Genomic DNA, 144,179 nt, shown 5'->3' with positions numbered 1-144,179 from the left:
GATTGTGTTTGAAAGAATCAGATTCGAATGGAATGTACATATTATGTACTCTTCTGGTCCCTCTTTTTCTCGTTGCCGCATATGCTACATGTCCTTCCCCTTTGCCTTACCACGGTCTAAATTCACATTATACAAATTGAGCGTATAAGAGTTGAGATACCATTTTTTGTTTGTCATATATGAATATGAGAATACCGATAAGACAACGAAAAATTCTTCGTTTTTGATTTTTTTTTTAATATAGTATTGGAAAACTGTCAAATTAGTCATGTATCTTGACATGTTTTAAGTTTAATTTTCTTCGGTGGTCTGTTTGTGATTAGTTTAATAAGTTTGGTTTTTTTTTTTCTTCCTTTAATTTTTTTTGGTTGACGTGATGTCGAATATATCAAATATCATATCAGCAATATCCAAGTGTCATGTTATCAACATAGTCTCTGTTATTAAATATGCTGAGTATTGTTGGAATGTTTTAGGCTTATTGAACAGAAATTAAGCAGAAAAGAAAGACGAAGAAAACTCGATCGAAAAAACGAGGATGAAACTTGCCCCTAAACGATGTGACCATGCATATGCATATTCCATGATATATAAAATTGTGTGAAACTGATGTACTTAAAATCTAAAATATAAGGGGTGAAATTTATTTTTTAGAAAACTAGATATATTTTGTTTTGTTTTTTTTTTTAGAAATCAGTACACAATCAATTTGCCCAATCGACCTGCCTTTTGTGGCCCATGGCTACTAAATTTGCATGGATGAGATAAATGGTGTCATGGCCCATGGGGAGGGCAAGTTGTGTTTACCCCATCATAACAGTGATTGGTCAATTGACAATATTTTAAAATTCAAAATTTATTTAAATATATAAAATTAAGTAACAGTCTTGTACTTATTTGTATATCTCTATTACTAAATATATTTCACTCAAAAAAAAAACCCCTCAACTAGCGATGAAATTTATAAAACTGTAGCTAATTTTAGTGAAAGTTTTTATCGACAGTTTTTATAAAAACCGTTGTTAAATTTATCGACAGATATTACAATTTTTTTAAAACCACTGCATTCATATATATCCATGTTTTATGTATAATTTTTGTCGCAATTTTCTAAATTAAATACCGTTGCAAATTCAAAATTTTAAAAACCGACTTGAGTTTACGAATAAAACCGTCGTTAGTTACCTATATAAAACCCCATCCCTTCATTTTTTTCAAAGATTTTTTGCTTCAATTTTAGAAGTTTGTGCTTCAACTAGGTTTTTTTCTATATATATTTTGTAATTATATGTTAGATGTACATATGTAATGTTGAACTTGCATGTCATATACATAGTTTATTGTTAACTAATATATTTTTTGATATGAAAATGTTGTATGTTAGAATATTTTTTATTGTTTTATTTAATTATATGTTATATTTAACTAGTTTATATAGATAAATGTATGTGTTATAATGTATTTCTTTATGTTAATTTGATAGTAATTATATAAATTTTACTTTATTGCACACTTTTACAATATATCATCATTTACAAATTTTAGTCGCTAACATTAATATTAATCTATTTAACGATTTACCTTTGTGTCATGCACGTGAAGGCGCAATGTATGCTGCGGATAGCACATATGCAGGTCGCAAAAACCCATATTTGTTGTAGTGGTTCTTGTTGGAACTTCGTACAATTTCCAGCCTTTATGACTCATCGGGCTTATCTTATCCTTAAGCTTTCCACATTCCTCCATTTCCTTGTGCTCTGAAATCTTGCATCTATTCATTTTCCAATTTAGACAATGGTAGCAGCTGCAAATACTTCTGAAATTGAAAGCCAGTATGTCTTATTGGAATAATTGTCGGAAACTAGCATTTTCTACGATAAATATAATTGCACATCAAGATAAATTACTGTTATACTAATTCCATCTCGGATTCTGAGAAGTGTTTGAATTAGTTAATAAAAGATTACAATATACTTTAATAACAACTTGGATTAACCATTTTCGTTAAATGATGACGTTTACAAATTAGTTACAATAAGAGCTCATTGTGAAGTTACACACAATAATTGTCCTACTAGGTAGAATAATGAAAATGCAGTGCTAGAGTGTTGGGATTCAATGATTGTGTTGGGTGCAATAATTGTCTCTGCTTGGTAGAGCGATCGAACCGTGGTGCTTGAGCTGCTGTGCGGTTTAAAAGATTTGAGTTGCAATATTACCACTAGCTATAGCTTTTGGTAAAGCGATCGGTCCTACAATTGGTATCAAAACCTAGGTCATGGGTTCGATTCCCATTGATTGCAAGAAGTGCAATTATTGGGAGGGAGATTGTTGGGTGCAATAATTGTCCCTGCTTAGTAGAGCAATCGAACCGTGATGCTGGAGCTCCTGTGCGGTTTAAAAGATTTGAATTGCATCATTACCACTGGCTATAGCTTTTGATAAAGCGATCGGTCCTACATATTGTTTTAATGAATGGAGCAATAGAAAAGTGGTGTTTGAACTGTTGTAAATTTTTAACAGATCTGAGTTGTATAGTCAAAATAATAGAGTATATTATAACAAATTATTATTTCTTGATGCTAATAAAAAAAACTATAATCATGTTTCAGAATGTATGTGTGAATCGAGAATATATTATAAAAAATTATATGATAATACTTTTAGAAAAGGATAGATGAACAAAAAGTTTCCTCAATCATTAAAAAATCCAAAGTCGTTTTTATTAATGGTAGGTACGAAGTAAGTCGAATAGAACAGTACTGCCAACAAAGTCGTGGTGTTATCAAAAGTTACATTTACAAAGTGTATCGCATCCACTGCAAATTTAATACAAACCTTATAAATTCATAAATCTATATTTTATTCAATAATTTAAAATGTTTTTAATGCATCTATTTTTATTTTTTGAAAAAAATAATATGCATCATGATATCAATTAGACTCCATGTGTGGTAACATTGTTTCTCTCTATAATTTCATTCCAAAAAGCCCATCTTGAATATTAGGATAATTATATTATATAATTCATAAAAAAGAAGAACCATATAAATTATACCTTTTTTTTAGCCTTTTCAAGCATGCGCCTCATCGCACTTCATTATTGGTACATTATTTTGTGAGGATGTGACTCGCTTCAATCAAATCATGAACGGGTTAAATTTTGACCTTTGGAACTTATGAATTCCATTGAAATTTGATAGTGTTGTATCCCACTTGGCATTTTCACAATTGTTCTAGGTTTCTCCAATATATTTTAGCTCAATTACATACAAAAAAGTAGATGTAAGAAGTCCATGTATCATTTTCAAACAAAATTAAGAGTGGACTTCTTGCTTTCTGATAAGTGTCTGAGTTGTGGAAAAATATGAGTGTTTATCTATATTTTTTTCTAATGAACATGTCACACAAGGTTCCCAATATGATTTACCAGTACACATATAAGGATAGCAACTACGAGTCCTAAAAAAATTAGTGGGCTTCACCGGGAATATTTCCTCTTTGAACATAATTCCATGGAATCCCCATTTCAAGTTTTCAACCTCATTATTTTAAGAAATCAAAGAGAAAGAGTGTAATTAAATGCAGAAGTCAAGCTACCATTAATAGCCATTAATAATTTAGCATATAGAATATCGAATCACCCGTAGGAAAAAGTGACACATATCAATTCACATAAGAAGAAAGATAAACGTGTAAGAAATGATGACGACCAGTGCCTATAAATTTTGACAAAATATGCGTACACCGCCTCAACTTCAGAAAATTGAGTCACGCATGCGCCTCTTCTTTTGACTCTCGGGCTTCCGATAAACTTATCAATGGTATGAGAAACGCCTCTAAATACCGATGATTGAGGTCTCTAAACACACACCTCATAAGAATAAAAATACATCATCTACAGAGAGTGTTGAATGCTTAAAAGACTTCAATCAGAGACCAACAGAAAACTTTCAAATTATTTAATGGCCGAAGAAAACACTCGATTCACTTCCGCATATTGTTTCATGTTTATATTTGCTGAAACTTGAATTTTTGAGAAAAATTCTAACATTTGATATCAGAGCCGTGATACATCTGCCTTGAAAATATTTGTTTTTCATTTTCTGAAAATTGGATATCGTGTAAGTTTTGCATAAAAACTTGAAGTTGAAGTCGGACATAATAACATTAAAAACTTACCTGAGAATTTTGTTCTTGCTTGTATTTTGAAGTTAGCGACTGACGTCTTGAAAATTGTATAAAATTTCTAAATTTGAAAAATAAAAAAAGAATTTTTGAGAGCAAAACATTTATGGAGAAGTTGCAGAAGAAAGCTTGAAGAAGGATTGTGACAATTGAAAGATATGATTGTATTAATCAATCACTCAGACAAACACATGCAATATATTGAATTTAAAAGTGAGCCCACACTTCAATTTGTCTTTTAATTGTGTCGGTAATGTTTCATTTTTTTTCTTTCAAAAAATATTAAATAAATAAATAAAAATAAATAAATAATAATTACTTTGTTATTAAGTCATATGTATAATTTGATATACATATAGCATTTGGTAAAATAATTTGTATACATTAAAATAATTCTAAAGTTTATGAATAATTAAATTTGTGTATAAAAATTTTATTTTGTTAAAGATTCACATAAACGTGGATAACTAAAGTGAATAATAATTATAAGGTGACATGAGAAAACATGATCTGGATGAGTTCTTTATAGATCGGTTTAAAATACATTGACTAGACACTGGTCTCCTTGAGGAACGTTGATCTATCTAGGAGTTAGGTATTTAAAGGACCTTAGTCCTACCTATCTTCCCCGGGAGCACTCTTGGAAAGTGTTGATTGCGTTACTAAATAATTATTATATAAATCATTGAGTAAAGCCAAAATTTTGTTTAGTGAATCGTATAATTTTAAATAACTGAGGAATAACCACAACATCCTTGATTATGAAAAATTATGCATTAAATGGATTTGAATCACATAATGGACATCAATTGTAATTAATTATATAAATATAATAAATTTTGCTCCACATGGATTTTTATTATATTTATAAAACTATTTAGATTAAAATATCAAAATTATATTTTTCTTAATTTACCCACATGAGTTAAGGAAAAATACATTTTGATAGGTTTATCATAAAGTTCCAGAAAAATCTTATTGAATTATAATATTAGGCCACATGCAAATTTTATATCACTAGATTTTTAATTATTTACATTGGTAAAACATGATTTTTCCTCAAAATTTTAAAAATAATAAGCATATTATTTTTTTATGCAGTTATGTAACCTGCGAGTTTTTTTGATATGAAATGTGACATTCCCGAACTAAAGAGCGATAATTATAAAATATGGAAAGAAAAAATTCTTCTTCAATTAGGGTAAATGCATATTGATTATACTATACAGAAAGACGGACCATCTACTATTACTGAAAACAACATTCATAATGATGTTGATCTTTATGAAAAATGGGAGCGATCTAATCGACTATGCGTAACGTTCGTAAAGACCAAAATCTCTGCTGGTATGCGTGATTCTGTCGATCAGCATAATAATGTCAAAGAATTACTGAGGGCTATTGATGAACATTTTCAGTCTTCAGATAAAGCACATGTCAGCACCCTAATTATGGAATCCTCTTCATTAAGGCTCACCAGTGTGAGAGGTGTGCGAGTGCACATAATGAAAATGCGAGATATAGCGGCTCGACTAAAGATACTTGAAATGAAAATGTTTGAGACTTTTTTCGTGTACTACATTTTTTGCACTCTTCCACAACAATATGAACCCTACAACACACACAAGGATAAATGATCAATCAATGAATTAATGATCATGTGTGTTCAAGAGGAAGGAAGGTTGTTAATGGAAACGAGTGACAATTTTTTTATGACTATACAAGAAAAGTATAAGAAGCAAACCAAAGTCAAGGGAAAAAGTGAAATGAATAATTCAACCCCAACATGATATTAAAGAATCCAGGTGTTTCTTCTGTAAAAAAGGCATGACACATGAAGAAGGATTGCAATTGATTAAAAGGATTGTCTTGAAAAGAAAGGTATTCTTATTTCATTTGCTTGTTATAAATCTAATATGGTTGATATGATTTATAACACATGGTTGATTGATTCTGGTTCTATAATCTATGTTACAAACACCTTGCACGGTATGCAAAACCTAAGGAAACCTCAAAGGAAATGAGCGGAACATCTATTCAGGAAACAAGATGTCTTCGCATGTGGAGGCTATTGAGACTTGCTGCCTTATATTGCATAGTGATTTTATTTTAAAATTGAAAAAGACATTTTATGTTCCTAGTTTTTCTAGGAATTAATTTCAGTTTCAAATCTTGTACCTCTTTGTTTTTCCTTTCAGTTTTTGGATAAATCAATAAATTTATTTTATAAATCAAATATTGTTGGAAATTTTACAATGATTGATGGTCGTTTCTCTGTTTATTTACAAAATAATAACACCACTATGCAAGTTCAGAGAGGTATTAAAATATGTGTTATAAATGAAGATTCCTCAATGTTGTGGCCCAGGAGATTGAGACACATATCCATAGAGAGGATTAAAAGATTAGTGAATGATTGAGTACTTAGTACTTTAGATTTTACTGATTTTGAGACTTGTGTGGACTGCATAAAGGGAAAGCAGATCAATAAGTCTAAAAAAAGTGCCAAGAGTAGTACATAAATATTAGAAATCATACATTCAGATATTTGTTGTCCAGATATGGATATGCAAAGTCCGAAATACTTCATATCTTTTATTGATGATTACTCACGATACATGTATATCTACTTGCTTCATAACAAAAACGAAGCACTTGAAGCATTAAAGGTTTTTAAGGCTGAAGTGGAGAAACAATATGAAAACATATTAAGATCGTGAGAGCTGATAGACGTGGAGAATATTACGGTAAATACACTAAAAATGGACGGGCATCTGGTCCGTTTGCGAAGTTTCTTCAAGAACACGATATTGTTGCCCAATATACTATGCCTGGTTCTCTGAACCAAAATGTCGTAGCTGAGAGGAGAAACCGAACGTTATTGGACATGGTGAGGAGCATGTTTAGTAGCTCAGAACTTCTTAAATCCTTGCGAACTGAAACTCTTAAGACATCTGTGTATATATTAAAACGAGTTCCAATTCAAGGTGTCCAAAAGACACCATTTGAATTATTTAAAGGTTGGAAATTAGTATTAATTCACATGTAGATTATTTTCATTCGCCAAAATTATTAGGTATAAATATTTTTTATTGTTTAAAAATTAATAAATTGGGTAATTTTGTCCCATGAACAAGGATAAGTTGATGATATATTATCCATCAAATGTATTAAATAATATATTAAATTATTTGATTTTTCATTCATGTTTTATAATTTTTTTAAATGAGTTTTTTATATGTTTTTTTTTGGAAAATAAAAAAGTATTAAAGTAATTTTCCCCAGTTGAGAAGGGTACTACTTAAAAAATTATTATTTATCACACCTTTATTTGTTTGTGACAATCATAAAGAAACAAATAAACAAAATATTGATAGAATTATTTCCTTATCATAAACTAAACACAACCATAGAGTTATGTTATTCTGGGCACGACTAGATGGACAATTAGGAGTAGCTCTCTTGTGAGACGGTCTCACGATCTTTATTTGTGAGACAGACCAACTCTACCGATATTCACAATAAAAAGTAATATTATTAGCATAAAAAGTAATACTTTTTCATGGATGACCTAAATAAAAAATCCGTCTCACAAAATACAACTTGTTAAACTGTCTCGATCACATAAATTTTTGCCATTATGAATGCCACAAAATGATTGTACAAACATCTTGTGGTATTTCACTTCTCATGGGCGTTGCCCAACAAAATTTATCGCGCTTGAAAAATATAATTATAATAACATATAATGAGCCTACGGTCGTTGAAAAATAAACCAGGCCATCGGGCAGTTTTCCCGTGTTGATCCTAACATGTAAAAAATTAAATTTCAAGATGATTTCTCTTTTTTTTTTACTAAAAGTTTCAGAAAAATTTTAAATAAGTTTTTTTTAAAGTAAAAAACAACAGAGCCTTACCAAGTGCTACATACAACTATGCACATTCGTATGATATAAACGAGAATTTGTATGAACAGCACTATAATTAACAAGATAAAAATCGAAAGAATCATATATAGTAACCGATTTGGTCCGTCGATGTAATCCCACACTATTACATCTAAATATTGAGACCGTATGAATTTGCACTGTCCAAGCTGATTGGAGACGCCAGAATAGTAAACAAAACAAACAACTATCTTGTTGGGCTACTTTCTAGTACCATTGGGACAAAGTAGAGACCAACCCATAATAGAATAATAAAGGTCATCATATTCTGTCGTTGCTCTCTTTTTCTAGTAATATCAATACAATTAATCTGATCTGTTTACACTTAGTTTATTGACCACTAATGCTAATCTAACAAACATTTAGATGGCCGTATTGGTTGTATCACTTGATATCGTTCAGCTGCATTAACTTGATACAATTATTATGTCCATGGTGAACAACCCCACAAAGGGAACCTATTGTCTGGAGATAATTTTAACTATTGATTTACAAGAACTGTGCAGGCAGACAGGTAGACATTATTGCCTTAGATTCACTAATTTTTATAGTTTGTGGCAATAATTGTGATCTAATAGTAATTAGTATAAGCATTATATATCAACACCAATCTAAGAGGTGTGCTTTAGCCTTTTTACTACCCGTAGGGTTGGGCTGCACACTTGGCCAATATGTGAGATCACTGAACTATCAAACTAACTAATAATATAGTAAAATCCTCGAGATAGATTTATGATCAAGTTACAAACTTTGCACGGTTCCAATTCTAATTTTGGCCTTATTTTCCTATCTTCAGGAATCGATACCAAACTGTAAGCTCTTGGTTTCGAGATTGGCTTTACGATCAAAACCGAAAAACAGATGTGATCTTCGCTTTGGGAATTGTTTTGATTTCATTCAACATGCCAACTCCGGTGGGTCTAAAAAACAATAAATAAATACGGGATTCTGATCCGATAAAAAATTTGGCAATGAAAATAAATTTAATGATGCTTTTATCTCATTAAATTTGAAATTTTCACGAGGTAGTAAGCCCATTTTTTTTCAGAGAATTTATTTGTTCGTTAACTTTTGTAAACATTTTAGCAAATTTACAAAAAACATGGATAATATTTGCAAGTAAACATATAAATGACCAACAAATGGTGAACATGAGATCTTGAGCTGACTTTAAGATATATTTTGTTGAATTAACAAATATAGTTGGCTCCGAATAATCAAATGTTACTAGGAAATAGGAGAGAAAAGTTTTCGTTTTTTTACCTTATGTTTTGTCCGACTGGTCCCAGTCTGCGACAAAGCGATCAAGGGGGGAATGGCTCCTTCGCGGGCCACCATGGTACGATACGCGACGCAATCCTCGCACAACTGTGACAGTATGGACACCGCAATCTCCTTCTGCCGTCGTGTCCCCACTTCAACTATCTCCACCAGCACTGGAATCCCACCTTCCTCCACCATCTCCGCCCTAGCCTCCACCACAGACACCAGCAAGCTCAACACGTATGCCGATTTATCCACCATGTTCGAAGCAAAGTCCGACATCATCTCCACCAAAGGCTTCATTATTCCCGCCTGCACAGCCTTCAGTGTGTTTTCCTTCACCGAGCACAGCGAGAACAGCGCCGTGCACGCGTCTTTCTTCCCTCTCAAACTCCCGGTCTCGAGCAAGTTCACCAGCGGCGGAATCGCACCGGATTTCCCGATCTCGGTTTTGTTCTTCTCAATTTGCGACAGTCTGAGGAGTGCGCAGGCGGCGTTTTCTTTGGCAGTTGAAGTACCGAAATTCAGCGCGCGGACTAAACGTTTAATCGCCCCGGATGAAGCGATTTCTTCCTTATTCTCGTCGCATAGAGATAAATTCAGAATCGCGGTGACGCCGTATTCCTGCAACTGAGGATCGTTCGACGAAATTAACGAAATCAGCGGCTTAATCGCCCCAGCTTCGGCAATTCTAATTCTGTTATCAGCTTTGTTCTTGGCTAGGAGACGAATTTCCATAGCTGCTTTCTTCTGTTCATCGATGTTGGTCGAATCAAGAGCGGAAACGAGATAGGAGATGAGCTCATCGGAGTTATCTGTGGCGCAGGCAACAAAGAGATGGCGACTGTAGGCGGAGGCGGTCGTAAACTCCCCGGATCTATCACTGCTACATTCACTGAAGGCAGAGCAATCACCATTTACAAGGCTATGATCGAACTCCTGCCCCTTGTAGGGAAAGCTCGATCCAACGGAATCAGAATCCATCACCACGAGAATTATTCAGTTCAAATCAAATCAACTCCGGTGTCATATAGGAAAAATCGCTATACCTTCAACAAAGGACGGCGTTTTGATTGGACCGAAGAAGGTTCGATTGAGTTGAAGTGAGGAAGAAGCGGAGAATAAAACAAAAAAAGGGAGCGATCATCGAGAAACGACACGTGGATAACCGTGGACAATCAGCACGTGCGAGCATCTGTTAATATCACTAATTGCATCCGTTTTCACGTATAAATCTAATCGTCCAAACACCATGGTATCAATGATAAAAATTTGCATCAGATGATCTCATGAGTCGTATTTATGAGACAGATCTTTTATTTGAATCATTCATAAAAAAAATATTACTTTTTATATTAAGAAAATTAGTTTTTGTTGTGAATATCGGTAGGGTTGGCTCATCTCACAGAAAAAAATCCGTGACACTGTATCACAAAAGATCTACTCATTTGAGATGTTTACAACAGACACGATATAGTATTTATATTGTATGAAATATATGATCTTAAAAAATTCTCAAGTTAAATAATACGTAAACAAATTGATAAAAAGTTATATTTTTTTAAAATAATATTTATGTTCTGACTCAATAGCAGAAAGCTAACTATTATTTTAGATCCGATTATGTATTATAAAGTATCATTCACTTCATGACTAAAATTTATTTGCAGTTATTCTAAAAGTTTTTTTTAAAAAAATAATAATCGGGAACTTTATGTTTTTAGACGTACAAATTTTTTTAAGAAGTCAATAATATTTGAAAACAAATTGATTTTTTATTTTAAAATTAATCATTTAAAATTAGCCAACAAATAGTTTAGACAAAAACTTGTGTGAGACGGTCTCATGGGTCGTATTTTGTGAGACAAATATCTTATTTGGGTCATCCATGATAAATTATTATTTTTAATGTTAAGAGCCTTACTTTTTCACAGATAAAGATTCGTGATATTCTCTCACATTAGACCTATTCAATAGTTAATGCCTCTAAGTGAAATCCAACTATTTTTTAGTAAGAAGAAAGCATATGTAAGTGATTTCGTGTGGGCATATGCTCTTTTCGTAATTTAAAAAAACAACATAGTCTAAATTTTATTTATAATTTTTTACAAATAATAGTTTTATTTAACTTATTATGGTGTATTCGTCTACTTTAGCGCATCTACATTTTAAAGAAAAATATAATAATGAGATTAACATGAAGAGTATGGAAAGAAAAGTGCACATTTAATGTTAATTAAACATCGCATTAATTTCATTTATTATTAGTTGGACTCCATTTTCCATTTCCTATTTTGTATAAGAAATATTGTCTTGTTCTCTATATATTTGATATTTACCTTTCTATATATATTAAAAAAAAATTAAGTTTGATAATAGAGATAAATGTCAAATACATAAAATATAAAGAATATAAATAAAATTAACTCGTCTTTAATTGGGTCTCAGTTCCGACTAGATTAAAAATTCTAATTGAATCGAATTGGTTTTTTAAAAAACGATATTCAGAATCAGGTCTATGTTCGGGTTCTAAAATGATTTGTATCATCAATTTGTTGTTGCATTTCAATTATGATGAAAAAAGTTAATTGTAAAATAATTTATTTATTATTTAAATTATTAACATTATTTTGAATAGTATTTATGTAGGAAATATGTGGTAAATTAAATATTTAATTTCTTAAAATAAATATAATCTTCACGACTCCACTTTATCAATAATGATAACTTGTGGTTCTAAATTTAATAAATAATATATTTAAATTTAGTATTCTATTTGGTAAATAATATGTTTAGGTATATACTGATCGAAATTTTTTTAAAAAAATTTATTCCAATCGATTCGGTTATATTACATCCCAAAATCGGTCCAATCTAGTGAGATGCCTACATATAGAAAGCTCTATGAGAATTCGATACTAAACCGGAAACCAATAAAGAAGATAAAAAGTGGTCCGCATATCTTTCATGATATTGTTTTAGAGACGGGTTGAATATTAAGAAAAAATAATTTTTTTAATATAAGAAGTAATTTTTTTTCACAAGTGACACGAATATAATATTTGTCTCACAAAATTGACCCGTAAAATCGTTTCACATGAGTTTTTGTGTTGTTTAAATTAAATACAATCCAGTTTCCAAAAACAACAAATTCTTAAATGTTTGGAATGATATCTCATTTTGATACTCAAGATTCAATTACAACAACCTTATTAATTAAACAAACTTATATATGTTCGATTATATTTTTAATATTTTTTTAAGAGTAAATTTTAAAAAATGAACCGAGGAAAATGAAAGAGTGTTTTTCGCTTTAGATATTTATATGTTTGGAACATCGGCCTGCAATGCGAGTGGGTTTCGGGTTTGTTTCATCCTACTCGTGCAACCTGCACGGGCAATGAACGGCCCGGATCACTCCACATGAGTGATCCGGGCCCACCTCCATGTAAAAAAAAAAAAAATTGACTCGAAAAAATCCGAGCCGTTGGATCGACCCCTGCAGGCAGTGCCCGCAGGGGTAGGGCCGACCGAACCGTGGTTTCGTGTCACTTCTTGTTTGTGTCATGGGAAGAGTTCACCCTTCTTTAAGACATTGTCCGCAACGTAAATTCAATGTTCATTGTTGTCTTATTTTATTTTATGTGAGATTAAACAATGAACTTTATATTTTTAGAACAATGATAATTGTTGGATTTTCAGAAACAGACCAGAATGAGATTATCATATATGAGAAATAGTCTTTTTACCTTGAGATTGTCTGCTTCATTCCTTCATTTTAAGGACATGATCCTCAACTTTAACATCAACATATCACCTTCTTTCAAATAAAAATTAAAATAATAGTATGACCATAAAATTAATATTTCATTAATTAATTATAATAACAGTAAAATAAGAAGCTGATAAATATAAAAAAGTTAATAGAGAAATTTTTTGGGGTCAAATATATTAAAAAAGCATTTACAAGAAAAACGACTAAAAAAATGTTCATTTTAAAAAAATATAATGTTCATGCTAAAAATAATAAAAACTTTGTTTCTACCATATTCGAATATAAAATAGAATTTTCTTTTTCGAAAAAAAGAAGAAGAAAACTTAACAAATTAATTGTCTTCAGAAAACACTTCTCATAGCCAAGAATTTCTGTTCTAATATAATCTTTCTATCTAATTATACAAATGTCTAAGCCAAACACTGAAGACCTTTAATACTGCGTATGTACAAGGAGAAAACAAAGACCAATATAAATAAATAAACCTCAGTCACTCCAGTTATCCCGATCAACTGCATCAGCTGTTTGTTGCCCTTTCCTCCATTCATCCTGCATTTCCAATCAAAATAAGGTTGGGATTGCAATAGCACCGGGAATATGGAACGTTCAATTTTTGAAAACATACCATTTCATCAGAATTGAATTTTGATGGAGACCAGACGAGGATTTGTCTATCGTTACCACCAGTGAATAACTCCTACAACAACGCAGAGACCGAATTATTAATTTCTTTCCCAATGACTGATCGAGATGTATCCAGGGAAAATAATAATAACACAGCCGACATTTGAGAAACAATACTTTTCACAGCAGAATACAAACGCAATGATCATCCAGATACTCTTGCAAGCATGAAACAAATTCTACACAATAGTCAAACTCCTATACTACATAACCAAGAGTGTGTTTGGTTCGAAAAACCAACAGAGTAAAAGCACTTTTTTAAAAAAGTGTTTTCTCGAAAAATACACAGTTTAGTTACAAAAGTTGTTTTGGAAAAGCACTTAAACATTGTTCTTTTAAAAGTTAGAATTTCTTGCTTTTTGGCTTCTGTTTCTATTTAAAAATAAAAACAAAAGCATTTTTTAACATTAATCCAAACACCAAATGAAACTAGAAAGGTCTTAGATGATCCTAAACCAGTAAAGTTATTATCCACGCCTATAGCATGGCTAAGGATGACAGAGCAGTAGGAATAATTCCTTTCTGCGAATATTACCAATCAACAAGTTCTAACTAGAGGACAGTCCATCCCTGGGTGCTTTTTAAAGCGCTTTTTCTGGTTAAGGCCCTGCGGCTATTCTGTATGTTTGTGCTCTTTACTTTTAGGGATGGTGAATTGCATAATGTGGGTGTGGGGATGGGAAGAGGAGGGGGGAGAGAGAGAAAGAAACGAACATGATCTTGTGCATTGTACCAACAGCAATTGACATTTTCATAATGGCCACGGAATGTCCCCTTTGTTTGACCAGACCACATGTCGAAGACCTAAGAAATTGAGAGCATATATTATACAAAATATTTGACAAAAAAGATACTGTCACAGTAGAATGAGAGAAGAAGTATACTTTCACCGTGGTCATGCATGGAATAAAAGCGAGAGCTGAATCATGAGATACAGCCATCTGTATAGCTTTCGTGCTTTGTAACCGTTTAGTTTCAAAGTTTACAAGTGTATTACATCGAGATTCTATATCCCATAACTTCAGCCGCGAATCAGAACCTGAAAGTCAAAAGTGTTAAGAAGAATTATCGTCCATCATAATACATTTAGTTATTTAAATTTGGCACCTAGCACTGTATATCCAAAATGGAACTTCAATGACTAGCAAGAGCCATGTGCAAAAATCTAAGCCAGTCCAAATTAGGAAGGAAAGGAAGACGAATCGAAGCATTACCGTCAACCTAAAGTTGTGCTACTTTCTCCATATCAAACTGGTCAGAAAGCAATGTATTGGAGTAGACCTCATGAAAATGGACTTTTGAGAATACAATCTAACTAAACATAGATCAAGCTTTCTCATGTCCACATCACACGAGAAAATTGCGTGACACATCATATCACGGAAGTTAGCACAATATTTTTTATTCTTTAAGTTCGAGAAGTCTTTACAGACACTATACAAAAAATTTTAAAAATTTTGAGTGAAAATTCCAAATAAAAATTATGAATCATAGGAAAAAAACAGTAAAAACGAGGAAATATGATAAAACTCAGCTTCAATGTGTAGTAAATTCAACCTGCAGTAAGAAGATACATGCCATCATTGGTCCCCTTTATTCCAGTTACAACACCATAATGGCCCGTGGCACGATCATGACTTGATAGCATTCCAGGATGTAATCGCTGTTTTGAGGTTTTCACATCACTTGAAACCCTCCCAGTTGAATAGAGCTTCAAAGCATTTCCATTGGGTACTTTTCTCTGAGGTGCTCGGACTTTTTCATTTGAACTTTGTCCTGCCAATGAAGATTTCTACCCAAGAGCAAAAAGATCACGAGGTAAATAAAATTTCACAGTTACAACTTACAAGACTCACCATATCTGTGGGTGCAAAAAGAATATAGTGCATGTAAAGCTTTTGCCAAGACAGTATTTTCATACCCAAGACCGCACAGGAACCAGGAAAAGATTTGGAAAAGTTCTGTTTCATTCTGCTATAACATTCTCTAACTTGATGATCACAGTCAAGCAAAAGACTATCCTATATGTGAAATTTAACTAATTTCCTTTTCTATGAACAATTTTCAGTTCAAAATTATACACTTATGTTAAGACTTCCAAACAAACTAAATTTCATGGTGTCTTAAAAAAATAGCATAAATCTAGAAACAAGAAAAGGATAACAATGTCGACCATCTCATTATTCAGGCTAAAATTAGGCATCTTACAACACGTACATCAATTGCTTCACATATTTGTTCTAGAAAACAGGAACCTTATTAGTTGTCATACGTGATAGCAGAGGTGGGCGTCTTCCAAGCTGAGAACGGGATTGATCTAAAATGCAAAAGCATCCAGCACGCCTGATGTCCCAAAATCGTATAGCACCATCGCATCCTCCAGTTACCAAAACCCACTCACTGGAAGTAGACCACTCCAATGACATTACACCATCTATAATAACAACCAATTATAATAAATAAAGATCCATCACAACATATCAAATGCACGAATTTCCTACAAGCTCGACCAACAAATTGGTATTCTCAACAAACTAAACTGATTTTCTATTCAGCACAAAATTGAAAGAAGAGCAAGAAATATCTAGCTGGTGGCAGAAATAAAGAGAGTGAAACACAATTAGCATTATTGTGATCTTAAGGAAATAGAAAGCAGCGTTAGAACATAAGAACAGAAGCTATTATGCATTTACCTTTCCTTGGTATTCATGCTGGCATAGTCTAATCATGTCAAGTAGGAAATTTCAGTCTACCAAAATACGAAAACGCAACTCAGGAAATTTTCAGGATTGAGAAAAACATCATTTAAAATCATATGTAAAATCTCGGTCGCCAATTGAGCAACCCGAATAACGCTCTACTGGCTAGTTCTTCATTTCTAATAAGAAAAAACTTTAGAACAAATGCTTATCATTTTAGTAAAAACTAGAGTTGTTGGTAACACACAACTAAATATAAAGCAGCTCAAACAGTGTGTATCAACCGCTCTAATGAAGGAAACACATGCTGCTTCCTAACTACCCCCTTCAAATAATTGCACCAACTTGCACAAACAACATCCATACATTACGCTCCCGTTGAACTCGAAAGTTAATGCCAAGAAGATATTTTGAAATGTAACATCAGAATGCTATCACGGAATCTGACTAACTTTTATTTTTTGTAAGTTACCAGATTCGTATAAGTTAATGGCACAAAAATATAAAAAAGAACTTAAATGGGCAGAGAGACAAAATCAAGAAGACTATGAGGCATACATATAACTACCTCATATATGTACGACAAGGTGATGTGCAACTATTTACATACCACGATGACCTGATAATGTGTGGGCAAATGCACCAGAGGCTATATCACATAAACGAACTTGGACATCCTCAGTTCCAGTAGCAATTAACATGTGAGATCTTGCTTGTGGAGACATAGCAATTTTATAAACCTTTCCAGGCATTTTGAAATTCTGTACAACCTGTATTAGAAATTTTAATTAACGCAAGATTAAAATATTTTTTCCTTTAATCCAAAGATACACAAGAAACAAGACTTACTTGTGTGGTATTTGTATCCCAGACATTAACATGATGATCATAAGAACCAGTTACGAACAATCCTGTGTCAATTGGATACCAAATGGCTGAAGATACAGCATATTTGTGTCCATTCTCATGCTGCTTGTTAATGACAAATACTGACTTGTGCTTCGCAATCAGGCCACCCCCCTCATAGTTTGTTGCGCGTTGAACATCATAAACAGCAACAGTTGCATCTGCTGCACCAGCCAGTAAATATCTACCCTCCGTCAAATCAACCTGATCTTGAATTTCAAGAAGGCCACGTTTTTTAAGGAAAAAACATAGTAATACACCAAATCACGAAGATATTTCTGCTCAAAGAGGCAACATCTATGCAGCATAAGTATAATTATACAAATTGAAGCAACAATACAAGTGAGAACCTAATGTAACTCGTGACTCACCATATAAGCACTTTAAGAGAAGGATTAAAAAAATCAAACGTGATACTCAACTGAAACAACGTAAGAATTTTGGGGCAAAACACATGGGCTCTATGTTTCTATTAGATTCAGTTGAGTAAAATAATAAGGGCCAGACCAATCATAGCGATTTCACAGCCATAAAATTTTAAAGGCCCTCAAATCTGCAGGAAAACCCAAATATAAGGCAGAAAAAATTCAGCATATATCTCAGTTTAGTGGGTGTAAATCATAAAGCACCAATGCCCCGAAAACACAAGAAACAATAGCAGCAACCGGCTTCTAACAACATTATCATCGGATTAAACAACAAACCTTAAAAATGACAACATAATCACCAACAGTTGTTCAGATAAGTATCAAATCAAAGAAGAAGGGGAAAAAACCCCAACTGAGGCGTGAGAAAGGACCTGAAGAGAATCGACGGAGCCACGATGAGAGGAGACGATTTCCTTGTAATTGGAGAGTTGAATGGATGAAATTCGAGCGGTGGCAATACGATTAACGAATGAATTAGGGCGAAGGTTACCGAATTCTCTGTCTCTAGTCTCCTTCCACATCTTCCTCGCATCTTCGATCTGCTTCTCCCCACCACTGAAATAATTTCCGCTACCAGCTGATTGAATCAGCCAAGAGAACTGAATCCACAAACGCACAGCCGACTATTTATCAATAGTAAATGTTTTGTTTAATTTACCAACAGTTTCTTCACCATCTCCATGAAAGCTCAGAAATTACAGCGAAAAGCTAGAAAGCTGCATTTTATATTTAACAATAATAATAATAAATAAATAAAAATAAAAAATAAATAAATATGTGGCTGGCTTTTGTCCTCCCAATTCGATTTGCTGTCGTTGATATCTGATATTTCTATGAATATTCAATTTACATTCAAATATTAAAAACTCGGACGTATGATTTAATGATATACAAACACTGTTTTTTACGGTGAAAATTTTTGTAATTTATTGAGAAAGTGAAATGTCTTTGATTATAAAATCGGCAAATTGCACATAAATTCCTATTGGGGTTCTGAACTTTACGGTCAGTATCCAATAGTTATTTTATTTATATTCAATGCCTGACAAATTGTATTTGTATGTTAAAACTCCCCAATGAAGAGGCAAATACCGAATTACCCTCCTATTTAATTAAAACCCATTACTACTCTCCTTTATATTATATCTTCTCTCCCTTCTTCTTCAGAGCTTGTTCGGCCGAGTGAGAGGAAATCACGACATCAACTGAGACGCAGCAAATGGGGAGAAAAAAGGCGACAAACAAATCTGCAGAAGCTAGCACCTCGAATAAATGTCGAAGAACTCGAATTAAGAAGAAATCGAAGCAAGGTACGAACGAGAAATCCAAGCAATCGAAGCAAGGTACGAACGAGAAATCCAAGCAAGGTACAAATGAGAAATCCAAGCAAGGTACGAACGAGAACCACATTTTCCTCAATGTCTAGGGTTTGTTAATTGTGGAAACTTTTTTGTGGTTTTGAAACTGTTATTGTTTGTTTTAAGTTATTGACAACATTTTTTCCCCAATTTATAGGCTTTGTTTTTGATATTGTTATTCATTCGAATTTTTTAGTTGTATTGTTAATATTTTTAGAAATTTTGATTAAATTCAAAAATTAGTACTTGTGCTTGATTTCGAATGTGCTGTTCCAAATTCCTTGTGTTATGCACAATTCAATTTTTATGTGATTATTAGGGAATTTTCCGTCTACTGTTGTGGCCAGTGCAAATAATTTTTTTGCGTATAATACCATGACTAGATTTGTTGATCAAATAGACATGTCTGAATGCTGTTTTTTGTTTTTTGTATATGCAATTATGTTCTGTTTCTTATTCTTTTTTGTAATTGTGTTTGTAATAGTTATTGTATAATTGTTTTATGTTTTTTAATGTAGAAACTACTGTAGGAGACAAACTAATTCATGATTATAATGAGAAGAATAGTGGTAAAGAATATTTTTCACGATGTTCCCCTCCGTATTTTAAAACTGTGATGGGCGAATTGAAGCCAATTCTAGGTGAGCAGCATATGAGTCGGATAAATGATACTCCTTTCGCCAACTGGATTGATATGCCAGTCCTTGCTATCAGTAGTGGGCGGATCGATTATTTTCTGAACATATTTCAGGGTGATTCATGTTCTTTTTTTGTTGGTGATAATATTACCATCCCTTTCAAATCAGCTGATTTCTTTGTTGTGCTCGGCCTACATCACATTGGACAACCAGTTGACTTCGACCTGAAAATGGAGTCCAAATATTTGACACGTCATTTTGACGGCAAGGTCACCAATGCCAAGCGAATAGCCATTTATGAAAAATTGATTTTCCTTGCAAGAAGTGACGATAAATGTGATATTGATGATTTTGTGAGAACTTTCATTTTGTTCATTTTCAACTGCATAATATTTCCCACGGGCAATTATATCACTCTTGGATTTATATTTCCTTATCTCGATGATCTTACGAATTTTTTTGAATATGCTTGGGGAGATGCTGCCTTTCGATTTTTATATCGAGAAATATGTCAGATCGGGAAAAAACTTTATGTCGATGGATGCACGGTTGAATTGATGGTTAGTATTCAGCTTTACTAATTATGATCTTAGTATTTGTCATTAACTTTTATTTTATTTTTTGTTTTAGGCTTGGTTATATGAGACAGTCCCAGTGTTAGGAGTAAGGTGTGGTTTAAATGTTTACCCTCGGTTGTTTTGTTGGGGGAAGAGCAAGATCCCATTAAATGCAGCTGGCACTGAAACATTGTTGAAACGCATAGATTCAACCCAGGTACTTATAATTATTTTAGTTTATTAATCTAGTTGTGCAAAATTAATGTTTAGTTGATTGACAGTTGTATTTATTTTTAATTGTGAATAGGTTCTGTCGATACATCCATTTTGTGAGGATGAGAAGTTGTTAGTGGACATGAATCTTGGTTTAAAGCAAGAAACGAATAGATCTGAAGTAAAACGTTTTGAGAAACTTGTGATGAAACAAATGAATGAGTTAAAGATACTGAGAAAGAGATGTGCTGAGTTAGAGGGTAAAAAGGTTCGACGTAGAACGAAGGGAAAAAGGTATGTGGCGGATTAGCGTGAAAATGTTGTTGAGTCTGAGGAAAAGGTTGATAAAACAGAAGAAAAGATGACTTTTGAGTCACCACATGATGCAAGAGCTAACTTTGACGATTTTGTTGACGTAGTGGTAAATGCAGTTGTTTCTGATTTGGATAAAGAAAACAAATAGTTAGATGAATAGCATTCTTTGAATGCTTGTGTTGATGAGAGCATTGGTGGTAGTTTTGTTGCTACTTCTGAAGTGGAGAAGAAAACGGTTTCTGAATCTTCAATTGCGGATCATGTGAGGGCTAGGGATGATCGTGTAAAGAAAAAAAAAGGTTCCATGTTTGTGACTCCACCTAGCTCAACACCAAGACGTCAGAGGAAGGTGAAAAAACAGCTAAATGAAGTGTCAATTATTTCCAAATCGATTGTATTAAGTTTAATTTAGTTTTTTTGTTTTTCAGTACTATTATTGTTATTGATGTTTGGATTTTCTGTTATATTGCTGAATATATCGCCGCTTTTGGACAGGAAGTTGTAGACGTTGAGAAGAAAGGCAATACTCCTGGCAAGGTTGCCATGGATGAGTTTCAAGGTAGATCAGATTTCAGTGGACATGAAGAAGCTGCTGATGAAGAGAGAAAATTGGTGACAAACTTTCTTGCTAGAAAAGAGTTGGAGTACGTTGATCTTCCGTATGTTTCTTCTTCTTATTTTCGTAATAATGTGTCCCAATTTTTTTAATGAAATTGAATTTTCTATTTTGTAGTGTTGTCATTTGGCAAGATACGGTTATGAGTTTAAGTGGACCGATATTATGTAATTTTCTTTTTGATGATCCTGTTGAGTCTGAGATAATTAATGTTCACATGAGAATTATGCAAAAGCAAAGTTTGTAGCATGGATTTGAGATTTATTGCATGGACACAATGGTGCAGGTTCGTAGCAGTCTGAGTTTTGTGTTATTTTTTGTTTTCGTTTTACTATCTTAAGATAAATGAGTATATGTGTTCTTTAATGTGTAGAAAGAAGTCCTTACGAAATTGGAACAACATGGGAAAAGATCGATGGTACATCGGAATGATTATGGAGGTTTTCTTTCACTGATGACATCTTTCACGATGGCTAGACTACAGGAACTGACTGGAGAATTATTTAGAAGATGCAGATACATCATTTTCCCTATGAATGACAGGTGGCATTGGTTTTTGTTGGTTTACAAAAGAGATGAAGGGATATTTAAACTGTGGAACTCCATGCATGATCTATTCTCAGTTGGGAAAGCCAAAGTTTATGTAAGTTTACTTTGAAATGTTCAAATATGTAAATACAAATTAAGATTAAATTTTGAAAGTATTGTTTGTTGCAGACAAAGTTTTTGGCTGGTTCCATACGTCACTTATCGGGATTCAACCTTGTAAGTGAGCCAGTGTTAAGAGAACCTTGTCTTCAACAAGGTGCAAACCTCGATTGTGGTGTCTATGCATGCATGTGGTTGGAGTGTCTAGCCTGTGACACAGATGAGATGTGGAGCTATGCACAAGATGTGAAGATGGACACTTATCGAGCACGTTTGGCAGCCACAATATTATCTGATGAAAATGGATTGTTGAAAAACAAGTTTGAGTAATTAATTACTCCTCACTATTCTGATGGTTAAGAAGTTACAGTAGTACTGGAGTTTGAACATTTGAAGTCTATGTTTAATTGTTGTTTTAAATTATGTAATGAAGACACACAATTGATTATTATCGTGGTATTTGAAATGGTACATATCAATTTAGAAGAGAAAATTGAGTACAAAAATTGCTTTATTGGGTATATTATGCGTAACGTTGAGTACAAATGTTAAATAATCGAGTATATCTAACTAATCTAATATTTAGTCATACATTAGTAAACACACAATAATATTTAACTACTGGAGGACAATGTACACATGAATCGAGTACAATGACATGTCAATCTAGCACAACGTAGAGTAGTTCATCTATTCATGCTAGGATCACCAAATCATTATCCGATGAAGTGCTTGTATTTTCTCAACTTCAAAGTACATAAAATGCCCGAGTGAGTACTCGATTAATATACATGCCCAGAAGATGTGTGATTGAGTATATATATTAAATAATACAGCACAATTCACAGTAAATCGGGTATAAATGTTTTAAAATCAGGTATACATGTTCACAAATCGAGTACTCCAATTGAAGATGTATAGAATTCATGAAATTGACATATAACATGAATTCTAGTACTTGATTGATGTACATGTATACCTGATATAAACACATGTATACCCGATTTATTGTGTAATGTTCCGAATAACATATGACATGAATTTTAGTACTCGATTAATATACATGCCCAGAAGATGTGTGATTGAGTATATATATTAAATAATATAGCACAATTCACAATAAATCGGGTATAAATGTTTTAAAATCAGGCATACATGTTCACAAATCGAGTACTCAAACTGAATATGTGTAGAATTCATGAAATTGACATATAACATGAATTCTAGTACTCGATTGATGTACATGTATACCTGATATAAACACATGTATACCCGATTTATTGTGTAATGTTCCGAATAACATATGACATGAATTTTAGTACTCGATTAATATACATGCCCAGAAGATGTGTGATTGAGTATATATATTAAATAATAAAGCACAATTCACAGTAAATCGGGTATAAATGTTTTAAAATCAGGTATACATGTTCACAAATCGAGTACTCAAACTGAATATGTGTAGAATTCATGAAATTGACATATAACATGAATTCTAGTACTCGATTCATGTACATGTATACCTGATATAAACACATGTATACCCGATTTATTGTGTAATGTTCCACATAACATATGACATGAATTTTAGTACTCGATTAATATACATGCCCACAAGATGTGTGATTGAGTATATATATTAAATAATAGAGCACAATTCACACTAAATCGGGTATAAATATTTTAAAATCAGGTATACATGTTCACAAATCGAGTACTCAAATTGAATATGAGTAGAATTCATGAAATTGACATATAACATGAATTCTAGTACTCGATTGATGTACATGTATACCTAATATTAATGTACATGTATACCTGATTTTAACATGATTTCAATTGTTGGTTTATTCTTGGATATGCGCCGATAGTCATAGTTCTAAGGGTCGAAAACTAGGGGATTTCATAGATTGAAATCCGATTTACTCTTGATAAATAATTAAAGACATTTAATTACTACATCGAGTAGAATTAGTTTGGCATAGCTCGAGAGACTGTGTTCAATTGAATAGGAAATCTTGTCGGAAGCATACAATCACTATCGAACGAATTAATTAATTAGCGACGAGTAGGTGAACCGATATTCCCAACAAATTCATTTCTCATTGAATTTTAATCAACCATTTTAGATATTATATTTCATTATTCCATTCTTGAATCATTTTATTTGCATATGTAATTGAGCATAGTAATACTAAAACAACCATCCAAATCTCGTTAATAAATATTTAATAACTGAAAATAATAACTGTCAAATACAGTCTTCATTGGAACGATACTCGTACTCACGTACATTATACTATTACTTGACATCGTGCACTTGCGATTAATTTTTGAGCATACAAAATCATATTTTTATTAAGGATTCCACAGGGCAAGTTTTGCTCGATCAAGTATTGTATCTCACATGTATTCGTATATCTGGGTGAAGAAGTTATTATGTCAATTTCGAAGCCCACATGATGTGTGATTGAGTATATATATTAAATAATAGAGCACAATTCACAGTAAATCGGGTATAAATGTTTTAAAATCAGGTATACATGTTCACAAATCGAGTACTCAAATTGAAGATGTCTAGATTTCATGAAATTGACATATAACATGAATTCTAGTACTCGATTGATGTACATGTATACCTGATATAAACACATGTATACCCGATTTATTGTGTAATGTTTCGAATAACATATGACATGAATTTTAGTACTCGATTAATATACAAGCCCAGAAGATGTGTGATTGAGTATATATATTAAATAATAGAGCACAATTCACACGAAATCGGGTATAAATGTTTTAAAATCAGGTATACATGTTCACAAATCGAGTACTCCAATTGAAGATGTATAGAATTCATGAAATTGACATATAACATGAATTCTAGTACTCGATTGATGTACATGTATACCTGATATAAACACATGTATACCCGATTTATTGTGTAATGTTCCACATAGCATATGACATGAATTTTAGTACTCGATTAATATACATGCCCAGAAGATGTGTGATTGAGTATATATATTAAATAATATAGCACAATTCACAGTAAATCGGGTATAAATGTTTTAAAATCAGGTATACATGTTCACAAATCGAGTACTCAAATTGAATATGTGTAGAATTCATGAAATTGACATATAACATAAATTCTAGTACTCGATTGATGTACATGTATACCTGATATAAACACATGTATACCCGATTTATTGTGTAATGTTCCGAATAACATATGACATGAATTTTAGTACTCGATTAATATACATGCCCAAAAGATGTGTGATTGAGTATATATATTAAATAATAGAGCACAATTCACACTAAATCGGGTATAAATGTTTTAAATCAGGTATACATGTTCACAAATCGAGTACTCAAACTGAATATGTGTAGAATTCATGAAATTGACATATAACATGAATTCTAGTACTCGATTCATGTACATGTATACCTGATTTATTGTGTAATGTTCCTCATAACTGTAACGCCCCGAAAATTTAAAGGTCCACGCAAACCACATGCATGCAATTAGTAAATTCTCTTGTATTTTGATTAAATGTTTTAATTGCATTAATTAATTATGTGGTGCATTTTTACATGTTTAAAATATATTTTTCTACATGGTTGCATTAAAATTTATTTTTAAAAGGTTATTCGAGTTGCGATCGAGGAACGAAGACCGATGGCTAAAAAATGGAAAATGATTTTATTAAATAAATGTTTTTAATTATTTAAAATATGGGTGATGCTTTTTTATTAATTTTGAAAATATGGGGTGTTGAGGTTATTTTATACGCTGGGACGTAAATTTTATCGGTGTTGGTTTTTCAACAAAAATACGAACTTTTAGGGCAACCCGACTAATAAATTCACAAACCTATTTTAACAAAACTATTTTAATATTTTAATTAAATCTTAATTAAGACAAATGGGCCTAATTAACCTCTTTAATGGGCCTAAGCTTGCTTAAGTGATTAATTAACTATATTTAAAACTAAAAACCTACCCTAAACCTCATAAAATCCCACGCCCCTCACCCCTCTTCAATTAGGACTCTTTCAATCAATTATCACACGGCACACACACAATTTTAGAGGAGAAAATTAGAAACAAGCCTTCAAGGAAAAATCAAATCCAAGGTCGATCGTGTCGCCGTTCTTCGTAATCGTCGAATATTCGTGCGTTTAAAACGCAAAGGCACGCCTTAATCTCTTTTTTCTCATCTTTCACACCATATTATGTGTTTGATACATGATTGCATGAAAAACATGATACAACTTTTATATTTTCATTTTTATGGCTATATATGCACAAAATAAGAGTTTTTCCTTTTCAAAACTCTTCCTATTGATGCACAAAGGGGCTGCCATGGTAGGGAAACTAGAAAGGATGTTTTTCCACATGTTTGAGGGTCCATAGATGAAGGTTTAAGGGCTGGAAATTAGGGTGAAGTATGATGAACGAAAATTGGAGATGCATGGGCTTAGGGTTTCGATTTTTCTTACTAGGGGAACACGGCTCTTGTCTACTGTTGGGGGGGCATTCAAGGGACCTAAGAGAGGCTAGCCATGATCCTAGGTTGACCACAAGAGGGCGGGAACGAATGTTGTGCACGAGTTGCTCCATGGGAGCCACACATGGCTTGTTCGGGTATGGGTGAAGGGACGGCTGCTGTCGGGGTGTTAGCGTCTGTCCAGGAGATTACCTAAGGTTCGCTGAGGGTCCTAAGAGGGTGGCCAAGGGTCTGGTCGTGCGGCTAAGGGGTGGGGGTCGAAGCTAGGCTAGGTTTGAATCACACTAGAACTAGGACTCTTTGTGCAGAAATTTCAGTAGGTGATGGGGGTGTGGTCGAGGGTTCTAATTAGCTTATTTTGGGTTGCAAAAGGTTTAGTTATGTGTGAGGAAGCCTTGGTCCAAGTTTGGTTAAGTTTCGAGTCCATACGAGTCAAAACTGGGAAGTACGTCTAAGTTTAAAAACGAATAGGGAAACGCCTAGATTTATGCTTAATAAAATTATGAAAAATTATATTTAAGCTCAAATAATTATTAGAAGTCTAAGTTTTCAATTTGGGAATTTCATATCAAGGTTTGGTTTAATCCGGGATTTAAAACGCATTAATACGTCACATTTAAAGATTAAATTAAAAGTCCTCGATTTAAGCTAAATAAAATATGAGAAAATTCATGTAGACTTAAATAATTATTTGGGACATGTTAGAGTCAATGAAATTAAGAAAATGTAAAAAACGAGGAATGTTACGTCCAGGGGTAAAACGGTCTTTTTACATATAAAAATTAGTAAACATCTTGGCAGTGCCCTGAATGCTGTTTTATGTGCTAATATAATTATTTTCTATAGTTATGGATGTTTATGGAAATTTTTTTTTATATTAAAATGATATTTTAAATGTTTTGGGATTTTATATGTTAAAATGATATTTTAAATATTTATGGAATTTTATATGTTTATGATTTAATATGCCAAAATGCTATTGTAAATGTTTTGAGGTTAAAATGTCGTTTTAAATGTTTATGAAATGTTGATTAAATTATGATTTTTAGATGTCTATGGGATTTTTATGATTTAAGGTTGACATTTAAAAGATATGTTGCATGCTTGGTTTCAAAATAAAAATGATATTATATGCATATTTTTATAAGTGATGAAAATACGACATGTTGAAGGATGTGAAGGGATTGTGACTACTGAATATGTTGGAAATATCGTGAGGGTTATGGTCCCAGCGGGAGCCCGACGATCGTGTTTCCTTGGATACGGATACGAATACGAATACGAATATGATGAATATGATTGGAGATGTCGTGAGGGGAGAAGGCCCCAGAGGGAGCCCATTTATGGGAAAAGGCCCCAGAGGGAGCCCCGACGATCGTATTTCCAATGCCATGATATGTTAATATGTAGGCCAGGGCCCAGTTGACCGGTGAGAGTGTTGCTGGTGTCCCCCGCCGCCCAGTACTGTGGTTTCTTTAGATGGATCCATCGCCCAATACGATCAAGAATACGAGTCACAATCACGATCTGAATTCAACAAACACGAACATGAACATGAAGATGAATATGAATATGGACACGAATATGGATATGAATATGAATATGTTTATGTGATATGTTTATGTTTATATGAAAACGTTTTTATGAAAATGTTTTTATGCATCATGAAAATGTTTACAAAAATGTTTATGTTTATGCATTTTCATGAAAACGATATTTTAAGTACAAATATTTTTCACCGTTATATGTTGACTGTATTACGTATTACTCGTTATAAAGATTATGGTATGTTGAGTCTTTAGACTCACTAGGTGTGATGGTGCAAGTGGTATTGAGGGAGGACTTGATGAGTGATTTGACTGGACTGAAGGCGCACACAACCCGAGGACCAGCGCTTCTACTTTTTCCGCATTATGACTTTTGACTCATGCTTTACGATTAAAGATTTTTTAGATTATTTATTTATGCATTTGAGAGATTTTTGAGAGGTTTAGTATGTGCTATTCTTTTCAAATTATTGCTTTTTAGGTTTGGTAAAATGTTTGACGATTTTATGCTTTAAAATATTTTCCTTTGGATTTTTAAATAGCAGTGGATGGTTATTTTTAAAATGATGTCAAAAATATTTTATGGTTCGACCGATGTTAAGTGAGGTTTAAAAAAAAAATTAGTACTTTTAAAGCAATAAAAAGGGCAGGACGTTTCAATAACATACAACATGAATTTTAGTACTCGATTAAACTGTTAAATTGGTGATCTTAGGCATGAATAAAAGAACTACTCTATGATGTGCTGGATTGACAAGTCATTGTACTCAATTCATATGTACATTGTTCTCGATTCTTTAACGTATATACTCAATCTGACAATTTATGTACCTTGAAATTGACACACTATAATTTCGACCGAAAATATATCTTTTTCTTTAGTTCAAAATATACTCGACTATTTAATATTTGTACTCCAATTTACACATACTATACACAAGAAAGTAAAATTTGTATTCAAAACTCTGTTCATATTAATGTATGACTAAATATTACGTTAATTGAATAACGTTTGAATAGTCAACAACTTCCAATTTGGACATGTATTTTGTATTTCCGGTATAATATGAGTACAGTTTTCTTGTGCACAAAATATACCTAATTATTTAATATTTGTACTCATATTTACACATAATATACCAAATTAAGCAATTTTTGTACTCAAATATCTGTTCAAAATTGATATGTACCATTTGAAACACTCCTTAAACCAAACATTAAAAAATGAACAAATGAAACACCAAACCTTCCAGAAACAAATAACAATAAATAGAAACACATATTGAAGTGCTTAACACCTAACACAAACAAAACAATAAATTCTCCAACTTAAAAGATTAACATAAACAACAACCTAAAGCCCAAGTTTTTTTCCAGAGAACATATAAGAATACAAGACATCAACAAGCACTAAAACAACATGACAGTAAGGCAAACCAAACCAACTCTTTCCCAACATTTTCAAAAACAAAACAATCACATAATGAGTAAACCACCAATGCTTCCACTCGAACGCGTACGACTTCTCACTGGTATCAACATGCTTGATTCCCCTTCCAGCACTCTCTTTTTCCTGTTAAAGTTTCGAAAAATATTTTAGGTGTCAATCATAAACAAAAATACTGAATATTGATAGATACTAACAGTAAGATAGTAATAATAAAAACATTGAAACACCATTTTCATGAAACAATAACAGCTAGTTTATAGCTTCTTTGCAGCTATGTCTGTTATGTCCTCCCTTATGACAACGACTACACTTTGACACACGTGATTCGATTTGCGATGGTATCCTCTTGGTTTTCCTACGACCAGGCTGACTCCTCATATCAGGAGCATTGATTATATTTCCATCATCAAGATAAGACTCATTAATGTCAAACGTTGGGATGGGATTAATAATTCCTCTGTACGTTTGGCGGTATATTTCAATTTTGAAATACTTGTCGCAAAAATCATAAAACGACATCGACTTCGACTCAATAACGGCGCAAGCATGCTTGCAAGGAAGCTTGTTGATTTGCCAATATCTACATGAACAGGTCATGGCTATCAAGTCAATAGCAAATGATTTTTCACCATCGACTACTTCAAACCTCCAATTACAAGACCGATGCACTCTCAACTTCCGGGATTCCATATATACACTACCAATAGCTTTCTCCTTTTTTGGACTTAATTCTTTAACCATAATAGCTATTGATTCACGTCGTTCGTGCATCATGTTCATGATCTGCACTCGTATATGGTCCACCATACCCACGATAGGGAGATAACGAGCTGCTTTAACCCAATTATTCCAACATTCGGCGATGTTATTATTTATAACACCCCATCTATTGCCAAGAAACAATGCATTTGCCCAACTCTGTGGTTCGGAATTTACAATAAAATCCCTAGCAAGTGGCATGGACTCCAGGATATTTTTTATATGTTGTTCATGCTCCTGCAAAGATGGAGCATAAGCAGCTTTTTTGAATACCGAAGACCAATGCTTTTTGTTATGTTTTGGATAGCTTCGCAACACATAAAATGGTTACAAAAAAATCAGATTAAATACATCTATTTATACATATAAAAAAAAAACGTTCTACATAAAAATAAGTAATTGATTATGTACCACTTTCACAAAATTATCAACTAAATGTCTCAAGCAGTACGCATGGTGACTGCACGTAAATAGTAGATTAACTGCCTTGATAATCCCAGGATGTCTGTCAGAGAAAAACGTGTAATCATTGAATGGAATGCTTTGACACGAAAGCAAAACACTTCTCAGATGATAACAAAACCATTCCCAATTAATATCATTCTCCGCGTCCACAACAGAATAAGCAATTGTGAAAAGATCATCATTGGCATCCTTCGACACAGCAAGTAGGATACAACCTTTAAACTTATTCTTTATATGAGTCCCGTCCAAAAAAATCAACGGTCTACAACCAGTAACAAAACCAACTACACATGCGTGCAAACAAATGAACAGTCATTTAAATTTGTTAGTTTCGATATCAATCTCACACTCAGCAACACTTCCAGGATTCGTTTCTTTAACAGCTCGACAATACCATCTTAGTCTATCATAGCATCCCTTATCTGTGCCATGAATATCATGCATCGCTAACTCCTTGCCCTTCCACACATTGCGATAGTTTAACTCTACACCATAATCTCTTTGTAAGTCTTTTTGAATTGTACAAGGACGATAAGAGGGCTCTCCTATAAGTTTGCCTTTTACCACATTAGCTATCCATGTTGCATCTGCTCTAGGATGTCCTCTACTACGTAGATTATTCTCACCACATGTATGCTCTAAATTGCATTTTCGGATCGCAAATATATTGTCTGCTTTGTATTTAGAAGCATAAATTCTCCATCCACAACTAGTGTCAGTACAAGTAACAGTGACTTTTTCGCTACATTCTTTCTGTACGAAAATGAACGTCTTGTAGAAACAGCATAATTTTTAACACATCTTCTAAAGTCAGCATCATCTTTGAATGTTTGACCTACACCACGAATGCAATTAATCCAAGCATCTAGTGTATTGCTCAAAGAGGCTTGATCAGCTTCGTTACCACTATTTCTCTGTCTGTCTTCCTCATCAACCCTTACCAATATGATATAAACTTGTTAAGTGCAAGATACAAAAATAACTTAACATAAAAAATTCAAAGTATGGAATGTAAATAATATTAGTATCGTCAAATAATTCATATCATGACAACAAAACATATTTATATTATTATAACATAGAACAAATTATATAACCACAATAATCTCAACTAGTGCACAATTTCATGCTTGATAAATTAAAATATAAAAAAATTATCAAAACTAAACAAGGACATAAATCTAATATATTTTACCTCCGAATATTTTGGTTGCGGACATGTTCGTTTTTACTCTCTGCCCTCAATTCAATCATGCTGAGCTTCATACACATATGAAGATGAATCATATTTAGGACATCATCATCGTTGTTCAAAGTCACGTTCATCTTGTGTTGGGGGGCTACGTATTGCAGAATCATAGCTTCAGGAGTAAACTCAGCACATTTTTTTCCAAGCCTCTCAAAAATGTCCAGCAAACTACAACCGCTGAAAATTGAAATCACAAACAACTGTTTCTTGCATTTACAGCTACCCAAAAACGACAGGTTGCAAGACCCACTTTCATATTCCATTTTGCACCTAATACAAAAAACATACAAAAGTAATTGATATGCACATTTCAAGACTTTAAAGAACTTTCAGAAAATTTTTAAACAAAATTAACAACTTTATCATTCAAGAAATAAAACATAAAAATTGAGGATAAAATTGCATTAATCGAGAAATCTAAAAATAATTTTTGCATTCATCTTTACACTGCTTTGTATTCAAATAAGGCAGCCGTATGATTAAGACCACAAGATACTTGAATTGATTTTACGTTATTCTAAAAAACAATCATAATACAAAACCCTACATTTTCGAAATTCAATCGGTGGAATTCAAATAAATAATGGATTTAAAACAATAAAAAAACACACAATAACAATTAAAAAACATAAGAGAATCATTAAATTGAAACAAATAAACACAAACTCACTAAAAGCTGGAATTTCACGAACTACCTAAAAGCTGGAATTTCACGAAAAAAATGAGAAAGTTTGAGGAAATAACTCACCTTCACTTTTTGTTCCCTTCGATGAATTTTTTCTGCACGACAATCTTCAAGATTTTGAGCTTCAAGTAAATGAGGTTTCACACAGACCCACCATGGGATTTCTTCTCACGAAGCCGATGGGGGATTGGGGTAATAGTATTAAAATCCCAAATACAGATGGTGTTAGGGATTTTAAGGGTAAAAATGAATTTTAATTAAAAATGAGGTCAATTAGGTAATTTCATGCTTACGAGGGAGTTAAAACATATGAAATGGTTTTGTCAGGGAGTGAGAATATATTTGTTTTACACTAGGGACTGAACACAAACTTTGAAGTGGTATTAGGGATTTTAATACAATTGTCCCTTGTAAAATCGATTAGTCAAAAAAAAAATTTCCATACTCCCAAATAAAAGGAGAATGAGATGAACAAACAAAAGAGACAACGACGTGATCAACACAATTCGCAGAATGCAGAGCATGACTAAGAGGGGGGTTTCCCTGAGGAGCCAGAAGTTGTCTGATATCTAGTGCTAGAGCCCCTTCATAACTGAGGGTCTCTTCTGCTCTAAGACTGTTTGCACGACGAGAAGAGAGTCTGATGAGATATGATGAAGTCGGAGATTATGTGTAGTAGAAATATTGAGCCCTTTTAATATACAAGCCCTCTTGTTAGAGCATATTATGTTTAATTTTTTGAGATGAATTTTTGACTCGATTCAATTCATAAAAGATTATAATTTTATATATAAAAAAATATATCTTTTATGATAATTATGGATCCAAGCCACTTTTTGTTTTAATTAGTTCTTTGAACTAATTGATAAGCCATTCTCAAAACATCGGAGGACATACATTATTTTATCAAAAATTAGCATGTGTTATTGTTAATATATTATATATTTTTTGTTATGAATCCATCGGGTGATGCCGTATCTTCTTTATCTGACTGGACAATCTGCAACTTCCAACACAACAAGAAATAATAAAATATGATATGTTAGGATAAAACGGGGCTCACACGAACTGATTTGGCCTCTCCAAATACGCAGTAAATCAAGGCGAAGACCATAAAGATTTCCCACACTCTTTCTATCTCACTTCCAAGACGGCCAGTAGGTTGGGCGCACACACAGAGATTCAGCCCCTTTCTGTAAAGTGAACAAACGAGAGAGAAACACACAGAATAGCACAAAGCAAGGAGAACACCGAAGACACTTAGTCACTGAAAGAAAACGCACACGAAGCAACTTTTATTTCTCTCAAGTAGGGATGGCAATGGGCCGGGGCCGGGGCGGGTTTGCCATCCCCATCCCCATCTCCGAATTCCATCCCCGCCCCCATACCCGCCCCAAACTCCGCTTTTTCGGGTTCGGGGAATCCCCAAATCCGAAATTTCGGGGATCATCTTCTCATCCCTGCCCCCATCCCCGTTTCAAAAATATTAATATGGCAAAACGATGACAAATTCGGATATTTTCTCAAACCAAAACTTATTATTATCTATTATTATTAAAGATAATATTAATATTAATACCAATATCAATATTAATAATAATAAGATTATTAATATTTTAAAAAATAATAATATTATTATATTATTAATATTAATAATATTATTATTTTATTATTGATATTATTTTCGGGGCGGGTTCGGGGATTTCGGGGATGAGGATAGTAATCTCATACCCTTCCCGAATTACATCGGAGATTTAAAAAAATCTCCGAACCCGAACCCAAATCCGAAAAAATCGAAGATCTCCATCCCCGTTTCGGGCTTTCCCCGCGAGGCCTCAAACCCGTGAGGAAAGTTGCATCCCTACTCTCAAGTCTCACGCTCTCACATCTCTCAAGTCGGCTGCTCACTGATAATCAAGAAACGTTAGGGGCCTTCTTATAAAAGGAGAAGAAGAGAAGCTAATTTAAGCCCTACAGTCCAGACGTGGAAAACAATAAGGATGGAAGGGCTTGGGCTATGGTAATGGGCTGGAAGAAAATTGGGCCAAACCCAACATTTTTGTCACGAAAGAATGAATAACAAGATATTGTTTTTTAAAGTAATTCGAGGTTTCTAAATGAACTATTCGGTCTTGAGATATAATGCACAAATGCATACATACGCATATTTCAAATATCCATATTTGTAACATACTTTGTTTTTGTCGCCGTTTTCTGGGACAACGCCATCTTCGAGACTGTTTGGGTAGCATTCATGGAATATGAACTGCTAGCTTCTCTATTCCGTTTTCATAGATCTCTTGCCAATAATCGTCATCGTCGGAACCAACTTGGGTGATGTCCGATGTCTTCGTTCTGTAAATATCGACCACGATCACCGGTTTGGACCCCTCCCCACGAAAATTTGTCCGTTTGAATCGAAAACCCGTTAGTATCAAAATCAGCTATGTTCTTAGCAAGCGATTCGATTCCTCTGGAGGGAACATGTTCGGGTATGAGATTAGCAATGATAGGATAAGTAAATGAGATCGAACGGAATTAATATCGGGACCATTGGGAAAATATAGTAGGGATTTCTTATGATAATGATATTGATTCTCGAATTATTTGGTTAAATGTAATAGATGATATACGGTGGTTGTTAATTGTTATTATGATTATTTTTAAAAAAAAATCATTATTTTCACATATATAATCTTCTAAATTTTTAAATATGATCTTGATATTGGAATTAAACGTAAATTGATATTAAAAAATATTTTTTAATGAATCGGTTCGGATTGGAGATCTTCTCACAAAATTGACACGTGAGACAGTATAGTTTTTGTATTTTTTTTTTTTTTAAAAAGTACACACAGTAAGACCTTTTAAAAATTACCCCTTCACAAATCAAGGAATTTGTTTACCTGACATCATATATCTATCTAACCGGTCCGACAAAACTACAGAGTATAGTTGAAATTGAATCACAAGTGAGATTATTTAATGATATACACTCTTGACGTTTTAAAATAATCCTATAATTCTGTGTGTAAATGGTTGGTATGGCTTGAAAAACGAAACGTAAATTCGTGAATTAGTTGATGTGGGGGCTCCCCCTTTGATTGCTTACTAAATGACCAATAGTAAATGACCAAATATCCAAGAATACTCGTATTGTTTTATCGCCAAAAAATGGACACATATAAACTAAACAAGACATCATTCGAGGAATACAAAGTGTGTCTTAAAACCTTTGTTCAACAAACAATACGAATAGAGACCAAGGTTATTTGGCCAGTGGTAGTTTCATTTGTATGTATAAATATAGTGGGGTGACTCGGATTCGAGTCTCACTCCCACCCCATAGATATCAAGTATTTTCATTTGTATATATAATATTGTGATACCTTTTGTTCCATTTGATAAAAATATTATAATAAACTTTTATAACAACTTGGGTTAATCATTTACGTAAAATAATAACAAATACGAATTAGTTGTTACAGAGATTTATTAGGCGGTCATGCATGCACGAACCGGGACTCGGAGCTTGACAGTAATAATGACTCCAAGATTCGAGTCTCATTCCTCACCCCACCCCTATAATTAAAAAAAAAAAACAAACAAACAAACAATATCGAATCATAAAACACCAAAATGTACACATAATTAGAACAAGTTCAATATTAATATGGATTTATTTCCATATCTATGTACACTCATGATCCAGGTGGAAACTGATCAACATCTTTTGGTAAAAACAAGCATCTAAGTTTATCTCCCAAAACAAAAAACTTAATATTTTTATTTCCTCTTCTTCATGATTGTTGGGTTTGCTAGTTTCCGAAGTATGAGCCAAAAAGAAGAAGAAGAATAAAATCAAGAAAATAACAAAAAGAATGGACAAAGGACCATAGATGATCAAAAGCTTCTTCTACGCCCGATTTCTTCTTGTTGAGGTGAGTTATCTGGATTTAGCCCGTTAAGAACACTTCTCGGAGAAGATGATCCTTGGTTATTTACAATCTTTTTCTCAACAAATTTTATCTCCGACTCTTTCTTCCTTTTCAAGGTCCTCGTGCTCGAGGACGATGCCGATGAATTCCGAGTACCATTAACAGTGGGAATCAGATACCATCCAATCGAAGTGCACAGAATCGCGAAAGATCTCCCATAAACAACAAGAAACAAAATAATCAGTATCAGAATCAGTGGGAGATAATAATAAGGATGCCTCAATTTCTCCAGCCTGAAACTGGTCTCGGAGCTCCTTTTTGCCTCTTTATCAGGGATCTCCGCGCTTCCAATCTTGTCTTGCACTTGCGAAACGGCAGGAACTGCAGGATTAGTGACCGGAATATCTCCTTTCTGATTCTTGACAAGATCCTGTGTGTTAATCTTCTCTTGATTCCTCTCTTTGGCCTTCACGACGATGGGCTTCACGTTGTCGGAATCATTCGTGTAAACGAAACGCACGAAGGATATCTCGTCCGAACCAACTTGAGTGTAAATCTTCTGCTTCTTGTCATCAAGTTCAGCTAAAAGTGCGTTGAATTTGTCCAAACCCCTGTCTGCATAAGGGTTCTTGTTGCTGTTATCTTTGCCGATTCTGCAGAAATTCGTGTTCCTTTTGGATCTCTTCGGGGTTGAACATGGACTGGTATAGCGTTCGTTTTCGTCTTCGTGGCTAAAGCTTCCGCTGCCACAGAGAAACATTTTGCCGATGATGGGTTTTTGCTGGTATAATGTGGTTGATTGATTGAATCTAAGAAAGTTATAGCACGAAGAAAATGTGTACATGTCATGTGTGTGTCAATGTGTGTGTGTGTGTGTATATATATATATATATATTGATTTAGGTGGATCCATTTGAGAACACTTGGAGGGATTTAGTCAAAGAAGCACAACGAGAAGCACAAAGTCTATATCATGCATATTTAATAATTCGTGGAAGCTTCTATGTAAGTTTGTAGATATATATTGGAATGGATTTTAGAAATTTAATATTTTTATAATGATATATTAATATAAATATAGAAAATGGTGAAAATTATCCCTGTCTTACATACTTTAACACTAATATAGCGCATTAAAATTTGTTCTTTCTAAATATTACATGTAAATTAAATTTACAATGGGAAGTGAAATATGCTTTGAAAAAGTTTTAAACTAATATTTTAAAGGCAAAAAATATAAATTAATTGTAATATATTATTAAGTTTGAGACCTTTATAGTAGCTACTTCAGAAGACACCAAAATATTTAATTTCATAATTATCCTACTAAAAACCTCTTCAATTCATTTCATGTTTTACACACAAAAAAATCTAAACACAATTTTTTTTTTAAAATCGAACAACTCTTCTAAATTGAAATAATTTCGTGCTAATTGTTTTGCATTATTTGATCAAATTAAAAATAATAATAACAAATGCAATGCGTGTGTATCTTTTACTAGTTCAGATGGAATGTGTTCCTCAATTAAACGATATAATATAGATTTTTTTAGGGAAAAAAAATTGACAGATCGTGTATGAGATAAGATTTGAATGTCCATCAAGTTCGGTGATTTTTGTTTGAGTCGGTCCCAAGTCTATAAGAACCAAATCATTAATTAATGGTTTAAGCTAAACACGTCGCTACACGTCCAATAAAACAATGCACAATATTTATGACAGCAAGCTAATTATCAATTAATATCAAGAAATACAACTTGACCACGAATTCTTGAAATAATCGACTGATTATTTCTAAATTATTTTAATTGGACATTTCAGATTTTTTTCTTCAAATCTCATGGATCTAAATACTTTGATTTCGAGTGTAACCTTCGATTTTATAGATATATATGCATGAAGCTTTCTTGAATAGCTAAAACCTAGACTCTCACGCCATTCTAGACCATTCTGAATTGAATTCCTTAGGTCGGCCCTCATTTAATGAAATGAGGCTAATAGCAAGATATGTATCTAATAGCATTTCTATGTATCTAATAGCATTTCGATTTCTTATCAGCTGATCTTACACCTATATTTTTTCTTCTGTTGTTTCTTGAGGTATTGATGTTCATGTTTCATATGTGTTGAGCCATAAGTTTGAGTTGGATCAGTCGGGTCAACTCGTTTCACAGTACAATTTAAGTGGATTGAATTGAAATTTTTTCAACTTATTTAGAAGTAGATCTAGATGAACCAACCCGTGCAAGTCGGGGGCCCATAAAGGCCAGTCTGAGGCGGGCTTGAGTTGACTCTCGGGCTTGAAAGGAAAAAAAAATTTATTTTTTCACATTATGAAATTATATGTATTTTTAATGAAATTTATAAATTTTGTGTTAATTATTTTATATATAATGTAGATTTGTGAAATCAATAATTAAACATTTTATTGATATTTTGTATAAATTGTATTTATTTATGAAATGAAATTTTTAATTAACTTTAATAAAAAAAATATTTTTTACTATTTGTGGGCCGGTCTACCTAACCCGCAACTCACTTTAGGTTGGATTGGGTTGTGTTGGGGATTTCCAGCGTGGATGTGTAACGCACCATAGAGTTTCTCCATCTCATAAGACCTACAAAAGACCGTCTTTTTTCGATATAATTTAGCTCCACATCACCGTTTTTTCAATCTATTCTTTAGAAAAGGGGTTGTGATTATGCGTTGTTAGGTGCTCCATTTTCTTTTCTCATTGAGGTCGAACCTGTGCTTGAGAGATAGCTGTTCAAACACTGATAAGGGATGTATGGATTCTCGAGAAGAGAGGAGCCGTGGTAGTCCCCCGGATCCCACGAGCACGAAAAGAAAGAGAATCCAGGATCACACTGAATAGAGGACATGTTTTGCAAATTTTGGAGATGATCGGACTGATATGGTAAAATCTAATGGATGAGAAAAAAATAATAATTGATTTTCATGCTACACTTTCCTTTATAACCACCAAGATATACTAAAAGTAGAAATAAAGTTATGTTCATGTCCTGCATATTTGCAGCTACACATCTTTTTCCAGTCTCACATAGTTCCCTTAAATGATGGAGAGATCAGAATCTCCAAATCCCTCACCGAATTTGCATTTTGGATAGAAGTTGCTAGAGCCCAACTCATTTTAGCCATCCAAAAATTATTGTAAAAAAAGATTAAAAAATTTTCTAAAAAAATTTCATAAAAAAAAAGAATCTCTATATTTTAAAATTTTAGTATAATCCATATGTTTTCTTTATACAAAAATAACTTAGTATAACATACTTTGTACAGGTGTTAATTCTTCAAAGAAGAATAACAACTATATGAAAAAAGTCAAGCTTGGAGTGCACTTGACTTGAATTTTCTATATCTATTTAGTTTTTGTATAATAGTGTCCTCTTGCCCAAGGCATCTAGAAGTACCATCGTTTATCACGCTTTTCATGGAACGGATGAGTTCCTTTTTTTCTTTTTTCAATGTCGTGCTCTACGACTACACTCTTTCTTCCTTCTTTACACTTCCCAACTGCCTTCTAATTCTAGAAGAAAAAAAAACTTTTGGAAAATAATCACACTCTAGATGAGTCTAGAGTGTGAGCTGCATTAAAGTCAATAGATTCAAAATATTATATACCAAGAATGAACATTGGCTTTGGTTATTACCTTTCAATGAAACTTAACAGATATTACAAACGAGATTTTACACTTTCTTTAAGGATAAAGATTCCAGATACCACACAATTTCCTACCAGTAAGCAACTGTTTCTGTATTCAGACATGTTTTACAACAAGCATGCATGCAACTTACCCTTGAATCTTATGAAAATAGTGTCTTTAAATATAATATAAAAAAAGGCACAACTTTATACAAATTGCGTTCACTTAGCCTTAATCTTTTAGCCTAGGAACAAATTTGTTGTGGATAGACCAATGCTTTTGCGGAAAAACAGTGCACCGGCTAAGCACAAAATCTTTTCCAACATCATAATCAGCAAATCATGAACTACCAATCGAGTTGCATCTTAGTTCAGAAGTGAGAAATATACCGGCAAAGCGTAGAGGTATGCACGATGATGATTGTAGCGCAGCTTATTTTAATGATTCTCAGTGTCGTCATTGCCTGGAAAAACCTCGTCATCCTTCATGTACTTCTCCTGTACGGCGGCCACTGTGAACCTCTATATGTTAAGGAACATTAATTGAACTCATACAAGGAATCAGATTTCAGAGAGGGCCAAGTAAAAGAAGATAATAATCAGGTAATAAGGTATGTCCTGTTATACACAAAGTTTTGAAGATATTGTGTCAAATATTAACACTCTGACCACTTGGCGGAGATGATCAAAATTTCGATGTTTTCTATTTAAAGTGAGGGAGGGAAAAAATCAATGATAAGGAGAAGAATTAGAGGGCAAACATTAATTTTGCAATCGTGAGATCAGATAAATGCCATCAAGTTATAGATAGTAATAACGACATAATTCAAATCTATTAAAGTGTATGGTTTGATCGTCGTGCCAAATGTGCAGCCTCAAGGATAGAGAGGTGATTGTTGCTACTAAACAAGAGAACACGTTCAAGTGACTGGAGAGAGATTACTCTAGCTCAGTGCTCACTACTCTACTCATTTCACACTTCACAAATGAATCAACCTCTAAAAACTAAAAAAACCAGTTCATGAAGGCGGAAAATTTCGAGTTTGTGAATACAAAGAATTGATAAGCTAGTCAGTTGCAAGTAAAGAAAAAGACATCAAGACAGCAATTAAGAAATCCCAATAGTCAGATAAAACATCGAGTAGAAAAAGGATATCTATAATAATCCCAATCAACGGGACCAACTGCGATTTTACTAAATTCGACAGCGCTCGCTTCAATGCCAGCAAATATATATCCGTTGCTCTTGTCAATAAGTTTAACGAGATTTCCAACACTCACTTTATCCTGAAAAATCACGGCTGAAAGAACGACGACCATGGATAATAAGTACAGATTAATGGAGATGTGGACAAACCTGAATGTCTAAAGTTGTGAAATTGACAAGACTGTAATCTTCTATCACCTCGCACAGCTCCTTCGTTAGCTCTCTGTGCCAGAAAATTAAACAAAATTGAGTAGAAGCCAACTATAAATTACTTAAATTCTAGACAAATTTGGCATCAGAAGATTGTCATCCACAGCTAAAATGCAACTGAGAAAGGGACTGCTTGATTAGGAAAAGGGTGGTGGAATGATTAATATACCAATTACACAAAACAAAGTCATGCAATTTTTTTTCGGCACACATCTAATAAAAATATTCTAACGCTAGACTTGTTGCATATTATGTATTTTACGAGAAAATGGCATTCAGATTGAGAATTTACAAAATACGATGGACAAAAAATTAAAATACACGTGTTTACAATGTTATTATAGACAACCAGAAATCAGTGCACCAAAAAAAGTATTTCAGTCTTTGGCGTAAGAAATTCACATCAACCAAATCTATTGAACTTATGATTACTTGTGACTTGTGAGTTAACAAAGGCCAAATGACATGTTTTCAAAAATTCAGAAACAAGTATAAAGTTAGCGATCCACAAAAATCAATACATCACTTTATGAAATCAATAATATATGAAAAGAACGACACGGACAAAAAGTGACCAAATATATTCTCAAGTTGATAAGTTGGGCCAATTTGCCTCCCATAAGAGTAACGAAAAAATGCCTTAAAATTCCTAAATAACCTATTGGAAAAACAGAACGAGAAGAGGAACAGAATCAGTATTTTCTAAAATAGTAAAAAAAATCTAAATGTGCATATATGACTTAGACATTAATAATACTTGTACTTAGCAGATCGAGGATCCTGATTGAGATAGTGCTGCAAATAAGATAAATCTTGTACATCGGTATAAAAATCAAGGTTGAAAGCTGCAAAACAATCCAACAATTAAGTTAGAAATCGTGTTCAGGATATGTGCTAGAAGGGAAACAACTTTACATGTAACTGGAGTAGAAAGAAGATAGTTCTAACCAAGCTTTCCATAGCTTTCAATAAGATCAATCTTAGAAAAAACATTGACATGTGGGAGTTCCAAATGTAGCATAGTAGACAACGACAGAAGCAATGCACTCACATACTTTCCAGGATCACTGCATAGATGGGCATCAACTAAGTGCACTGCCGTTAACTGCAGGAGGTAGAGATCATATCAAGAGTTTAACACAAGAATCAAATCAACTAGTCGGTCAATTATTGGTTCAAGTGTCAATGAGTATAAAAAAGACTTATCTCACCATGAAGGCCTAATTTGCATACTAAATTCAAAGTTTAGATGAATTTAATGGGGATGAGTGTGAGTAATAATTAACTAGGAAGATAAGACACACCCTGAGGTTTAAGTTCTTCACGAGTTTCATGATAACTCTCTTTGCATTTTCGTGAAGGAAAAAGAGTTCCACTTGGCCAGGGAAATCAAAGAGAAAATAGTGATCTGCGAAAACAGAGAAAGGAAACATTTTTTTATGGAAGTACTTAGCAGAAACATATTCAAGAATCTCAAATTAAATTAACATTAGATTCTGAAATTCACTTCAATTTTTTTCATCCAAACAATTCAGGAATTTGAAACTAATGGATTTAAAATCTATCAATCCCAGTGCAAACAAAGAGAAAGGGCACAACTTTTATGTTGACACTTTAAATTCACAAAATAGCAGTACCCAAGGCCAAAAAATGGAAGGGATTCAAGACAGATTTCCAGGACATATATTTGACAGTTGGGGAAGTGCAAATATTTCAAAAAGTTTATCCAACTGTAAATTTATTGTGTCTAACAATGGCTAGATTATCATTTCTAGGGACTGGTTTATCATTTAAACCTACAAATTCATGATTTGAAGGCCTAAACAAGAAGGTTGAACAAATGAGAAAATAAAGAAGATCAAATCAAAGAGTTTACACAAATAAACACTCCTTTCCACTATAAAGCCAAAAAAAAGAAAAAGAAAAAGATGAACTTATTGGATTAATTGAGTGAGGTCTTATTATATAGACTTTAAACAACATGAAAGCCGTTGAACTGAAAGAATTTTGTGCAAAGCTCTACAACACTAAACTGAGTTAAAGTCGGATGCAAAACTGCCCAAGTGATTGTCTAATCTTTTAACTAGTGAAGTAGTGATCATGCTAAATAACTCATGAAAAGTGTCAGCTGGAGTAGACAAAGTAATTTCTAATTAACATCAATTGTAAGTAGTCAATCTCGTAGATTCTTCCCAAACAAAAGAAGAGAGTGGAAAGATCCAGCCTTCAAACCTCTATAGAGTTGTATATTTATTTGCATTTTCTTTCATTGTACTTGTATTTCATATTTAATACTTATGATGCGTATTGGAAGCATTTTATGCGTATGTAAAATAATTTCAATTTTCTAACTCAAGTGAATAATAATCACATGAAGAGAAGTTTAACTTTGTATTTAAAGAATGAATTCATGCAATTACTAGGCATTTATTTGCTACTCGATTTATTTTTAAACTTTGCCAAGAAACAAGAAGTCTTTCATGGTATAGTTCACCCCCTTTTAGATTATCTACCATGAACTACCCATAATAATTATCAAGGAACTCTACATCATTACTCAAGGTACAACGTACATGCTTTCAAGCGTTAAATTTTTCCTGCCACCCACAAACAAGAGAACAAGAATATATTCTAGCTTCACCAAAAGTTACGAAATATGGTCAAGAATCCTTTATGGGTTGAGATAAAAAAAAATCTAATGTTCTTTTATTAGTGATCAGTAGGTAGCAGCCAAAATATTTTTAAAAAATAAGCGACTCAAAATCTACTGTTCTTTTTTAGTGATAAGTAGCAGCCAAAAACATTTAAAATGTAATACTACTTACTCTTATTTGTCTTTGTCAATGCCAGGTGACAGAGACCCAATGAAATGGTCAAGATTTAATTCAAGTTTGATCCACATTGTAAACACTTGAATCGAATATACTAAATGAAAAACAAACCAGATAATATACTAAGATTATATGGTATGAAATTCCTTATTTCCATTATAACAATCATTAAGGGGCGAGCCAAATAAATCAAAGAATCATTCAGAAATCTGCTGCAGGCAGGAAACTCCAAATATGGGTAGTTATGCATCAAAAAGAAAAATTAAAGACTATAGCGACCTTTGAGCAAGGGTTTCAGTTTGGATTCTAACCAATCAATGTTCTTCTCCAAATAGTCCATGCAATAAATAAGACCTATAAAACATGGTAAACTGTTTTTCAGATTCAGGATCTTATTCATCAAAATGACACACATATTTACAAGCCAAATGAAAACAAATTACAGAAAGAAAAAATCATTTTGCAATAAATATTCTCTACACCAGAAAAGGTGGGGGATTACTTTGAAGATGAGCAGTATCTAGTTTTCAAGTTTTTTTTTAAAAGTTGTTAGAGGTATCTTAAAAAAAGCACAAAGTAGCATGTAGGTTTTAGGTCTCAGCAAATCAAGCACATTTTTTGTTTAAAACCATGAAAATCTGTTAGTCCGAATAAAGATTTTGCATCCGAAGTCATTTCTGAACAGCAGTTTTATAGTCATTTACAGACTTTGAAATGATCAAGGCATTATGTAATACAAATCACATTCCCAAATGCTGAATAAATGATTTTACAAATAACTTGGAACCAAAAATTTAACAGGAAAAACAAGAAGAATTCAATTTAAGGAGTTGCAATGTCCAAATCCATCAAACAAAACATCAAAAGAGGAACTTGAAGCTGATTTTGCCCAACAAAAGTTTTACAGTGCACCTCGAAAGGCACCTAACTAGAATCATATGAAAGTATTGGATAATTAAAAGAACAAAAACATTTCCAAACAGATGAAGCTAAAACAAAGAATAATGCACTTACCTCCATTAGGACCAAGGGAATGCTCAGCCATGACATCGGAAAGTTTAATTAACTCCTCGATGTTTATAGCACAATCATATCTTTATTCGTTAAGGATACAACTCATTGACAATCACAACACATACAAACACACAGACAGTGCGCAATTCTACTTCAAGCTGCTAAAATACCGAAGAAAAACCAATGAATTGGATACGGTAAAGAATCATTCGCAGGATCCAGATTAATCACAGCAACCTTCCTGCAACCCATTAAAGAAAAGATTTAAACATAAAAACCCAACTTATAAATTTTATCAATCCAATTTTGAGATTCTAAATGCATGGGCAATAAAAAAGAATAAATCTATCGTCCTTCAGAGAAACTTCAACTGTTACCTGCCGATGAGTGGCAGGAATTGAGACATGCCATTGCAATAAGTCGTCTTGCCGGAGCCTGGAGGCCCTATCACCACCTGACCGAACACCATCTTCCTCTTTTACATGCACAAATTCTTTCGGGTAAAAAAGGTAATCTTGAACGGGTTCCGATTGGAATTTCTGTTAGGTTTATGTATATAACAGGAAGATTCCAGCTGCAGAAAGAGGCTTAAGCCCCTTTCGATTTCATTGGAAGGTTAGGGTTTATATTTTTTTCAAAAAAAAAAGGTAAAGAAAAAAAGAGAGATAGAAAGTAAAAACAAAGGGGCATTCCGAGAATCGAACTCGGGACCTCTCGCACCCAAAGCGAGAATCATACCACTAGACCAAATGCCCTCAATATTCGTTTCTCAATATTTGTTTTATAAATAATTATAATAACGAAGCTTAAAATATTTCGGATTTTAAAATATTTGTATATATTTTATTGGAATCTCAATCTAGTTTTTCTCATAATTAGCTAGAGTTTATAACCTCTCTTTTCTCTTGATCATGCATTCCATGCTTAAAAAAGAAAATTCTATAATGAAAGAATGCATACAAAATCGACTTAAAAATGAAAGCAAGCATGCATATTGATTACCCAATGATGTGGAAGACATCAAAGCAACTTTTAGTTTGTAAAATATGATAATAGATGATGATATATTAAATCAAAAGATAACATAAAAATTCTTTAATTTCATTTATTGTAAAACTTCAATCAAATATGAAGTGAGACAAAGAAGTTAAATCTCTATCGTTTTCATAAAAGAGTGTGAGTATGTATGACTAGATTCATGCATTAGATAAATGTCCCTTTCTTTTTCCTATTTTTACATGCATAAAAAATTAATTTTCTATCTTTAGAATCTATCAACTACCATTCTAATAAAAGAAAGTTGTGCATTGGTAACATAAATGTGGAATATTTTATAATTTTAAAACACTTTATCTATGCAAATAAATCACAAGAGGATGTATCATGATGTGGTGAAGTTGGTATGATATGATGTCATCATTTATAACTTGATCTCGTGTTTTTTTCGATGATTAGATGATGTTGTAGAGATGATGTTGAAAACTTAATTTTTTATTTAATTCAATCATTATGATGCAATGCATATCTTGCAAGTGCAACTGAATATCACACTTATCTCTTTGAATTTAAAAACCATATATTGCTTCATATATCGTCCTCCACCTCTTCAATGTGAGCAATTTAAGAGGTTGAGAAAATCTCGTTATTTAAAATGTATGTCTATGTTGCACAATAACGGAAAACATAGCATTTATCTTCTTGTAAGAAAATTAGAATAATTGCATACATGAAATCTAGATTATTGAAATTTTCCTATAAAAACAATCCATCGACTCCTCGTATTTCAAATCTTAAGTACATGTATCTATGAAAACATGTGCAGTTATATTAGGTTAAGTGGGCAGACGTATCTATTATACAGATCAAGATAAGGTTAAAGATCAATGCATTTGATGCACGTACTTGGTAACTAAAGCAAAATTAATTAGAACACATTTGAATTTAATTATGTGGATATCATATAATAAAAAATGTATGTGATGTAAAATATCATCCAAATGTGGGCCATTTCCATAATATTCAACAATGTCCTTTGGTGATACATCTTGTAAAATAAAGTCAAAATAGACAACCAATGTGGGTTCCTACAAAGCTTGTGGTTTCATTGAAATTGTAAGGAACAATTATCAGTACTATGTGTTGTTCAAAATTTATCGAATGATACAGGACAGATATGTGTAAAACCAACAAATCAATAAACCGAAACAAACCAGTATTACAATGCTCAAATAAATCAAACCGATGCCTATATGAAATACAGTGTTCTTAAAACAGATTCGTCCCCTCCGGTATGTGCTTCGAGGATGAACTCGGACGTCTGTTTCCCAGGATACAACGGAACAATCAGCAGCACCCTAGCACGAGGCACTACTATGGCGAACTGAAAAGTACCTGAACTTTATCACGAGGACAAAGTAACAAGAGAGGAACAGCAGCCGGTTGAAACAGCAGCAGCCGAGACAACAGAGCAGAGCTTCGAAAATATGAGAATGCAAGAGAGTGTGTTGGTTCTGTTTTTGAAGGACTAGGTTGCCTCTATATATAGGCACACTCCGGTTCCATATGAACAGTCATTGTTGGTCATCCGAAAGGCCAAAGGTCAGCTAGTCATATAGCAAAAGCCAGGTGAACCTTGATGGGAAATTTTGCCTTAATCGGTCCGACATTCGACGCACACAAGTCGTGCTCATACGCTTGCACACAAGTCAAGCCTTTTTCCACTGCAAATCGGGCCCATGAATTACACCCCCCGCACCGACGTGCGCGAGAGAGAGCTTCTTGACCAATCTTTCTTACACCTCCACAAAGTGTAAGTCAATATAAGCTCACCAATGTCATGTTCTTTTTCTTATGTGGGACTCTTCCCACTTACCATCCACAAGCTTGTCCAATTTCTCATTCAAATGGACCAAGCTCGATACATAAGTCCAACACTATGAAATAAAATATAAATCCGAAAAACTATTATTGCTGGTTGTTGCTCATGTATGTGTTCTTACAAAGATTGCAACTCGATAATTGTGAAACATTATATTAATGTGATGATTTGTAGACATCTAATACCAAGATTTTAAATTTGAGACGAAATATATGATTCGAACTCTATTTTAGAAATGAAATCTCATTAATTTAAAAGATGCCTTTTTTTTCTTTTCAGTGGAGCAGTATTTAAAGTGAATATAAATTTTTGAGAATGGTGTTTATTATGCAATGATATGACATAATGTTGAAAATTTTAAAATGAAAGATAATTTAGATTAATTTATGGAGGTGAGACGAAAGGAATAGATTTTTTAAGATTTTTTAAGGGGGAAAAAAGTAGGGAAAAGAATAAAGTAAAGGTGGTTGGAGCTTGAAAACAAGACAAATTGATTGCTTATTGGTCTCCACAATCCCCTTCATATTTCTCTGTCCCCTTCCCTCCTCTTATCTTCAGACTTCACCAGCAGAACACACACACAGTGCACCAAAAAACATATATTGCTGCGGCCATGGCATTTGCAGGAACTACCCAGAAATGCATGGCATGTGACAAGACTGTGTATCTTGTGGACAAGTTAACTGCAGATAATAGAATCTATCATAAAGCCTGCTTTAGATGCCACCACTGCCATGGGACTCTCAAGGTTTGTGTTTAGATTATTGAATTTGTTTTTTTTGTTTGCAAATCTTGGATCCTTGGATGAGGTTGGGCATCTAGATCTCTTTGAATAGGTTGTTCTTGATCAGGGATGGAACTTAAAGATTTGATTGGAAGAAATCACAAGTTTGAACTTTCGACAAAGAACAATTCCCATCTAATGTTTGAGTATAAAAGTTTTGGCTGATCTGAAATTTGTGATATAAAAGTTGCTTCAATGGATCTGCTGCAGATCAAGTCCAGAGCACCTAATTGTCGAATTAATGGTGTAAAGATTCAGCTATGTTGCTAACAATCTTGTGGTGACATGTAAAATTGCAGCTGGCGAACTACAATTCTTTCGAGGGAGTTCTGTACTGTAGGCCACACTTTGATCAGCTCTTCAAGAGAACTGGCAGTCTAGACAAAAGCTTTGAAGGTAATTGACAAATTTATACATATAGTCAGTTCCATTTTTTTGATTTGCACCAACTCATATTTTGTACTTATGTTAATCAGGAACACCTAAGATTGCGAAACCGGAGAAGCCTGGCAACATTGAGGTAATTGAGAATGCTTGTTGATGTGCTTAGAGGATAATTTTCAAGTTAGATATGTGGACACTAAGACGACATGTATTCGATCGATGAACAATTGGAACCTGCTGTCTTGTGTTTGTTTGAATAGTTTTCGGACACTAGGTAGATTCGAACAAACCGCTGTCTTGTGTGAATTCTTGGGTTGCTTTCACTGCTGCAGTAAACATTTGATACTATAATTTGTACAAGAGGCAAGATTACACATTCGTATCTGCTAGTTGTAAGTTGTAGCCATTGTGGGATGGGAGTTGTTCGGTCAAGCATATTGGAATTGCACGAGAACAATCATTTAGGCTGCAGTTTGATTGATGGATTTGATTTGGAGAGAGATATTTGATTTGGTGAGGGATTTAAGGGATGGATTCAAATGAAGCCCATTTTAGGTGTGTTTGAAATCCACTTCAATTATTATAGAAATTGCATAACTTGATATACAGTAGATTTGAAAATCGTTTCAATTTTGTCTATCCACGCAAGTCGAAAAATTTGATATTAGTGAAGTTTATCATGTCAAATTCATCGATCCAAGCATAACCTTACGGATTTTGTTCTGATAAGTACTTGCCACACACTTTGTTCCCCGAGAAAATGAGGGGTTAGCTCCTCCTGGGATGTTGTTAGATGCTTGGCATTCTCAACTTAAATAATGTGGTAAGAATCTTCAATTTTGTTGCAGAAACCAAACGCAAATAAGGTCTCAAGTATGTTTGCTGGAACAAGAGACAAATGCCTGGCCTGCCAGAAAACTGCCTACCCTACTGAGAAGGTAAAATCTGTCGTTTAGATGTATGTATATAAAAGAGTTGGGAAGTAATGTGTTGATTCCTTATAAACAATATATTGAGATCATAGCATAAATTTGTACAGGTGACTGTGAATGGAATAGCTTACCACAAGAGCTGTTTCAAGTGCAGCCATGGGGGATGTGTCATTAGTCCATCCAATTACATAGCACACGAGGGACGCCTTTACTGCAAACACCACCATACTCAACTTATCAAGGAGAAAGGCAACTTGAGCCAGCTTGAAGGTGATCATGAGTAACTCTTGACAACAATCCAATCTTAAAGTATCCCGTTTATTGTCGTGTGTCCTCTCTTCATCAGTATTAATTATAACTTCCTCGACCCAATTCGGTTTCTGCTACCAAGAATGAGTTATAAGCTTGATAATACATACAGTGGGATTCTCAAAGTTACGAATTTTGTGTGTGTGAAGCTTCTTGAATCATAATTTTGGTCCATCGCATGAGTTTATGGAATGTTCAAATGTTGTTTTGGCTTTCGTGTGATTAAGATCAGGAATGATTTCGACTCTTGTACCATATCAAAATCCACTTCTAAAAATTCAAATTATTGAAGATAGTCCAACAATACGTTAATCCTTCCACCATTAAGAAAAAGAGGTCTAACAAGATAATCAATTTCTAGGAAATGAAAGAGAAACAAGTTAGATACAGAATTGCAGAGCACCGTAAAAAAATCATGGTACTATTTTTCTATTGATAAATGTTACATTGAAGAACAAGGCAAGACTAAACTAGTTAACAGAACAGTATAAAGTACACAGAAAATCAAATCCTAAGGCAAGGATCCACATGTTTTATTTAACCCCAACAAGGGGATGGATGATATATCAACGATTCAAAGTATCTATTGTATCAAGAAGCAAGTCGGCCATTCTTTGCAATATGTTTCAGGTCTATAATGTAACTGTCTCTAAAAAACCCAAAGCCGAATGTCCCACTTTCGTACTGCCAAATTAATCCCTCAACCTGCTGAGAATTTATTGAATTTCCAGCTAAATCTGGAATGACCAAGCCATAACTCGAGTTGATATAAAGCATGCGTGAGACAGCTTTATCATCTGGAGATTGCGAATAGTCACAACTTTGATCTGCCTCAACAGCCGGACAAAGATGCAAGCGAAAATTGTATATATGATCTTCTTCTGGGGAAAATGGAGACTCGATAAAACTGGTACTCGAAGTTTAAAATACTGGGGCATGATGGGTAAGAGGTCTTGAAAACTCCCTAACCTTACAGCAAGCAATACCCCCAATGTCATCATAGGTCACCAGATAAAAATCTAAGCTCTGAGTCCTCACATATCCCCTACAACACGAAACAAAAAAGACCCACATCAGTTTGAGTGGCGCTGTCTTAAAATATAGAAATTAAGATTCATGCATATGCACTTTTTAGTTTTAGCCTGTCATCTTTATTTTTTGGTAATTTTTCTCATTTATTCGAAGTGACGTTAACGTGACACCAATGCAATGCTGATATGAGAGTGATATGTGTAATGTCACATCAACACTCTGGATGAAAAAGATTAAAATTACCAAAAAAAGTCGGAATATGCATGATTAAAATTAAAATTTGATATTATAAAGGACCGAAATCGCAAAGTGACTAAATTACATAATCGAAATCGTAAAGTGACAAAATTACAAAACTAAATGTACAGTTTTTCTTTAAAAAATATATACAAAATTCATTAAGCTGAAAATAACGAAAATTATTGTGTTTAGATAATTATTACAACTGTACAAACACACCATGCGTACAAGTGTGTACTAATAATTATACTATTATTAAGGTTAAACTTCTTTTAATAACTAACTTATATATATATATCTCTGTGTGTGTTATGACACAATATATTATATTTTTATTTTTAAAAAAAGTTCATTCAATATTTTATGATGTGATTGATTGATACGAGAAGATTGTAAAATAATAAATTATGCGTTAGTATTAAAATGATATGATAAGAACCAAGATTGGAAATAGTGTAACTGATATATTCGGACATTTGGCTTGGTATGAACTACGAACAGCATGTCTACACCTATGATCAATGATAGCTAAACAATCTAAACTTAATCAGGACAACCAAAGGTGCCTGCAAAATCATTTGAAAACTGTGTGCGCTGGAATGTTAGGAATGAAATATTCATGTCCGACTGCGAATATGATATGTGTTGGGTGTAATAATTGTCCTTGCTTGGTAGAGCGATCGAACCGTGGTGCTTGAGCTGCTGTACGGTTTAAAAGATTTGAGTTGCACCATTACTACTAACTATAACTTTTGGTAAAATGATAAACACTCGATCGTACAATTTGTCTCATAAAATTGATTCGTTTTATAATCATATTTATCTCGTCGTAAAAATCAACTTGACAACTACGAAAGCTAAAAAACATCAACTTGGAAAAATGGGAACACATGCTGCTCCATTCTAAGGTCATCTCCAATCCATATCCTCTATTTTTCATCCTCTATCCTCCAAAATAGAGATCCATGATCTCTATTTTCAAACACCTTCTCCAACCCATATCCTCTAAATATTACCAAATACTCTATTTCTTTAATTTATTTCATTTTCAACTCATATCCTCCAAATAATTTTTTTTAATTTATTTAATTTTCGAACACATACACACATATAATTAATTAATTTCATAATATATTATTTAACTAAACTTAATTAATTCGCTAAACATGGCACAACTACATGTAATTCGCTTATTAATTTTCAAAAGAACTATATGGCAATTTTTAAAATATCTATTTTGTAATTATTTTACCCCATTACTTTATTATTATAATATTATTTCCTTTATATGTTATCTTTTACGATGTGATCAAACATTTATTTTGATGGCTGATTCAATAACTAAAAGTTCAAATATTGTTTTATTTCTGATAATCTAATATTGTTAAAATATTGAAATAAATTAGAATATTTTCCAAAACTATACCTTTAGAATTAGTTGAACTTGTTTAAGAAATGGGTTAGTTAAACTGATATAGTATAAAATTTCAAGTAGAGATAGAAATATTATAAATATTCATGATCTTCCTCGCAGGTGTTGGGTCAAACTTTTGATCTGTAGAACATCTAAGTCTTGGGGGGCATTGATGATTATCTATATAAATTCAGCAGTCAAAAGCCTGAGCAAATATCCCAAGAAAGAAATGGAATCGGATCTTCAACTTTCATTCTGTGATTTCCCGGAGGATGCGCAACTTCGCGTCCTCTCATTCGTCAACCGAAAAGATCTCAAGGCGTTCGCCTGCACTTCCAAGAAATTCTCTGCTCTCTGCACTAACGACGAGCGGCTCTGGCTTCTCAAGTGCACCCGACGATGGGGCTCCCGTACGCAAATCCCGAAATGGGGTGGCGGCAAGATTTCCTACAAGAGTCTCTTCAACTTGCTGAAAGATTACGAGACCCTCATCAGGTTTTGGATTTACATTTACGACGCCACAGGATTACCGTTGTCAGCTCCCCCTCTCTTGCTCTTCGAATGGTGTTCTTTTTACATCACGGGATACAGGATTTCGCCGTCGAAGGATAGTGGCTACGGTGTGATAAAGAGACCCTTCATATGGATTACAGCTACGTCTGATGGGGAGGGGATGGTTTATCTAGACACCAGCAATGGAACACTTTCGTTGACAGAGGAGGATTTGTTGAGGGAAGATTCAGAGAAACTGCGCAGTACTGAACTGATAATAGCGGAGGTTCGTACCGAAAAATACGATGCTCTCATGAAGGTGTGGGAGAATCTTGATTTTTTGGATTTTCGGAGGCGACTGAGTATTGCGAACGGATTAGAGGAGTACGAGAATGTTTACAGCTCGCCACCAGATGGGTTGATGACGAAGATCCGTGAGGCACTCACTAAGACTGTTAGCGTTCCCGTTCCCGTTCCCGATGAATCGTCATCGAAGAAACTGAATTCGAGGCAAAGGAGGAGGAGGAGGCGAAGGGAGAATGGGATGATGGACGCGTTACAATGGGAGGTCTCGTACTTTTTGCAATTACACAAAAGATATGACAATTACTCTCGCTCTCCAGATCAACCATTGCAAGGCCTTTGGAAGGTAAATCATTTTGATCCTTGAAACCTAGCTCACTTAAGTAGCTTCATCTTTTTTTGAAAAAATTGCAAAATAGTTAATTCGATATTTGGACATGTATATTTTAACTAGTCAAAGTTTAGTTTAATTTGTTCGATTTTCTTTTGTTTTTACTCCAATTCCATCGAAATATTGGCGCGACGTCTTGACACTGTAATGTATTTGGTTGTCAATATTGTGAAAGAGAACTCAAGTGATTGCAAGCAGACCAAATTAGGAATTTGACTATTTTCCTACTTTCACATGCCCCGCATTGATCTGTGTGTTAATGTTCATATATAATTTGTTAGCTCAGTACTGTGGCAAAATTTAATTCATCCTTTCTCGGTGCTGTTGTAGGGTATAGCTCGTGGCAAAAGCTTGACCTTTTATGTAGTAACCTATACCATATGCTTCGGCGAGTTATCTTGCAAAATGGCCGGAAACTCCGTCACATCTAAAATCAATGATGGCTTGGTATTTTCAGCTTCGATGGAACCTTTCATCGAACCTCCGTTTTCTTCTAGAGAGAAACATATTTACGATTCTCGTCTTCATCTACGCCTTGCCGAATATAATCAACCTGATCCCACGTCTTCAGATGTGTTGCGCATTTTCTATGCAAATTTGGGTCCTGAATCAAGCGCTCCCAAGGATCCTCGGAATGCCGGCGGGAGAATCTGGCTATACGCTGATGGGACTTTTGGATTTGGTTCTCTCAAGGATCATTTCATCATCGATCTGAAACCTATGGTCGAAGATGACAACCTTCTTGATGTTGTGATATGAGAATATGGCTTTAGCTTATTTGTTCACTGCATGGAATGATAATCCGTATGCATGTAATTGTGAGTAAAATTTGTTGCGAATTGTTCAGCAACATTTTTTTTTTTGGGGGTAATTCGAGCATGAATGTGGAAAAAAGTTCTGATTTTGACGTTCTGTTTCTGCTGATCATGTCGATCAGGAATATTAATAAATAAGTTTCATTCCACACAAAAAAAGGAATTTAATGGGATGACTGAATTCGACTCATAAGCAGTTTGATGCATTGACTAGGGAATCAGACCTAGTCTTTCACTAATCCCCATCTCTTTCATTCATTCCCTTCTCTTTACTGCACTAAATGTGACAAGAAATGAACACCCCAAATTTGGATTTTGATCGCACTTTTTATTCTTCTACTTTGATAACGCGACATGCTACTTGATACCCCCATGGATGGGCCCATTACCCTTGGCCCATCCCTAGCTCAAAAGGAAGACAAGCCCATCAAGAGCCCATGTATTCTCCTATAAATACCAGGTTTGAGTGTTCAGTTATTGGATTCACTATATTATTTTCAGCAGCGCCCTTAGCTGCTCCCCCATATATCCTCAGTCTCTGACTTGAGCGTCGGAGGGGCTACGCCAGGATACCCTCCTGGCCCCCTCCTAACGGTCTTATTTGTGATTTCAGGCCCAGGGTAATTTTGGAGCCCGTGTCTGGATTAGTGACGCTTGCGTGGATCGGACCCTAAATTTCCCGTGAGTATCACTTGGCGCCGTCTGTGGGAAAACTTGAGTTAATACGTAGAGATGGCAGGCAGGAAAGGAGGTAGAAGAGCTACCTCAGCATCATCGCGTCCTCAGAGGGAACCCGAACAGTCTCATGTTGAGACAAGACAGGAACAACCGCATCTTGAGACGAGACATGAACAACCTCGTCAAGAGGCCAGAACTGAGCAGCCCATCCACGAGACGAGGGTCGAGCAAACCCATCCCAATGAGAATGTGGGAAACTTGACCCTGGAACAGCTGGGCCAATTTATCACCCGAACAGTGGATGAGGCCATGAAGAGGAATCAAGAGTCTATGTTTGCAGAAGAGCAGGCCGCTCACCAGGAGCGAGAGGAGAATGTGAAGGGCAGTCAGAGTAGGGTGGAGGAGACACGACCCCTCCCAAGTGAGGAGAATCCGGAGATGGAGGAGATGTGGAGGGAGATACAGATGTTGAGGCAGCAGTTGGGAAGCAGAGCACCGGCACCCAAGAGAGGAAGTCCCTTTTCACTAGCCATTTTAGAAGAAGAACTTCCTCCAAATTTTCGACAGTCGAATGTGGGAGAGTACGATGGACATACTGACCCCGAGGAACACTTGGGGAGATTTGAGAATGCGGCCATGTTACATCAATATTCAGATGGAGTCAGGTGCAGGGTGTTCCTGGGCACGTTAGTGAGCTTTCTTGCACAGATTTGCCAGCAGCAAGAGGCACCAGAAAATTATTTGACCCTGTTCGTGATGAAATAGCAAGAGAATGAAACTTTGCGAGAATTTGTCCAGCGTTTCAACAGTGCAGCGCTGGAAATACCAGCGGCTACCCCTGACATCATGATAAGTGCCTTCACACAAGGACTGAGGGGAGGGGAGTTTTTCAAGTCGTTGGTCAAGAAGCCTCCGTTGAGCTATGATGATCTGTTGGCTCGAGTTGAGAAATATGTAAACTTGGAAGATGCCCAACGGTACAGAAGGATGGAGAGCCGGCCCGGAGGAAGTAGAGTTGAGGGAGCGGAGAAAGGAGGAAGGAAGAGGGGTGCGGGGGAAAGAGAGGAAGACAGAACTAGTAGTAGAAGACAATTCTCATCCCATGTTCCCCTAGATAGGAGTCGGGACGAGGTGATGGAGGTGAGGGAGCCCGCGGGGAGGTGGGAGAAGTCGCGAAGGGTTGGGTACAGTGCTAGATTATCTTCACGGGATAGACGAGAAGGATCCTCATTAAGGAGTCGACAAAGGTCTCGCTCGCCCCCTAGGCGTGGTCAAGGCCCTCCATGGATAAATCAGAGGATGGGTGAGCAGAGAGGGGAAGGTGGATGTCAAGATGTCCCTCAGGAGCTCGTGGAACCGAGGAGGGGAATGAATGAGGATAACCACCCTACGAGAGGAATGATTCATATGATCTCGGGGGGTGCTACTGATGGAGACTCTGGGCGAGCTCGGAAGGCACATGGGAGAAGGTTGGAGAACTTTTAGATATCTAAGGTTGCAGACTTACCACAAGACCCCGTCTTCAGTTTTGGGGTGGAAGACCTTCGAGGCGTTTATGATGTGGCGAGGATATTTATTGATAATAGAAGCTCCGTGAACGTCTTGTTCAAGAGCACGTTGGATCAAATGAAGATGGAAGGATTTGAGTTTGAGCCGGTATCCACCCCGCTCTATGGATTGGCAGGACATCCCATCCCGCCGCTCGGTCAGATTGTCCTTCCTCTATCTTTGGGACATGTGCCTCAGCGGGTAACAAAAATGACAACATTTACTGTGGTGGACACCCCATCTGCTTACAATGGAATTCTGGGGCGACCAGCCCTAAAGGATTTCAGAGCTATAGCGTCCACGTATCATCAGAAGTTGAAGTTTCCCGTAGGGAAGGAGGTTGGAGTTTTATGCGGGGATCAGAAAGTCGCACGTCGTTGTTATGAAAGAATCGTGAAGGAAGAAGAAAAGAGAAGTCACGAGCATTCGCATGGAAGCTTGAGCTCAGTCTTGCAGTTGTAGAGTCATTCGGAGAAGCTTCAAAATGGGTAACTTTGTCCTGTGGAGGTACAAGAGGAGCTGAGAGGAAAGTTGGAGAATGCGCTGGGTAAGGCTCTAAAGAGGCATGAGAACGCTTACCACCTTAGAGAACATCTTTACTTCATTTTTGATGTATTTCGTTCCTGAATTTGTCTTACGTTATCAGTTGATATTTAATAAAGCCAAGTTCTTATATTAAGTTCGTGGTTGTTCTTGTATTATGAGGATTATATGAATTTTATTTTACCTGCTTAGGTTGCGCCTAGTAGAGGAGAAGAGTGGGGGGGGGGAGAAAAGTTAAATTTTTCCTGCTAAGGCATCGCCTAGCAGAGGAGTAGAGGCTGAGGTGGAGAATATTTATTTTCCTGCTAAGGCATCGCCTAGCAGAGGAGCAGAGTCGGCGATGAGAGGAGCAGAGTGGAAGAGAAGAATTTTTATTTTCCTGCTAAGGTATCTCCTAGCAGAGGAGTTAGAGGGTGAGGGCGTTGAATTTTATTTTCCTGCTAAGGCCCGGCTTAGCAGAGGAGTTAAAGGGTGGAGGTGTTGATTCTATTTTCCTGCTAAGGCCCGGCTTAGCAGAGGAGTTAGGAGATGATGAGGTGAGAGTTTGATTTTTCCTGCTAAGGCCCGGCTTAGCAGAGGAGTTAGATGGTGGAGATGTTGATTTTATTTTCCTGCTAAGGCCCGGCTTAGCAGAGGAGTTAAAGGGTGGAGGTGTTGATTCTATTTTCCTGCTAAGGCCCGGCTTAGCAGAGTAGTTAGGAGATGATGAGGTGAGAGTTTGATTTTTCCTGCTAAGGCCCGACTTAGCAGAGGAGTTAGATGGTGGAGATGTTGATTTTATTTTCCTGCTAAGGCATCGCCTAGCAGAGGAGTTAGAGGGTGGAGGTGTTGATTTTATTTTCCTGCTAAGGCCCGGCTTAGCAGAGGAGTTAAGAGATGATGAGGTGAGAGTTTGATTTTTCCTGCTAAGGCCCGGCTTAGCAGAGGAGTTAGAGGGTGGAGGTGTTGACTTTATTTTCCTGCTAAGGCATCGCCTAGCAGAGGAGTTAGAGGGTGGAGGTGTTGATTTTATTTTCCTGCTAAGGCCCGGCTTAGCAGAGGAGTTATGAGATGATGAGGTGAGAGTTTGATTTTTCCTGCTAAGGCCCGGCTTAGCAGAGGAGTTAGAGGGTGGAGGTGTTGACTTTATTTTCCTGCTAAGGCCCGGCTTAGCAGAGGAGTTAGAGGGTGGAGGTGTTGACTTTATTTTCCTGCTAAGGCCCGGCTTAGCTGGCTTAGCAGAGGAGTTAGAGGATGGAGGTGTTGATTTTATTTTCCTGCTAAGGTATCACCTAGCAGAGGAATTAGATGGAGGAGTTGAATTTTATTTTCCTGCTAGGGCCCGGCCTAGCAGAGGAGTTAGAGGGTGGAGGTGTTGAATTTAAATTTTCCTGCTAAGGTATCACCTAGCAGAGGAGTTAGATGGAGGAGTTGAATTTTATTTTCCTGCTAAGACCCGGCTTAGCAGAGAAGCTAGAGGGTGGGGGTAGTGAATTTTTATTTTCCTGCTAAGGCATCACCTAGCAGAGGAGCGGAGTTTGAGAGGAGAAAAATGTTATTTTCCTGCTAAGGCATCGCCTAGCAGAGGAGAAGAGTGGATGAGGGGAATTAAATTTATTTTTCCTGCTAAGGTGTCACCTAGCAGAGGAGTTAGAGGGTGGAGATGTTGAGTTTTTATTTTCCTGCTAAGACATCGCCTAGCAGAGGAGCAAAGTTTGGGAAGAGAAAAATTTATTTGGTTAGTCGATAACAAAAGATGTTTTCGGGGAGCAGAGTTTACGGGGATCGAGCGGATTTCGCCGTCGAAGGATAGTGGCTACGGTGTGATAAAGAGACCCTTCATATGGATTACAGCTACGTCTGATGGGGAGGGGATGGTTTATCTAGACACCAGCAATGGAACACTTTCGTTGACAGAGGAGGATTTGTTGAGGGAAGATTCAGAGAAACTGCGCAGTACTGAACTGATAATAGCGGAGGTTCGTACCGAAAAATACGATGCTCTCATGAAGGTGTGGGAGAATCTTGATTTTTTGGATTTTCGGAGGCGACTGAGTATTGCGAACGGATTAGAGGAGTACGAGAATGTTTACAGCTCGCCACCAGATGGGTTGATGACGAAGATCCGTGAGGCACTCACTAAGACTGTTAGCGTTCCCGTTCCCGTTCCCGATGAATCGTCATCGAAGAAACTGAATTCGAGGCAAAGGAGGAGGAGGAGGCGAAGGGAGAATGGGATGATGGACGCGTTACAATGGGAGGTCTCGTACTTTTTGCAATTACACAAAAGATATGACAATTACTCTCGCTCTCCAGATCAACCATTGCAAGGCCTTTGGAAGGTAAATCATTTTGATCCTTGAAACCTAGCTCACTTAAGTAGCTTCATCTTTTTTTGAAAAAATTGCAAAATAGTTAATTCGATATTTGGACATGTATATTTTAACTAGTCAAAGTTTAGTTTAATTTGTTCGATTTTCTTTTGTTTTTACTCCAATTCCATCGAAATATTGGCGCGACGTCTTGACACTGTAATGTATTTGGTTGTCAATATTGTGAAAGAGAACTCAAGTGATTGCAAGCAGACCAAATTAGGAATTTGACTATTTTCCTACTTTCACATGCCCCGCATTGATCTGTGTGTTAATGTTCATATATAATTTGTTAGCTCAGTACTGTGGCAAAATTTAATTCATCCTTTCTCGGTGCTGTTGTAGGGTATAGCTCGTGGCAAAAGCTTGACCTTTTATGTAGTAACCTATACCATATGCTTCGGCGAGTTATCTTGCAAAATGGCCGGAAACTCCGTCACATCTAAAATCAATGATGGCTTGGTATTTTCAGCTTCGATGGAACCTTTCATCGAACCTCCGTTTTCTTCTAGAGAGAAACATATTTACGATTCTCGTCTTCATCTACGCCTTGCCGAATATAATCAACCTGATCCCACGTCTTCAGATGTGTTGCGCATTTTCTATGCAAATTTGGGTCCTGAATCAAGCGCTCCCAAGGATCCTCGGAATGCCGGCGGGAGAATCTGGCTATACGCTGATGGGACTTTTGGATTTGGTTCTCTCAAGGATCATTTCATCATCGATCTGAAACCTATGGTCGAAGATGACAACCTTCTTGATGTTGTGATATGAGAATATGGCTTTAGCTTATTTGTTCACTGCATGGAATGATAATCCGTATGCATGTAATTGTGAGTAAAATTTGTTGCGAATTGTTCAGCAACATTTTTTTTTTTGGGGGTAATTCGAGCATGAATGTGGAAAAAAGTTCTGATTTTGACGTTCTGTTTCTGCTGATCATGTCGATCAGGAATATTAATAAATAAGTTTCATTCCACACAAAAAAAGGAATTTAATGGGATGACTGAATTCGACTCATAAGCAGTTTGATGCATTGACTAGGGAATCAGACCTAGTCTTTCACTAATCCCCATCTCTTTCATTCATTCCCTTCTCTTTACTGCACTAAATGTGACAAGAAATGAACACCCCAAATTTGGATTTTGATCGCACTTTTTATTCTTCTACTTTGATAACGCGACATGCTACTTGATACCCCCATGGATGGGCCCATTACCCTTGGCCCATCCCTAGCTCAAAAGGAAGACAAGCCCATCAAGAGCCCATGTATTCTCCTATAAATACCAGGTTTGAGTGTTCAGTTATTGGATTCACTATATTATTTTCAGCAGCGCCCTTAGCTGCTCCCCCATATATCCTCAGTCTCTGACTTGAGCGTCGGAGGGGCTACGCCAGGATACCCTCCTGGCCCCCTCCTAACGGTCTTATTTGTGATTTCAGGCCCAGGGTAATTTTGGAGCCCGTGTCTGGATTAGTGACGCTTGCGTGGATCGGACCCTAAATTTCTCGTGAGTATCACTTGGCGCCGTCTGTGGGAAAACTTGAGTTAATACGTAGAGATGGCAGGCAGGAAAGGAGGTAGAAGAGCTACCTCAGCATCATCGCGTCCTCAGAGGGAACCCGAACAGTCTCATGTTGAGACAAGACAGGAACAACCGCATCTTGAGACGAGACATGAACAACCTCGTCAAGAGGCCAGAACTGAGCAGCCCATCCACGAGACGAGGGTCGAGCAAACCCATCCCAATGAGAATGTGGGAAACTTGACCCTGGAACAGCTGGGCCAATTTATCACCCGAACAGTGGATGAGGCCATGAAGAGGAATCAAGAGTCTATGTTTGCAGAAGAGCAGGCCGCTCACCAGGAGCGAGAGGAGAATGTGAAGGGCAGTCAGAGTAGGGTGGAGGAGACACGACCCCTCCCAAGTGAGGAGAATCCGGAGATGGAGGAGATGTGGAGGGAGATACAGATGTTGAGGCAGCAGTTGGGAAGCAGAGCACCGGCACCCAAGAGAGGAAGTCCCTTTTCACTAGCCATTTTAGAAGAAGAACTTCCTCCAAATTTTCGACAGTCGAATGTGGGAGAGTACGATGGACATACTGACCCCGAGGAACACTTGGGGAGATTTGAGAATGCGGCCATGTTACATCAATATTCAGATGGAGTCAGGTGCAGGGTGTTTCTGGGCACGTTAGTGAGCTTTCTTGCACAGATTTGCCAGCAGCAAGAGGCACCAGAAAATTATTTGACCCTGTTCGTGATGAAATAGCAAGAGAATGAAACTTTGCGAGAATTTGTCCAGCGTTTCAACAGTGCAGCGCTGGAAATACCAGCGGCTACCCCTGACATCATGATAAGTGCCTTCACACAAGGACTGAGGGGAGGGGAGTTTTTCAAGTCGTTGGTCAAGAAGCCTCCGTTGAGCTATGATGATCTGTTGGCTCGAGTTGAGAAATATGTAAACTTGGAAGATGCCCAACGGTACAGAAGGATGGAGAGCCGGCCCGGAGGAAGTAGAGTTGAGGGAGCGGAGAAAGGAGGAAGGAAGAGGGGTGCGGGGGAAAGAGAGGAAGACAGAACTAGTAGTAGAAGACAATTCTCATCCCATGTTCCCCTAGATAGGAGTCGGGACGAGGTGATGGAGGTGAGGGAGCCCGCGGGGAGGTGGGAGAAGTCGCGAAGGGTTGGGTACAGTGCTAGATTATCTTCACGGGATAGACGAGAAGGATCCTCATTAAGGAGTCGACAAAGGTCTCGCTCGCCCCCTAGGCGTGGTCAAGGCCCTCCATGGATAAATCAGAGGATGGGTGAGCAGAGAGGGGAAGGTGGATGTCAAGATGTCCCTCAGGAGCTCGTGGAACCGAGGAGGGGAATGAATGAGGATAACCACCCTACGAGAGGAATGATTCATATGATCTCGGGGGGTGCTACTGATGGAGACTCTGGGCGAGCTCGGAAGGCACATGGGAGAAGGTTGGAGAACTTTTAGATATCTAAGGTTGCAGACTTACCACAAGACCCCGTCTTCAGTTTTGGGGTGGAAGACCTTCGAGGCGTTTATGATGTGGCGAGGATATTTATTGATAATAGAAGCTCCGTGAACGTCTTGTTCAAGAGCACGTTGGATCAAATGAAGATGGAAGGATTTGAGTTTGAGCCGGTATCCACCCCGCTCTATGGATTGGCAGGACATCCCATCCCGCCGCTCGGTCAGATTGTCCTTCCTCTATCTTTGGGACATGTGCCTCAGCGGGTAACAAAAATGACAACATTTACTGTGGTGGACACCCCATCTGCTTACAATGGAATTCTGGGGCGACCAGCCCTAAAGGATTTCAGAGCTATAGCGTCCACGTATCATCAGAAGTTGAAGTTTCCCGTAGGGAAGGAGGTTGGAGTTTTATGCGGGGATCAGAAAGTCGCACGTCGTTGTTATGAAAGAATCGTGAAGGAAGAAGAAAAGAGAAGTCACGAGCATTCGCATGGAAGCTTGAGCTCAGTCTTGCAGTTGTAGAGTCATTCGGAGAAGCTTCAAAATGGGTAACTTTGTCCTGTGGAGGTACAAGAGGAGCTGAGAGGAAAGTTGGAGAATGCGCTGGGTAAGGCTCTAAAGAGGCATGAGAACGCTTACCACCTTAGAGAACATCTTTACTTCATTTTTGATGTATTTCGTTCCTGAATTTGTCTTACGTTATCAGTTGATATTTAATAAAGCCAAGTTCTTATATTAAGTTCGTGGTTGTTCTTGTATTATGAGGATTATATGAATTTTATTTTACCTGCTTAGGTTGCGCCTAGTAGAGGAGAAGAGTGGGGGGGGGGAGAAAAGTTAAATTTTTCCTGCTAAGGCATCGCCTAGCAGAGGAGTAGAGGCTGAGGTGGAGAATATTTATTTTCCTGCTAAGGCATCGCCTAGCAGAGGAGCAGAGTCGGCGATGAGAGGAGCAGAGTGGAAGAGAAGAATTTTTATTTTCCTGCTAAGGTATCTCCTAGCAGAGGAGTTAGAGGGTGAGGGCGTTGAATTTTATTTTCCTGCTAAGGCCCGGCTTAGCAGAGGAGTTAAAGGGTGGAGGTGTTGATTCTATTTTCCTGCTAAGGCCCGGCTTAGCAGAGGAGTTAGGAGATGATGAGGTGAGAGTTTGATTTTTCCTGCTAAGGCCCGGCTTAGCAGAGGAGTTAGATGGTGGAGATGTTGATTTTATTTTCCTGCTAAGGCCCGGCTTAGCAGAGGAGTTAAAGGGTGGAGGTGTTGATTCTATTTTCCTGCTAAGGCCCGGCTTAGCAGAGTAGTTAGGAGATGATGAGGTGAGAGTTTGATTTTTCCTGCTAAGGCCCGACTTAGCAGAGGAGTTAGATGGTGGAGATGTTGATTTTATTTTCCTGCTAAGGCATCGCCTAGCAGAGGAGTTAGAGGGTGGAGGTGTTGATTTTATTTTCCTGCTAAGGCCCGGCTTAGCAGAGGAGTTAAGAGATGATGAGGTGAGAGTTTGATTTTTCCTGCTAAGGCCCGGCTTAGCAGAGGAGTTAGAGGGTGGAGGTGTTGACTTTATTTTCCTGCTAAGGCATCGCCTAGCAGAGGAGTTAGAGGGTGGAGGTGTTGATTTTATTTTCCTGCTAAGGCCCGGCTTAGCAGAGGAGTTATGAGATGATGAGGTGAGAGTTTGATTTTTCCTGCTAAGGCCCGGCTTAGCAGAGGAGTTAGAGGGTGGAGGTGTTGACTTTATTTTCCTGCTAAGGCCCGGCTTAGCAAAGGAGTTAGAGGGTGGAGGTGTTGACTTTATTTTCCTGCTAAGGCCCGGCTTAGCTGGCTTAGCAGAGGAGTTAGAGGATGGAGGTGTTGATTTTATTTTCCTGCTAAGGTATCACCTAGCAGAGGAATTAGATGGAGGAGTTGAATTTTATTTTCCTGCTAGGGCCCGGCCTAGCAGAGGAGTTAGAGGGTGGAGGTGTTGAATTTAAATTTTCCTGCTAAGGTATCACCTAGCAGAGGAGTTAGATGGAGGAGTTGAATTTTATTTTCCTGCTAAGACCCGGCTTAGCAGAGAAGCTAGAGGGTGGGGGTAGTGAATTTTTATTTTCCTGCTAAGGCATCACCTAGCAGAGGAGCGGAGTTTGAGAGGAGAAAAATGTTATTTTCCTGCTAAGGCATCGCCTAGCAGAGGAGAAGAGTGGATGAGGGGAATTAAATTTATTTTTCCTGCTAAGGTGTCACCTAGCAGAGGAGTTAGAGGGTGGAGATGTTGAGTTTTTATTTTCCTGCTAAGACATCGCCTAGCAGAGGAGCAAAGTTTGGGAAGAGAAAAATTTATTTGGTTAGTCGATAACAAAAGATGTTTTCGGGGAGCAGAGTTTACTGGACGAGCGCTCGATGCGTTGGGCGAGCGTGAAGAGGCGAGCGAGTGGCTGCGGGCTGAGCGGGTGTGCGAGGCGAGATGGGGGGCGCTCGCTCGGAGGGGACGAGCGCTTGGCTGGGTGAGCAGGTGTGCTGGGGGCGCCGGGCGAGAGCTTGGCTGGGCGAGCGTGGCGCTCGACAAGGGCGAGTGCTTGGCTAGGCGAGCGTGGGCGCTCGGCTGGGCGAGCTTAGGCGAGGGGGCGAGGTGGCGAGGGCGAAGCTTGGGCGAGGTGCTGGCAGGCGAGGGGGCGAGGGGCGAGCGTGGCGAGGAGCTGGCGCGTGGGCTTGGGCGAGCTCGGCTGGGCAGGGAGACGGCGAGGCAGGCGAGGCGGGCGTGTGGGCCTGGGCGAGGGGCTAGCGTGGCACCCAGCAGGGCGAGCGGGAGGATGGCGAGGCGCGACGCGCGGGGCTGGGTGCCTGGGCGAGCGAGGGGCTCGGATGGGCGCTCGGCAGGAGACGAGGGGCAGGGGGCTCGGCTGGGCGAGCTCGGCAGGGCGAGCGGGAGGATGGCGAAGCGCGGCGCACGGGGCTGGGTGCTTGGATGCGTGGGGCTGGGCGAGCTTGAATGGGGTTTCGGCGAGGGTAGCGAGGCGAGGACTCGGGCATGGGGGGGGAGAGCTGGTGAACGAATTGAAGAGAAAACTATAACAAGATTGCGATATGATTTAATTTGTTTCCAAATCTTTGGAGACTGACAAACGACCGGAAGAAAATACACAACTCGTACCCGGTGACCCGAGGACAACACATCTAATCGAACTTTGAACCTACGATTCAGTTCGACTCGGGAGGGGAGACTGGTGATACCCCATGGATGGGCCCATTACCCTTGACCCATCCCTAGCTCAAAAGGAAGACAAGCCCATCAAGAGCCCATGTATTCTCCTATAAATACCAGGTTTGAGTGTTCAGTTATTGGATTCACTATATTATTTTCAGCAGCGCCCTTAGCTGCTCCCCCATATATCCTCAGTCTCTGACTTGAGCGTCGGAGGGGCTACGCCAGGATACCCTCCTGGCCCCCTCCTAACGGTCTTATTTGTGATTTCAGGCCCAGGGTAATTTTGGAGCCCGTGTCTGGATTAGTGACGCTTGCGTGGATCGGACCCTAAATTTCCCGTGAGTATCACTACTCATTTTCACGAATTGAGTTGAGATTGCTTTCTCACCTTTGTACTAGAGGTGACCAAGGGTAGCAAAAGGAACTGAACAGGTATGAAACATGACTTTGGATAGTGGGTCCAGTTAATCGGATCAATGGTTCCATTAACCAAAGCCATAACCGTGGTTAAACTCATCAGTTCTAAGTTGAAGGCTCTTCCACACTTGAATTTTACAGTAACTTGGTATCCACAGCTTCATGTACAGCTTTAATTGAATCTCCATATTCTGCGGAGGAGAAATCAAGGTACAATTCTCGTGTTCATCTTCGGCTGCGTGTGGAAGCTGATCAAGCTGGACTGGACACATTTTATGCACATACAGGTTATAACTCAAATCCGTCATCTTCGTCTGGCAATTCTGATGATGCCGATGATGGGAGAATTTGGCTCATGGATTTGGGTTTCTTCGAGATGATTGCATAATTGATATGAAACCTATGAAGAAAAATGACCGCCTTCTTGATATAATGATGTGGACAAATTAATTTAATGCTACCATGCAATGTAAAAATTTGTTAACGTGAAAACCATATTAATATTTCTGGTAAGGCAATTGTTTGTGACAAGGAAAAATGGTACATCGAAACTTAAGATTCTTAAACTTTATTCTGTCCATGTTTCTACAATAATTCTTGGGTCATTTTACACACACTTGACATGCATTGTTTCATTCGAGCCTCATATAGCATCAATAAGCCGGCCATTTTTTACCACAGGTTTCAGATCAACAATGTAATCATCTCGTAGAAACCCGAATCCAAACGTCCCGTCTGCATAGAGCCATACTCTCCCATCGGGATGCTCAAATGAGCCTCGATGATATGGGTAATGAGGTGAAAAGGCATAGCACATGCGTGATACATCTAAATCTTCGTCCTGGAATGGTGTCGCACGATCTTGTCCAGATTGATTAGATTTAGCGACGGGCCGAAGATGCGGCCGAGTATTGTAAGCATGTTCCTCTTCAAAAGACAAGGGGAATTCAGCGAAAGCTGTAGTTCTAGTTGAGAATATTGGTTCACAAAAAAACCTAGGCGTGGAGTCGCTTCCCACAACAACACAACAAATATAATCTCTGTCTTCACGATAAGACACCAAATACAAATTCAAGCTTTTCTTAGGACCAATACCCTGCATCGACGGCCAAAAAGAATCAAAGAAAGAAGTAGATTGAAGATAAATTTCGAGTCTTTAAAATCAAGATTACCTTCCACAAGCCTTGCAATGGTCTAGACGGAGTGGGGAAGAGATTCATTATTTTCAGAAAACTTTCGGTGTGCCATCTGCGCACGCGCCGTCTTGCTCTCCACTTCTCCTTCTTTGACGAGGGCTTGCTTGGGAGTATTTCGTATATCTGTCTCATGAGCCCATCCGGGGGCGATCTGTAAACAATCTCATACTGATCTTCACCTCCACTCCCAGTGTCCAATAGCTTCCTCAACTCCAGAAACTGGCGGTTCTCCCGCAACTTCAGGCAACGATCTTCAGATAAATCAATATCCACAAGAATCAATCCAGGACTGCGTAATTTCTCTGAATCTTCGCAAGACAGATCATTCTCTGTTAACGAAAGTGTTTCAGTCATGTCTAGATAATTCAGCGTCTGTCCATCAGACGTAGCTGTAATCCACAAGAACGGTTTCTTTACTACATCGTATCCTCCACATTTAGATGGGAAAACCCTGTATCCGGTGATGTAAAATAAACCCCATTCAAAAAGCAAGAGTTGCGAAGATGATGCGTATCTTCGGTCGTAATAGTCGTAGTTCCAAAACCCGATGAGGCTTTCGTAATAATTTAGCAAGTGAAAGAGGTTCCTGTAAGAGATTTTTCCACCACCCCATTTCTTGATCCGGGTTTGGGAGCCCCAGCGGCGGCTGCACTTGAGAAACCAAAGTCGCTCGTCGTTATTACACAGAGTGAAAAAATTCTTGGAGGTATAGGCAAACGCCTGAAGCTCCGATTGGTGGAGCCATGAGAGAATGCATAGCTGAACATCTTCCGGGAAATCGCTAAATGATGATGGGAGAATCTGCTCCATATTTAGCGTCAATTTTTGGTTCTCTGTTAATGTTCTTCAGTACAAAAATGTGTCTACTTTTTAAAGAGAACACCGAGGTCGAAGTCAAGATGGGAACTTGGGCACCAAGGTCTGTCTAATAGAGAAAAGCAAGAAATACTTGCAACTTTTGATCCCATTATTATTTTTTAAATAGTTTTTGTCCATTCTTTTCTTCCATTTTGAGTTTCAATTTATTAAGTTTTCAAGACTGATTTTTCCATCTCACTTATGTAATATCAAAACCAAAAATTTAACTGACAAAAAAATTGTTTTTCATTTTTAAAAAATTGGGTAATTAACTAACATATGTCTTTCAATAAATTAATAACATTTTTGGCTCGTATAATCGTAATTTTTGGAACCAAAGTTCTATTGGTCGAAAATAATTTTGTTACCTTTTTTAGTACAACTAATCAAAGCGTATGGCTCTTGTGATACGGTCTCATAAATCTTTATCTCTGAGACGAGTTAACCCTACCGATATTCACAATAAAAAGTAATACTCTTACGCTGCATTTGGTTTGCCGGATTAAATAGGATAGATTACTTTATCACACTTTATCTAATGTTTGGTACGATTTTTATTTAACCAACTCATTTTCTCCTATGAATGATTAGGTTGTACTAGATGTGATTAAATAATACATCATTCCCTCTTAGGATTATTTATCCTTCCTCTTATCCCTACCCTCTTTCAAATTTCACCCTTTCTCTTTCACCAACGCCAGACCACCTCCGACGCAGGACCGTCATCGAGCCACTGTCGGACCGTCGCCGGACCGCTGCCGGACACCGCTGACCGCCGCCGGCCGTCGGACCTACCTCCGTTGCCGGGCTGCCGCCGATGTTGGACCACCGCCTTCGCCGCCGACCATTGCCGGGCCGTCGTCGGATTAAAGAAGAAAAAATAAATAAAATGGCAATTTTGTCATTTCATAATAAAATTCAAAATTATCCCACAATTAAAAATCGTACCAAACATAATATTATTTAACATCATATATTACACTTCTATCACAATCATTTTTTTTATAATTTACGTACTAATCATTAGTTTATTTTATCCTCTTACCAAACGCAGCCTTAGCATAAAAAGTAATAATTTTTCATGGATGACTCAAATAAGATATCCGTCTCACAAAATATGAGCCGTGAGACCGTCTCACACAAGTTTTTCACCAGGTCAAAAGCATATTAAATACATAGGTAGCTTCCACTATTTTGATACATTGTAAATAAGATGACTAGTTGTTAGTTTGAGTCATTATGGTTAATCTTGATTACTTTGCTTGCTAGAAATTTTTATTTCGGTCGCGACTTTTTCAAATATATCATAGTAATTCATCACACGTTAATGATGTGGAAGATATTGTTAATAAATTGCAGCACGATTCCTCTACCCTCATTTCATTTTGAAAAAGTTAAATTTTGGGAAATTGTGAAATTTTATTGTGATTTATAATAAAATACTCGTTTCTCTAAAATCTACCCCTATCATCTACCGATTTTTTAAAAAAACTAGTTAGTATAGACATCAATTTTAATTATATAGTAATATAATAAACATGGTTGATTTGAAGTGTCCTAATTAGTTGAATATGTAAAAGTTTGACCAATTGTCAAATGGTCGATTCTCTTTACGAACATTTTTTCGATTGATCATGTCACACAAGTACGTCTAATGTAGTTCATTTGACTAACATGATTTGCATGTTATTAAATTAACAAAAAATTTACTTATTGTGCATAGAATAATAACGGATGCGGACTTCATCATCGAGGAAAAAAATACATGATCGACCCAATTCTAGATCAAATTTTGAGAACGTATATATATAACATTGTCTTTCTTTATCAATACTAGTGATACGATATATGTGTTGTGTCCTTATATAATTATTTTTTATGATTAATATTTTTTAAAAGCAAAATAAAATAATTTTTTTATTTTAAAATTTATTTATATTAATTCAAAACGATAAGAATAAAAACATCAAAGGATAATGAGACAAATAATAATTAATAAATTAAACGAAAATTTGGAAATTTTTGTGTCATTAAATAAGGGTAACATAAATAATAGTGTGGCTTTCTGTGGGGACCCGGACGCTAATTCATTCTTTAATCGTCTTTAGGAATAATTCAAACATTTATAATAAACAGGGTCTAAATTTTTTTTTAAAATACAAAGCGGAAACGTAATGTAATTCAATTCAAATTACATATTAAACATAAAAATATAAATCTTGTACTATCTACAAGAATTCAACTAGGTTCAACTATATATCAGTGATGAATCCTAAGTTGCTTCGAAGCCCGGATCTCCACGCTATCTAGTCCAGCCTCGTTCTCTTCTTGACCCTGATCCTATCCCACCTGTTGCCATGCACACATACAAACAAGACAACAGCCGGATAACTCTGGTGAGAATTACATTCTCAGTATAAATCATGTATACATGCAATCATAAAAACAATGTAACCGCATATAACAGATATGTCTAACATGTATTCGAATCAGAATATAAATCCATATCAAGAATAAATTCTATTCTAAACATGTACCATCATCAGGAACATAAATCAATATGTACCATATTCAGGAACATAATCAACATGAATCAATATAACTGTCAATTAGACTCATGACGTCACATTTAAGACTAGACTCAATCCTAGTCTAGGGATCCCGGTTTCCAAATGTGGTATTCCTATATCGAATTCCGTAATAGAAGGAACTCTGTTCCTATTACTCGATATAACCAAATATGGTGTTCATATATCGAATTCCGTAATAGAAGAATTCCAATCCTATTACTCGATATAACCAACATCCGGTGTCCTGACCTATCCGTCATGGACTATAGCTCTATCGCTAATATCCCATCTTGAGACATCGTGCAATGTGCCCGTGGCGATCCCGCCACTGTCAGGCACTTCCGTCCCAAGATGTCTACACTATCCTGTAACATCGTGCAATGTGCCCGTGGAGATCCCACCACTATCAGGCACTTCTGTCACAAGATTCTCGTATAATACCTGCTATCTATCAATCAAGAGAACAAGTATATCAATCAAATCAATACAATAAGATAAAGTATGTGATTTAGGGAAACTCGAGCCAAACCTCACTCGAGTTGTGCAATCCCAACTCAACATTAATTTATACCTTTATCTTCTCGCTCTGACGAAGACGAAATCCTGAATTCAACTCTGTCCATTCTCAATCTGGTAATAACAATACCGAACAGACACAATATCAATATATAACTCAATTCAGAACATGTTCTGATCAATACTCAAATCAACATACTATCTGATCAATGTCAATCGACATACAGTACAACAATACAATCTCAGTCAATCGTAAATCTGATCAATATCAATCTACTGAGGTTTCGACGACATAACAATACAGTCTCGATAACCCCGTCAATTCCAACATCTCAGAAATAATACCAGAACTCGTAATCAATACCGGTATAACTCATAATTTCAATGATAATACAAATCTGATATCGAATCTCAGTCAAATCGACCCCAAAATTCATAACAATTACATAATCAGTCCGTTTCTTAATCTGACTTCGATTCTATGATGTCTAACATGTCAAGAACATCATATATGAATTCCATTCAATTCTGACAACATCATAATTTCAAAACATATCAAACCTTGGTAAAACTTACGTCCAGTTGTAGCCTACGTCGATAGGAACACAGTACTGAAGTCGGATTTAAAATCGGAGGACGAATTTCTCACAAAAGGCGTAAGGATTTTCTATCACTTTCCCCTGACCCTTTTCTCGGTTTTCTTGCCAAATTCTGAAGGCGTGATACGTATATATATATCAGCTGCATGTTAATGATACGTGTCATCATTCTTTATGATTTTCAGTCGGCGCTCGGGCGGTCGCAAGTTACCGCTCGGGCGCGGAGCCTTCTGCCCGATACATATCTTTGTTAAACACTGGCGCTCGGGCGGTTAAAGATTGCCGCTCGGCGCCAGACTTTCTGCCCAAACTCTAATCTTGCGATGCATTGGCGCTCGGGCGGTCACAAACTACCGCTCGGGCGCCGCATCCTCTGCCCAAAACATGCTCCTGTTGAACATTGGCGCTCGGGCGGTTATTTTCTACCGCTCGGGCGCCAATAGTTCTGTCTAAAAATTGCACCCTTCATATGTTTTGGCCAATCTGGTCTCGTAATAGCCCGTCTATAATTTTATCAATTCATAATCAATAATCTCATATTAACAGAATCAAAATCTCGGGCATTACACTTTCGGACAAGGATCTTCTATTGTGGCATCCCCACAGTAGAGGATGATGTGCAACATTTTTTTAAAAGCTTTTATATATATTTCTTAAATTTTTAATAATTTTTTATGGATTTTTTGTTTTAATCTTTTTTTTTTACTCCCACTCAAAATTTTTATTTTTAAATATTTTTTGCTCCTTTTAAAATATATTATAATTTTTTTCCCTCTTTCTTATTTGTAGAATCAAATGTTTATCACATTAATGAAAATTTGATGTTTTTTGGTAGAATTGATTGATGACGAAAACAAAACACAAATTTTTAATCTTGTTCGAGTATTGATGAAAATGGACGAATCAAGCATGCGAAAAGAACTAAAATTGAAACATAAAATATGTTTTACTTTCAAAACAAACGAGGTAAACAAAATGTAAAAAAAAAATCAAAAATAGAAAAAAAAAAAAGAATTATAATATATTTTAAAAAAAGTAAAAAAATATTTAAAAATGAAAATTTTGAGTGAAAGTAAAAGAAATATTAAAACAAAAAATCCAAAAACATGAAAAAAAAATTAAAAAATATATATATAAACTTTAAAAAAACTTGTGCCACAACCCTGCTGTGGGGATGCCACGGTGAAGGATCTTGGTTCGTGGCTTTCGTGGACAAACTAATTTAAGAGCAAATTATCACTAAATATTCGTCTCAATGTGTTCAGTGTTTTTTTTTTTTTTTTTCAGTTTTTGACTAACCCAAAAAATATTTCTGAATTTATTAAGTCAATTTTTTTCCGAATGAAATTAGATATAAAAAATTGAAAATTTGAAATAAATATATGATATTTCAGAACAAAAATATTATATATCTGACATTTATATATGATTTTTGGTACTCAAACATGTATAAATTTTTTTGATATTAATGACACGTATTTTTCGGATAAAAATTCGATATAACACTTTGAAAATCTGAAACAAATATATTATATTTCAGAATTAAATATTTTAGATCTGACACTAAAATCTGATTTTTTAGTACCCAAACATATATAAAAAAAATTGGTATTAATGATACAATTTTTTGAATAAAAACTAGTACAAAACATTAAATATGTGATATTAACATATGATTTTTAAGGTTACATTTTTTCAGATTGGATATTAACATATGATATTCGAGTACACAAACAAATGTAATAAATATTGATATTAATATAGTTGTTTCAATTTTATTCTCAAAATTTTATCTTTGTACTAAATCTAAAACAATATGTCCTGCAATATCAATTATATATTCTAAATTTTCAAAATTTTGTATCTAATTTCATCATAAAAAAATAATTGTGGGTCCATGGAGTGTATAAATATATTTTTTTGTTGGTGTGAATCAATGACTGCAGGGAAAGTTTCGATACGACATAGACCGAACACATATTTAACTATGCTATTAAGGATTTAAAAGAAAGTCTTTCTAATTTAATGCTAAGATGCAATGTAAAATTTTGCAAAATGAAATTCCAACAGTTTTGAATGTTGCAAAATTACGAATCAAAAGGCCATCGAAATTTAAGATTCATAACCTTCATTCTGCCCATTTGTTTTGACAAAAGCATGAAGGGACATTTTACAAACAAAATGACTAAAGTTTCCAAAAACAGAGATATCGGACTAATTAAAATCGGGTCGGATTTTGGTAGTACAACAAGAAGTCCGTTAGATCACCATTTCAAATCTTGCTCTTTGAATGGGGTTCATATTACATCACCTGTTACAGGATTTTGCCGTCCAAAAGTGGCGGACGATAAGACGTAGTGAAGAAACCGTTCCTGTGGATTACAGCTACGTCGGATGTCAGACGCTGAATTATCTAGACATGAACGGAAACACTTTCCTTGACAGAGAAGGATGAAGGATCTGTCTTGTGAAGATTCAGAGAAAGTCTAGTGAACATTTTCATCCATGGGAAAATCGTCAACTGTTGTTTGTTGCAGGAGAATCGCTAATATCTGAATTTTAGAAAACGATTGAGAAAACTGGGTGTTGGATAAATGAAGAGAAACGAAGAGGAAGAGTGAGGACTACTGGCCAATTTTCGCTGCATTTCCAATCCACATCTTGCTGCATTCATTATTCGGAAACTTCAAAGTTCACGTGTACTCTTGTTCGCTGCCATCCAGAACCTGTTGTGCTGTATCTTCTGGATTATCGTTGTATCTTAGAGATGATTGCCTCCAAAGTAAAGCACTTGTATACGGGCAATTTCGTCTTGCCTCGACCTGCTGTTTTATGTAATTGTTCATAAACGAGAAAAAGACCAACAACACTGGGAGTAGACGTGAACAGTATGATATTGTCTACAGATCACTGCCTGATGGGTTGATGGCACAGATACACGAGATACGTGCAAGCAAGGTTAATGTTACTGGGAATCTGTCACCGAAGAAGGAGAGGAGGGAAAGGCGGAGACAGAGTGAGAAGCAGCAGAAAGCATGCAGATGGCGCTCCGAACATATTTCAGATCAGAACAAAATTCTTGAATTTGTATTCGGTGTTGCATGACTTATACTGTGACCGTATTTGTTGTAAAGCTGTGGGAAGCTAATTTCATTGTTGATCTGAAACCTCTACTAAAGAATGGCCGCCTTGATGCCATAGCAAAGTCTTTATAAAGTGTCATTTCGTGTTATTTTTATTTTGAATATATGGATGGAAACAAAAGTTTGTCCCGTGATACTAATAAATTGGATATAAATAAAACATTATTTCTAAATGATGATACTAGTTAATTTATGAAAATAAGTAAGTACTATTTTCAAAACCGAACCGGATCGGCCGGTTCGATGTTATAATCATATCATACGTGTACACTCCTTAACTCCGAAATTATTTTGCAAGAACTCCGTCACAATGAATCCGGATGCATATGTTATTGTTCTGTGTTTTGTTGATATGTGTGTTGGAACTTTGTGTCACGCCTGCTATGTTTTGTCTGATTAGTTTTCTAGTCATGTGAGATACCTCTTGTTTCTTGTGGGTCTACATGTTGTATGCGAGATCGTACGTGAGTCAACTCTTGATTCCCTATGGTCAACGTGCTACATGATAGGATTTTGTTTTGTCTGTCTTGTTCTATCTGTTCTTTTGTCATGTAAGTTATAGGGTGTAAACGAACCGAATTGACCCTAATATGAGTAAAAATTTTAAACTCGAATTGAATCGAAATATGTATATTTGAGTAGTAGATCGATTCGAAGCTCGAATTTTTTTTATGTTTTGGCTTGGGTTCTATTCGAAAGGAAGTTCGAGTTTGGTTCAAAATCTTCGAACATATTCGCGAGTTATTCGAAACTATTGTTCGGATAGTAACGTTCGAGAATGAAGCTTCGAAAGCTCGAAATATGTGAAAGACTCGAAATATATATATATTTAATATATAATTATATTATATTATATTATATTAACAAAATATTAAACCTAGCACGCGTCTCGTGAACTATCAAACAAAATAATTTTGGCTCGAGTCGATTCAAAAAAACTTTGAACATGACTTAGTTCGATTCGAGTTCGATAGATTCGAATTCAAACCAAATATTTATCGAGCCAACTCAAAAAAGTTTGCGAATTAGCTCGATTGATTTATAACCCTAGTGAGACACCTATTTTTTCTGACGGGTCTTGTTTGCCACATGTCAATTTATTGAGTGTATCAGGTGCATGTTGGTCATCTTTCGCTTCCCAATTACCAACGTGCTATATAATGGAAATTATGAAGTATGTTATTATGCTTTGTCTTAATCGTGACATTCTGTCTATTATGTGTAATTTTCATTTATTGTTATGAAAATTTTTTATTGCAGAATCAGTGGATGCATCCAGGAGTGTACCGAATAATTTGGTTTTTGGTCATCGTTCAAATGAAAGAGATGAATGCATAGAATGTATGAATTGGTGATATTGGGAAATTAAAATTTCAAAGTAAATTGATATTCGAAAATTACAAAAATATGATTGGATCGTTTAGAAAGACCACGATAGATTGCTAACAATATAATTTGATTAATTTTAATTAAAGTAGATTTTTTGTGAGATGGTTTCATGAATCTTTATCTGTGAGACGGTTCAACCCTACCGATATTTACAATAAAAAGTAATACTCTTGGCATAAAAAGTAATATTTTTTTATGGATGACCCAAATAAGAGATTTGTCTCACAAAATACGATCCGTGAGACCGTCTCACACAAATTTTTATATTTTAATTAATCCCACATGAATTTTAAGAGGAAATCGGGTCATTATCGTGATTCACTTCAATGTTGAATTATGTCCACTCAATGACACACAAACAAATGAATTCTTTTTTAATAACAAAAAAAGATAAGATAATTTAGTGGACACGCTCACTTTCTTTTAACTAATGAATTATATTTATTCCAAAAATAAATATTTTTTAGAAAATATCACATTAAATATTCTATTTTATTTATGTAATTGTTCATAAGAGGAAAGAATACAAATTAATTTTTATTTGATCATAGCTGACCTACGAAATTTGACTAACTTTGATTAATTCAATTTGTAAAAAGTGGTGTGCTTTGATTTTAAATAAAAATAGATATATTGTGAGACAGTCTCACGAATCTTTATCTGTGAGACATGTCAATCATACCGATATTCACAATAAAAAGTAATACTCTTAACATAAAAATAATATTTTTTCATGAATGACCTAAATAAAAGATATGTCTCACAAAATACGACTTTTGAGATCGTTTCACATGAATTTTTGCCGTTAAATAATAATAATAATAATAATAATAATAGAGTGCTTTGAAGGAAAAGATGAGAACGATTTGAATGACCTTGAATCTTAATGCCCACGTCTTGACTAGGACTCGGTGCCAGGGATTGTACGTGTTTGAATTCTTTCCATTAAATCTGCATCGGAAGTTCAAAGCAATTATTTTCACAGGAAAACAAAAGATTAAAGCTAAAAATGGAGCCAATTCTTCCATTATCATTCATCGATTTTCCGGAGGATGTGCAGCTTTGCGTCATCTCATTCCTCCACCAATTGGAGCTTGAGGCTTTTGCATCCACCTCCAAGAAATACTTTGATCTTTGCAATAACGACGAGCGACTTTGGTTTCTCAAGTGCAGTCACCGGTGGGGTTCCCAAACCCAAATCAAGAACTGGGGCGGCGGCAAAATCTCTTACAGAAACCTCTTCCGCTTGCTAAACCAATACGAAAACCTGATTGGATGCTGGATCTACGACTATATCTCTGCTGGATACTCGAAACTCGTGCTCTTCGAATGGGGTCCGTTTTACATAACTGGGAACAGGGTTTTGCCGTCTCAACATAGGGGATATGATGTGATAAAGAAACCTTTCCTATGGATCACGGCTACGTCTGATGGGCAGACGCTGAATTTTCTAGACAGGGATGAAACGCTTTCCTTAACAGAGAAGGATCTGTTTCGTGAAGATTCAGAGAAACTCCGGGGTACAGAATTGATTCTAGTGGATATCGATTTATTGGATAATCGTTGCTTGTGGTTACGGGAGAATCGCCAGTTTTCGGAGTTTAGGAAGCTAGTGCACGCTGGGAATGGACGTGAAGAGTACGAGATTGTATACAGGTCCCCGCCGGATGGATTGATGGCTCAGATAAAGGAGATACTGGCAAGCAAAGCTGGTGTTGGGGATATTCCGCTGTCGAAGAAGGAGAGGAGGACGGAAAGGCAAAGAGAGAGGGAGAAGCAGCGGGATGTGCGCAGATGGCGTTCCCAACGTTTTCAGAAATTAACGAATCACTCTCCCACTCCGTCTAGACAACTTCAAGGCTTGTGGAAGGTAAAATCTTGATTGCATCCACTCAAATTTTTTTTAGTGTACGTCTTTCGTCAATTCTCTTCATCTATAGCATGCTGCAGGGTATCGGCCCCGACAAAATGCTGAATTTGTATCTAGTGTCCTATGGCGAACGTTTCGACAGTATTTATGGTGAAATTGTGGGAAACAGCTCCAGATTTCTGATTGCTCATGATTCGGTATTTACTTCTCGAGCTTCAGCTTTCACCGAATCTCCCATTTCCTCTGAAGAAGAACACACTTACAGTACTCGCACGCATCTCCGGCCCATTGTTATATCTAACCAAGCCGAACAAGATCGCAGTGCGGCCCCATTTGGGGACGAATATTTAGATGTGTTGCGCATGTTCTACGCCATTTCACCTCTGTTCTCATATCATGGATTCGACGACGGGAGAATATGGCTCTACGCAGATGGCACGTTTGGATTCGGGTTTCTTGGAGGTAATTGCATTGTTGATCTGAAACCTCTGCTTAAGAATGGTCATCTTCTCGATGCTATAGCTTAAGAATTGGCTTCTTCTCGATGCTATATATAGCAAAGTCTTTGTAAAATGTCCTATCTCGCACGCCCTCTCCCACATATTCACCGGTTATTTTGTTTTTGTTTTTTTTAAAAAAATTTCAATAGTCGAATTAATTGAGAAAACGACGTGTTTATGATGATGTCGATTTTTTAATTAAACAGTTGTTCGAAATTATTTTACAAATTTTTATTTGTATATTTTTGCACAAATGTCATCTTCTCGAGTGCGTGGATTATTGTATCAATATACATCAAAATGACAAAATCTTGATTTTTAGCTAAAAATTCAAACAAGGACTTCCTAAAATTATATATTTCAAGTTTTAATAACTTGTACAAAAAATTTATCATCTAGTTGATAATCTAATCAAGTGAGTATCATGTGAAAGACGGGTCAATCCTACCGATATTTATAATAAAAAGTAATACTCTTTAACATAAAAAGTAATATTTTTCATAGATGACCCACATAAGATATCTGTCTCACAAAATACGACCCATGAAATCATCTCACACAAGTTTTTGCCTAATCTATTTCATGCCACGATTCCATTTTATTCACACAATTCTAAACATTAAAGTTTCATAAAAATTTCAAGGAGATACACAAATACTACGTTTTACTCTCTTCAAAATGGTTCAAATAATTGGAGTGACAAACCGTATCTTGAAAATTTTTAGTCGAACTTTAAAAATGGAACCATATATCAGTAAAGTGCAACAATGTTTTGAAAAACATATATGCTTCGTGCCTTAATGGATGGAGTCTCTTCCTCTCCACTTTCTTGTTCTTCTCTCGTGCATTGATGTTTTTGGTTCAATGTCCCATGTAATATTTTAGACATTTTTTGAAAAAGGAACACATTTTTGGGCCTTTTATATAAATGGGTAAAAATGATTGGTTATAATTAAAAATAAATGAAACTAATTTTTGGGCTTATATTTAACTTATATTAAAAAAAATTAAAATTTTGGACTTGGACAGTTGGGCTTCTCTTGGCCATCCACTCAGGTCCGGCCCTTTTCACATTCTATACTTGCTTCTACTTTAGACTAGGGTGTGAATTTCGAAGACATTATTTTATAAGAAGCAATTTAAAAAAATTTCCAATTTTAAGACTGAAAAATTCGAAGCACACACTTCCATACTTTGATCCTATATTATATATATATATATATATAAATCGATTTAAAAGCCTATATTAGGCAAAATAATCCAAGTTATAATCTAACGTGATTTATGGTACTGATACCTTGTTATTAAATCCCTTTACTTTTAAATTTCAATCATATATATAAAGAAAAATATGTTTTTTGTGAGACGGTCTCACGAATCTTTATCTGTGAAACATGTCAATCCTATCGATATTCACAATAAAAAGTAATACTCTTAGCATAAAAATTAATACTTTTTCATGGATGACCCAAATAAGATACCGTCTCACAAAATACGACTCATAAGACCGTCTCATACAAATTTTTGTCATATATAAATATATACATGTACATATATTTTCAACATATACGTACACATTTATGTGATTCAATCACCAATACTCTCCATTTGTATTCCTATAAACATATAATTACATTGTCTACCGATTATGTATTTTTGTTTCAACTAATATTTTACTCGAATTTTATATATTATTAAAATCGTATATAATTATAGTGACGTTATATATTGATATGTCGATCTATGTATCAATTTCCACAAAGTCATATCCTCGTATGTTTGACATTTAATAAACGTATCTTCGAATCTGCCGAGTGAATTTCACTGCGTAAACTTTTAGAGACATCAATAGTTGTTGATTTGTCCTAATTATTTCAGAAATCTTGCCAATGTATTATAAATTATTAGTACGTCCACGCACACAACATAATGTTTTTTTTATAATTCATTTGATTTATATTTAAATGAAGATCAAAATATAATTATAAAAAATAGCGAGAGATTACATTGTAATTTTGATATATAAATTAAAAAAATAAAAAAATGACCTCGGAATTGAACCTATAACGTAAACAAAAAAAATGACTCTATCCACTGAACTACATATAACTTGCATTAAAATTTTAACATATTATTAATATATATAATTGTTAAAATAGACCATGATATTAAAGTATTAAAGTTAGTTAGTTCTCAAATTTAATAAAATAATATATATAATATTTTAATATGTTCAAAAAATAAAAATAAATTGGTAATTTGTGAAAATTCCAAGAGTACATATGCAATCTGCATCGACGTATTGCGGTTTCGGCGACAAAATTCACTCACGCCAACGAAGATTTTCCGGTGAATTTTCTGGTTTATATGTGAATCAATTCTTCACTGGCGAAACCCTAGCAAGAGAACTTGTCCTTTGATTTGATTTCTGAAATAGCTGCATTTGGCGGAGATTTTCGTCATGGATGAACAGGAGAGGAAGGAGTATTTCTCGCTTCCACCAGACTACGTTACGATCTGCATACTCCGAGAGCGTTGGCTCCAGAAACAGGAGGAGGAGAAGCTGAAAGAGAAACAGGAACAACAGGTGCTTCAGGAAACCCAAAATTTTGAAAAAGATTGTAAAAATCAGCCGCATGGAGAACGGGAGGTCTGTCATCGGTCCGAGAACCATGGGCCGCGCGAAGGAGTGGGGAAAGTAGGCGGAGAGATGGATTTTATGGATGAGAGAGAAAAGGGGAAGGAGAAGATGGGCTGGTCAGGAGATGGCAGAATAATGAATAAGAGGCACTACCGTAGCAAAAATAAAAAGGAAAATTTAGGGAAAAAGGAGTGGGATATGAAGTATTTTAAAAAAAGGATTCATAAGTCACTTTACTTAAATATCCCTGTGTTTTAAGTGTAAATACATCATTAAATTTGATTACATATAATCTGATAATATTAACGTTTATTTCGATTTATTGTTTATTTTCGTTCGTCGATCGACTGGTTGAGAAAGAAAATTTCGACCACGTTTTGGTCGAAACGACCAAAAAACAGTAGTCTACCATGCGGTCGACCAAACAATAGTCCACTAAAACTTTGGTCGACCAAACAATGGTCGACCAATTCAAAGAATTGGTCGACCAAAAGCTTTGGTCAAAGTCGACCATTGCTTAGGTCTTTGACCAAGGTTTGGTCGACCAAAGCAATGGTCGACCAAAAGCTTGGTCAAAGACCAAAGTTGGTCGATCAATTTGGTCGATCGTTGATGGTCGATCGTTGTTGATTGTTGGACATTGTATTGATTTTTATAATTATTGGACATTGTATTATGTTTGATAATCATTCGACATTGTATTGATCTTTTAATTATTGGACATTGTATTGATCTTTTTTATTTCGATTTAAGTATTTATGGTGAAATTTTGTTGTTGGTCAGTTTTTGGGTCGACCCTGGTGATTTCTTGGTCGACCTTGTTGATCCATGTTGATATTGGTCGACCATGTTGATCTCTGGGTCGACCCATGTTGATTTTGGGTTGATCAAGGTTGCTTTTGGGTCGACCTTTTTTCTAACACATGAATCCATAATTAAAAGAAAAATATGACCGATAATTACTTAATTTTGACGGATAATTACACAATTTTGACTAATGTTACATGTTTTTAACATACGAATCACATAATTTCACAATCATTTTCTATAATGTTACATATTATGACGTATGAGTCATAATTTCACAAGTATGTTACATATGTTTTGACATATGAGGCACAATTTCACAATTATGTTATATGTTTTACCATATGAATCACAATTTCACGACTATGTTACATGTTTTAACATATGAATCAGTGTTTTAACATATGAATCAGAATTTCACAACTATGTTACATGTTATAACATATGAATCAAACTTTCACAAATTTCACAATTATGTTTTATGTTTTAACATATGAATCACAATTTCACAACTATGTTCCATGTTTTAAAATATGAATCACAATTTCACAACTATGTTCCATGTTTTAACATATGAATTACAATTTCACAAATTTCACAATTATGTTATATGTTTTAACATATGAATCACAATTTCATAACTTTGTTACATGTTTTAACATACGAATCACAATTTCACAAGTATGTTACATGTTTGAATATATAAATCACAATTACATAATCACAAGTATAGTATGTTCTATAATGTAATATGTTTTAACTTATTATGTTACATGTTTTTACATATAAATCTCAATTTCACAACTATGTTATTATTTTAACATATGAATCACAATTTCAATTGAATTACATGTTTTAACATAAAAATCACAATTATATGTTATCACAATTTCAATTGAATTACATGTTTTAACATAAAAATCACAATTACATGTTTTAACATATGGATCATAATTTCACAACTATATTGCATATTTTAACATATGAATCACAATTTCATTACATAATATTACACGATTTAACATATGAAACACATATTTAACTTGGGTCGCCAAAGTAGCATTTATGTACCAACTTGGGTCGACCCAAAGTTCCAGCCTTTTGAGTATACCGAAAATTCCAATATTTTGGGTCGACCCAAAATTTTATTGATCGACCCAAAATTTTGTTGGTCGACTAAGAAGAAATTTCTTGTTGGTGGACTAACATTTTGGTCCTTTGGTCTACCAAGAAGAAGACCACCATTTGGTCTACCAAGAAGAAATTTTCTTCTTGGTCGACCAACAACAATTTCTTCTTGGTAGACCAAGGTATTGGTCTACTAAGAAGAAATTTTCCTCTTGGTCGACCAACACCAATTTCTTTTTGGTCGACCAAAGTGTTGGTCTTTTGGTCTACCAAGATCTTGGTAGACCAAAAAAAGTCTTCTTGGTCGACCAATTTAATTTTGGTCGACCACTTTTTCTGGATGAAATGATAGATGACTCGTAAATTTTAATTGGGAAATATGTGTGTCGACCGAAAAGAAAGAGAAAAAAATAATTAATTGATTAAGTTAAAAATTTAATTACAACTAATATAATAATTAGGAGTCAACTACTTGTTTCTTAAAACAAAAAATGAAAGTGCTAGAGAGTGGCTTGATCTTGTTGAAAAGAAAAATGGGTCTAAAGGAGTGGAGATTATTCTCAAAAACAAGGAGAAGGTGGGGATCGCGGGGTTTCCGTGTGGGGAAAGCAGTGGAACTCAAGGGATTGGGAAAAGAGTCAATGTAGGTATGATTGAGGTTTTGCCAAAAAATTGTGCGAGGGGGGGAAGTTCACAGATTTCAACGGCGCTGGATGTGAGAAGAGATGGATTTAGTGGTGGTTTTCGAAGTGAGGAGAATGATCATTGGGATGAAGGTTTCTGTGGCAAAGAGCGTGGAGTTAAACTGAAAGAGTTGAAGGACAACAATTCTTTGGGAAAGAAGATGGAGGCTGAAGTTCTTCAAATTGATGGGAAAGGAAATGGTAGAAAGCGGGGGCAGAGAAGGCATCAAGGTAATAAGTTCAAACAGAGTGGAGCTGAAATGAGTGGATTGAAGCTTAATGAAGTGGAACTAAAGTCCAAGGATGAAATTTCAGAGATTGGCAATGAGAGAGACCGTACGAAGGGCACAGGGAGGAATGATATTAAACATAATAGTGCTATTGGGCAATGAGCTTAATTAATTAATTATACTAATCCAACTAGTTTAATTAATTAAAGTTCATTAAAACTTTAATTATTTAACATGTTAGACTTGAACTCCGCCATAGACTATTTTCGTTAAATCTTTTATAAACTCTCAAATTTTATAAATTCAGCTACTTGATTTTATTCTCTCCAAAATTTAATTATCATAAATTGGTGCTGACCGCAGATACATTGGTGATGGAGAACAGAGTGGAGGACACAGTACTAGCAGAGAAGGATAGGAATGATGGATTTAGGGGATATGGGGATAGGAGGGGGAATTTGAGAGAAAAATTAGAGAATCTCACTATTGATGATAGGAAAGGACCTTACATGGGATCAAAAGTGGAGAGGAACTTTGGTTGCAACAGCCGGCATGTGAAGTCTGGAAGACTTAAAGTAGACTGGAAAATGAAGCAGAGTAACTACAGTATGGTGTGGGTGAAAAAGGAGCAGTCAGGTGCTGTTGGTGGCGAAGCTAGTTCCATGGGTAACGATCTCTCTGCTTAAAATGCTAACCTTAAATTTTGCTATATATGTTCGCACTATTCTCGTGATGTTGTCTTATCAAGGTTGGTCAGCAGATATTATTACTCCTTTTAACATGCATTGAAGTGCTTCTTTGGTAAGCTTAGTTGTGGTCAGTACCATGTTTCTTGAGCTCGTCATTAGATTGATGGTTTAACAATGGCTGGAAATCCATTTTTACAATGTTGGAAAAATGGGTTGTGCATCCATTTAGATTCAATATATAATCCCAGCAAGTTGCATAACGAACGGAATCTATCTCGCGGATAGATATTTGCAGTGAAATTATTTCTCGATTTTCAATTAGGGTGAATGAGAAATTTATTAATATTCATGAAGGAAAATGGTGTGAAGAGGCATGCACACCTCCACATGGCCGTGGGAGAAAATTCACACGGCCAAATGGGAAAAGATGCAAGCTAATTTTGCATATTTTCATGAAATCATGAACCTTTCGGTTCAATTTTTTTGAATAAGTATATGGACTTATATTCCCTAGCATTATTTTCACCAACACATAATAGATAATTTATGTTGCTTAGAGACCTTGGCAGGTTGTTAAGGATTGCTAAAAGGCTCTATATATGAGGGAATGATATTTGTAATGTAGATAAATGTTCAAAAGCCTATGCTTCTATACATCCTCAAGCTAGAAGGCATAGAAGCTAAAGTCTTAGAGTTTTCATTTGAAGGATCATATTGGTTTTTTAATGTTGCAAGTCTTTGGTGTACGGAGTCGAGGTATTTGGGTAAGAAGCCATCAGCATTAGTGCATTACAACTCAGCAGTGGGTTAAATTTGACGATGAAGCCCATTGAACTCTTGAATATCTTTGTAGAGAGGTTCTCTTAGGTACTTAAGATCGTCTTTAGAAATTTTACTAGTTCTACTTTTCTTTCTCTACTTTCATGCACCATCGTGGTTTAATCTGTTGCACACATATATTGGAAGAGACTCAATATCACAACTATATCGGAAGAAACTCAAAATATATATATATATATATATATATATAGATAGATAGATAGATAGATAACATGTAAAATTGTTGAGTGACTAAATCATCAATTGAAAAGCTTCCCTTTGCCCTATTAGGGCAATAATCCATAGTTGATTCTGACTAAGGTGCAGAAAAGAAAACCGTTTCGGCAAGTCATGGTACAGACAAGAGATTTCGTAGTATTAAAATGCTAATTTGATATAGCCCTATACCGTGGCCCTCTTCATGCTGACATTTTAGAGAAACTGCATTGTATTGCTTGTATGTGAAATGTAAAATGTATTCAAAAGATATCCAATCTTATTAAGGAAGCTAGCACCAACAATGTTTGTGGTACTAGTAATCTGCAGATTACCTGGCAACATATCTCTGTGTATGGTCAATCTACGAAACAAAATGGCAGTATACACGAGCTTATGAATCACCATTTTCTAACATAATTATTCAGTTATTTTCTTGGTTCCTCTTTCAGGAGCTTCGCCAGATAAATAGTAGCTGAATCTCGCAACAGTAATGCTCTCTGAAAAAGGATTTATCAACATGTCTATAATTGAAAGACCAAACCTTCCAACTTACTTTCTTGATTGGTAACCATGAATTTGTTTAGTTCTCGCTATAATTTGATTTCTTTGAATGTTTAAGTGGCAAATCGACCTCGGAACGATAACTTGAAGTTTGCTGATACATCCCATGATTCGTACTTTTGTCAGAACCGTCACGGAGACTTCTTGTTTCTTCTAGTGTCTTGACTGTAACTTGCTTCTTGCTATGGGGTGGCACTGGGGGCAACTTCCTTAGTTGATATTTGATTCATTTTTATTCTTCCAATCAAATAGAGGGACAAAAATATATGTTCCCATTTTGTCAATTCGGGTATTTTGATTATTTTGGTTACTTCGGTTTTGTTTTTATGAATATTTTTGATCAATAGTTGGTAGTTTGGGCCTTGTGGGTGGTTGATCTGAAATTGAATTAATTCATCCAAAAGTGGCCCAAAGAAGAAACGACGAAATGGACCTCTAGTCTACTTTAATCTTTTAATAAAATGAACATGGTCTATTATTTAAGACAACACTTATACGAGGTGAATTTGATTTGAAATGAAGGTTTTGATTTGAGGAAGAATTTGAAATTCAGGTATCTTTTCATCTAAGCGTGACATAACTTTGTGTTTGTAACGACATGAAAGTCAGATATCTTCACAATTATATGATATTTGTCCACTTTGAGCATAACCTCTCATGGATTTACTTTTGAACTTTACCCAAAAGATCTCATACCAATAGAGATATCATTCTATCTTATTAACTCATGATCTTGCAATTTAATGTATTGATTTCGACAGAATTATCTTCGTGGTAGAGTATGTTAACCAATAATTCGCGGCATACATTTTGTCCACACACACACATATATATATACACAGTAACACAGACACTGATATATATCGTGTGTATGTATTATATATCGAAAACACAATAAATGGCTTTCTAAGGAGACATTGGCTGAGCTGTTATTTGTAAGTATTTGTCTGAATAAGAAGCCAAGGGATCGTGCATCTGCTTTGTTTTATTTATTTATTTGGGCAAATAGTATTTCTTAATACACTTTCTTTGATTGTTCCCACGCATGGCCTGCAAAAACTTGTTCAATTATATAAAATATAGGGCTGATTTTGTTTTAAATTTGTGAACAGAATCATTGACTTACTATCGTTAACTATCCTAATCCCAAAACTTTTCATCGATTGGTTTAATATCCATGAAAGATTTGCAATCCCTTCATTTATGGATAATTCACGTACAAATAATTTATAGGAATGAATAAAATAATTGTAAATTTCATGAAATACATTTTAAAATATGTTATATTATCTAGTTAAACCGGTATATGATAAATTAGTATGTTTTTTATGAGATAGTTTCATAGATTTAGTTTCGTAATACTGGTTAACCTGATCCATATTTAAAGAGAGAGATAATATTTTATCATTGAAAATAAATTTTTTTATGGATTTGATCGAGTTGAAATCTGTTTCATAAAATTAATTCGTGAGATTATTTTTAACTTAAGATTTTTGTGATAATAAAATATATATAGTTTAATTAAGATTTTGTGTGGACTATTAAGGAGACAGATTTTCACAAGTATCCCAAATAATTGCTAAAATAAATGCTTTCTATTTTTGGTTAAATTAAGTACTTAAGTTAATCTGATATCATCCCAGCTTATGATTCAATATTCATTAAATAAGTATTTAATTTTTTTAAAAAAATTGAAAATGTAGAAATGTAAAAATCAAATAATAATTTGTTTTGGCATTTAGCAATTTGGGCTGATAATGAAAATTGAAAGAGAAGGAAAGGTACAAAAATCGGAAACACATGGAGGGAACAGCACACGTGTGGGGGGGACACGTGTGGGGCGTGATTAAACGTATTCCTAAAAACTTTAATGCTGGTCCACGTGACATTTTCCAATACATAATTTCAAAATCAAGAAAATTTAAATTAACATTTAATATTTTTCTAAATATTTAACTTCTAAATTTTCCATAATTCTGATATGCAAGTTGTCTGGTAGATAGAGTTATTTAAAAGCCAAATTTAAATTGTGATATTGAAAGATTTTTAATTCATGATCTTATTATATCTTAGTTGTTTAATGATGTAATTCTTTTTAAAAAAAGGATTTCGAATTCATCCCGTATTAATGATTTTACCCTAAAGCATGGTGAATAAAATATTAATGATTATATTTCAAAAAAAAAATATTAATGATTATTTTAGTTTGTAATTTGGTAAATAGGAGTTTTAATTTTGGACATAAGGTAATTTAGTCTTTATTAAAATAAAACCAAAATTTGGGTCGAGTTTTCTCATTGGGTGGAGTTTTTCTTCTTTGGAGTTTTTGGGTGGAGTTTTGAATGACTCGAGTTTGGGTAGAGTTTCAAGTGAAATTTTGAAATGGATCGAGTTTTATTGAAGTTTCAGGTTGAGTTTTGAAATAGATCGAGTTTGGGTTGAGTTTTGAATGTAGTTTTCGGCGGTGTTATCAGGTTTAGGGTTTTGATAGAGTTTTGGGCAGGATTTTTTATCTGAGTAAAGTTTGGATTGAAGTTCTATATTTTTCGGTTTGTGCCTTGGATAGAGTTTTGGGTAGAGTTTCTATTTTGGTCGAGTTTAAAGTGAAGTTTTACGTTGGGGTTTGAGTGGAGTTTTGGGTAGAGTTTTCTCTCGTCGAATTTGTGATAAGAGTTTTACATTTGGGGATTGAGTAGAGTTTTCGATCTAAGTCGAGTTGAGCAGAGTTTTATAAGCTTTATTATTATGGGCAAAGAGTAAAATAAACCATCACCTCCTACCCTAACTTTCCCCATAAAACGGAATGTATGCAAGTTTGCAACACAAAATAGAGTTCAAAATAACAATTATCACACACACACACACACACACACACACATATATATCGAAAATTCAAATATTTTATATTTTCCAGCCTGTCCTATAAAAGTAAAAATAGTGAAAGAAGAAAGATGTACGTGTATAGAGATTTAATTGTTAGCTGCAATTGTTGTACAAGCATGCAACGTTGCACCTTATGGGCCAAGAAAGATGGAGTCCAGTACACAAATGTTAAAAGATGGAATGAGCTACGTTACAAATATGCTTTGTCACTTTGAAATTGACATCATCATCGTCGATCGAGCCGTGATCAGATATCGACAACCTATATAAAAGTATAATTTTTAGGACATCGTGTGGTTCGAAACGACGAGAATTGATTGTTTTCCATATCTCTGTTTCATTCGGACTTTGACTGGGTTCTACAATAATCGAAATTATATATTATATATGTAGAACTGAGCACTAATCGCTTTAACAAAAGCTATATATAGTTGGTGGTAACAATATTAATCAAAATATTTTCAACGGTACAAAAAGGTCAAACGTCATGGTTCGATCTATCTCCCATCATGAGTAATTTTGCACTTCAACAATCATATGTCCAATAATTGCACTCCTCCCAATCATGCGAATCAAACACGTGACTTTAATTCTAATATCAATTGGAGTAGGTCTCTTGTGAGACGGTCTCACGAATCTTTATCTGTGAGATGTGTCAACCCTACCGATATTCATAATAAAAAGTAATACTCTTGGCATAAAAAATAATATTTTTCATGGATGACCCAAATAAGAGATACGTCTCACAAAATACGACTCATGAGACCGTCTCACACAAGTTTTTGTCAATCAATTATAGGACAAAACACTTTTCCGCTTTATTTATATCATGTGGTACGATACAACTAAAATATTTTAAACCGTACAACAGCTCAACGTCACGATTAAGTTGGTCTCCTAATAAGGACAATTATTGTGCTCCAATAATATGATTATCCATATTTTTCAATATACGTATCATCACATCTCACGAAACAAACAGTATGGTTTTTTCACACTTAAACTTAACACTTGATCTTTGGTGAAAAGAACATGAATTTGAATAAAGTTATAGATCAAAAAACCAAAACTCTATAGTGTGTGTGTGGAAACAAATAGGCTGTCACTCTGAGAACGATAGTCCTGTTAATCTGTGGTGTAATGTGTTAGGTCCACTCTTACATTTATTGTTCAGATGCCTTTGTATTATTGAACCAACTCTTCTCCATTGGAATCCACACCCTTTGTTTGTAGTAGATATTAATGCATGTTACGTGACTTGTAATATGTTTATTAATTATAATAATTATTAATTATGAATGTATTTATCATATTTTATATAAATTAAGTATGTTTTGATGCACAAAAATCTTTTGGAAGAATCATAAATTGATGTTAGGGTGTTTTTTTTTTCAAAAAAAAATCAAATCAAATACGAAAACCATTCGCCGAAAAATATAACCTTTTGAGCTTATGCTTCTACTTCTACTTCTATTTTGTTTTTTTCTCGATTGAATCCAAGATGGAAATTATATATTTTTTTGTAGATATAAATGGTGGGATCTAAGTTTAAGGCAAGCTACATATTTGATGACTGACTCGACGTTAAGGTACCGTTTGGTTCGTGTGATAGGATAAATAAATGATATATAATAAGAGTGATTATAAAATAAAAAATAAGGATAAACAACACATTATGATAAATTATATGATGTTTGACATGATTTTAACTTGCTTGATTATTTTTGTTAATTATTTACTAAAATACCATCATCATATATTAATTAGTAATATATTCTTAAAATGATTGAATTAATAAACAAAATTTCAAGAATTAATTGATTTAAAAAATTATAAATAAAATTAAAATATTATATTAATTATTAAATTTTCATTAATTCCAATTTTCGAAAAAAACTAAAAATATCGGTTAATATTATAGAAAATAATTAAATTTTGATAATAACATAAGTATGCATTTATTGTGATAATTAAAATATTAATACAAATTTGAATATTAAATAATGGTTAATAACAATTATAATATTATGGTTAATAATAATAATATAATAAAAATATGATGAGTAATAATTAAATTATTTATAATATTAGTCAAATTAAAAATTATATTTAAATATTATTAAATTTTTTGAATTTATAATTATTTTAAACTTTAGGATATTAAAAGAAAATTCAAATTAATGAAACATCATCCCTTATCCCCCAAAAGATTATATAATCATTAACAAGAGGATAATAATGCATACAGTGCGGGCCAGGTGCGGGCTGAACGGGCCTATCACAATCTTAATAATGCACACCAAACACATGATAAGTGAAAAATTAAAAATCAATCACTCCTTATCATGCACACCAAACAATGCCTAATGTTTTCTTGAGCTAGGATTCCTAATTAAATTCGAAGGGTGTGTGTGTAATTAGATAAATGTCTCTACGATATAATTTGAGTCACATAACGACATATTCTATCACATCTTGTATTTTTGTTTGATAGTTCGAGATTATTTGTTGGTTATAATCTTCTTGCAGATAAAAACTTCTATGATGGTGAGAGCACTTGTGTTTGGATTGAGATATTTGAAATCGTGACAGTTTGATTTGTTTGGATGAACTTTTTATAATCGAAATATGTATTTGATTTTTGATGGAGGATGAATTTGATTTGACAAATAATTGCATTTCAATTCAATCATGTTTTAGTTATATTTGAAATCTATGATAAAAGTTTTAAATTCATGATAGGAAGTGAATATGAAATTTTGTTTAATTTAAAATAATTAAGTGGGATTCCACGAAACCTTCTCTATGTATAATTAAATTTCGGATATTTGAGCCTTAATAAAGACAAAATAGTGTCTTCGTGTATTATTAAAATCTCCAAAATACCTTCTTCTTTTGTAAGAAAAAAGATTTTTTGTCTACTATAACCGACTTTCTTCTTTTTTCTTTATATCAAAAACCCATGAGACGGATCAACCATGTGAGAACCTGAATTTCCAGTAATAGTTAGCATTTTGCAGCAGAAGCAAAAGTTCAACAGAAGTTAGCAATTCCAGCAGCAGCTTATATTTCAGAAGCTGGTATTTTTTCAGCATATAAAATCCAGCAGCAGAAGAGCAGTAGCACGAGATTCCAACAGACAGCTACTGATTCTGCTTATGACTTGTAACTGAAGCATTTAACATGATATAAAGGATGTTAATGACACATAATGGCAGATTATGGCCATTAATTGGGAGGCTAACAGTCAGAATTTTGCCTATAAATAACATCCTCAAATCTCTGAATTGGTGTTACACAAATCTTGAGTTAACACTTGAAATTCGAGCTGCGAGAGTGTCTTTTTCAAGCAAGAAAATCCAGTAGCGAGAACAAGTCAATTTCCAGACTTCAACCGAAACTCCCTAGCAAATTATTGTAAGTGGGATTATGTATAAATATCTTGAAATCAGTTTGATAATTCATGTTTTGAAGCAAAGTGTATGTATTCTTGATTTCTGATCTCTTATTTTTGAAGCACTGAAACCTAGTGAACTAATGGTAGGAATATATATTCTGAAACATTACTGATTCCTGATTACTGACCTCACTCTTTAGAGGAGAGAACATATAGGGGACTGATATCAGTTTAGCCATGAAATTCATGAACGTGCTCAATGCTTGCTTGCTAAATTAAGTTCTGATTTCTGAATACCGATTCATGTTCTGAATATTGATTCCTGATATTACTTAATACTGATTCCTGTCCTGAAAGTAAGAGTTTCTGTATATTCGTATTACTGTTCCTGTTTGAAAATAGTTTTGAAAACTGGGAGTTATTTTCCGCCTCCGCTTACTGAGTGACAACCATATCACTCACCCACCAAACTCATCTCAGATAAGAATGATGAAGAATTATTAGAAGAACAAGAACAGAATCAATTCTGGGGCTGGTGAAGAAGACTGTTATTTCTCAGTTCTGATTTATGTTTGTATATTCCACTACATCTGTTAAGTCAATTTTATGTCTGATTTTACATTTGCGCTGTAAAAAATTAGTCATTTAAGTTTGTATCAGACATTGAAATATTCCGTGCTTATGAATAAAAAGACCGGTTTTTGAATTTTGTACTTTTGAGGCTTGTTGTTTTCAAATGTATATTTGAAAGCAACGCCGATGTCAACTAACCCCGTCCCTGAGGGCGTGAAAAACTCTATCGATATTCACAATAAAAAGTAATACTTTTAGCATAAAAGTAATACTTTCAAAAAGTAATATTTTCCCATGAATGACCCAAATAAAAGATCTGTCTCACAAAAGTGATGATAAACAAGTGATGTATCCAACGGGACAAGTAGACACAAATGAACTCGGACTAGTAACACAAGTGATGGATCCACGTCGATCGATGAGCAATGCAGAAGGCAGCAAAGGGCATGCATATGAAAATAGGGTTCGGGACCAGCTGACTCGCAACCACACCCTTAGGTGCCATTTTAATCAACTCTTCGAAAACCGTCATTGAGTACGTCAGTCTCTAGATTTAAACCTATATCATGTCTGTATTATCGATGAAATCAGAATTTTTCGAAACATGACTTGGTGTGTCATATACAAAATAACATGCTTCATATGCACATTTCATTATTTTCAGACGTTTTGATTGACCATCCTTAATTTTTGTTGGGGATCGATGTAGAATTTAGAGGGGGAGGTGAATAAACTCTTTCCTTTACTAATAGATTTTGCAAAGGGTGCTAGAATCCTGTTAGAGATTGTAGCTGTTCTTGTTCAGGATTACGTCCAGCAGATCACAATAATAAGTGCGGAAACAATCCGATGGAGTAGGGTGAAAAACAGTAATAGCAGTAGGCAATACAACAGTAGTTGTTTCTGGAAGTTCGAAGATAAAATCTTCTACGTCTTCCCTTCTTCTGTTTCCAGAATGTATCACTTAAAGACTTTGGATTTTACAGTACAACACTCTTACACACCCACTTCAGCAGGATTTATCATTTGCCTACTGAAACTCTTAGTAACTGAACACAATATAATTCAATATGACAAGGTTCTGGAAAAAGACTCTTTTTCAGTTTACAAACTCTTCTTCAAAGGAATATCGTAAGGTGTTTTACTAGAAGAGGTGAAGAAACAGGAGTACAAAATGATCTTCAAAGATCAGATGTAAGATATTAAGCGTGTACTACTTTTCTACAAATTGAGCTTGAAGATAACGATTGGTTCGCGGTTGCTCAAAGTAACGTTGGATAGATAATATGTTTCTTGATAAAGAATCAGCATTGTGTTCATCAAATGGGTTCGTTCCATATATATAGATAACTTGAATTCAACGTCTATAATCAAAACGGCTTCTTTGATTTCTGATAAAAACAACTTTATTGCCAAAAATAGTTCCTGCAAAAAGGCTTCAAAACAATCAGTTTTGTTACATACTAAAATAGGTCATGCGTATTAAATGGCTTTGTCCAGCATTAATGAAGCGTTTAATACTCGTATTTGGTAAAGTAACGGTAACAATTAATATATCAAGGATATGTTCTGTTTCTAGCAGTGAGTCAAGTTCTGTTTCTGTTTTCTAAACTGATAAGTACTCGAAGAGTACTGCTTAGTTAAGGCGATAAGAGAACTTCTGTTTTTATAGTCTTCTGGTTTCACTTAACGAGATCTACTGGTTTTTACTATCATCACCGCAATTAAATTAAGTCTATCAATTTTCCCACAAATGCTCAAGCATGAACTCAAGTAACTAATAAAAAAAAGAATTCGGAGTCATTAATTTTGTTTTCGTTACATTAAACGGAGTACTCGTTTATCCAGCAGTGTCGGGGTCTGATCGGACCAAATTATCAATCATCGACAGGTTTAAAGAACTAGGAGTTAAGCTAGTGGAATATGATTTGATGGTCCTAGGTCACCAACCCCATTTCTTAAAAATATCGACGCATACATGCTACACATTTTTCTTGTTTTCAAGCTGGCAAATTGATATATAATATTATGAAATAAATTATAATTTTTCGAAAAAAGAAAGGTATATGGGGGAGGGACCTAATTAAATTAACATTTGATATAGAATGCAATTCTTGATGGGTAAGAAACAATTGAAGGCTTAATTATATACTCGAGCTCAGATCAACTCGTCGATTATCGAATTTTGTATCCTTAAACTTCAACATGTGAGGATATATATGATCTCAGAAATAAGGTGGTTTTTGGGTCGGAACTCGGAAGGACGTAGTGTGTACATGGAGATGGGAATGGAGGTGTGGTGCATGATTAGTACTATTGTGCATCCATCATCACCCATATGTGCATGTTAAGAAAAGCACATGATGGGCCAAGAATAATATGCACCCATGAGTCTAAGCTGGCTTCTGCATATTTTTGCCATTCTCTCCCACACAATGGGCCAATCTTGCATTAACTCAATTTTGGCACCATCGATTGTAAATCCTTCATGGAAATAAGGGGATGTACAATACATCTTGATCGAGACATAATGAATGTGTTTTGAAATATGTTTATATTGATTATACATTCCTTTTGTGTTTTTTTTATTCAGCCCCATTTTTAGTTTTGAATTTGTAGAGTAAGCATGCGTTTGACTAATGATCATGAGTTTGATTTTTCCTGACAATACTTTCTCGGCGAGTCTGAGACGTCGTGTCACTCTTGGGATCTTGGCACTACAAGAAAAAACTCATTCAACAACGCACCTATGACAACGGTTTTTCACTAAAACCGTTGTCGTATATTTTTTAACTAACGGTTTTAGAAAACCGTTGTCAATTAGCGTGTTTTTTGGATAAACAACAACGGTTCTTTTAAACTGTCGTTATATTTAGCAACGATTTTGTTAAAACCGTCACTAACTATACATAACCGTCGCTAAATATAACGACAGATTGTAAATTGTAGGGTAAATTTTTTCGTTTCAATTTTTGGTAAATTTTTAAGTGTTAGAGATTATGAATATAGTTAGCATAGTCAGATTCTAAGTTTTTTTTAGATTTATTAAATTATTAAAAGTAAATTTTTTTAATTTTACTGAAAAACTTAGTGACGAACATCATGAAAAACTGTCGCTAAAATTAGTGACGGATTTTATGGAAAACCGTCGCTACAATTGTAGCGACAGTTTGTTATGATTTCGTCGCTATGTGTAGCGGCGATCATAAACCGTCGCTAATTCCGTCGCTAATTAGCGACAGGTTTTTTGTAAACCGGCGCAAATAATAACAACGACAACGGATTTTATCCGTTGTGGTTGAACGCATTTTCTACAACATCATCAGTTACAACTATTTGTAAATTACCGTTTTTGTTGTAGTGTGGTGTCAGGTAAGTCATTGTCACAAGTAGTAGCTTTTAATGATATTAATTTGCTTGCAATAGGTCTCACGCTTTTATATTATTACTGTCAAGTTCACTTGTTCGATTACAATAACTTATGAATTGTCACAATTATTAGGGAGAAGGATAAAAATATAATGACACAAGTTTAAAACATGTGAATTATAGATATATTTATATCACTACATCACAAGTGGGGCGGCACGGCAATACGTTTCAAGTCATGAAAATTAACTAGACAAAATATTGTTGCATTCTGATGATTAAAGAAGACCAAGCTCCCTTTGTTTGGTTTCACTCTCTCTGATTAAGTACTGAATATAGTCAAAAGGTTAGGGACAAAGGTGATTTTAATGTCTAATAATGCCACAAGAATCAGACGATTAATTAGGTTGCAAAATTCGGAGACAAGCTACGCAATTTATGTTAAAAAAAAAATTTGGTGGGTGTGAAGCTGACCAGCAGCAAGATTTGCTGTTTTTTCTTGATTGAGATTCTTGAATATTTTTGTTTTGGCAAAATTGTGCATAAAAAGCTTTCTTTTTTGCAAAAACACACATTAATTAATGAGACTAGGTATAGCAAAATCGTATCGTCTTTTGGCATATTGAAATGTGATATTTTACAGGTCAGATCGAAACATCAATCAAACAAGGAATTTAAATGGAAGAAAAAATAGTAATTGACACATATTTGGTAATTCAGTGTGCGTTAAAGTATTTTTGAGTAACCTGTAAGAATCGACTGTATCTTTCTTCCAAGTTTCAACTCTGCTCGAGCTAACCTTATACCAATCGAGCTATTGTTTGAACTTTGAATCGTGCTAGTGGCGTGACCAAACTCAAAGGTAGATAGATGTTAGTTGTCTCACATCTTTTCATACATAGTTCTTTTTCCTTTAATGCATTACCAACCTTGACACGTTATTTTATTATAATTTGATAATTTTCAAAATAATTTTTTTTATTTTCTTTAAAATTTCAACTCAAAGAACTTGGTAGTTATAAAATTGATTTCGAATCGAGCTCCAACTTGAAAACTAAGGTAAGTCCGTGAGTTGTGTTCAACTCGCATGCAACATCGTTGGCACTGATAAAATCCATGGCTTAATTTGGCATAAAATTTAATGACCAACGAAAAATCACCTCTCCTTCTTTTTTTTACCCTTACTCTATTCAGATATTACAAGTGTAATGGTTAAAGCATTATGTGGCTTGAAGGATAAATACTCTATTTTTTCCTTAGTTTCACTCAAGTTCTACAATTATATAAATTTAAAATAATTAAAAATTCACCGGCCGGGAGAAAAATAGAGATGTTCCTATATTACCCATAATATATAATACGTGGAAGTATCGAAATGTTCTCTTTTCACTATAGATACGTGTCATCTTATCCAAAAAGACAAACACAACTCTTTTTCATAGAACATGTTTAATGTTTCAATACGACACAATTTTGTATTATCTTATAAATTGCCCGATTTTCTGTATTATCTTATAAATTGCCTGATTTTATTCAAATTTCGCGTTTAGAACTATTTGACGATGGTTGGAGGGCGAACTCAAAGAGAATTGAGTAGGATGGTCATCGTTTTGAAATAAGAAAATTTTTAAATTTGTACGTAAATTATTTTTTCCCCAAAAAGTTTCAAATTTGACCTTGATATCATAAACGGCTCTTTTGTCGGCATATCGCTGAAAGTAACTCTGAACGAATGATGGTAATTTTTTTAAAAGTGATATTTAACCATGTTAGCTATTTAGTAGGTTTATTATGAGATAATTTAACAAATTTTATTCGTATCTATGTTTACAATAAAAGATATAAGAAATAATATTTTTTATGGATGATCCAAATAAAATATACATATTACAAAATTGACCCATAAAACCGTTTTATATAAGACTTTGTGTTAGTTATTTATTTCAATTCCGCTATTTTGTCGTCCTATGTAAACCATATCTCATAAATTTTCTGATAAGTAATTAAGATTGTAAACAAGAATCTTCATTCAATATCCCATTTCATATTTCATGTGGTCACCATTGCCTCCCCCACCCCCTACTAAAATTTAACTTTGTCCCAAGTTACTGATCCATATATATTCACCATCATCAAATGTCAATGCCCCCCACCCCACCCCCACCCCCACCCCACCACCAAGGACCAAGACAACTGGCAAGTTTGATTCTTCTCGAAATAGATATACAATATTAGGGCAAATGGATAGAGCCAAGGACAGAAATAGCATAGGATTTCAGTGTGATTCATTTGGTCTCAATATATCATCATCATTCTTCTCTTCCTCTTCTTCGTCTTCTTATATATACATACAAAACAAGAACAAAAACACAGCTCATATATATCATCCATCACTCGTCTCACCTCACAATCTCCCCCTTCACTCTCTTCAAAACAAGAATTCAAAACCAATTATCTAACCGATCATTATGAATATATCAACCTCTGAATGCAGCAGCGAATGCGAATCCGGTTGGACCATGTACTTGGATCAAACATCCAATTCCACGGATCGATTCACCAGGGATTTCGCCAAGAACTGTAAACAAAACGCCGCAGATTCTTATGCCTACGAAGATCAAGAAGATGATGAAGATCTGTCCATGGTGTCAGATGCATCATCCGGCCCTCCCCCACGTTTTCAAGAATACGACAGCTACGCCGCTACCGCCACGGCCCGAGGTGGTGAGAATCAGTTCTTCCGCGGCTATGCATCTTCGGTTTCGGAAGATGCTAATAAGAGGAAAAGTAAGCAGAAAATCAAAACAAAAGAGACGAGAAATTCCCAAAGGCAACAAAATTTTTGTCTCGCTGATACTGCTAGCTCACCAGTTTTTCATTTTCCCCAGGTAAATTCAAGAAAATTAAAGTAAATGGGAAAAAAAAGGTATTGTTTTCTATTATTATTTGACCCTTTTGAAATTTTCATTGATTTAGTATCTTTCAATTGAATTTCAGGACAATGTAGCTCCTTCTTGCTTTTCACAGGTCTTTTCTGCTGCAAATTTTGAGGTAACAGATTTTTCTACCATCTTATTATAGCTGGAGTGATCCAAGAATTGCCAAGAAAATCTAGATAATTTACATATGTTTTTATTTTCATATCATTTATGGCGTCAATTTCTAAATGTTCAGAGCGAATCTACACCAAAGAAGCAATTAGGATTCCTCAAATCTTCCACAAAAGGGAAATCTGGTGAGTAATTTTCTTCGGCCCATTTTTGCTAGCTGTTAGTTAATTCAACATTTTCATCGAGAAAATGAATGAAATATTACCTTTTCAGGTAGTTTTCTTGGAAGAAAAAGGCAGTAAGAAAGATCAGAAGGGAATATAATTTCTGCCTAATTCTTCTGCAAATTGCTGAGAAAGAAATGCATGAGGTTCTGGAAGCAAAAGGAAAATGGCAGTTGATCTTTTACAAAATCATTGTTTGCATCTCTTTTTCTTCTTTTTTTTGATTTCTTTAATCTTTCCTACCTGTTATTTGTTCCTGTCCATGTAGAAGGGAACAAGCCTGAGATCATAAATGTAAAAAAAGAATTTTAAAAAATGGGAAAAAATATAATAAATCAAATGTTCTTTTGAAGTTTCGTTTTCTGCATTAGCTGTCTCACACACAAGAATTGAAATTGTTTCATTTATCTTGATATCGTTCTGGAAAAACTAGTGTCATTATCAAAAACTTCGTTGCTGTCAATGAAATTAGCACGAATTCATAGACATTGGAAAATTGCAAATCGTAATCGGATTGATGCAATTGAGGTTTGTGTTTAAAACTCATCATCAGACAAAACTAATTAAGATCGTTGGACACATGATTCAATGTAATAGAAGTATAATTAGTGATAATATTGTAATTCAAATATTTTAAACTATAATACAGTAAAACACAGTTTGTCGGTTATTTTTTTAGCGAAACAATTATTACAACAAGAGTAATCACCAAACCGAGCAACCAACCATGTGTTTTGACTCTTGAATACATAGGACGATGAAAGTCTCTTTTTAAGAAAATTGTGTGTTTGACTCAACTTGATTTTGTTTTTTTATGTTTTCACAAAGATATATCATTTTTTTTTTCTAATTATGGCAGAAAAATGTTTTTAGAACATAATTTTTTTTTTAATTTTTTAAAAATAATTTACTTAAATTGCAAGAAAATCCCATTAATTATTGAGTTGACGCACACACAAACACTGTAAAATGATGAAATTAATGAAAGCCCCATTTGTGTTCTCAAATTTGATCACACATACCTACAATCAAAGGGGTTTGTATATTGTCAAGATTTGAAAACACACGAAGTTAATAGATATCTTTGTTCTGATAAAGTTTTTAACCATATCGAGATTTCACTGTTACCTTAGAAAATCATTTTATAACTCTCGTATTAACCCTATGTGGACGAGCATGTTGTTACTTTCTAGACAATTAAATATCTTAACAACTATTGAAAATGAGGATAAATATATTTGCGGAAATTTGTGGGCACATACCACAGAAAATGACTGAGGAAACCCAAGATTTAATTAATAAATGAAAATGAGTGGGCTAACCAAGCCTTCCTACTACGAGCATTGCCAGCCTAGCTTACAACTAATTGAGATGTACTCATTTGTTATAAATTTGGTAATTACTACTGTGATTTCGTTTGTCTCACATCTTAAAAATTAAATATTTAAAATGAGTTTACAATGAGCTTACACTTGACTTCTATAGCAACTTGTGTTAATCATTTTCGTAAAGCGAGGACGTATACAAAGTAGTTGCTATAGGAGTCCAATTGTGCAGTCACGCAGACGCGAGCCTGGACTCGGAGCGTGACAACTATGTTTCAAATATGATGATTAAAACTTGGAAATTCTCGATTCCAATTATATAAAGATTCGAGTGGAGATTAAGGACAACGAGGGTTACATCTTATGTTACACATTATCTTTGAAATTACAAAGTTAATCGAAATGTACGTTTAGAAAACTTTTTTCAATTAAAAATCATTTGAGTCGATCTTGTAATTTCAAACGTAACGTGTAACACAACGTGTAACTTTCATCGTATATATAACATAATTCGCGATCGAGAGAGAGATATCACCACTTGTGACAGCTACATACTAAAAATGTAATCACCATATTTATAATTTCATGGAATTATTGAGTTAGTTTGGATTGAATCATTCCAAAAATGTGACCAAGGGGTTGAAATCCTCAGAATTTGAAACCAATATCTTGGGAAATGACATAAGAGATTTTAGGAAAAGGACAAGAGATCCCAGCTGTGTGTCCTAAGTCCTAAACAAGCTCACTCCATGAATGCCACTCTAATAATTGCAGACAAAAAAACTTAAATAATATTTTTCACCAAATAAAATAAAATGTTTCTATTATTTTTTAAGATTGATTTATTATGAAATAAAAAAATTCATACCATAATTTCATCAATTTTTTTCAGATAGGAGCAAAGACTTAATAAATAAAATAGTGGCCTTTTGCGTGCATGTGTACTTTTCTAATTAATTATTTACAATGGATTCATGTGCATAGAAGTTAGGAAAGAAATAGAAATATGACACATATTTCTAAATATAAAAGTATATAAAAGTACGCACGCAAAAGTTCATGATTTTATAAGACGGTTTTACAGATATTTATTCACGAGACGAATCAATTATGTCCATATTTACGATACAAATAATATTTCAACATAAAAAATAATATTTTTTTAAGACGGACCCAAAAACAAAAATGATTACTGTATTATTTTATTGATTTCTTTGTAGCAAGTCAAACGTTTGTCCCATGTTGATAGAAATATTTGTCATCTTATGTTAATAAAATACACAAGAGTTTCCTCCTCGTGATTGCCTTCAATTATTATTTACCCAGCTTTTTTGTGCATCAATAATTGAATGAATCTACCCTCGCACGTGCAAGACTTGTACATTGGCACACCATTATTATATATTTATAAATTATTAAATTTAACATAACAATAATTATATTTCTTCAAGGATAAACATCCTACCTATGACATCTTACTTACAAACTCCCTTAATCGAATAGATGACAATTACAATTTTGTTTTTTTTACTGTGATTTGTATGCTTTTAATTTTTATATAGTTTTATTATTAGTCAGATCATGATATTCGTCTACTAAATGAGTAAGTCTCCTGTGAGACGGTCTCACGAATCTTTATCTGTGAGACGGATCAATCATACCGATATTCACAATAAAAAGTAATACTCTTAGCATAAAAAATAATAATTTTTCATGGATAACCCAAATAAGATATTTGTCTCACAAAATACGACTCGTGAGACCGTCTCATACAAATTTTTATCCGACTAAATTGCACTTTTTATTTAAAATTTGTCTTTTTACTAGAATTTTGGCATGACATCTGATATATCATCTTAGCTCGTTGCTATATCAAAAATTTTCAATTATTTCTCGAGATCAAAAAAATAGAAAAAAGGTAAAAACATGCAAATTTCATGTAAAAAATGTAATTTACCCTTAACATAGATTTAAAAATTACCACAAAAGGTTATAAGTAAAAGCTATCCACTTCAATATGATAATGTAATAACTAATATAGATAATGATGACATTTCAAGAATATAAAAAAAGTAGAAATATCAAGTCTGCTAGCCAATGAATTATTTTAATGGTTGAGCATTTATTTAGGAAGATAACTCCAATTATTAAAGCCAAGAGTGCGATTAAATAAAGTTTTTTGGGTGCTTGATAAAGCTAGTTGAAAAATAGATAAAGCATCAAGCCAACTTGTGCACTCACTGACAAAGTTCACTTAACATCAGACTTTAAACCTTAATATCCGCAAATTGTATGAAATATTTTATGGGGAAAAAAAAATTTATTTTGTATCGTCAAATTTGAGATATAGTCATATGTTTTTCAAATTTTCTCGATTTTAATAATTTTTCATCAGAAATATAGATACGACTCTGTCTTTGCATACATCAATATTATGTTAGTGCTAAGTCAAAGAGAAAAATATAGAGTACGAAAAATGTAATTTTCCCATCTTTTACCTATGAAAAATACAATTTGAAGTCTTTATTCAGTGGACAACATAACCAATCGTTATATAACAAAATATATTACGTGGTACCGATGGGCCCAAACGTGATGATATTTGTGGAATCGCAGACTTGGCCCAAATCTGAACTGACCTATTTACGATGAGGCCTGCTCCAGGTATGCATGGGCTTGGTGTTTAGCCTTATAGTAGTTATATGATGGCCACGTCACACCTAATTTAAATCTAAAAATTCAAAAATGTTGTGAAAAAGTAAAAATTTATGGTAAAAAGTAAAAATCTCAAACTCTCAAAATTTATCAAACTACACACTTTATAATATTTTTCTCTCTACTCAATTGTAATTTTCTTCACAAATGAGAGATCTATTTATACGAAATCTTTACAAATAATCCAAAAATAAAATACATCATTACCTACATCATCACACACTAATTTTCAATATTCAACTCTTATTTTCAACATTCAAATATTCAACATTCAAAAATTCAATACACACATTTTAAATATTATTTTCCAATACTCCCCCTTGTGATGATGATCATGATACGATGATGTCTTCATTACGTGTTTTTGTACTGCCTCGTTAAAAACCTTACTTGGAAAAACCCATTGGGATAAAAACCATAGTAAGAGAAAAAGAGTGCAGTCACGTAAACTCTCCCTGATGTTGACATGAACAATTCTTCACAAATTTCGTAGATTGCGCATCCCAATATTGTATATGTGCTTTCTGAATATTGACGTAGGAAGTGCCTTTGTGAAGAGATCTGATGAGTTTTCACAATTTTTCTCAAAGGCCTGGAATTGATTATGAAGAAACATATTCTCCTGTGATGGATGCAATTACGTTTCGGTATTTGTAATCACTGACTTTTTTAAAGTCTTGGAATCTCAATGTATTCCATTCATCCCGGGCGGTCGGAAGTATAACTTCTCTTATATGTTCGAATCTTTCTTTTAATCCCTTCCACAAAGCCATGGGATTTTTTTCAGTCATATATTCACATTTCAATCCATCGTCGAGATGTCGACGCAAAAATATCATGGCTCTTGCCTTTTCTTGTGACGTGCATATGCCATTTTCTTTAATGGTCTCGCTTAGACCCAATGACTCAAGATGCATTTCTACATCTAGAGTCCATGGCATATAATTCTTTCCCGTGATGTCGAGCGCAACAAATTCGAGCTTTGTTAAATTTGACATGATGGTACTAAAAAAAATTACGATGCATTTTATTAGTTAATAATTATTGCAATACAAAGTAACGGATAAACAACAAGTACAAGTATTTGTAAAAATAAAGAAAACGCACGAGGTGGATATTCTCCGATAAATACAAGACTCGTGAGTATGATAACCAAAATAATTAAAAATATCCTTGAGAAAGCCATCTTCTTTTTTCTTCGAAAAATTTGATGATGAATAATTTTTAGAGAAGAAGAGAAAGTTGGAGTGATGGAATGTGTTTGTGAGATCATATTTATAGGGCAAAAACTAGCCATTTTTTACCATTTATGACCGTTGCGGTACAAAAAAAATAAAGGTATGTATTTGTATAATTTTATGGTAATAATATGATATATATAATATTAGACATGTTTAAATAATTATGTATATCATATCACAATATTATAATGAGTGTCATAATTTATTTTGTTTAAAAACCTTATAGGCTTTTATACTTGTCGTATCCCTTACCGGGAGTGTGGGATGTCGTCTTAACATCCTCCCAGGATTTATAACAAGTTTATGAAAAATTTATTTTTATTATTTCTAATAATAACATTATATTGTATATTAAATAAATACACAATAAATAAATAACAGTAAAATAAATATAATTATTTTTGTTACCTTTTTCTTCTGTTTGGAGCTTGGAAAAGTATGTAGGACTTTTAGAGCTTCGTGCTGATAACGTGTTGTGAAAAAGTAAAAATTTATGGTAAAAAGTAAAAATCTCAAACTCTCAAAATTTACCAAACTACACACTTTATAATATTTTTCTCTCTACTCAATTGTAATTTTCTTCACAAATGAGAGATCTATTTATAGAAAATCTTTACAAATAATCCAAAAATAAAATACATCATTACCTACATCATCACACACTAATTTTCAATATTTACAGATCTTATTTTCAACATTCAAATATTCAACATTCAAATATTCAATACACACATTTTAAATATTATTTTCCAATAAAAAAGATATTATAAAACATCATAAATATTAAAAAATCACTGAAAATTGTCTGCTTAAATAACTTTTTAATTAATTACAAAACATACTCCTCTAAATCATATACACGGAAATTACTTAATACAGTAAAATATTTGTACAAAGAAAATTAAATAATTTAGATGTTTATATAATATAAAAATATTAATCAAAAACTCATGTGAAACGGTCTCGGTGTTTAATTTCACACACTTTTTAAGTGAGGACAAAAGCTTGTGTGAGACGGTCTCACGGGTCGTATTTTGTGGGACGAATATCTTATTTGGGTCATCAATGAAAAGTACTACTTTTTATGCTAAAATTATTATTTTTATTGTGAATATTGGTAGGGTTGACCCGTCTCACAAGAGACCTACTCTTAAGTGTGATGAACTTGTGTGAGACGGTTTCACGGATCGTATTTTGTGAGACTTATCTCTTATTTGAGTTATCCATGAAAAAATTTTATTTTTTATATTAAAAATATTACTTTTATTGTGAATATTAATAGAGTTGATAAAAGATTCATGAGACCGTTCACAAGATACCAACTCAATTATAAAATAATGCAATGCCTCTCTTTCCCTCGTTTATCCGACCACCCTTTCACTAGCATTAGCCTTTTTATGCATTCGCAAAGCCGATTTAACAGGAAAAATCTTATAATCTTATCTCAAGTGAGTAATCCATCTCTATGCAAACGAATTTTGACATCTGACCCTCGTTCGCGGGGCATATATACATTCGAGTTCTAGGTGAAATCCATCATCGACACAGATGAATTATGTGTTGATTAATTATAAAATAAGGATAACACAGATTTATTTTTAAACTCTTTTTATAATAAAACTTGAACTAAACGTGAGATGATGCTAAGACGTCGATGTGAAATATATATACATTTCTACTGGTATAATATCTAAAGAATTGTGATATGATACTTGATACCCAGGGATGAACCCATCAAGATCCGGCCCAAATTCCCGGCCCATCATTAAGGCCCACAGGTGAATGGCCCATGACAAGCCCAGGTATTCTTCTATAAATACCAGGTTGGAGCGTATGATTATTGGATTCAATATATTATTTTCAGCAGCGCCCTTAGCTGCTCCCCCCATATATCCTCAGTCTCTGACTTGAGCGTCGGAGGGGCTACGCCGGGACACCCTCCTGGCCCCCTCCTAACGGTCTTATTTGTGATTTCAGGCCCAGGATAATTTTGAAGCCCGTATCTGGATTAGTGACGCTTGCGTGGATTGGACCCTAAATTTCCCGTGAGTATCACTTGGCGCCGTCTGTGGGAACACTTGAGTTGAGACGTAGAGATGGTAGGCAAGAAAGGAAGTAGAAGAGTTACCTCGGCATCATCGCGTCCTCAGAGGGGACCCGAACAATCTCATGTTGAGACAAGACAAGAACAACCGCATCTTGAGACGAGACATGAACAACCTCGTCAAGAGGCCAGAACTGAGCAGCCCATCCACGAGACGAGGGTCGAGCAAACCCATCCCAATGAGAATGTGGGAAACTTGACCCTGGAACAGCTGGGCCAATTTATCACCCGAACAGTGGATGAGGCCATGAAGAGGAATCAAGAGTCTATGTTTGCAGAAGAGCAGGCCGCTCACCAGGAGCGAGAGGAGAATGTGAAGGGCAGTCAGAGTAGGGTGGAGGAGACACGACCCCTCCCAAGTTTGGAGAATCCGGAGATGGAGGAGATGTGGAGGGAGATACAGATGTTGAGGCAGCAGTTGGGAAGCAGAGCACCGGCACCCAAGAGAGGAAGTCCCTTTTCACTAGCCATTTTAGAAGAAGAACTTCCTCCAAATTTTCGACAGTCGAATGTGGGAGAGTACGATGGACATACTGACCCCGAGGAACACTTGGGGAGATTTGAGAATGCGGCCATGTTACATCAATATTCAGATGGAGTCAGGTGCAGGGTGTTCCTGGGCACGTTGGTGAGCTTTCTTGCACAGATTTGCCAGCAGCAAGAGGCACCAGAAAAATTATTTGACCCTGTTCGTGATGAAACTGCAAGAGAATGAAACTTTGCGAGAATTTGTCCAGCGTTTCAACAGTGCAGCGCTGGAAATACCAGCGGCTACCCCTGACATCATGATAAGTGCCTTCACACAAGGACTGAGGGGAGGGGAGTTTTTCAAGTCGTTGGTCAAGAAGCCTCCGTTGAGCTATGATGATCTGTTGGCTCGAGCTGAGAAATATGTAAACTTGGAAGATGCCCAACGGTACAGAAGGATGGAGAGCCGGCCCGGAGGAAGTAGAGTTGAGGGAGCGGAGAAAGGAGGAAGGAAGAGGGGTGCGGGGGAAAGAGAGGAAGACAGAACTAGTAGTAGAAGACAATTCTCATCCCATGTTCCCCTAGATAGGAGTCGGGACGAGGTGATGGAGGTGAGGGAGCCCGCGGGGAGGTGGGAGAAGTCGCGAAGGGTTGGGTACAGTGCTAGATTATCTTCACGGGATAGACGAGAAGGATCCTCATTAAGGAGTCGACAAAGGTCTCGCTCGCCCCCTAGGCGTGGTCAAGGCCCTCCATGGATAAATCAGAGGATGGGTGAGCAGAGAGGGGAAGGTGGATGTCAAGATGTCCCTCAGGAGCTCGTGGAACCGAGGAGGGGAATGAATGAGGATAACCACCCTACGAGAGGAATGATTCATATGATCTCGGGGGGTGCTACTGATGGAGACTCTGGGCGAGCTCGGAAAGCACATGGGAGAAAATTGGAGAACTTTGAGATATATAGTGGTGCAGACTTACCACAAGACCCCGTCATCAGCTTTGGGCCGGAAGACCTCCGAGGCGTTGTGACTCCACATAACGATGCCTTGGTGGTGACGGCCACCATTGCCAATTATGATGTGGCAAAGATATTTATTGATAATGGAAGCTCCGTGAACGTCTTGTTTAAGAGCACGTTGGATCAAATGAAGATGAGAGGATTTGAGTTTGAGCCGGTATCCACCCCGCTGTATGGGTTTGCAGAACACGTCATCTTGCCTTTGGGTCAGATTGTTCTTCCCCTATCCTTGGGGACTGATCCTCGGCGGGTAACAAAGGTGATAGCCTTCACTGTAGTAGATACCCAGTCATCGTATAGTGGAATTCTAGGACGACCAGCCCTGAAGGATTTTAGAGCAGTAGCTTCCAGTTATCATCAGAAGCTTAAGTTTCCTGTGGGAAGAGGAGTTGGAGTCCTGTGCGGGGACCAAAAAGTCGCACGTCGTTGTTATGAAAGAATCGTGAAGGAAGAAGAAAAGAGAAGTCACGAGCATTCGCATGGAAGCTTGAGCTCAGTCTTGCAGTTGTAGAGTCATTCGGAGAAGATTCAAAATGGGTAACTTTGTCCTGTGGAGGTACAAGAGGAGTTGAGAGGAAAGTTGGAGAATGCGCTGGGTAAGGCTCTAAAGAGGCATGAGAACGCTTACCACCTTAGAGAACATCTTCACTTCATTTTTGATGTATTTCGTTCCTGAATTTGTCTTACGTTATCAGTTGATATTTAATAAAGCCAAGTTCTTATATTAAGTTCGTGGTTGTTCTTGTATTATGAGGATTATATGAATTTTATTTTACCTGCTTAGGCTGCGCCTAGTAGAGGAGAAGAGTGGGGGGGGGGAGAAAAGTTAAATTTTTCCTGCTAAGGCATCGCCTAGCAGAGGAGTAGAGGCTGGGGTGGAGAATATTTATTTTCCTGCTAAGGCATCGCCTAGCAGAGGAGCAGAGTCGGCGATGAGAGGAGCAGAGTGGAAGAGAAGAATTTTTATTTTCCTGCTAAGGTATCTCCTAGCAGAGGAGTTAGAGGGTGGGGACGTTGAATTTTATTTTCCTGCTAAGGCCCGGCTTAGCAGAGGAGTTAAAGGGTGGATGTGTTGATTTTATTTTCCTGCTAAGGCATCGCCTAGCAGAGGAGTTAGAGGGTGGAGGTGTTGAATTTTATTTTCCTGCTAAGGCCCGGCTTAGCAGAGGAGTTAGGAGATGATGAGGTGAGAGTTTGATTTTTCCTGCTAAGGCCCGGCTTAGCAGAGGAGTTAGATGGTGGAGATTTTGATTTTATTTTCCTGCTAAGGCATCGCCTAGCAGAGGAGTTAGAGGGTGGAGGTGTTGATTTTATTTTCCTGCTAAGGCCCGGCTTAGCAGAGGAGTTATGAGATGATGAGGTGAGAGTTTGATTTTTCCTGCTAAGGCCCGGCTTAGCAGAGGAGTTAGAGGGTGGAGGTGTTGATTTTATTTTCCTGCTAAGGTATCACCTAGCAGAAGAGTTAGATGGAGGAGTTGAATTTTATTTTCCTGCTAGGGCCCGGCCTAGCAGAGGAGTTAGAGGGTGGAGGTGTTGAATTTAAATTTTCCTGCTAAGGTATCACCTAGCAGAGGAGTTAGATGGAGGAGTTGAATTTTATTTTCCTGCTAAGACTCGGCTTAGCAGAGGAGCTAGAGGGTGGGGGTAGTGAATTTTTATTTTCCTGCTAAGGCATCACCTAGCAGAGGAGCAGAGTTTGGGAGGAGAAAAATGTTATTTTCCTGCTAAGGCATCGCCTAGCAGAGGAGAAGAGTGGATGAGGAGAATTAAATTTATTTTTCCTGCTAAGGTGTCACCTAGCAGAGGAGTTGGAGGGTGGAGATGTTGAGTTTTTATTTTCCTGCTAAGACATCCCCTAGCAGAGGAGCAAAGTTTGGGAAGAGAAAAATTTATTTGGTTAGTCGATAACAAAAGATGTTTAAGGGGAGCAGAGTTTACGGAGAAAAATATTTTTTGTATTTAAAACTTTAAAAAGAATGAGAAAAATTAACAATGCAAAAAAGGAGAAAATAGTTTTTCAAAAGAATTAGAATATAAAAAAGCCAACAAGATTATTATTTTTGTTACAAATATGTGATTAATAAAATTTTAACTTCTAAATAAAAAATTAACAAGATAAAAAAAAGAGAAAATAGTTGTTTTTTTAAAGAACTATAATATTAAAAAAAATTGAATGTACCGTCATTTTTTCTTGTTCGTTCCAAATCACATATTTGTAAAAAATAAATTAAATTTTTTATTAACAATTTAAAAAAAAAGAGTTGAAAAAATTATAAAAGAAAAAGTAATAAAAGACACGTCATTTTATCCTCACAATATATATTTGTAACCAAAAATAAAATTATAACTTTAATTTGAAATATTAATCACATATTTTAATATAAAAAATATAATTTTGATTTTAAATTATTAAAATATAAAAATAACAAATTTTTAAAAAAATAAGTTTTTTTTTTTAAATAATGAACAGCATCCTCTGCTGTGGGTTCCCCCCAAAGTAGAGGATCTTGATCCCACTAATATGTCCAATGTCACTTAATCAAGCTTCCATGACAAAATGACTAGAATTGCATAACAAAAGGTCAAAATCTATATATATATATATATATATATATATATATATATATATATATAAACACACACACACATGAGTAAAACTCGATTTCCATGGGAATCTCGAAGAACGCATGCAAAACCAACAGAGTGAATGTTCGAAGATACAACAGCATCAACATTACTTTTGACATATGTGTGTGTTGATCGTCACCAGAGTTGCCATCAAAGACAACGATAATTACACAAATCATCGATACGCTTTTGATACTTAATCAACTCGGAGAAACAAGATTAATAATTCAAGAAACCACAAACAGTCCCGGTATGTTATTATTTTGAGTGATTATTCGCATATATATGATGTGGATAACAAATACACTACATATTGGTATCAGAATCAAGGCATATGTTCAGTTTCCATTCACTTTATCTTTCCGATATCGAGCTGATATAATAATGTTAGAAGTTTGTTTTTATACCGATTGAATTTGTGTTGAGATACTAAGAGTTTGAGTGGGTATGTGCAAGTTTTTGCATAAATAAAAATCTTCTAGTGGTAACTTTTCGATCCAAGAAGAAGGAGATCGACAAACAAGAATAGCCTTTGAACTTTCGTAAATAAATCTCGACTCATTCTTTCATGTTGTCAACACACGAACCCTAACAAATTTCAAATCCTCAAATTTATTCATGTTGTCAACACACGAAACATAAAACATGTCGCATTGTAATAATTCTTTCTGACCCCTGGTGTCGTACGAATTTTTTGACAACGTTATTTTTTGGCAACTTATAATTAATGAGAAGATATTCAAAAAATAATTGGATAGTAAAATATCATTACAAAAAAAAAAAAACATTCGCTAATTAGAAATAATTAATAGTATGAATTTTCATAATTTTTTTTGCCCTTTATTGTAATATAAAACCTTTTGACAACGTAGTATAATAACTCCTAATAAATAAGATATCAAAGTGGCATAAGATTATAAAAATTGAATGGAAAATGAAAAAGTTTATCCAAATAAAATTACATTAATTAGGCCAAGAATATTTAGAGAATATCAGCAATATTTATAAAATCCCAAAATCTTCTAGAAAAATAATTATAATCTCCCATTGATTTTGTGTTTCCACACATATTTTCCCATCTATATATATAAACCTTGCATTGTGGAGCACATACTCAATACATCAAACCAAAGTATAAAACACAGGCATGGCTTCTTCCCTTTTTTCTTCACTCTTCATTTCTTTGGCATTAACCTGTTTATGCATTTGTAAAGCCGATTTGATTGAAAAGATATGCTCTCACGCCGAGAATCCCCCTCTATGTAAAAAAACTTTGACATCTGAACCTCGTTATCGTGGGGCGGATCTTCAGGTTTTAGGCGACATCTGCATCGATAAGGCGATACCTCCCACACAAGTAGTTTTAAACATAGCGACCAAGTATAAATTCAAAATTTGCATCGAATATGCCGAAACCGCGCTTGAAGAGCTGACAGAGTGCAGGGGTTTACTAAAAACTGCTCATGGTGAATATAACATATCGAACCTTAAAACTGCTGCAACCGGTGTACTTGTTGATATTGAAACATGCATCGAGGAATACGAGGAAGAAATGCCGGCGGATCTTAGACAAGCTACTGATATAGCAAGGGACCTTATCGTTGTGCTTTTACATGTTGTACATTTTTTTTGAGCGAAGAAGATCATGGGGGCTGAGATTTTGGTTTGAATAACTACTCGTATGATATTGTCACATCAATGATAACACATCATCTTTTTTTTATAACATATCAACACTCCCATAAATTTAAATGAACCAAAATCGGAAAAAAATTTAAATTAGTGGACTGAGATCTGTAAATTGACCTATAAAATAAACAAAATAGAAAACATGCAAGTTGTAGGCCAAAAATGGAATGACCCCATTTAATACCTAAATCCATCAAATCTATTCATACAAAAGCACCCCAACGGAGAAGAACAAAGAACTTGAAATGCATCGTTTACTTAGAAGAATATATAATATTACAGAAGATGTTTTTAAAATATCTGAGATTTATGAATTTAAAATTTAATTGATTTACATTAAAGATTAGAAATCATTATCTTAAAAAATAAACTTTGTTCCTAAACTAAAGAAAAAAAATGATTCTCGTATTAGCATCTGCCACACGTGATATCGAGTCGTCCGACGACGATTAAAATCTTAAACAAAGCTACCGGCTTATCACGGACGGATCCAGTGTTGGATCTGGGTTTTCTACGTGCCCAAACGCAGCGGAAGTTTAAAAATTTTTATTTTATTTTGACAATCAAAATATGTTTTGCTTTGGGCGCGCGTATGATTTAACAAAAACATTCATAGGATGTTAAAGAATTATACATTTGGTGAATAATTTCACTTGGCACCAACTACTCCGGTATTAGCGGACGTAGCTCTTGTTGTAAATCCCTACGAACGTTCTTCGATCTACTTCTTTAATCTTCGAATCAGGTCCACGACCGGATTACTTGTTCCTCTTCTAATTTGCACTAGAAAATTAGAAGATCTATTGCGTAGAGATAAAACATGAAGAGGAAATCAACTTCTTGCAACAAGAAAAATAATTTTCGAGAGCAGCACTCCATTCTTGTGAAGAGCCGAAAGTCTTCCTCTAATTTCGGATGCCTCTGTGTGCGTAATAAGAATCAAAATTCTATTCATTGTTTCTAAATTTCAATTTACTTAATTAAATAGCTTAATTAGGTCAATTAAATATTCTAAACAATATTTGCATGCCAAATAAAAGTCCTTTTTGATTTCTTGTCAAATCACCTTGCAAATCTCGATTTTCCTTTTATGTATAAAGCATCGGTGGTCCATTCTCAAAGCAATATAAATATTATGTTAATTGAATCAACTAATTGTAATTTCCTTAATTAATCATATTAATTAAGTTAATAAATTTCAATAAATCCTTGACTCACGAGAATGGCACACTACTAATCATGCATTAACATTTTGTTTGTGTGCAAGTTTTAAAATTATGGTATCATGAATATCTCCATATTACATAAATCAATACCATATTTTATAAAACTTAATGGGCTATATTTTGACTCAATCAAAATATAATTCAACTACTAAAGCCTACTTGAACTTTAATAAATTAGCATGATGAGCTTATACTCTTATAAGCCCATGATTCATGCTCCCATTACATTAATATCATCATAATCCCGATCGGTGATCAAATATCATCGATTTGACAGTTCGAACTTGTTTGTTATTATGATGCACACTATAATATCGAGATCACCAATGTCTAAATATGGCAGGTGCACTCCCTTTGATTGTTTTAGCAGTCATGCTCTCAAAATTTCTTTAAGCTTTTATAAACTTTATTTATAAGCTTATCAATTGATCATATCAAACTTATTTCTTATAAATTCAACTCATTGAATTTATTATCTCAACGTTTTCTATAAATTCAACTCCTTGAATTTATTATCTCAACGGGAGCAAGTAAACCAGTGCTTGTGTGACCCTCAATGGTTCAGGGATACAGCTAGCCGTGGGTTCACAACTCTTTGTGATTCAGGACATAATCCTTTATTCGGGCTTACCCTAGTTAGCCCCATTCTTTTCATCAACACCTTGATCAAGAATGTCAGAACTCATTTCTGATTGTACCCATCGGATCATGGTAAGAGCGTCTAGTAGCATCGCCCCATGATCCCCTAGGTATCACTGATAGTGCCTGCAAGAACCAGTCGATTATGATTAACGTACAGTACGGTCCCTTCATCTCATATATCCGATCGAATCTGCAACCATTGGTTCATCGAGGGTTGCATAATAATTCGATAACTATGTGATAACTATAATAGTGGCATCGCGTGTACTATTTGAAGAACTCCTTCTCCAACGTACATCTCGCACTCTGGCCAGAGATTCCATGCACTATTATTTCATCAGATCACATAGGATATCCACACCCGTAGGTGAGCGGTGAATCCCCGACTACAATGCACTGGCTCCTATATGTGCCGCAATTATACCCAACCTCGCCACCTGATGACTCTCCTGGAGCCGGTAAACGAGTCAAAGCACAGCCCTAGCATATAGAGCCTCAGTGTTGTCCCGGGTCGTAAGGACTAATGGTGTACAATCATAACCACAGACTTATCTTCTCGATGAATGATAACCACTTGGAAAGTCCGAGGGAGGGTTGTTCGGTATAATCATCATATGACTATCCATCTGTATGTTTGGACATCTCTATGCCCTTACCAAGAAACGCAGTACACAACATCACAGATGCTAGTCTCGAGCTCAAGCGACCTTTATCCATGTTTTAGGCGGCTGAATCGACTAGGAACGAATTTAGAATATGCAGTGTTTACAAATGAGTTTCAACATCGAATTACGATTCATTTGTATTAAAGCATAATCAAGGACTTTATCTATGCTGTTTGCATGGGTATACAGATAAAGTATAACGAAACCGTTAAAAGTTAAATTATATTAAAATAAAGATTGTTTATTTCACTTGAGTCAATAAATTTCCTAGCCAACCGTTGGCTTGCAGGGCATCTACTCTAACATCCAGGTGCTTTTAATCACTGCAGAAATCTTTTGTAAGTGAAGAAGATAATGGAGGAGTTTGGATCTGAATAATAGAGATTGGAATTTGTTTCGATAAATGTGTATTCTTAATATATACATTCATTTTTATTTTATTTTTTTTAATCGAGGAAAAGATATGTTACAACTGAATCTCGAATTCGAGATATCATCATAAATTTGAGATTTTGATGTTAGATGAACTACAACTCAACAATATATATACATATATTTTATGAGTAATGATTATGATTCTAAATAATTGTTGTACCTTTTCATTTGATCCGGAATTGGAGTGGGTGTTGAACTCCATAAAATTGGACTAAAAAAGATTAAATTATAAGAGACGAAATTTCAAATAATTGTGGAAATGGGAAATAGAAGGAAAACCCCATTTCAATAAATGTCCATGATAGAATGATGTATAAAAGCTTGGCCCTTTCCAAGAATCATAATAGGCTTCTGTCGAACATGTGATGTGCATAATGAATGGAAAGTTAATGTTAAAGATTGGAATTTGCATCAAACTCAACCTTAAAAATTAGCTCTAGAGGTAGGATTATGCAAGTCCATATATGCAACTCTAAGTTATTTTATCCAACCGATGTAGGACATCTAACACATCCTCCCCACGTTCAGGAATGACCATCTGGAACGTGAAGTTTACAAATGACCCAAATATAAAAAGAATATGTAGCACAACTATGGGCAGTCCAATACATAACGGTGGAACCTGAGCTCTGATACCATGTTAATATTGGAGCTTTGATCTAACTCAACTCCAAAAACTAGCTCTAGGGGGAGGATTGTCCAAGTCCATATATGCAACTCTCAGGTATTTTATCGAATCGATGTACGACATCTAACACACCCTTTTCACGCCCAAGAATGAACATTTGGAGCGTGAAGTTTACAAATGACTCAAATATAGGCAGAACAAGTAGCCTAACTATGGGCAGTGCAATATGTAACGGTGGAACTTGAACTCTGATATCATGTTAAGATTAGAATTTGGACCTAATTCAACCCCAAAACTAGTTCTAGGGAGGAGGATTGTCTAAGTCCATATATGCAACTCCCAAGTATTTTATCCAACCGATATGTGACATCTAACAATTAACAGTTGCTAACTGACTAGAAAGGAAGTGACTGGTTGCTTCAGTAACACACACACACATATGGAAGAGTTCAAGATCTACACCAAATAATTCACTACACATATGGATAATGGATACAAAATGAATCAAGAGAAATTGTGAGGGTTAGGGGATTGAGTCTTAATTGTAATTTCTTGTTGATATAGAGAGTTTGTATTGTAAATTCTTGATATAGTGAATGATAAATAAAGTTGCTGATTTCCTCCCGTAGACGTAGGTTGGATAATGTCTGAACCACGTAATTTTTTTTTAGTTTGTTTATTCATTTGTGTTGCATTACATATGTGTCTGTGGATCATCACCAAAGTTGCGAACAAAGACAATGATAATTAATAGTAACTCCTAACGAATAAACGAATAAACATTTTACCCTTATTTTTTATAAACATTTTGACAACGTAATATAGTAACTAGTTAAGAATAAGATATAATGTGGCATAAGATTACCAAAACGAAATGATATAGATGAAAAAGTTTATCCAAATAAAATAGCATTAATTAGGCCAAGAATATTTGGAGAATAATATCAATATTTGTAAAGAGTAAGTCTCTTGTGAGACGGTATCACGAATCTTTATCTGTGAGACGGGTCAATCCTACCGATATTCACAGTAAAAAATAATACTTTAAGCATAAAAAGTAATATTTTTTCATTGATGACCCAAAAAAGATATCTGTCTCACAAAATATGACATATGAGACCGTCTCAGACAAGTTTTTGTCATTTATAAAGTCCCAAAATATTTCAGAAAAATAATTATAATCTCCTAGTGTTTCCACACATTTAATTTTTCCATCTATATAAACCTTGCATTATCGAGCACATACTCAATACATCAAACCAAAGCATAAAACACAGGCATGGCTCCTTCCTTTATTTATTCAGTCTTCATTTCTTTGGCATTAACTTTGCTATGCATTTGTAAAGCCGATTTGATTGAAAAGGTATGCTCTCGCTCACAGAATCCCCCTCTATGTTAAAAAACTTTGGCATCTGACCCTCGTTCTCGTGGGGCAGATCTTCAGCTTTTAGGCGACATCAGCATAGATAAGTCGCTACCTCCCACACAAGTAGTTAAAAACATGGCGAACAAGTATAAATTTTATGATTGCGTCGAATTTGTCGATTCCGCGCTTGATAAACTGAGAGAGTGTAGGGGTTTACTAAAAACTGCACATGGCGATTATAACATATCAACGCTTAAAACTACTGCAAGCGCTGCATTTATTGATGTTGGCACCTGCCTAGACGAAGGCGAGGAAGAAATGCCGAAGAATCTTAAACGAGCTATTGGATTAGCAAAGGACCTGATCGGGGTGCTATTAAGTGTTGTACATTTTTTTTGAGCGAAGAAGATCTTGGGGGTTGGGAATTTGGTTTGGATAACGAGGGTCGTTTTCCCCTTTGTGGTAAAATAATCACATATGTTTGATGCCATATGGTTTGGAGAATGAATGATGGAACCAAAATAATGGAGCTACAAAAACTCATATCCTTTGCATAATAAAAATATAAATTTATATATCCAAAATAATTGGTTACAATAAAAGTTTTATAAATTAATACTCGATAAATTAATAATATTTCTTAAAACAATATTTTTTTCTCGATCTCGATTTGAGTCAGCTTGCTAAATTAATAATTTCGATAAATTAGTAAGATAATAATTTTTTGGAGGACCTTTACATCAATGTTTTCAAAACCAACCCGCACGTGACCGGGCGGTTCGACCGGAAACCAGAACGAGTCCGATCCAGAAAATGCTAGAAAATCATTTGATCGGTCGAACCTGTCAAAATCATTTAATGTCATGCCCCGAGCCCGGGTCCGCGGCTGCGTGACTGCACAATGGGCCTCTATAGCAACTACTTCGTATTCGTCCTCGCTTTACGAAAATGATTAACCCAAGTTGCTATAGAAGTCCATTGTAAGCCATTATAAAATCATTTTAAATCTTTCATTTTTAAGATGTGGGACAAGGGTATCACAATTAAAGATTTAAAATGAGTTAATAATGGCTTACAATGGACTTCAATAGAAACTTGGGTTAATCATTTTTGTAAAAGCGATGACCAATACGAAGTAGTTGCTATAGGGGCAATACGAAGTAGTGACAATATAATATAAGTTTTATTTGAAAAAAATAAAATAAAATAAGGGATGTTATGCATAACATAATTTTGACATTGTCCTATAATTAAAAAATGAGATCTTCCAAATATATATGATTAGTATTTTAAGCAAATTGAATTATTTATTGAGCTTGGTTTAAGAATTCCTTCTTCCTCACCTTAGTAATAGATTTCTCAACCAAATTCTGTGATTATGATCAACATATTTTCCACATATAAGACATATTTCAACTTTTCGATCTAGCGATAATTTTCTCAAATTTTATATTAGATCCTTCTTTCGATTATTCTATATAATTGTTGTAGGTTTTATATGATAGGAAATTGGAGTGGGGTGTTCAACTCCATAAAATTGGACTAAATTAAGAAGACTAATTTAGACAAGGGGTGAAATTTCAAAGAAGAGTCAAAAAGGGGAAATATAATTATAGAAGGACAAAGCCCCATTGCAAATAATGTCTCGATACATATTATTTGCAAATATAACCACACAATTGATATTAAAATCAACATCATGTGTTCGATTTTAATTAGTGTAATTATTGAGAGAAAAGTTATAATTGTCATTGTTGGAAGAGCGATCGAAACATTACGTTTGAAGTTGTTGTATTGTTCTATAGATTTGGATAATATATTTTCGTATGGTTATAATATTTTCAGCTTATATTTTACCCATATTACAGTTAGCATTTTGCAATTTGATACAAACGAAAGACAAATAGAAAATATTGAAATTAAAATACTAAGCATATAATTTTCCATTGCAAAAAATTCTTCTTGAAATTTTGGTTATTTATCCAACGTGTCGCTGATATGACTCTGACTTAGCGCTCACTACAATACTCATGATGTAAAAGGGGCTAACATTGCTAAAACTTTAAAGATACATGAATAAGACTCAATTTTGATAACATAGATAATCAAAATTACAAAAAAGACAATATACATTGGGGCACCACAGTAGTGGGTATTGTGGGTGTCATGTCATCAAAATATTTTTCACCACCAAATATTCACAATTGTGTTCTCTTGATTTGTGTGCCAAGTTAATAACCAATTACAAATTTGTAACCGGTTATTCATAATTTTTTTCCCATTTTTTAATATCTTTTAATTAAACTTTCTAATTTTAATAATCATTTTAATATTCAAAAATATTTTGTAACCGTTATAAACTAATTAAAAAATATTTTTTAATATTCAAAAATAATCGTTATAAACTTTCTAATTTTATATTCGAATAAAAATTACATATTAAATAATAGATGAAATTAATTAAAATGGTGAAATAATTTTTTATAAAATTGTAAGTTATTTTATTTAAATGAAAATAAATTATTAATTAAAGTGAGTGGTTGGTGTGATATTTGATTGTGGAATTTGAGATATTTGAATAGTGAAATATTTGATTGATGTGGATCATGCGACCTACAAATATTTGGAGAAAATATATTTACTATTGTGGATGGCCTTAGGGAAATTGTGATTTTCCCATATAACTATATTAGTCACAAAGTTGTTTTGGATATATTTAAAAAAAATTTAAAAAAAGTTAATATGTTAAATACAAGATAGCCAAAAACCCAAAGTAATATCTTATTAGATTGGAATTGATTTATATCGTTAAAAAGAATTTAAAATCTCTAAATTTGGAATTATTACTAGGTTGGTGTTTTGTTAAAACCTTTTATTAAAAATTTGACTTTTAAAATTGGATTTGCAACTCTTTTATGGTTGCTTTAGAACTGAAGCGTTGAATTTGTTCAGCTAATTTAGAAGAATAAATAACAAATAGTGGTTTTCTTGTGAGACATGTCGATCTGATCCATATCTGTAATAAAAATTAATATTTTCATATAAAAAATAATATTTTTTCATGACTCGCGTCGGATCGAAAATTCGTCTCATAAAATTGACTTGTAAAACTGTAAATACCTTAGTTATGTTAAATAAATAACTTCGAATTCGAAATGAAAAGATTTGTGCAGATTAAAAAGAAAACTGCAATGTTAGTCCTGTAGATTTATCTTTATGCAATTTCGCTAATCTATTTAGTCAAATTTTAATCTTGGTCCAATATTTTTGTTATTTTGTAATTTGTTTTTTTACTATATAGCACATATGTGAAACTTATGCAGTGCTTACGTAGCTCCAACATATGCTAATGTGTATCGTGTCACGTTGACTTGAAAAATGACTAAAATTATCAAAAATTAAATGACAAAAAACTGAAATTAAAAGTAAACGACATAGAACATTAAAAAAAAAAAAAAAACCTAACATAGAAAACCAAAACTGTAGATTTCCCAATGAAAAAGAATACTAAAACAGAGGAGTTTCAAATCCTAAAATGTAATCATATTATCAACACAGGGATCAACATAATTAATAAATAGATTTAAAATGAATGAACACAAACAGAATTTCACATATTAAGCCCGGAGTACCAAATAAATACTTAGGAACACATCAAAATTCACATTTTTTCTGACAAAAATATAATAATTTACATTTGTAAATATCGTGATACAAGGAAAAACCCTACTCGGATCCGAACACAGGCCAATGATTATCAACTAAATAGGGAAAAATAAAGAAAAAGAAAAATATATCTAACTATTATCTCGGAAATAAATATAAAAATTATTTTATAAAATATGCAATATTGCCAATTTGCATGGATCAATTTGATCTCTTCCACTTCAAAAGGCCGCAGGTCCCCTCCAAGCAACGTAACTTTTACTTCTTGGAGCATTCTTCAATTCATTCTTCAAATTCAAAACATTATTAATCTCCTCATGACCAAAAGAGGAGCAAGCTTTGTCTTCATCTATTCTACCCATGGCTACACTGCTGCTTCTAGGAGGCATTCCGGCCCGAACTCCGCTCCTCGGCCCCTCCCTTGTCTTCGTTTGCTGCTTCATGTACACGTCAAGATCAGCACTCGTGCCCAAGCTCCGTGCCGATGCCACCCTGACCAGCTCGCGGAAATCCTCGCTGTCGTATGACCGTGCGGGGTTCACGCTGAAACTCTTCGGTAGTCCCGAAGCCCGTGATACCCCGACAAACTTGGTGCTGGTGCTGTAGTTTACTCTGTCAGCGTAGTCAGTCAGGCTTTTCACGTACCTGTCTCGGGCTTTTCCTAGGGCCCGGATCGGGATCGTTACGAACCGCAAGAACCTGCTTGTTTGTCCCGCTCTGGCCTTCATTACTCGATAAAAATATTGAATAAAATGTATTTGACTTATGTGGGATGACGAATGTGGATTGTGGAGGCTTTGAAAAGAAATTGGAATTCAGTGTAAAATATTAGTGTTTAGATGAGTTTGAAGACAAATTTAAATGAATGAATATATATATATAAAGAGTCAAATAAATTAAGATAAGAATGAAGGTGTGAATAAAAGAATTGGTTTAGATATATTTTCCACGTTCGCCCACCACATATGACGAACGATGTTGCAAACTTGAATTAAAACTATGGGTACAAGTCAAAGTTCTGATATATGTTCCAACTTTTTGGATGCAATTTGGATAGATTTTCATTTTGTTGTACGATAGATTTCGATTTTGACTAGCCAACAAGATTTGGGAAGCGGTTTTCAGACGTTGTTGTGAAGATTTAGACATAACTCAACTCCAAAAGCTAGCTCAAAAGAGGTGGATTGTCCAAGTCTATATATGCAATTTCTAGATATTTTATTCAACTGATGTGAGACAACTAACATTGCAAACACTCATTTCACTAAGATAAGTACTCGTGTTCGAATTTTGTAATTAAGTTCGATATTCGGTGTCTAAATGTATTTTTTTCTGTTAATGTAGTATCATATATAGTTATCGTGGTCATGATCGATATGCTAAAATAGATCATTTATTTAATAATAAAGAATGAAAATTGAGGACTCTTGAATTATGACTTGATCAATAAAATATAGGATTTTTTGCTTAGTATTTTTCAGATCGAAGATGTATTCAGCAAGTTTAAAATAATATTGAGACTTTTCTGGAATTAATTGTTTGCAACGGAAAACTTTGATAATGTATTTTTGGACAGTCGAGTCAAGTTATACATAATTATTACAAGGAAAGTACCCATCCTCATAAATTTGTATAATATTAAGTGAAGATTGTCTTTTGATCTTGTATGTTTATATTTTTAAAATTTTGATAGTCTAAATTATCAAATTTCAGTTTTAGTTCGCTGAATTTTTTTTTTTTTGTATGTGTGAATTTTTGTCTTTTTCCGATATGACGTTGATGTGACCCCATGCGACGATGATATTGTGCTGACTTGGGTAGTAAAATTGTCGAAAATCGAAAGTTACAGAACTAATGTTGAAATTCGATAACAAAGATGATCGAAATTTGAGAATATGTGGAATAATTATTATGTACACCAAAATTTTAAATAATTATTATAAATATATTTTGTTAACTTTTAAAATCAAATTATTAATAGTTCAATAACTAATTATTTTATCATATGAGCCACGTAATATAAGGCAGCCTAGCCTAACTAGAGTCTTGGAAAAACGTTAGGTGGCGAAATGACGGGGTAAGAACGAAGATTGACGTTTTACGCTTAATCTAGCGAGCTCAAATGTGAAAATTTGACTTATTCAAATATAATTTGGTCAACCAAGGACAACGAAAATAACCATTAATTTAATCGGCTAGAAAGCATTGAAAATATATTTATATTATTCAAAGTAGAATAAGTACGAGAACATGCATGGAAATTAACACAATATATATATATGTATATGTGGGGCAAAAACTTGTGTGAAACGGTCTCACGGGTCGTATTTTGTGAGACGGATTTTTTATTTGGGTCATCCATACATTTTATGCTATGAGTATTACTTTTTATTGTGATTATCGGTATGTGTGATCCGTCTCACAGATAAACGTGTTTTTCTGAAAAAATATTGAAAGAAAGATGATATTCATGAACGTTGTAGAGATCGATGAAACAAGTTGTAATATAAGAGCATAAAAATCATTACCATAGTAATATGTAGATATACAATAGTGATATGTACTATAGAATCGTTGGATTATGTGAATCATGTGAATCGAAGTCCACATGATCCAACGACGCACAACAGCAAATCCAAAACCATAGATAATCTTCTAGATATAAAGCTTATTGTGTGCATTTTATTTATGTTGTTAGTCTCCTCGTACTCTTATCCTTTTAAATTTGTAATAGAAAGACACCACAAGTCCACAATCCACATAATCCAATGGTGCCACAATCCACATCTCTGTTTTTCTAAACTCAAAGCATTTGTATTTTCAGCATTCGATCACTTCAAAAACTATATTCTTTATCCTCTTATGAACATATGAACACATCTACATATCTAAAAGTAATAACATTTTTTTCATTAGATTTACCAATTGCTTCATAAACAAGTATTGTAGGATTGAACATTTTTCGTTTACCAAAACTCAAAAAATCCTAATTGGTAGTAATTGAACAGCTCAAATATTTTACATCCTGCAGAAGTCCAAGTCTCATTGTTCGATAATTCTCCTACCAGCAGCAATTATTGCAATCCAACTGTCACGATCCTAATATGCTTTTTTAAAAAACAATCATCTTCCAATAGTTACGGTTGTTGCAATCCACGAGAATCAAACTCGTGATTTGTGTTTTGATATCAATTATAGGAGCAAGAATTTTTCGTTCTACAAAAATTTAGAGCATATAGCGCAGGGTTTTCCAAAATGGCGCAGCCTCCCTCCTCTGCGCCAAATTTGGCCTTTTTTATTTTTTTAATTTTTTTAATATTTTTTAATTAATTTAAATATTTATTAAATATTTTTAATAATATTATTATATAATTGATGAGTAAAATTAAATCGTGTTGATATAAAATATAATTCATAATTAAAACACACAAAAATTAATTATAATTATATTAGAAAATTTATAAAAATATTTCTAGTTTTTTATTTTATTTTTGACATTTTTAACTTTCGTAAATATGTAATTGATAAAATATCAGAAAAATCAACAGAAAAATTTTGAAATTAAAATTACAATACCCAAATTGTATTAATTCGTATTATAAATATTAGAGTTAATATATAAGAAACAAATAAATAAATTTAACTATTAATAAAAACAAAATTATAATACTAATGTTAACATTAATTATAATTATATTGTTAAATTTATAAATAAATAGTAAACAAAAAGAATAGTAAATGAGTTGGAGATTAATGTTATATTTGGTGCAGAAACTGCAATATTTTGGTACAAAAACTGCACCAAAATAGATTTATGGGTTGGAGATGGCCTTATAGTCAATGATAATGGTGGAACTCAGATATTTTAATCATACAACACTACAAATATATATCACGCTTCGATCGCTCTTCTAGTAGGGACAATTATTGTACCTCAACAACAAAAATTGGTATCCCATGTTTATCCAAGCATTTTTGTCACGTAGTATCGGTATTTTAAATTGTACAAAACCCCAAGTACATACCATGGTTCGATCACCATCATAACATTGACAATTATTGAACTCTAACAAAAAAAATGTAAACATGGTATTATTTCTTTATCCAATCATTTTTTCTTCATAGTATCGGTCTTTTAAATTGTACAACACCCTAACTTCATATCACGATTTGATTGCTCTTCTAGTATGGACAATTATTGCACACTAACAACAAAAATGTAAACATGTTATCATGTGTTTCATGTCACGATTTGATTGCTCTTCTAGTATGGACAATTATTGCACACTAACAACAAGAATGTAAACATGTTATCATGTGTTTATCCAATCATTTTTATCACATGGTATTAGAATTTTAAATCATAGAGCAGTCTAAGTTCATTTCATGGATCAATCACTTTCTTAATAGAGATAATTATTGCACGGCAACAACAGGAGCTGTAACTACTAAGTATGATCAATGCGCTAACTTTGGATATGATTCCGGAAATAGACGCAAGCATTTTTGTCACATAGTAATATAGTATCCGTAATAATTTTATAATCTCCTTTTGGAATCAATAATTATGTATAGTTGGTATTTTTAGCAGTTTTCTTAAACAATTTCTGGATTTTTTTTTCTTTTAACAGTTTCATTAATTCAATAGAGTTTCCATGACTTGTAGATTCAATTGATCGATCATCACGACCCCTAAATTCTTCAAAAGTTCGACTCATTTTAGTTTCTTTTTCTTAATCAATTGTTCTTGTATCTCTTATTAATTTATTGATCTATATTTTTCAAATGTCTGGGAAAAAAGTATGTCTTGTTTTACCATCTCCATCGTTCCTTTAAAATGAATAATTTTTACAATCGACTCTTTTTCATTTTTATCGTATGAAATTGTATCGAAATATTGTTTGAGATATAACACGAAATAATATGCACTTTGTTCTTCATAGAAAATTCAAGCTATGAACATTTCGAGAACCGAGAATATATAAATTAAGTCTACGATTTTAACTCTCACAAGTAGTAGAATATTCATATATATGGCTTGATTTTATCCTTTATTATTATTATTACGTTGTCAATATTTTTTTTGGACTTATTATTATTATTATTATTATGTTCTTCTCACTTAGTGGATATATATCCGTTGAGCGACGGTCATTCCACTCGACGTCATCGGATCACTAAGACCGACTTTTGTTCCTGCTCGACGGGTGTGTCTTGCAGTCAAGCTTCTTTCTGTCTTTGCACTCGAGGGCCAATCTCCGTCCGGCCCGAGGAAACCTTTGCACGCCTCCATTACCTTTTGAGAGGCCTACGCCCAATAAAAATTTTCTACCGGAGAGTATCCCTTGGTCAGTAGGTCCTGACACAAGGTTAGATGTTTTGAGGCTACGGTAGTTTTGCAAGATATGGATCTTGAACATATGTCCAATGATGTGTTGGATCTTGAACATAATTGATTTTCAAAATTGATACAATATATTGCTCAAAAAAATAAAAATTTGATACTACGCAATAAAATATTATTATTTTTTTAAATGCATTTAACATTAAACAAGTTAAATAACTAAATAAAGTTGGAACTTGGAGCATTTTTTAATGGAACATGATAATTAAGTTCGAACAAAATTATTAAATGGATCGATTTGAACTCAAATCTAAATTATTATTTTTTTAGTTTTGAGTTGACTAAAAAAATGATCTTTCTCTCATGACCTGGAAAAGTTAGTTATAGTTGAGTTTCGAATTTGAGACATGATCTAAATTTAGAATATCGATATGGAAGAAGTTATAAAACATTTCAAAATTTGAATATAAGATATGATTAATATTTTTAATTGACAAAAATTTGTGTGAGACGGTATCACGAGTCTTATTTTGTGATACATATCTCTTATTTGGGTCATCCATGAAAAAGTATTATTTTTTATGCTAAGAATATTATTTTTTATTGTGAATATCGATAAGATTGACATATCTCATAGATAAAAATTCGTGAGATCATCTTACAAAAGATCTAATCTTTTTAATTTCAGTGTAAGTTGGTTTACATGTTGGTGGATGTTTAAGTAAAAAGTAAATGGAAGTAGATACTGTCCACGTCACCCTAGAACAAAGTAATTATCTCATTTCCTTCCGGAGACCTTTTTCATTAATAACCAAATTCCCACAATAAAGCGACGTCGTAGAACCATGTCGTGGCTGGCTCGTTCCATCGCCAACACTCTCCACCTCGAAAACGAGGACGACCCCGCCTTGCGGCCGCGCTCATCTGATGAAGGATCGCCGGAAGATCGATCGGGAGACGGGGCAACATTCCCCGAGGAAGATCAACGATCGGCGGATAGCGATGACGACCGCAGCTACGATTCCTACCGTGGGGACGATGGGGATCGAGATGGTGAAGATGATAATAATCAAGGGCGTGGAGTCAGAGAGGATCTTTCGGAATTGAAAGACACCCTCACGCGCCAGTTTTGGGGCGTCGCTTCGTTTCTCGCTCCTCCGCCTCCGCCTCCGCCTCCGCCTCCGCCGCCGCCTCGTCCTGTTCAGAAATCGGTTCTTATGCGATCCGACTCGAAATCTGATTGGGCGGAGTCTGATAATGATTATGACGATGAGGAGGAGGAATTAGTGGAGTATGATCAGGGACATTCTGGTCAATTTAGGGAAATTTCAAATTTGTCACGCTCGGAGGATTTTAGCTGTACTATGACTACCATTGATGATGCAATTGGAATTACTGAGGAAGTGTTGGCTTTCGCGAGGAACATTGCGCATCATCCAGAGACCTGGTTGGATTTCCCCTTATCAGAGGAAGAAGAATTTGATGGTGAGAAAATTTGAATTTTGTGAGCTTCCTAGAGTTAATTGATTGTTCTATTATCTTATTTTTAATTGCAAATATTTCGAGAATTGAAATGACCATCGTGCATTACACGATTATTCTGGTAGCCCGTAGGGGCGAGGTTATTCATTTACTTGATTGACTGATGGCGTGTACAAGTTAAGCAATTGTTTGATCTTTTACGTATATTTCCTCCTAAAATTTCCAGCATGCACATGCTTGATCTTGGGACCTAAATCGAGCTGTAATTGTTCAGTCCATTTGATTTAGGAAACAAAATAATTGACTTGTGAAGGTTCAGTCCATTTGTTTGTTGAATTGTGTGTGTACGGAAACAAACTAGTTGATGCTAGACGTTAGAACATTTGTAATGGCTCAAAGGTTTTAACTTTGCGTTGGTGGTATAAGATATTGTTATCGGGCAATGAAATTTACAACCAGTTTATTCAAGGCATTAAGTTCTTGAGCCTTGGTAGTTCAATTGTCGGGCTAATCATTGACAAATGAAGTGGAAGTAGACAAGTAGCGATTCATGAAGCCAATTTTCGATGAGTATGGAATGGGTCCCTGTTGTGTGTCTGAGATGAGTTATTGTATAGCCCATATATGGCTAATGACATTTCCATTCATCTTTGTTTCTTTTGTGGGTCATAAATAGGATTCTAGTTAACTTTCTTCCTTGCCTTTACTCTGTATTAAGCTGGTCAAGATTTTGTAGATACTAGATATTGATTGATAAATGTGTTCACCTTATGTGAAATGAACACATACTCTCCTTCTCAGTTTTTAATACAAGCTGCATAATTATGAATGACCTCTTGTTGCTGTTTCAGCTATCTTAATAATCTGCAAATTTTATGTGTTAGTCAACAGTTGAATACTAGTACCACATTTTTTCTTATATATGATTGATTTTTTTGTTTTGCCATCATCCTGCTTGTTGCAACAGTGATCAGCGCTGGATATTATTTTCATCCCTGGAAAAGATCCTTGATCAAAAACTTCAACTGATATTCATTTTCATATGATATACTGTGGCACGGTAAAATACCTAGTACACGTTTGACATGAAGGGTTGTTTTAATGATTGTTTGATACATAGCATGGTAATTAGGAATGTTATCATATACATTCAGATGTTTTCAGCTGGAAGTTCTTTTATCATTTGGTATTTTCATTTTCAGATTTTGATATATCTGATGCACAGTACAAGCATGCATTGGCAGTTGAACAAGAAGCACCAAGATTAGCGGCACTTAGAATTGAACTTTCCCCGGTCCACATGAGCGAGGGCTACTTTTGGACAGTCTATTTTGTTCTTCTGCATTCGAGGTTGAATAAGCACGATGCTGACCTTTTATCTTCACCACAGGTTAGTGGTGTTCTTCATCATGATAAAAAGAAATGGAGAGTGAGTGACATTTTCGTTACTCATCACCTTTTCAATTTAACTGAAAATGAAGAGAAACTTGGTTAGTTTAGATATTGTTTCTATGATAAATTTATGTTATTTATAATGCAAGAGATCTTTAGTGTTCCTTGTGGTGAATCCTTGTAGGTTTTTCAAAATTACCCCCCTCATTCACTTTAATATGTTATTCTACAAAAAATAAAAAAGAAAAGTAAGAGGGGTGATGAATGAAGGTGTTACAACCTTATAGAAAATAATCCATATTTTCCATTTCAATTTTTAATTCAGTTTTACAGAAAATAAAAATAAAATTATTCCCAAGTAAATGTTTTATATTAATAAATTTTCTCCTCATTTTAGTGTAAAATTTCAAATATTAAAAAAGAATAATTATTAAATATTTGTGTTTGATTCATTGTTTTGCATATGCAAAGCATGCGTGGAATTCTAATTTCGGTAGTTGTTTGAAACGTAAACTTAGTGTCTATATGGGTTAACGAAGGCTGTCTATTCAAGTTATTATTTTTCATGTTCTTCATTCACTACGTAATTCCAAACTATGAGCATCCAATTACATGTTTTTGATTGTTTTGCATTGTTACCTTTCAGATTGCGCAAGCTAGGTCTATGTGGATGAAAGTGCTACATGAGAAAACTAAGGACGAATCACAATTAATAGGAAGTACTTCGCACTTGAAAGAAAGTTCAGATTATACACATGAAAACTTCAACTCATACGAAGATATTCATTCCAGGTATGCGTCAGGCAGGATGTCTCCTTTTGACCCTTCCACTCCCCATGAAAGAGGTGACAATGAGGCCGAGAAGCAACTATTTTGTGAAGTCGAGTACATTGAAAAATCCGTTGTAAATGAAGATCCACCACCTAAACCTCTAGAAAAGGAAATGGATGCGGGTCAATGTTTTGAAAAACCAGCCTTGGATGATGACTATGATGACGATGATGACTGGCTAAAGGAAGACTCGGACTTAGATGGCTATTCTGGCTCCATGATTATTGGAAATGAGGAAGACGTCTCGTTTAGTGATCTAGAGGACGATACTGATTACAATACCCCTTTAAAATCCAAGACATTTGTCACTGAGTCAAGAACAGCCACCAACACTTCATGAATTTCATTTTCACTTCGCAAGTGTGTATAAGATTCTGCCATGGCAGATCACATCTGCATCATTTGTTGGAATCACGTGTCAATGGAGTGCCCTCGTTAATTTGTGCAGCAATGAGTGTGCGTTACTTCTGCGAGATTTATGGACATAAACATATCTCTGAATGTATCTGGGGCTTCCACTGGTTGTCAATTAATGACAGCGTGGAATTTAGTGCTTTCAAAAATCACCCTTAGAGCAATCTTATCCCATGGCACCCAAGTTTACTGCATGTGGAGATGAAGATAAATATCTTGACAATTCAAGATTTTGGTCCACTAATAGCACTATCCTCCATAACCGCAGAAAAGGTATTCGTCGTTCCTTATCCCCTATTGTAATTTTTTAAAATTAATCAGCGAATAACCTGGCTTTAACAGTACATGCGCCATCGATTTTATTCAGTTTAATTTATGCCCTTTGGAGGTCATAGCTTGTACATGACCGGAGGGGAAAGAAATTGTGATCATCTTTTTGTACATGTGACTAGAAAATGTGAAGTATTATAGAATACTGAATAATAGTTCGGCCGTTTTGTTATTTACCTGGTATACTTGTGTGATATGTTACTTATTTTTTTGTCTTGAATCAAAGTTAATATTGATCCCAGTTTGAGCCTGGAAGTGTTCATGCTTCATTCATAAAATTCATAAAGTGTAACTTTTGAAGAGTTGGGAGAAGATATAAATTTTTTTTTTTCTGGAAATTTGTAAAGTAATATTTGATATTTCGTTGGTATTTAGAAGAAAGACCATTCAAGAATGAATATACACCCGTTGTTTGAAAGATATGATTACTTTTCTGCTAAAGGAAAAAAGAGAACAAGAAAAAGGATATCAAAGAATTATGGTTTTATTAAACAAAATAAAAAAAAATCACCCATGTTTTTTTATACATTAGTTAAATCTTGCAAGATTTGTCCCTTTGTCTATATCTGATGGGTACAAAATGGATCTATAGGTTAAAGCGAAAAAAAATTGCAAAGATTAATATATTGGAATGGGAATTGGGTGCCCAATTAATACAAATTTCCGAGGAATTTATTCCTTCCCTTTGGGCTTTAATTATTTCTCTGCCACAAAAGTTGTAAATTACTCCAACTTTTTTAGGTCTTGAACCGAGAATCAGCTCGACGGTCCCGAATGCAAAAGAAGAAGCATTTAGAGAATGTAACGAACGAACTTAATCTATTGAAACTCAAAATTCTGACTCTGAAATACCGGTTTTACGTAATCGCTAACGAGTGCCACTCGGTCCAGAAAGAGACCAATCGGCTTAGATCACAAGTCATTCATCTCCAAGACAAATTCACAAGCTTACGACGAACCTTGTCAACCGTGCAGCTTCAATCATTATAGCAGTAGATTTTATCTGTTTCATATGCATAGATTAATGTTGTCATGCATCCTTCAAATAAGGTTACAATATTTAATATTATGTATGATATCCCACGAATAAGCCTATCAAGATCAGGCTCACACCGGATTTGGACTCCTGGTCCATCCCTAGCCAATATAGAAGGCTCACGATGGAACCCAGGTATTCTCCTATAAATACCAAGTTTGAGAGTCTAAATATTCATTCACTATATTGACTTTTAGCAGCACTCTTAGCTGCTCTCATTATATACTCAGTCTCTGAATTGAGCTTCGGAGGGGCTACGCCTGGACATCCTTCTGGTCCCCTTCTAACTGTCTCCTTTGTGATTTCAGGCTTAGATTAAATTTTAGGTCTGTACTCGGACTAGTATCACCTGCTGGAATCGAACCCTAAATTTCAATGAGTATCAATGTACATCACTATATATAAATATATGATATAAAAGAGGAAGGATAATGGACTAATTAGTCTCCGAGTTAGCTTATTCTTCTTTTTTATTTTTTCCTTGAAACATGACCATGTAAATACTAGATTGAGGCCCTTTGTTTGTTTGGTTTTTTTTTTTCCTTTTTCTTTTAGTTTCATTGGATCAATAATTTTGATGCATTGATTATAATATGCATTCAATATCTTTCACAGAGGATTCTCAGACTAAATACCACACGAGGAGATCTCCCCGGGTTTCTTTTTTTCTTGTTTATTTCTACATGGAGTCCACTAGAGCCATCAAAACAGACTAGCTGGACATGACTAAAACAGTTAAAAAATTGTCAAACATAATCCATCTATTTGGCGGAACATGCTATCAGATAGGAAATTGTTAATTCAACCCTTTTATTTGGTGGGTGAGACAAGCCCGACCCATTTTTTACGGTTCTGAGTCCACCCCAAATGTCTCGATAGCAGGGCTAAATCGGAAAAATCTTCTCTTTTTTAACATACCATATTTCTCATTATTTTATAATAAAAAAAATCCAAAATTCGAAATGTAATATCATATATTGTAGGTGAGACTATTATTCTCTGGGGTAATGTATATGGCTTTCTTTTTTCGACCCAATTAATTAAAGGGATGCTCTATCATGCATTATCACTCGTGTCCCATTCATAATCTTCTTTTTCTTAAATAACGTTAGATATATAGATAGTCTTGTCGGGACTAATTTCTATGTATGTGAGCTTAAGTGCAACAATTTTTCCACAGAAAAAAGAGAAACAATCTCCATACTTATAATAACAATATTATTCATTGAACTCACACTAATCGGAGTCGAAATCAAGATACCAAGATAAAGAGAATATATATAAATATATATAAAAATATATTTTTATATTGTTTTTTTTTGTAGAGTCAATCTAGTTAGTTTTTAGGTCGCTCCAAATTATTTGCCGCAATGACAATTAGCTTTGATACAGTGACAGGCAAGAGTCCCATTAATTTTCACAAATGTTATGTACTTGGACCCCGTTCCGGAAGTCCCAGTTCAAGCCCTTCAGTTTCAGGCACACTTATTCCTTCACGATGTCACGGATTCTAGAGGGATGTCGTGGTTTTTGAGGCTTTAGGCTTGATCGTGTCATTCCGATTTCGATCCAAGATTTACTATGGGCAGTTAGATATTTTTTCATGACATGGGAACCTATATTCGTTATCTTTTGATGAGCACTTGACAAACTTTCGGGCTAATACATTAACCTACAAACTATGTTAGTGAAGCAAACATTACTGGATAAATCATATGTAATAAGTTCGTCTAAAAAATTGTTGGATGGGAAATCGAACTCTTGATGGTCAAATATCTACCAACTCTACCAAATCAGACACACATCGACAGCCCAGTTGATATTGTTTTTAATACAATGAGGTGGGAGTTAAAACAATAGATTTGAATTTAGACAAAAACTTGTGTGAGACGGTCTCACGGGTCGTATTTTGTGAGACATACACTCTTGATGTGATCAGTCTGAAATGGATGAGACGGGTAAGGAGCTCCAACGGATCAAATCAACAATTTATAGTGTTTGGAATTTTGAGTGAAGATAATGGCTTGGACAACACCTGCAAATAAGAAAGTAACTCGTGAATGGGCGCCGGAGGGGTGTCCGGCGTGACTACTCCGATGCTTAAGTCAGCAGGCTTTTCAGGTAAACACAAGCAATATTTGAGAGAAAATATGTGTAATGCTTGAAAGTTGAAAGATTTTAGAATCACTTAATGACATTAATACCTGCTATTTATAGTAAAAAATGGGGTAGGTACCTCGATTTTCGTGCCACCTACTAAGTATGGCAAGTCGGCTGCCCATACTTATAGCTTCTGATGGCTTCTAGGACACTCCAAGCCCAAGTTGTTCTGACAGATTAGACGGCATGTATCAATCATACTCGAGTGTGGTTCAATTCTCATCACTCCCTCTTCTGTTTCTGAGCCTCTTCCATGTTAATATACTTCTCTGCCCGGGACAATAAGTCCTCAAAATCCCCGGGCACCTTCTTAGTCAATGATTTAAAAAACTCACCCTCTCTCAGGCCCTGGGTGAATGCGGTAGTCTTTGTCTCAGTGGCACAAGTTGGGACATCCAGAGCCACTCTGTTGAATCTTCGTATATAAGCCCTCAGACTCTCCTCCGGGCTCTGCTTGACTTCGAAAAGACTAAAAGCAGTCTTCTTGTACTTTTTGCTGCTACTGAAATGGTGTGAGAACATCTTTTGGAAGTCTCTGAAAGAAATAATACTTTGAGGGGCCAAACCTTCGAACCACCTTTGAGCCGAATCCACCAATGTTGTCAGGAACACTTTACACTTGATTCTATCAGTGTAAGAGTGTAGCATGGTCATGTTCTCGAATCTGGCCAAATGTTCATCTGGGTCTGCGTTGCCATCATAATCCTTTATTCTGGCTGATTTAAAGTTCCCGGGAAGAGGTTCCCGGACAATGATCTCAGCAAACGGGCATCCCCTGGAACTGCCCGGGAAGTGCCCTGATTCTCCAACTGTCCTTCCAGCACCTTCATCTTTTGTCTCAACTCCAACAACTCTTCTGCCACGGTAGAAGATTTGGACCCGGCGCTAGATTCCTCGTCTTCTCCTCCCATCTCATCCTCTCTCATCTCCTGTTCCTGCTCCTGCTCCTGCTCATGCCCCTGTCTATCCCCGGGCGGTGTAACATGATGAGAGACTTCTTTCCTGGCCATAACTTGCTTTATGGCATCGGATATAATCTTTTGTAACTCCTCCAGGGTTAAAGTAATGAGATTTGGTCCAGTGTTATTAACACCGGCTTGTCTTGAAGTCTGCCCTCCATCATCCTGGGCGCGAGAATTATCTTGGTTGGTTCTTCTTGTACGAGTCATATCAACGTCTTGAACTCAAATTTTCCACAGACGGCGCCAATGATGTGATCAGTCTGAAATGGATGAGCCGGGTAAGGATCTCCAACGGATCAAATCAACAATTTATAGTGTTTGAGAATTCTGAGTGAAGATAATGGCTTGGACAGCACCTGCAAATAAGAAAGTAACTCGTGAATGGGCGCCGGAGGGGTGTCCGGCGTGGCCACTCCGATGCTTAAGTCAGTAAGCTTTTCAGGTAAACACAAGCAATATTTGAGAGAAAATATATGTAATACTTGAGAGTTGAAAGATTTTAGAATCACTTAATGACATTCATAGATGCTATTTATAGTAAAAAATAGGGTAGGTACCTCGATTTTCGTGTCACCTACTAAGTATGGCAGGTTGGCTGCCCATACTTATAGCTTCTGATGGTTTCTAGGACACTCCAAGCCCAAGTTGTTCTGACAGATTAGACGGCATGTATCAATCATACTCGAGTGTGGTTCAATTCTCGAGGTAGCCCGAGTAGTCGATTACCCGGGTATTTATATGAGATCTCGGGCTATGATGACGGCCCGGGCAGAAAAAAAATGTCTGGGTGATTGCGCGAGAGACCGGCCTCTTCGGTGAACGCTCGGGAAGAGACGTAGTGCCCGAGTTCTTGAGGATAGTGCCCGGGTCATCAATGACCCGGATCCTTATGGGGGTATCACCAACTCTGATATCAAAATTTTATGAGTAAGGCTTCTGTAAGACAGTCTCATAAATTTATATTTGTTATACTGATAAACTCATATTCATATTTATTGTGAAAAGTAATAATTTTGAGATTAAAAAAATAATTAATACTTTATGATTTGGTCGGGTTGTGAGACCCGTAAGAAGTTTTTGTGAAATTTTATACTTACTAATTAAAACCATATATGTTATAAATTATGGGTAAAAACTTGTTTGAGACGGTCTCATGTGTCGTATTTTGTGAGACATGTCTCTTATTTGGGTCATCCATGAAAAAGTATTACTTTTTATGCTAAGAGTATTACTTTTTATTGTTAATATCGGTAGGGTTGACACGTCTCATATATAAAGATTCGTGATACCATCTTACAAGAGACATACTCTAAATTATGTCACCATTCGTATCGACGTTTGTCTTGGTATTTTAGAAGTTTTATGCGAAGTTAAAAGGTAAGTTGGATTGTTTGTTTGAATCCGAAACGAGGTACAAATTGGAATATATTATATGTAAAATCAGAATAGATAAGCTGACGCTTTGATGATAGGTATACTTACTGATATTTGGAAGGAAAATAAAGCTAAAACTTATCTGATTTCTATCAGCCACGACCCCTTTTTGATTTAATACATGCAATAATAATAATAATGATATCCCATGAATGAGCCCACTACCCTGGCTCATCCCTAGCCCAAATGGAAGACAGGCCCATCAAGAGCCCAGGTATTCTCCTATAAATATCAGGTTTGGGTGTTCAGTTGATGAATTCACTATATTGTTTTCAGCAGCGCCCTTAGCTGCTCTCCCCATATATCCTCAGTCTCTGACTTGAGCGTCGAAGGGGCTACGCCGGGACACCCTCCTGGCCCCCTCCTAACGGTCTTATTTGTGATTTCAGGCCCAGGGTAATTTTGAAGCCCGTGTCTGGATTAGTGACGCTTGCGTGGAGCGGATCCTAAATTTCCCGTGAGTATCAAATAATAATAATAATAATAACATAAATAAATATTACTAAAAATTAATTAACGGTAATTAATCCAAGTGCCCGAACTCAAAGTAATATTTTTATGTGTCGTGTTAAATATGATATTCATCAATCTCATAAAATTGATCCGAGAGACAATCTAATTTTGAGATAAATAACTGAGAACAATTGTTATTTACAAATTTAAAGCTGTATGCATAATTATTTTAAATTTCTCAGTTTTCCATAATTTTCCAATTAAAATAATAATTATTGATTCTTTTCATATTGGTTAATTATTGTAGTGAAGCAAAAATACCTTCAAAAAATTTGAGTGGATCACGTAAATGCTATTGCCAACCAGAATAGCGAAGCCAAAGTTTGAAATTTCGATCGGTTCTTTAACTCCTGTTCATTTTAACTTTTGTTTGGAATACCATTTAAAATTAGCTGTCATGAAAGTGACGGCATAATTTCTTTTTTTTTTTTTTCAATTTAGTTTGTTTTATATAAATTTTCAAAATCATCCCTCTCATTATTAATTAAAAGATTAATATATATATATATATATATATATATATATATATGTGTGTGTATATATATATATATATATATTAAAAAAATTGTATTAATCAAATTACAATAGCCCATAACCTATCAAATAATTTTAAAAACTAAAAGCACAAATAAAAAGTAAAATTTATTTTAGAAATAAAAAATACAAAAACTATTCAATTATAAATAAATAAAACAAAAAAATCTTTAAAAAGATATTGGATGGGAATTTGGTACAATTCAAGACATAGCATTTCCAAGAGTCCAACGTATTTAAGTAGACGAGTCTAGCCTTCAATAATAAACTCCAACAGGCCATGAGGGAGGTAGTATCCTGGAAAATTTGAAAATGAAGGCCCATTTTAAGCAGCCCAAAATTTCGATCGGATTAAAATACAGTAGGAATGAATAATTTAATTTTTTCCCAATAATTATGCACATAAAAAATAATGGATGAAGCAAAGTAATACATAAATTTATTATATTACTGAATCGAATTCGACCAAATCAAATTAAAATGGTTTCGAGTCGTTGTCAAGCAACTCAACTGAATTCAACATTGATCCTAGATTCAGTTTTCAAGCACGAGTTTCGGATTAAACCCGACATAATCGGACAGGCTCCGGTTTGATCTGTCTGATAACATCCATTGATTCTGCAAGAAAATCCATGGAGTTTCATAATTAAGGGAACCAACTGTCAGTACAAGAATTAAAATTTTCTGGTATAAATTTCTACCAAAAAAGTATACCATCCCCAACAAATTAAAATTTGCGTCCATCCTAGTGAGAAGAACAATATTCAAACCGGATACTCAAATTGAACTCCACTGAACAAAATCAAGGGGAGGGAAAATTATTGTGCAATAACTCTATGTTTGAATCAAAGAATATGAATATGGGCACCCAGTGATAAGGTAATCTTTCCTTCTTCTCCTTCTTGAAAGAGCTTTTAGCTTCAAATTCTTCTTATTGAATCATATCATCAGCTAGATACTAATTATCCTTCAAGGTCCTAGAATCATTGGAAGATTTTCGACCTGATTGCTTTGAATGTTAACTGTGCGAATTAAGATGGAAAATTTGACAGTTAGGAGTATAAGATCTCTTTGCGGCAGCTTGCTCAAACTTCTTGACGATAGCTGCATTCTCCTTTAAGCTTGTCTGAACAAAATATCGAATCCACCAAGTCGAGCTCCTCAATTTAGCCTACATGGAAGAGAAGGCTTCTGATTTTGTGTGATGTTTGTATCAGAAACTCGTTAATATACCAGGCAAAGACAATGCATGGACCTTGGATTTTATTTAAGAAAAAATGTCAATGAATATTATCCAAGTTCATTAGTTTCAAAAGAGAACGAATAGATAAGTTCTTGCCCAAAGTACCAAAAATGAGGGGTGCTTCAAAATTTATTATAGACTTTTTCTTCTTCTATAATACACCAGACCACATTACAAAAATAAAATGCTTTTGACCTTGTTTTCCTCTCTGCTAACTGCCTAACTCATAAAATACTCTGATTGCAAATATATTCCAGTGATAGGACCTCTTGCAGAAAAAAGATCAGGAAAGAGATCAATATGGTGCAAGATATTACACTTACTGATCGCCCATATTTGGATTGATCAGCAACTTTCGCTTTCCGGTGATGAGGATATCCTATAAAGTTGTAATAAAAGAAGACTGGCAATTAAATGATAATATCTAAATCTCAACTAAGCAAAAACATAAAAATGTAAATGATGCCTACGAAAGAAAATTCTTGAAAAGATTTAGCATGAAAGTACAGGTCTGTAAATGAAGTCTACGAAAGAAAATTCTTGAAAAGATTTAGCATGAAAGTATAGGTCGTGTGCATTCCATGATTGAGAACAGAAGTGAATTAAGTTGAAGCCTAGGAGGTTTGCCAGGCTTGGTTAGATGAGCAATATCTCAATGATATAATCTTTCTATAGCCTCAAACTTCTTTTGAACTCACGAAAAGATGTGGGACGGTACTGTAAAGGAAAGAAATCCGTTGAATCAGCATTACTTCAGCCTCTTCTTTATGCGAAATCATCATTAAATAAATAAGATACCTTTATACTATGCTAGCAATTGAAAGATGACATTAAATTGGATCGACAAGTTCTAGATCTCGTGTCCTTATTATCCTCAACTAATATTCCAATGTGCATATCTCTCTCTTTCAAGATTCATGTCTACAATAAGTTAATGAATTTCATATCATAACTGTCCGGCAAGCACTGCTGCCGTGCTGCGGACAAGAAGCTCTAAAATACGAGGGAATAAATCAGTGTCTTGTAAAGAAGCAGCATGATTTCTCTTACCTGTGAAAATGACTAGGCCATCTGCTGCTACCCTTGCTAATTCAGGAAGAGTCTTGTTGAGATACTTTGGAGACAAGTAATCCAATGCATCCGAGACAATAACCAGAGAGAATGATTTTTCCCTGTAGGGAAGAGGGAACTTGATGTCAGCCACACGCACAAAGCCTTTGTGCACCAAACTCTTGCAAGTACGGTCAGCATCTTCTATATCATACGGTTCCACGCCCCAAGCTTCAGTATCTTTCTCTCTTAACAATCTTGAAACCACAGAACAACTGTCAGGGCCAACATGCAACACCTTGTACATGCCGTCTCCATATGCTGTTTTCAAAATTGGAATTGTGCGCTGAACTTCTAAAGTACATGAGAAATCACCTGCATAAGAAACAGAATCAAATAACCTTCAATAACATGCCAGGATATCCACCAACAGTTTCTATTCTATCAGTATGTGCCATTAATACAGGCACTTGGCCAACAGATACAAATGTTTGCGACTGACCAACAGCAGAGTGGCAGGCATGTTATTTTCATAGTTATCTCAAGGGCAAATGATGGATCAATGATATTTTACTAAGCAGTTGAGAATCAAGATTAATAATGAAAGCACTAGGAAATACATTGGTTGGTCAAATTTAAAAAAAAAAATTAGCACAGAATTCAAACTGACTGAGGGTTCAAAGGAAGACAAATGTTAAGAATACTGAATATCTGAATCAGGATAATGCCGCACAAAAGAAGATAGAGTCTTGGTTCTGAGATTATGAGCTTAATCAAGGAAAGTACAGGAAAAAAACGTAGCCAACAAACAACTATTATTACCTTCAACCCGAGTGAGGATTTTATTGACTCCAGAAGTACCTATCAGGAAAAACCATTAATCATCAATTAAATCGTAGAATCAATTTCTCGTTGAGAACCACTAGAGGATGGATGCGGTGGGGTTCCCAATATGATAGCAAATGTTACAAGTTAAAACTAAAACAAGAACTTGAAAGATTTGTAAAAATATGATAATGATTGAAGTTCAAAGCTCTCGTCGTGGGTTCCCACCCTAGAATAAGGAAAATCTAAGGCAATCACATATCGGAAACCGGTAAGGTAGATGTCTAAAGTTCATTCATCAAATTCATGGTAAACCGACACAGTTTTTGCAGCATAAACTAGAGTTTACGATTATTGTTAATTTATATAAACGTATAATTTATCTAGTAAACACTGTTGCAAATATACTATTGTCAACTCTTGTTCTTTCAATCTGAAGCAATTCGTTAAATGGCCCTGCATGAATTTAATCCATTATATGAAAGAACAAAAACAGAAAATTCATTAATAAACTCAAATCCAAAATTCGATCCATAAACAACGTCTAATGCAAAAATCATCCCAAAAAATGAAAAAAAAATTAACAATAAAAAATCATCGAACCTTGATCGCCATAGAAATAACCTATTAGAAGGAATCCTCCCTGAAATTTGCAGATTAAAATCCACAATCAGAAGTTATACATGTCCCAACCAAGATTTACAGCTCATACTCAGAATTTTCATTTTCTAATCAATAAAATCTTATAAATATCAAAACAAACAGAAAAAAAATCAAATCATTGGTAAGAGAGAAAACAAGATCATGGTACCAGAATAAGAGCTAACAGTAAACATGGGTGAGAACGAGATCTTGACCGAAGCGAAGACGCAAATGGAGGTGCCCCATTTTCAGATACGCGTCGAGATGGATTTACTGGCCTTCTCGCCATTGCCATGGCCATTTTTCTTTTAAAAAAAATCAGCTGATTAACGGCTTATTTTTTTATTGAAATGAAATCAAAGACAAAAAAATAATCATATGATTGCTAAATCTTGATGTATGGAAGAACAGATTCGATTGAAAATCAGAATGAGAAGCGATTGAATTTGCGAGAGGAAACGTGAGTGGGAAGAGCTGGCTGGAAACTGTGGGGATTGGAAAGAGGGTGGGTTTTGGACTTTTGGACAGGGGTGACCTGCATTGTGCGGGTTCGATTACGACCTAACCTAATTAATTTTAACCGAACTGAACTTAAATATCCGGTTCATAACTGAATCGATGGAATTAATTTTAATAAGTTACGAAAATCGAACCGAATTAACATTAGTTAGTCGATTAGTTTTTTAAAAAATTGTGATTTAATTTTAATTATATATGTAATTTTTCTTGAACACTTTAATGTACACAAATACATAAAAACATAAAATAAAAAATTTATTAAATAATAATATTTATTAT

General features: G+C 34.9%; 15 protein-coding genes and 1 non-coding gene across 19 annotated transcripts; 7 read left to right on the top strand and 9 right to left on the bottom strand.

Moving 5' to 3' along the window:
* Nucleotides 1–1,698: 1,698 nt before the first annotated feature.
* On the bottom strand, nt 1,699–10,583 carry LOC142551501 (uncharacterized). 3 transcript variants are annotated; one of them, XM_075660772.1, is made up of 2 exons: nt 9,399–10,583; nt 1,699–1,816 (listed from the first exon to the last, which is right to left on the bottom strand). In XM_075660772.1, exons 1-2 carry the CDS (start codon nt 10,380–10,382, stop codon nt 1,772–1,774), a joined length of 1,029 nt encoding a protein of 342 aa, XP_075516887.1. In that variant the 5' UTR covers nt 10,383–10,583; the 3' UTR covers nt 1,699–1,771. The 3 variants fall into 3 exon arrangements, with proteins under 3 accessions (XP_075516887.1, XP_075516888.1, XP_075516889.1); XM_075660773.1 differs by lacking the exon at nt 1,699–1,816 and adding an exon at nt 5,518–5,800; XM_075660774.1 differs by lacking the exon at nt 1,699–1,816 and adding an exon at nt 8,217–9,055 and having other exon boundaries at nt 9,399–10,582.
* A 2,942-nt stretch (nt 10,584–13,525) lies between these two features.
* On the bottom strand, nt 13,526–18,602 carry LOC142551500 (WD repeat-containing protein ATCSA-1-like). The gene is made up of 9 exons (XM_075660771.1): nt 18,262–18,602; nt 17,406–17,666; nt 17,167–17,326; nt 16,113–16,291; nt 15,415–15,649; nt 14,742–14,896; nt 14,572–14,661; nt 13,799–13,870; nt 13,526–13,722 (listed from the first exon to the last, which is right to left on the bottom strand). Exons 1-9 carry the CDS (start codon nt 18,409–18,411, stop codon nt 13,660–13,662), a joined length of 1,365 nt encoding a protein of 454 aa, XP_075516886.1. The 5' UTR covers nt 18,412–18,602; the 3' UTR covers nt 13,526–13,659.
* An 11,037-nt stretch (nt 18,603–29,639) lies between these two features.
* Nucleotides 29,640–33,108, bottom strand: LOC142550905 (uncharacterized). Of its 2 annotated transcripts, XM_075659946.1 has the most exons (4): nt 32,970–33,108; nt 32,168–32,491; nt 30,919–31,012; nt 29,640–29,871 (listed from the first exon to the last, which is right to left on the bottom strand). In XM_075659946.1, the coding sequence occupies exons 2-4, from the start codon at nt 32,482–32,484 to the stop codon at nt 29,653–29,655; spliced, it is 630 nt and encodes a 209-aa protein (XP_075516061.1). In that variant the 5' UTR covers nt 32,485–32,491; nt 32,970–33,108; the 3' UTR covers nt 29,640–29,652. The 2 variants fall into 2 exon arrangements, 1 of the variants encoding a protein (XP_075516061.1); XR_012821449.1 differs by lacking the exon at nt 30,919–31,012.
* A 3,701-nt stretch (nt 33,109–36,809) lies between these two features.
* Nucleotides 36,810–37,604, bottom strand: LOC142550717 (uncharacterized). Its single transcript, XM_075659795.1, has one exon. It carries the CDS (start codon nt 37,602–37,604, stop codon nt 36,810–36,812), a length of 795 nt encoding a protein of 264 aa, XP_075515910.1.
* A 2,933-nt stretch (nt 37,605–40,537) lies between these two features.
* LOC142551499 (GPN-loop GTPase QQT1) lies at nt 40,538–46,423 on the bottom strand. Its single transcript, XM_075660770.1, has 10 exons — nt 46,149–46,423; nt 45,968–46,012; nt 45,772–45,851; nt 45,037–45,111; nt 43,231–43,334; nt 42,875–43,031; nt 42,684–42,771; nt 41,867–41,939; nt 41,666–41,796; nt 40,538–41,023 (listed from the first exon to the last, which is right to left on the bottom strand). The coding sequence occupies exons 1-10, from the start codon at nt 46,238–46,240 to the stop codon at nt 40,948–40,950; spliced, it is 921 nt and encodes a 306-aa protein (XP_075516885.1). The 5' UTR covers nt 46,241–46,423; the 3' UTR covers nt 40,538–40,947.
* Nucleotides 46,424–46,454: 31 nt separating this feature from the next.
* On the bottom strand, nt 46,455–46,526 carry TRNAP-UGG (transfer RNA proline (anticodon UGG)). Its single transcript has one exon. It is a non-coding gene; the product is annotated as a tRNA-Pro (tRNA).
* A 2,588-nt stretch (nt 46,527–49,114) lies between these two features.
* On the top strand, nt 49,115–51,273 carry LOC142551498 (LIM domain-containing protein WLIM1-like). The gene is made up of 5 exons (XM_075660769.1): nt 49,115–49,397; nt 49,733–49,829; nt 49,910–49,953; nt 50,666–50,755; nt 50,857–51,273. The coding sequence occupies exons 1-5, from the start codon at nt 49,263–49,265 to the stop codon at nt 51,031–51,033; spliced, it is 543 nt and encodes a 180-aa protein (XP_075516884.1). The 5' UTR covers nt 49,115–49,262; the 3' UTR covers nt 51,034–51,273.
* A 2,598-nt stretch (nt 51,274–53,871) lies between these two features.
* Nucleotides 53,872–56,101, top strand: LOC142551497 (F-box protein At3g12350-like). Its single transcript, XM_075660767.1, has 2 exons — nt 53,872–54,885; nt 55,261–56,101. The coding sequence occupies exons 1-2, from the start codon at nt 53,917–53,919 to the stop codon at nt 55,687–55,689; spliced, it is 1,398 nt and encodes a 465-aa protein (XP_075516882.1). The 5' UTR covers nt 53,872–53,916; the 3' UTR covers nt 55,690–56,101.
* A 4,189-nt stretch (nt 56,102–60,290) lies between these two features.
* On the top strand, nt 60,291–62,051 carry LOC142550903 (F-box protein At3g12350-like). The gene is made up of 2 exons (XM_075659945.1): nt 60,291–60,835; nt 61,211–62,051. Exons 1-2 carry the CDS (start codon nt 60,368–60,370, stop codon nt 61,637–61,639), a joined length of 897 nt encoding a protein of 298 aa, XP_075516060.1. The 5' UTR covers nt 60,291–60,367; the 3' UTR covers nt 61,640–62,051.
* A 5,098-nt stretch (nt 62,052–67,149) lies between these two features.
* On the bottom strand, nt 67,150–69,568 carry LOC142551496 (F-box protein At3g12350-like). The gene is made up of 2 exons (XM_075660766.1): nt 68,632–69,568; nt 67,150–68,555 (listed from the first exon to the last, which is right to left on the bottom strand). The coding sequence occupies exons 1-2, from the start codon at nt 69,463–69,465 to the stop codon at nt 68,103–68,105; spliced, it is 1,287 nt and encodes a 428-aa protein (XP_075516881.1). The 5' UTR covers nt 69,466–69,568; the 3' UTR covers nt 67,150–68,102.
* A 9,035-nt stretch (nt 69,569–78,603) lies between these two features.
* Nucleotides 78,604–80,247, top strand: LOC142551495 (F-box protein At3g12350-like). Its single transcript, XM_075660765.1, has 2 exons — nt 78,604–79,600; nt 79,681–80,247. The coding sequence occupies exons 1-2, from the start codon at nt 78,740–78,742 to the stop codon at nt 80,125–80,127; spliced, it is 1,308 nt and encodes a 435-aa protein (XP_075516880.1). The 5' UTR covers nt 78,604–78,739; the 3' UTR covers nt 80,128–80,247.
* Nucleotides 80,248–82,561: 2,314 nt separating this feature from the next.
* On the top strand, nt 82,562–88,365 carry LOC142550716 (uncharacterized). Its single transcript, XM_075659794.1, has 4 exons — nt 82,562–82,895; nt 85,138–85,590; nt 85,953–86,255; nt 87,766–88,365. The coding sequence occupies exons 1-4, from the start codon at nt 82,562–82,564 to the stop codon at nt 87,783–87,785; spliced, it is 1,110 nt and encodes a 369-aa protein (XP_075515909.1). The 3' UTR covers nt 87,786–88,365.
* An 11,986-nt stretch (nt 88,366–100,351) lies between these two features.
* Nucleotides 100,352–101,734, top strand: LOC142550902 (protein SOB FIVE-LIKE 5-like). Its single transcript, XM_075659944.1, has 4 exons — nt 100,352–100,987; nt 101,097–101,150; nt 101,274–101,334; nt 101,423–101,734. The coding sequence occupies exons 1-4, from the start codon at nt 100,568–100,570 to the stop codon at nt 101,449–101,451; spliced, it is 564 nt and encodes a 187-aa protein (XP_075516059.1). The 5' UTR covers nt 100,352–100,567; the 3' UTR covers nt 101,452–101,734.
* A 21,410-nt stretch (nt 101,735–123,144) lies between these two features.
* Nucleotides 123,145–124,037, bottom strand: LOC142550901 (uncharacterized). The gene has a single exon (XM_075659943.1). The coding sequence runs from the start codon at nt 123,915–123,917 to the stop codon at nt 123,411–123,413; it is 507 nt and encodes a 168-aa protein (XP_075516058.1). The 5' UTR covers nt 123,918–124,037; the 3' UTR covers nt 123,145–123,410.
* Nucleotides 124,038–129,332: 5,295 nt separating this feature from the next.
* LOC142551494 (uncharacterized) lies at nt 129,333–133,029 on the top strand. Its single transcript, XM_075660764.1, has 3 exons — nt 129,333–130,018; nt 131,218–131,405; nt 132,054–133,029. Exons 1-3 carry the CDS (start codon nt 129,379–129,381, stop codon nt 132,576–132,578), a joined length of 1,353 nt encoding a protein of 450 aa, XP_075516879.1. The 5' UTR covers nt 129,333–129,378; the 3' UTR covers nt 132,579–133,029.
* Nucleotides 133,030–140,283: 7,254 nt separating this feature from the next.
* LOC142551493 (putative pectin methylesterase CGR2) lies at nt 140,284–143,899 on the bottom strand. The gene is made up of 6 exons (XM_075660763.1): nt 143,551–143,899; nt 143,343–143,382; nt 142,737–142,775; nt 141,915–142,289; nt 141,188–141,243; nt 140,284–140,792 (listed from the first exon to the last, which is right to left on the bottom strand). Exons 1-6 carry the CDS (start codon nt 143,680–143,682, stop codon nt 140,640–140,642), a joined length of 795 nt encoding a protein of 264 aa, XP_075516878.1. The 5' UTR covers nt 143,683–143,899; the 3' UTR covers nt 140,284–140,639.
* Between the last annotated feature and the right edge of the window lie 280 nt (nt 143,900–144,179).

Source organism: Primulina tabacum, chromosome 7, assembly GCF_025594145.1.
Source record: "Primulina tabacum isolate GXHZ01 chromosome 7, ASM2559414v2, whole genome shotgun sequence".
NCBI lineage: Eukaryota > Viridiplantae > Streptophyta > Magnoliopsida > Lamiales > Gesneriaceae > Primulina > Primulina tabacum.
This window is presented reverse-complemented; position numbering and strand designations above follow the sequence as displayed.

Bases quoted from the DNA above. Each gene is read 5' to 3' on its own strand.
- LOC142551501 (XM_075660772.1), bottom strand. From the start codon at position 10,382: ATGGATTCTGATTCCGTTGGATCGAGCTTTCCCTACAAGGGGCAGGAG. The intron at 1,817-9,398 runs GTAAAAAAACGA...TTTCAATTTCAG, and splicing joins CCAGTCGGACAAAACATAAG to AAGTATTTGCAGCTGCTACC.
- LOC142551500 (XM_075660771.1), bottom strand. From the start codon at position 18,411: ATGTGGAAGGAGACTAGAGACAGAGAATTCGGTAACCTTCGCCCTAAT. The intron at 17,327-17,405 runs GTAAGTCTTGTT...TTTCTAATACAG, and splicing joins GGGATACAAATACCACACAA to GTTGTACAGAATTTCAAAAT. The intron at 15,650-16,112 runs GTTCCTGTTTTC...GCTCTTGGGTAG, and splicing joins CACGTATGACAACTAATAAG to AAATCTTCATTGGCAGGACA.
- LOC142550905 (XM_075659946.1), bottom strand. From the start codon at position 32,484: ATGGAATATGAAAGTGGGTCTTGCAACCTGTCGTTTTTGGGTAGCTGT. The intron at 31,013-32,167 runs GTAAAATATATT...TTTCTCTGACAG, and splicing joins CGCAACCAAAATATTCGGAG to ACATCCTGGGATTATCAAGG. The intron at 29,872-30,918 runs GTACATAATCAA...AAACTTTAACAG, and splicing joins TTGATAATTTTGTGAAAGTG to GAAAAAGAGAGTGCTGGAAG.
- LOC142550717 (XM_075659795.1), bottom strand. From the start codon at position 37,604: ATGTTTCTCTGTGGCAGCGGAAGCTTTAGCCACGAAGACGAAAACGAA.
- LOC142551499 (XM_075660770.1), bottom strand. From the start codon at position 46,240: ATGGTGTTCGGTCAGGTGGTGATAGGGCCTCCAGGCTCCGGCAAGACG. The intron at 45,852-45,967 runs GTATCCAATTCA...TAACGAATAAAG, and splicing joins CCTGCGAATGATTCTTTACC to ATATGATTGTGCTATAAACA. The intron at 41,024-41,665 runs ATATCCTTTTTC...ATAGAGGTTCAC, and splicing joins GTTGATTGGGATTATTATAG to AGTGGCCGCCGTACAGGAGA.
- LOC142551498 (XM_075660769.1), top strand. From the start codon at position 49,263: ATGGCATTTGCAGGAACTACCCAGAAATGCATGGCATGTGACAAGACT. The intron at 49,954-50,665 runs GTAATTGAGAAT...ATTTTGTTGCAG, and splicing joins AGAAGCCTGGCAACATTGAG to AAACCAAACGCAAATAAGGT. The intron at 50,756-50,856 runs GTAAAATCTGTC...AAATTTGTACAG, and splicing joins CTGCCTACCCTACTGAGAAG to GTGACTGTGAATGGAATAGC.
- LOC142551497 (XM_075660767.1), top strand. From the start codon at position 53,917: ATGATTATCTATATAAATTCAGCAGTCAAAAGCCTGAGCAAATATCCC. The intron at 54,886-55,260 runs GTAAATCATTTT...GTGCTGTTGTAG, and splicing joins CATTGCAAGGCCTTTGGAAG to GGTATAGCTCGTGGCAAAAG.
- LOC142550903 (XM_075659945.1), top strand. From the start codon at position 60,368: ATGGTTTATCTAGACACCAGCAATGGAACACTTTCGTTGACAGAGGAG. The intron at 60,836-61,210 runs GTAAATCATTTT...GTGCTGTTGTAG, and splicing joins CATTGCAAGGCCTTTGGAAG to GGTATAGCTCGTGGCAAAAG.
- LOC142551496 (XM_075660766.1), bottom strand. From the start codon at position 69,465: ATGGAGCAGATTCTCCCATCATCATTTAGCGATTTCCCGGAAGATGTT. The intron at 68,556-68,631 runs GTAATCTTGATT...CCGTCGATGCAG, and splicing joins CATTGCAAGGCTTGTGGAAG to GGTATTGGTCCTAAGAAAAG.
- LOC142551495 (XM_075660765.1), top strand. From the start codon at position 78,740: ATGGAGCCAATTCTTCCATTATCATTCATCGATTTTCCGGAGGATGTG. The intron at 79,601-79,680 runs GTAAAATCTTGA...AGCATGCTGCAG, and splicing joins AACTTCAAGGCTTGTGGAAG to GGTATCGGCCCCGACAAAAT.
- LOC142550716 (XM_075659794.1), top strand. From the start codon at position 82,562: ATGGATGAACAGGAGAGGAAGGAGTATTTCTCGCTTCCACCAGACTAC. The intron at 82,896-85,137 runs GTAGCAAAAATA...TATAATAATTAG, and splicing joins AATGAATAAGAGGCACTACC to GAGTCAACTACTTGTTTCTT. The intron at 86,256-87,765 runs GTAACGATCTCT...TTCCTCTTTCAG, and splicing joins TGGCGAAGCTAGTTCCATGG to GAGCTTCGCCAGATAAATAG.
- LOC142550902 (XM_075659944.1), top strand. From the start codon at position 100,568: ATGAATATATCAACCTCTGAATGCAGCAGCGAATGCGAATCCGGTTGG. The intron at 100,988-101,096 runs GTAAATTCAAGA...ATTGAATTTCAG, and splicing joins CAGTTTTTCATTTTCCCCAG to GACAATGTAGCTCCTTCTTG. The intron at 101,335-101,422 runs GTGAGTAATTTT...TTACCTTTTCAG, and splicing joins TTCCACAAAAGGGAAATCTG to GTAGTTTTCTTGGAAGAAAA.
- LOC142550901 (XM_075659943.1), bottom strand. From the start codon at position 123,917: ATGAAGGCCAGAGCGGGACAAACAAGCAGGTTCTTGCGGTTCGTAACG.
- LOC142551494 (XM_075660764.1), top strand. From the start codon at position 129,379: ATGTCGTGGCTGGCTCGTTCCATCGCCAACACTCTCCACCTCGAAAAC. The intron at 130,019-131,217 runs GTGAGAAAATTT...TTTCATTTTCAG, and splicing joins AGAGGAAGAAGAATTTGATG to ATTTTGATATATCTGATGCA. The intron at 131,406-132,053 runs GTTAGTGGTGTT...GTTACCTTTCAG, and splicing joins ACCTTTTATCTTCACCACAG to ATTGCGCAAGCTAGGTCTAT.
- LOC142551493 (XM_075660763.1), bottom strand. From the start codon at position 143,682: ATGGCCATGGCAATGGCGAGAAGGCCAGTAAATCCATCTCGACGCGTA. The intron at 142,776-143,342 runs GTTCGATGATTT...TTTTCCTGATAG, and splicing joins TTATTTCTATGGCGATCAAG to GTACTTCTGGAGTCAATAAA. The intron at 141,244-141,914 runs GTAAGAGAAATC...ACAACTTTATAG, and splicing joins TGGCCTAGTCATTTTCACAG to GATATCCTCATCACCGGAAA.